The 121,536-nt window shown below is 44.3% G+C and overlaps 6 protein-coding genes across 9 annotated transcripts; 4 read left to right on the top strand and 2 right to left on the bottom strand.

Moving 5' to 3' along the window:
• Window positions 1–4,229: 4,229 nt before the first annotated feature.
• Window positions 4,230–14,076, top strand: LOC101881428 (C-type lectin domain family 4 member E). Of its 4 annotated transcripts, none has more exons than XM_031050178.2 (7): window positions 4,230–4,375; window positions 6,210–6,343; window positions 9,471–9,584; window positions 11,284–11,376; window positions 12,280–12,431; window positions 12,656–12,774; window positions 13,489–14,076. In XM_031050178.2, the coding sequence occupies exons 2-7, from the start codon at window positions 6,277–6,279 to the stop codon at window positions 13,631–13,633; spliced, it is 690 nt and encodes a 229-aa protein (XP_030906038.2). In that variant the 5' UTR covers window positions 4,230–4,375; window positions 6,210–6,276; the 3' UTR covers window positions 13,634–14,076. The 4 variants fall into 4 exon arrangements, with proteins under 4 accessions (XP_030906038.2, XP_030906037.2, XP_030906039.2 ...); XM_031050177.2 differs by lacking the exon at window positions 4,230–4,375 and adding an exon at window positions 5,737–5,970; XM_031050179.2 differs by lacking the exon at window positions 4,230–4,375 and having other exon boundaries at window positions 5,986–6,343; window positions 11,303–11,376.
• A 6,666-nt stretch (window positions 14,077–20,742) lies between these two features.
• On the top strand, window positions 20,743–25,536 carry LOC101878807 (C-type lectin domain family 4 member E-like). Its single transcript, XM_031050145.2, has 5 exons — window positions 20,743–20,806; window positions 22,844–22,936; window positions 24,190–24,341; window positions 24,566–24,696; window positions 24,977–25,536. The coding sequence occupies exons 1-5, from the start codon at window positions 20,758–20,760 to the stop codon at window positions 25,134–25,136; spliced, it is 585 nt and encodes a 194-aa protein (XP_030906005.1). The 5' UTR covers window positions 20,743–20,757; the 3' UTR covers window positions 25,137–25,536.
• A 9,008-nt stretch (window positions 25,537–34,544) lies between these two features.
• LOC101878635 (TRPM8 channel-associated factor 2) lies at window positions 34,545–54,581 on the bottom strand. The gene is made up of 9 exons (XM_034062723.1): window positions 54,442–54,581; window positions 47,180–47,294; window positions 45,713–46,346; window positions 43,211–44,181; window positions 41,540–41,634; window positions 40,314–40,527; window positions 39,235–39,474; window positions 37,093–37,430; window positions 34,545–35,668 (listed from the first exon to the last, which is right to left on the bottom strand). Exons 3-9 carry the CDS (start codon window positions 46,327–46,329, stop codon window positions 35,423–35,425), a joined length of 2,721 nt encoding a protein of 906 aa, XP_033918614.1. The 5' UTR covers window positions 46,330–46,346; window positions 47,180–47,294; window positions 54,442–54,581; the 3' UTR covers window positions 34,545–35,422.
• Window positions 54,582–55,511: 930 nt separating this feature from the next.
• FKBP4 (FKBP prolyl isomerase 4) lies at window positions 55,512–72,748 on the top strand. The gene is made up of 10 exons (XM_034062724.1): window positions 55,512–55,771; window positions 58,928–59,072; window positions 60,313–60,455; window positions 64,575–64,695; window positions 65,213–65,369; window positions 65,944–66,034; window positions 66,373–66,456; window positions 67,173–67,358; window positions 67,874–68,113; window positions 72,087–72,748. The coding sequence occupies exons 1-10, from the start codon at window positions 55,688–55,690 to the stop codon at window positions 72,183–72,185; spliced, it is 1,350 nt and encodes a 449-aa protein (XP_033918615.1). The 5' UTR covers window positions 55,512–55,687; the 3' UTR covers window positions 72,186–72,748.
• A 2,042-nt stretch (window positions 72,749–74,790) lies between these two features.
• ITFG2 (integrin alpha FG-GAP repeat containing 2) lies at window positions 74,791–90,314 on the top strand. Its single transcript, XM_005150236.3, has 12 exons — window positions 74,791–74,939; window positions 76,272–76,367; window positions 76,901–76,942; window positions 77,752–77,929; window positions 78,235–78,374; window positions 78,812–78,960; window positions 80,692–80,786; window positions 83,187–83,240; window positions 84,856–84,947; window positions 85,479–85,596; window positions 85,948–86,121; window positions 86,282–90,314. Exons 1-12 carry the CDS (start codon window positions 74,844–74,846, stop codon window positions 86,428–86,430), a joined length of 1,383 nt encoding a protein of 460 aa, XP_005150293.1. The 5' UTR covers window positions 74,791–74,843; the 3' UTR covers window positions 86,431–90,314.
• Window positions 89,190–108,436, bottom strand: NRIP2 (nuclear receptor interacting protein 2). Its single transcript, XM_005150235.3, has 6 exons — window positions 107,994–108,436; window positions 103,483–103,659; window positions 99,991–100,073; window positions 99,431–99,558; window positions 96,591–96,643; window positions 89,190–95,761 (listed from the first exon to the last, which is right to left on the bottom strand). The coding sequence occupies exons 1-6, from the start codon at window positions 108,222–108,224 to the stop codon at window positions 95,669–95,671; spliced, it is 765 nt and encodes a 254-aa protein (XP_005150292.1). The 5' UTR covers window positions 108,225–108,436; the 3' UTR covers window positions 89,190–95,668.
• Window positions 108,437–121,536: the final 13,100 nt, after the last annotated feature.

The raw sequence follows: 121,536 nt of genomic DNA, 5'->3' as shown, positions 1-121,536 counted from the left end.
TGCTTCATCATTGTCCCCTGGAGCTGGGGGAATTCAGCTCCTGCAGTGAGAACTTCAGCATCCTGTCCTAACCAGTTCCTTGCAGCAGGATACACAGTGTGATCTCTTACTGCTAGATGCCCTCTAACCAGCCAAATTCATCAGGAGTTTAAATAAGATCCCTTTGATTACAGATGTGCCATCCCTTACTGACTACTCAATGTCAGGCCTTGGGGCCCCATCCTCCATGCTTTAATGCCTTTTTATGCTCTTCTCTTAGCTGTAAGGGCTCTGCTCTCCATGGCCTTTGTACCTAGAAGTTGAGCAAGGTGGTATGGAGAGGGAAGACCAAGAGGATAGCATGCACTCACTTCTGGTGCTCTTCTCACCCAGGTGCAAGGACAAAAAGCCAGGGTTTGGTTTAAGCTTTATTTGAGTGAGCTGGACAGTTGTGGTAGCTAGAGGGTGCCATAAGAGCAGGTGATGCAGAGCTGTTGTTTCAGTGGGCACCTATGGTCAAGGTAAGATCAGAGCAGAGTTTTATGAAAGGAATGTGTGTGAGCTGTGCTTGAATAAGTTTTTTGAGAAGATCTTGTGTTATCAACGCTCCATTCAAGAAACTGAACAAAACCACACAGAAGGCTGAGTGATGATAAATGCTTGGTTACATGAATGACAGTAAATTGAGAAAAATTTGGCTAGAAAAATTTCCCCCTGCTTCCTCCCCACTTCTATCTTTCTGCCTTTCTTTTTGCTGTTTGCTTTTTTTTTTCCCCAGAATGCAGCAAGCTGCCCTCCCTGTGTCAGTGCTTCTGCCACAAATGGCAGAAGACTGCTACCTAAAATACCGCTCTTCTACCAAAGGTCGTGCCACTGTCGGCCCAGCTGGCTGGGGAAACTGAAACCTGCTCAGAGGATGAGAACCACATGAGCAACAGCCTTCACACTGTTGGCTGCAGAACCTGAAGCTGTGCTCTCTGCACCTGCCCAACCTTCACCTGCTATATGCTTTGGACAAATGATCTAAGAAAGACCACACTGATGCCAGTGCCTAAAGAGTAAAAATGGCATGCATACAAATTGTTCTGCTTTAATGCTTTGTCCCATATCAAATGTTATCAGAATAGGAACTTGCTGACTAGGGTGTAGTTACTTTGTGTTAAGTAAACTCCCAGTGCATTTCTCTCACATTATTTTTTGACATTTTCCACCTTTAAGCCAAGTAAGCTTTCAGGATGCCCAGCATCCCAGATAAAGGAGTGTATTGCCCTAAGCTGCATTTGTGAAGAACCACCTTCCTTCAGTAACTGACCCCTTTTATTACCCATAGTTCTTGTATTAAAAGAAACAGAAATGACTCAGTCCTCACTCAGCCTTTCCTTGATAGTTCTGTAAACCTCTGTCTCTTCCCATGGTCAGGGTAGAACTGTCCTATCTCTATTGTTCTTTATGCGGCAATCATGCTACACCACTTTTTCACCCTTGTCTTTCTCTGAGCCTTTTCTGGACCTGCTGTACACTTCTTCAGATGGTTTGAGTTATGAGGACATAACAATACAGTGCCATAACAATATTTTCTGTTTCATTCTTTGTGCTTTTTTCACTGTGCTTGGTGTTTAACTTGCTGCTCATTCTTCCTCAGATCAGGTTTTTTCACACAACTGTTATAGTCTGAGTTATATTTTCTTTATGTGTGCAACAGTTACCTCTGAACCCATTATTTTACGTGTGAAGTTAGTGCTGATTTTCCTAAAGTGCTTTGCTTCATTACCCACTTCCCTAAAGAGCATTGGTTACATACACAGGACTCTGCCCTTTTACCGCTCTGCTGCTTTGTCTCATCTTTCCACAGCTCTTTGCAACTGGCTCTTAAATAACTGCCCTGATCAATTTGGTTATTCATTGGATTGGTATTTGATTGATTTATATGGTATTTGATTGACAAAAATCGTTAGCAGATTTTGTCATATCATTTCTCTTTGCCATATTGTTTAAGGTAATGTTAGTGTGTGTCCTACTACAGACCTGGTAGAGCTCTGTAGGTGCTCTCCTTCCACTGTGGGAATTGACCATTAATTCCTACTCACCTTTTCTGTCTGCTTACCATGAAAAGATCTGTCTGCTTATCCCATGGCTGTTCACTTTCCTTAGAAGTGTTTGCTGAGGAATCAACAGATAGATTATTCTCATGCATGATTATTGATCTCTTCAAAGAGCTACAAGAGGCAGAATTTCCTTACAAGTCTTATACTGGCTCTTCCCAAAGTACATCATACTTATACACGTCTATTCATTTTATTCTTTTATTATGATTTCTATTAACTTGGCCACTACAGATGTCAAACCTTTAACTTCCTAAGCCTCCCTAGACTTCTCTCCTCCCCACGCTTTGATATATTCCTTGCTACCCTGTGATTTGCTGATTAAAAGGCAATTTAAGACAAGAGGCCTCCCACTGCTACTAGCAACTGTTCCCCCCTGAGTTTCTTGGGAACCCCTGGGACCATTTTATACAGACCTACTAATTCCATACCTTTTATTTTGGATAGGTCCTTTGGTTTAGTCTCCCACCAAACAGGGGGTTTATGTAGGAATTTCTCCAGTTTCCTGCACTGTCACAGATAATTTTTAGCTTTGTTTTGATGTCCTTGTTCTCTCTGACTGCTTCTTTTGTACTGTACTCTTCAGTTGTCCTCAAAGCTTGTGAAAAGCTTTCTGCTTTCATTAGCTATAGGAAAGGATTTATTACTAGTTCTGATGCCTTCTGCTAGTGTTTCTCAGTCTCTTTTTTTGTTACCTTTGCTTTGTTGTGCTTTAACACTTACTGGAGGTTATGATCACTTCAGTTTTCCTCGTTTGAATGCAAGGTCAGCTTGTTGAAGAATGCGTACTGATTATCCCTTTGCCTTGACTTTTTAGCCACGTCAGCTTCCTTTTGCCTTTTGTCAAATCTACTAAGGAGGTACTAGGTATTGGCTTTGGGCTGCAATGTGATGTCTCTGTATAACCTCCATGCCACTTGTGATGACTAAATTTGCTCAGCTGCCCCTTTCCATATTCTCCCTTGTTACAGCTGACTTATAACAAGGGTCTCATTTCCCTGCAGCTTCCACCACAGCTGTGCTCAACTTCAAAAGGGGATATTTTTTAGGAATGTGTGGGATCCCAACTTTAGGATTCAAGTCCTTGTCTCTGCTTATGAGCTCAATTTTAATTCACCTGCTTCAGCTTGATTTTCAAAAGAAGACATGTGCAGTGGTGCTGTCTCCTGCTGTTACATGCACCTGCTTACTAAATTGAGTGAAACTGGCTGTGAGGTGTAAGGCTTGCAGATACTACTTTACCCAAACTTCATCAACAGTTGGGGGAGAAAGGATGTTAGTGCCTCTGGGTCAGCTAGCCAAATGGTACCCACACAGCTTGCAGAGCAGACAACTAAAGGCAGCAGCTGGAGCATAAGGAAGGGAAAACAGGACTGTTTTGTGAGCAAACATACAAGTCCTAGAAAAGAGCTGGGGCTTGTAATGTATGTGGTAGTTCAGAGAATGGGAGGTACCTGGCAGTGCTAAGTAGGGTTTAGACAAAAGATATTTTGTGGGGAAATACATGTATTGTGGGAGGACAAGGGTGTTCTGCATGAGGTGGGCAGAATACAGGTGGAAGGGGAAGGGAGGACCTGAGGAACAGCAGGGGGAATGCAAGGAAATAAAGTGCGAGGTTCTATTTATTTATTTTTGTTTTTAAGCAAGGTTTACCTTTTTCTCCCCCTGTTTTCAGTCCCACAGCTAATGGTCTGACTCCATTCTCATTTACATGTGATCAGTGTGTATGAAATTTAAAGCACAAATTTTACTCTTAGGAATATTACCTCACTGTTGTTGTGCAAGGGCCCAGCATTTGTCTCCCATGGAAGTATTATTCAGGGTTGAATTCTGGCAGCAAGCAACAAGTCTGATGGCTGAGATGGAAGAATCGAGCTGTCTCCTGATGTCTGAGCATAACTGAGTGTGTTCTAATAAAATTAACAGCTAGATCCTGAATTTGCATTTGAAATGCCTCAGCTGTGTTTGGAGATGTTTCAGTGGCAAAAAGCTCATGAAGATACACTGTGACTTCCTTCTCTATCTGCTGACTGTGTTTCCTGTATTTCTTCATGGTGGAAAGCTTGAAACCCTGCAGGGAAGTAAGCCTTTTCCCCTGTTGTGGTTTGGCTGGCCAGAACAGGCGGGAAGCGCACAGAAGATTGCTCTGACTGAAATCACAGTTTGAGGCATAACTAGGTTTCAGCAAACACCTGGGGAAGCTTAATTCCTGTGAGAAGGCCAAGCTTGAAGCCAAAAGAAAGTGCCGGAAGGATGCTGGAAAGAAAAGCAGGCAGCATGCATCTTCTCAAGGGGTGAGGCTTCTGTCCTGTAGCTCTTCTGTCAAAATTACTGTGCACACAATACAAAAAGGAGAAGTGAAGCCAGCTTAGTGAACACGAGGCATGAGGAGCCCCTTGCTAAAGAAATCCAGCTAAATATGCCTTGTTCATATGTACATGGGGCAGATTCTCCATACTCTGTGACAGACATGCATTACTTCCCTTCCTTGCCCCTTACCCTCTGGTGCATTGTTCTCCTCTATTGTCTGATACATATTCTTCCTTGCGCTGTCCTACCTCACCTCCAGCTCAGCCCTGTGTACCCTCTGTGCTAGTTCACTGGATGTCCTGTGAGCATCTCAAGTCAGGAAAGAAGAAATTCCATCTAGGCAAACTAACCAAGCAAAGCTTTCTCCTCCTTCCTTCTGGTTGTTTTGGAGACATTACTGTAGCTTTTCAATGCTTAGAGGGGGCTTATAAGAAAGACGGAGATTTTTTACCCCCACCTGTAGTGACAGGCCAAGGGGCATAGGTTTTAAACTGAAAGAAGCTAGATTTAGATTACCTATAAGGAATAAATTCTTTATGATGAAGGTGCTGAGGCGCTGGCACAGGTTGCCCAGAGAAGCTGTGACTGCCCCATCCCTGGCAGTGTTCAAGGTCACTTTGGGCAGGGGTTGGAGCAACCTGGTCCAGTGGAAGGTGTCCCTGCCCATGACAGGGGGTTGGAACTGGATGAGCTTTAAGAACCCTTCTAACCAAAGCTGTTTTGTGATTCCTGCGGCCTCTCTGCTGACTGAACCATTTTTCTCCAGGGTATCCTGACTCACTGGCATTTCTTCTCAGAGGCCCTCCTGATTCAGTGTGCATCTCAGCAGCCATTTCCCTTAAATGTCACCTTTAAACATCTGCCCCAGCTTGAAGTCAGACTAAGCAGTAGCCTGGCGTTTTCCTCAAGGTGGTATCGGAGGCCCTTATCTGAAAGCACAAAGGGGAGATAAAAGACAGGGTCAGAGAAAAAAATATAAACCATCCCTTTTCAGCATCAGAAATGCAGCCTGACTCCCTGAAGCAAACACTGCTCTGAATTTCCACAGGTAGTGGTAGAAAGGTGTGTGCTCTTTCCAACAACCTTTCAAACCAGCAACACCATTTTACTTATCTATTTTCCTACTTCTGTTTTTCTTCTCCCCAACTCTGACTTCATTCTTCTCTGTTTCTTCTTGAATATATCAAACTTCTGATTATTTCTATTCCTGTGTCTAAGGCTGAAATCTCCCAGTCTCACTTCTGAGGCAGTTCCTCTTTTGTGATTTGTTCTATTGCCAACTGGGGCTGACTTCCCAAGATGGGACACAGCATGCAATATTTGATGTAGCAAACACATCTTAAGCACAAATGGCAAGTGAGGGCAGAATGCATTTTATACATGGATGTGCCACAGCTTAAACTGGGCTAAGATCTGGGATAGCTGCAAACCTAAGAGCAATGTTAGAATTACTAACAGACTAAGAAAGTCATGAAGATAAGGGAAGGAGAGAGAGTTAAAAAAGGAAGGATGGAAAAAGAAAAACAAACTAAGAGATCTTAGAAAGGAAACTTATCAGCTGAGAATCTGACATGGGGAAGTAAGAATGCAACTTCCTTTTCAGTTGTTAGTTTCTCATTTTTCTTTTCTCTCTCAGAAGTTTCCATACTGTTAGGTCTGATGTCCTGGGCTAAGAAACAGAGCATTTTTGAATTCCCAGGAATTCTTAGGTTATCACCAGTACTTCCAGTGTTCAGCACAGCCTTCTTTGACAGACAGAAGGTGGAGGAGCAGATGGGAAAGGTTCACTAACTTACTGGTGTCTCTCTCTGGAACCAGGCATCTGAAAGACCCACATTTTACGTGGCAAAACTAAGGACAGGACCAGTGATCACGCTGTGATTAAATGGCATCGGAAATCACTTATGCTGAGGTGACATTTCACAACACATCAGCAGCTGCAGTGGTCAAAGGTAAGGATGGGTTATTCAGGGGAAGGGGGCTGAAAAACAGGGAACAGAGACCGGTTTCTGTGACTCTGCTTCCTATCTGGTCTTGACAAATGGTTGATAAAAATGAGTTGTTTACCACTACATGAGCAGGAGACTGGAGAAATTTTGTACGTTATGTGGTCTTGAATGAGAGAGTCATTTTTGGACAGATGCTGAGTACCAATAGGGACTGTGATTTATTGCAAACAATCTGATCTGCCACAAGGGTTGAGTGGCTCCTGGGGCAGCAAATGACAGCAAATAAGCCCAAGTCCTGGCTGCTAATGCTGTTGCTTCTGGGAGAGTAAGGCTGCAGATTCCTGCCCATGAAAAAAGCAGTAGTAGAGAACCAACATGCCTCCTTATGGCAGAACAGTCAGTTGTCCTCTGCAGCTTTGTGAGAGGTGGCACTGAATGCAGAAACGTCTATCATCCATTGTTCTTGGTTGAGAACTGAGTCCTTAGAGAAGAGAAAGAACCGAAGTTACAAGGAAAAATAGGCTTGAAGAAAACACCCTAAAATATACGGAGAAAGAATTATCTAAGATCTATAGAAAGATCCAATTCTGTGATTTGATGTTTGCCACTCCTGAAAAATAATGAACACATCAAACAAACAAATTTTTATGGCTATTGAAAGTCTCGGCTGTAAATTGGTGCCTCTTCTGGGCTTTGTGCAGATCTAAGTCATGTTCTGATCTGTATGTATTCTGTAATCATTATGCCACACACAGGAACACATAGAGATGTTCCATATGTAGCTCATTTCTTCTACCCTTAGATACAGGACCCCTCATAACAGCAGGTTCCAGAGGGGTTAAAGTATGTGTGTGTAAATGAATAAGTAGTTGTTTATTGCTGCTAAGGATATTAATGTGCCTATTTACTGCTTTATCTTAGTTTTATAGTTCCAAATAGAGCAGGCATCAGCTTCAGGATATTTCCTGCCTGCTCTGAGGCATGAGTCACGGAAATAAAGAATGTACATACTCCTGACTGGCTTGAAAGTTCACTGTTTTCAATGCACCAAGATGAGCTGGTTCTGGTTACAGCTGGCATTTCCATCATGGTGAGCTGGGGATGGTGGAAGTTCTTAATTGAGCTATGACCTATTCCGAAGAACCTTATTGAGCCATGTTTCCTTGAGCTGCTGATGCTGCTCATGCTATAGGTTTGGGTGTGTAGCTTTGAATTCAAAGAAACGACCAGTAGTACCATTGCACGCAGTGATCATGCCTCTCACACAGCTTCATGGTATGCTCATAAGATGAAAGTTATGATTGAAAATTATTGAAAGATTGGAGCAGTCTTGCTGCTCTGTAGTCCTTCTGAGTGCTTATTTTGGCCATGCAGACTCCGTGTTGGTAATGGCCAAGCATACCTGGGCTTTCCCATTTTGTAGCCTCTTCCAGTTGGGCTCTAGATATACCGAAATTGGCAGTCATTGGAAGATAGAGAGGAGAAGGCAGCAGCTAATCAACATATAATCTGTGGCAGGAGATGGCAGAGAGTACAAGGGGGAATTTCAGACCACAGTGCAGTTAGGGTTCCTGTATTTCCAACTGGGTTACATGTGCCTAGGAGGTGTTGGAGTTACATGCTGAATAATCAGCATATACTTATCAGGTTTGTTGTGCTGTGATCATGCTGGACATATTGCAAGCATGCAGGCTAACTGTAGGAGGCATTTTGCAAGGAGATTAGCCTACTGAGTATGCAAAGATCTACTGCACTTCAGTTGTGTTGGTGAGGTGCATACACACTGCAGTGTTCTCTCTGCCACCTAGGTGTGAGGAGTGTGGGGTGCACAGGATGAACAGTCAATCTACAGACATGCAGCACATTGAAAAGTCACTTGAACTGCTCAGATCTGAAGTAGGTGGCTGGACTCCAGATCATGACCAGGGTCCTTGTTTTCCTTACAGACAAAAGCTCTGGCTAGAAGAATATGATTTGGCCAGGGAAATCTGAGTCTTGTCTGTTTCTGAATGTTTTCTGGTAATGAAAGATGATGCTTTTTGCCCTGCTGTAGCAATCTGTCCCAAGCCTTTGGGAAGCAGTCAGAGGGCTTCCCCAAACAGCAAGTTTCTGGAAGTCTTGCTTGCTAGGCATGGGTGGCAGACACACATGGCCGCTAGCAGACTTGAGAGTTTCATGCTGAACAATGAAAGAGGTCTCTCTAAAGCTTATTGTTAATGGCAGTCTCTCATGAAACTTATTTATTTACTCCTGTCCTGCACTGAGTGCTCTTGTTTCTTTACCTTCCTGTTTTCCCTGGCTTGTGTACCTGCCACAACCTAGAACTGTCTCCTAACAAGTATCTGCTTCTCCTTCCCTTTGATCTCCTGCCTGTTCCCAAAACCTCTTCATTTCTGGCAGTATCCCTCTAGAGAAAAGTCAAGCCCTGGCAAGTCTGAGTCTGAGCAGGATACTTTACTGAGGCTGCTGGACACAGCCCTCTGTTCTCCTCAGGCATCCAGCCTAGCACAGCCTGGTTTCACTGCAGCACATCAGTGAACCATGGGTCAGGAAGCAGGCATAGAAGGGGTTTGGTTTGGTTTGGTTTTTTTTAAATCTTCCAGTGTGTGTCATCATCATCAGTGTGTGGCATCAGAGCTTTGCACGTTTCTTGCCTGCTGTCCTCATTTGGCTTACACTAACCTTCTACACAGGAAGTCCAAAAAGCTATGAAGGAACTGAAGCAGGCATTAAAAGTTTTCTGGGGAAAAGTAAGCATGAAATCTTCATGTGAATGTCTCAAATATCATGGACAGAGCAATGCTGTATTCAGCAACTTTGGGTTTAATCTAGAAATACATGGTTTCAGTCCATTTTGAGGCTTTGTGAAGACCTCTTCCCCAACACCAGCAGTTAATATCCCTAGCTGAATCACTGGTCTGGGGCCGTAAGCTCTGTGAACTCCATAAACCACAGAGGTCCCCTGCTCTGTCCCAGTCTGCCCCTCTCCCATGCTGTGTAACTTCCACATCAGAACTGAAATAGCATTTTTTTGGAGTAGCTCCCCCTTGAGTTATACACACTTGGTATGCAGACTGACTGAAGCACAGTTGACTGTGGTGTTGTGTTTGGTGTGTTCCTTCACTTTTAGTACCTCCTGAGGCAAAGAAGCAACAACACCATCCCCAGAAATACCCCCAATGGCTCCCGTGGCTGATCTCACTGCTGCTCCTCCTGCTGTGCATTGCCCTTGTTATTGTTCTTGGTGAGTATGTGTAGGCTGGTTGCAGGAGAGAGGTCTAGGGGAAGTGCTTAGAGAAAAGCAAAGAAATCACATTCCAGAGGGAAATATCTTCTAACCAGGAGACAGCTTTTACTAGGGAACTGTTTTGTTATGAGAAATGATGCAAGAACCAACATTTGGACTCAGAAAACCTGCATGTTGAATATTTGAAAGGTATGTTTAGGAGCAAAATCTTTCCTGACTACTTAAACATTGGGGATTTAAGGGTGCAGTTGCGACATGACACAAACCAGCCAACCCAGATGTTTGGTTTGCAGGGGCGAGGACTACCACAGTGTTATGCCATATGGTTCTGTTATACCCATCCTCTTAGAATGACAGAGTTAGGTGGGAAGGGGCTTCTGGAGGTCTCTAGACTAGTTGAAGCATGGCTATCTTCAGAATTTCAGGGGGTTTTGGGCTTTCTGTAAGGTCTCACTTCGCATGTGTCTGCATATTTCTCCCAAACCTTCCACTGTTTACTCTGTGGCCTCTTCAGTGTTCCCAGATTGAGGATCAATCATTGTTTTTTCTATCATTGCACATCCCCATCTTGCAGAGCCTCTTTGCAACTGTGGAACAATTCTCTACCTTCACACCACAAAGAAAGAACTTAATTGCATTAATGAAAGGGGTGAGGAAGAAATGGAGATGGGAGCACAAGTGTACAGGCAGCTGAAACTGCACTTGAGCTCTCTAAGGGGCTTACACACACTTCATGTCCTAATGGAAAAAAATGGATTTTCACTGTCCTGGCACCTCCAAGAGTCTTACAGTATATTAGAACAATTCATGAAGTTACACTTGCACACACAGTCTGTGGAGATTGTGACCACTGTTTCATTCTCATTTTCTATGAAAGGTCGTTCATGGCATGTTTGTACAAATTGTCAGTAAAGACGATGGATTCTGGAAGAGGCATGTTGTAAGGATAAATTGCTGCCCTTCCTTTTGCTGTCATTAGTTCCTGAGTCCTGGAAGTTAGTGTGATAGGAGTCAGCAGACCACATTAACAACCCAAAGGACAAACCACCAACTCAAACATTCAGGGATATTCACTGGAAACTTATCAGGGTGTGATAAGTAATACATATGTCTATTATGTAAATTCCTGTAGCTGGATGGAATCAATTCCACCCTGTTTGTCATCTCAGTATGATGTCCTTCCAGTGGTCCTTCTGCTCTCTGACATGGAAGATTGTCTCTTTCTGGCTGGGAAGGCAGCCATACCACTTGTTTGGGCCAGTTTTCTCAGAGCTGTGGACCAGAGATCCACCAACCCCACTCCTTCAGCTCCACAGCATCCCAGGGGGACCTGATGTCAGCTGCTCGGGGCTGGGACAGACTCTGTTGACAAACAGCTATGGCCACTAGGCGCTGCTCGGGTGGGTCTCAGGCTTCTCTAGCTTTGTCAGCCAGGTCACCCCAGCTAGTCCTTGTCAGTCAGTGGTGGGGAGGAGTCCCTGTGGGCAGCTGTGGGATGCTGAGAGCAGAAATGCCTTTTCCCTTTGCTGAGAGGATGGCAGTTACCATGTGTGAAGTGGAAAGAAACAGCCAATGGAGCGGTGATGCTGGGGCAGTGCTTGGTGGGGAAATGGAGAAATAAGAGTGAAGCCCAGAGATGCTGTGTGAGGAGGTGGGATGAAGGGGTAATCCTGCTGCCTTTCCTCTCCCTTTCCAGTTGTTCCCTTCTCCCATAGCGGCGATCAGCCCCCAGCCTTGAAGCAGAAATTCAAGGAGTGGTCGTGTGATTCGGCAGTGCCAGAAGGCAAAGGTCAGTAGTGCTGGCAGAGGTGCAGGACAGGAACAGTCAATGCTGAGGTCTGCTCTGACAGCAAGTGCCAGTGGGAGCAGACTCCAGAGAGGCTGACTCCTCTGGAGAGAGGTGGGGAGAAAAAGGATTTCCTGCTAACGGCTTATGGAAAGCAGAGGGGTATGTTAATGATGTCCTGGAGAACAGGGTGGCTGCAAACACTGCCAAGAAAAAAAGGACAGTGTATGGCAGGGCAGGAGAGGTTAACAATGGAGCAATAATAAAAGTGCAGCTCTAGTCAGGGAAAGATGCGATATCCCCTGTTCTCTGTGTCTAAAGGCCTAGTGTAAAAGGAGAAGGCAAACCAGATCACTAAAAGTGACTTCATCGAGACTGCATTACTATGCATTTGTGTACAGAAAGCTTACTGGTCACACCTCAAAGCAACGGCAAGAAATATCTGTACTACCCTTGTTTTTTCAAGAACTTTCTGTCAGGATAAGTGATCTAAGGAGAACGTGAGCAGCCTTCCAGTACTTAAAGGTGGTCTACAAGAAATCTGGAGAGGAACTTTTTACAAAGGACTGTAGTGACAGAACAAGGGGGAATGGGTTTAAGATGAAAGGGGAGATTTCAGATATTAAGAAGAAATTCTTCATTGTGAGGGTGGGGTGATGCTGGAACAGGTTGCCCAGAGAAGTTGCCCTGGCAGTGTTCAAGGCCAGGTTGGACAGGGCTTGGAGTAACCTGGTCTAGTGGAAGGTGTCCCTGCCCATGGCAGGGGGTTGGAACTGGATGAGCTTTAAGGTCCCTTCCAACCCAAACCAGTCTGGGATTCTATGACTGTTCCTGGAGAACAGAGATCCTTGTAATTGCCATCTCCTTTGTTCTTAGCATTCATCTCTGTGATTTCTCTCCCCACAGAGGAAAGCTGGGAATGCTGCCCGAAGGGCTGGAAACGCTTCCAAGGAAGCTGCTACTATCTCTCAGGTGATGCCATGTCCTGGGCCGATAGCGAGCAGAACTGCACTGGGATGGGCTCTCACCTGGTGGTGATCAACAGCAAAGCAGAGCAGGTATGTGCAGGGCTGGTGGGGGGGCACAGCAGCCAGAGCCCCAGCACCAGTAGAGGAGGGGCTCAGTCCCTCTTTGTCCTGCAAGGGAGGGGGCATGGATGTCTTTTGTGCATCCCTTCAGCACTGGCTCCCCTCTGCCACCAGCCCCACTCCACAGGGACTCCTGCCACCTCCCTCTGCTTGGTCCTGTATCTCATGAACATTGCACTCTCCCTCATTTCCAGGATTTCCTCTCTAAGGAGGTTAGAAAACTTTTAAGAGGAGAGAATCACTACATTGGTCTGAGTGCACAGATGGGCCAGTGGCACTGGGTGGACCAGACTCCGTTTAATGTGACAGCAGCGTGAGTATTCCCAGATGGGAGAGTGGTGTGGCTTCTGTAGTGCAAGAAAGTAGAGGAGATGTGAGGGTGTCTGTTGGTACATGAGAGGGAAGTGAGACAACTCCTGATGAGAGGTCCATGAGGAGCAGGAGAGGGCTGTGTAGGACACTAGGTGCACGTGGCCCTGTCAAAGCTAGTTATTGGTTATTAATTAACTATCTGTTATGTGGCCATCAATGCTGTAGGTACAAAAGAAGCTGCATCTTGCCAGTAGGAAGAACCCTTCAGAAATTACCTGCCTTGCCTGACCTCCACTGTGCTCCCACCATGCCTATGCGCATACATATATACATAGGTATACCAGTGCTCTGGTGCTGTGGAAGTGATGTGGCACATGGAGAGATCACTAGGTCTGTCCTTGCTGTGTCTCCTTCTGAAGGACAAACTTGCCAGAGAGGCAGAAACACGCCTCTGCTTGGTATGAAGAAGTAGTGAGCAGCTTCCCCTATCAGGACTGGGCAGGGCCTGTTGTGTTTGCTGTAGGAAGAAGGCAAGTTTCCACATGAGGCTGGTTGCCAGTGGGATATCTGAGTGGGAGGAAGAGCACTGCTTCTGCCCATGAATCAGCATCTGGAATTTTTCTCTCTCCTCTCCAAGCCTTGCATCCCACGGTGGCCTTCTCCAGCAGCGCTCTACAGGGTACACTGGGGAATAACATGTCTGTCTCTATCTCAGGTTCTGGCGGGAAGGTGAACCAAGCAATCCAGAGTATGAGAAGTGCGTTGTAATCCATCGGACTTCAGCAGCACGCAACAACTGGAACGATGTCCAGTGTAAAAGTCATAATAGAATTTGTGAAGCTGCAGCAATAATTGTGTGATGGAGATACCCTGATCCTGAGTAAAACTGGGAGATGAGCTATGAGCTGGTAACAGCTGTGCTGGGAGGGGTGGGGAACTCTGGAGCCTTCATCTTCACTGTGTTAGGTGGAATGATGTGAGTGGAAGTGATATTACCCTGTGTCCAGCATCCCCAGTGTATACAATGGCTCAGGGTATACATGAAGGCTCAGGGTCATCAGGGCAGCTCCTGGGCTCTTATGTCCTCTTCTCTCTGGGTGGGTCCAGCAGCCACTGGCTGAAAAGAGACCGAGTTCTCCAGGAAGAAGACACAGGAATGTAAGACAGATGTTCAGAGCTGCAATTTCTTTTGTCTCCTTGGGCAGAGGTGCCTGCTTTTTGTTGAGTTACACAGAGAATGACCTCCAGTTGCACTGGTTTTGCTGAAAAATTACTGAATTCTTATGCAAGAGAAAATACAGTATCAGACCAATGAAAAAGCCTCTGTGTGGTGTGTACCTCTCTCTTTCCCTTACTAAGCTGCAGGTGTTTTGTGTAATAATAGAATCACAGGATGGTTTGGGTTGGAAGGGACCTTAAATCTCATCCAATTCCAAACCTCTTCCACAGGCAGGAACCCCTTCCACTAGACCAGGTTGCTCCAAGCCCTGTCCAGAGCCTGGCCTTGAACACTGCCGGGGATGGGGCAGCCACAGCTTCTCTGGGCAACCCCTGCCAGTGCCTCACCACCCTCACAGGGAAGAACTTCTTCCTAACATCTGATCTAAATCCCCCCTTTTTCAACATAAAGCCAACCCCCTTGTCCTGTCCCCCCATGCCCCGTAAAAAGACCCCCTCCAGATTTCTTATAGGCCCTTTTAGCTACTGGAAGGCTGCTACAGGGTCTTCATGGAGCCTTCTCTTCTCCAGGCAGAACAACTCCAACTCCCTCAGCCTCTCTTCACATGAGTGGTGCTCCAACCCTCTGACCATCTTTGTGACCCTCCTCTAAATGTACTCCCATGGGAGGAACAATCCACACCACCTTCCCCAGCCACTTCCTTATATACACTATGGGGACCTTATCTCCTCCCACAGTATGTAGGGGTTTTGTTTGGGCAGGACCAGAATCAAAAGATGTTGCTGTGACAGGGTACAGCCTTATGTAATACTGCGGCAGAAGTTGCACCCACCCAATGACAGTAAACCCCTCAGAGACAATCAGGCTACATAGCTCCATTGCAAACAGCCAAAGCTATGGAGGGGACTGGGTACAGAAAACCAGTTCTAGGGGTATCATGACTATTGGGATTGAAATTTAAGGTCCCTTCCAACCTAAACCATTATATGATTCTATGATTTGTTTCCATGGTGGAAAGTCTTGCCCCAGAAAGTAACAGGAGCTTGTGCCAGCAGTCTCACCAAGGTCGAGCCATGCTCCAATCAAGTGTGAGGAGTGGTCCCCAGCGGCAAAATGACTGGAGCCTTCAGTGTCACCTCGAGGAAGAAGCCTCTCTTCCCAACTTGCAGCTGATCCCAACCTTACCTGATGCAGCAGCCTTCCTGGAAAGCTAAAGCCCAGTGGTCCCTGTAAGGACATACCTGACCAGGCCAGACCATGCTGCATAAGAGGCAGGAAAGGGCAGGGCTGCTGCACATAAGGTCCCTTCCACAAGTGCATTGCTTATTGAATTGTCTTCATGTCTGTCAAAATCTAAGCCCAGCTGGCAACCCAGAACCATGCAGCCGCTTGCTCACTCTGCCCCCTTCTTCCCACTGTTCCCAGGGGGATAGGGAGGAGAATCAAAAGAATGTAACTCCCACTTGTTGAGGTAAGAAAGTCCAGTAACTAAGGTATAACACAAACCACTGCTGCTACCACCAATAATAATAATGATAAAAGAAATAACAAATGAAGAAAATACAACTGCTCACCACCTGCCAACTGATACCCAGCCTGACCTGAACAGTGATCTAGCCCTTCTGGGTAACTGCCCACAGTTTATATAGTGGGCATGACGTGTTGTGGCATGGAATACCTCTTTGGTTACTTTGGGGCAGGTGTCCTGTCTCTGCTTCCTCCCGGCTTCCCCTCCTCCCTGGCAGAGCATGAGACTCACAAAGTCCTTGGTCAGACTAAACATTACTGAGCAGCAGCTAAAAACATTGATGTTATCAGCACTGTTCCCAGGCTGAAAGCCAACAACACAGCACTGCACCAGCTACTAAGGAGGAGAAAAAAAACTGTTACAGCTGAATCCAGGACAATGTCCTACTGCAGACCATATGCCACCACGGATCCCACCTTTTCTCTACCCATTACCACTTCCTGGGCCCCACTTGTATTTGCCTTAGGAAACATCATCTGCCTAAGCTTTCCCAAACAAACAGTGCCAACTCCTCACAGAGCATGGTGGGCATCTGGCTGTGTGACTCTGTCCTGCCTATGAAAGTGAATCCTTTCTCTGGGTCACAGAGAGAGGGGAGAACTTGTAATGGAGGCAAAGTGATCAGGAGATATGGCTTCCTAAGCTTATCAGTGGCAGTAGTTCTATGAATGGCTGTGGGTGGTGGCAGGTGATGGCAGGAGCCACTGAATCCCATAGCCCAGCAGAGGCAAGGCTGCTGCAGCTCTGTGTTCCCAGCTCCAAATGGTAGTGAGACTGAGCATGTAGGTACAATATGTACATATATAGATACATATGGAAGAAAAAGGAAGCACGCATACAAGCAGCCACACAGGTCAGCACAGACAGAAAGCACTCACACAAACACAAACAGCATGAGCAGCCTGATTCTGGATGAATGCCAGCTAGCAGACAAAAATATATGTTTACACATATACAATACAGACCTCTCCAACTGCAAGGGTTAGTTATTAATCCATACCAGATGACAGAGTTCTCTGGTAACATCACTGAGCCTGGCCCCGTGGAGGCAGCAGATTTCCCTGAGTCGAGTTGGGTTGGGTTGACATAACAGCCCCCTGCTCCTCTCAGGATGGAGTCACCAACCACAAACACTCTTTTTTCCTAGTAGATTTGGTGTTCCAGAGTTTGAGGATTCTGGGTGACAGAAACGAGACACAGATAGAGAATTCACAACCAGTTAATTAATATAGGAAAATATAGAGATACTAACAGATGCAATAAAGGATACTTGTGATGTTTGGTTATCTCGCCAACCCCAAGGACCCTGTGACAGTGATCAGGAAACCAGCCCCAAGGATCATCATCACAGTTAGACGTGGCAGGCTCAAACTTAGTGTGCTTCCCCATGGAGCCAACATTGACTTGGGTGGCATGAGGTTCTGCCTCCCTGCATTGCATGGGGCTTGGGCTTTTATACTGACAAAAATTCACACCCATCACAATGCAGGGGCCAGCCTATGTCGGAAGAAGTGGCCAGCAATATCTAGAAAGGTCTCCAAGGATCGTGACTTTTCCAGGGAACAGCCAAAGCAGGACTCTCCAGGGAGGAGCCAAAGCAGACAAACATTACTTTTCTATCTTTGTGTTTCACCACAGACCATTGTCTGTGCCCCTAACACATTTGGTCATGATACAAGGTCTGACTCACTCACGGTGACTCTTCTAACTTGGATGATCCCTTATCTACTTCATCATAGTCCTCGTTTTCCTGATCCTCAAGTACCAGGGCCTCAAATCCGTTATGGAGGGGTACTTGGGAAGGTGACAAGCTGGGGGGTAATAAATACACCATATACTCTAAGGAGTAGTCTGCTTCCAAGCTCCCCTGTCTCTTAGGTCCCTGGTGACAAGATGGTAAGGGATCTTTAATTTCTTTTGGCTCGTCTGGCTGGCTTGCTTCTCTCAAGTACGGCTCCACCAGTCAATCTCCTCAGATTTCCTTGGTCATTCCACCTCTTCTGATGGCTCTGCCACCATGCAGAGTGAAGCATCAACCTGGTCACATCTTAGACAGCCACCATCTAATGTTGCCAACAAGCTCTGGCACTCACAACAGCCAGATGCCTGGACAGCTACATGTTTATAAGGGATCCCTGTCTGGGTTGCTACATCCTTTCTGAGAGAACTTTGCATTCTTTGCTTTCTGCCAAGAGGATGCCGTCCTTGAGCACCTTCTCGATGACCACTAGCTGAGCTCTGAAGCTTGCTGGGTTTCTGGGTCCTTTCTGCCCACCCTGCCCATATGAAATGCTTCACAAGCTGCCACACCATGCTCTGTTCACCCACTCTGTTCCCTGCGCTCCCCAGGTTGTGTTTTATCCACCTAGGAATGGTGCCTGATGTATTTCCCCTAGTTCATGTTCCATTGATCTTCTCTGTATCCATGCTGTGCTTGTTGATTCACGTCTGTATTGTAAGGGGGTGTGAAGGTAGATTGAAGGTTCTCTTGTGCCTCTTCTAGGAGTGCACTTGTTATAACCAAGTACCACTGTCTTCAGTGGCTCAGGGGCAGGAATCCCTGACAGTTCTGTACTGCAAGGTACCACCCTGTTGCCACAGCACACTGATCTGATACATTTGTGAAGTGAAATAACCAAGGGTCACTCAGGAAGCTCTTCATGACTGGAGCAGATAGAAAACAGCTGAGAATCTTTACTTACAGAACTGTAGAAAGACCTACAGGAATATTGAGGTCACTGATACATGGTCTCCTCAAGCATGCTGCTAGTGTTTATGGATCAGGAAAGAGAAATAGGTTCCAGTCATTTTGGAAATGCCAGGTTTTTGCAGTGATTCCAGAGCTGCCCACTGAGAAGTTAACATTTCCCATCACTCGTCCTAGCTGCCTAGCACCAGGACTACTAAGGAGTTTCTGTGCAGCCCAGTGCAGATTTTGGCTACTGTCACCACTTTGTGACTCTATCCCTGAATGGGACAGAGCTATTCATCATCTGAGCATTGTGAGCTCAGCTGTTGATTTCCTGGATGCAGTGGCTTGGTTTGTGATGCTGAAGTCATTTGCTTTCTCTCTGCTTTAGACCCTGTGCAAACACCAAAGTGGATCATGTGAATTCATTACACAGGCCTTCATCTTTGTCAAATGGGCTGGAGAGTATTTAGAGACTGCTAAAATAGGAATGTCAGTGTAAACAAGTGTGTGAATTGAATACCAGAAACTACCTGAGAGGGCATTTGTCCAAACTCATTTGCCATGGAATTAGGAAACGTCTTTTAAGAGAGACAATAATTGGTCCAAAAACAAAGTTTGGAAGAAGTAAGAACATTTTTAACAAACAGAAAGAAGCAGGAAGGAAGTGATAGTCAACATATGGTTTGACAGTCACCCTGCAACCTGTCTATGGCAGAGCATCCTCCCTGTTGAATACAGTGGGCAGACTGCATTCCTGGCAGTAAAGGTACAACATGTACAGACCCACAGCTTCAGTGCGCATATGTGACCTTGTGTTTTCTTACTGGCCTGTGGGTAAGCAGACTGTAGGAAGTGGCGTGGATACATGTGTACCCTACACCTCCAGTAGGAAGTGCGTAAGAATAGGGAAATCACTTCTCTCAGAAAAGGGGAACGCAGGAAGTTGCACAAGTAATCATGAGAATATGTGTGTATGTGGGGTTTAGAGCTTTTGTGGATTAATTACTTAAAGACATTTAGAAATTTGTATCTATCTCTTTGTTGACATTTTGTGCCTGGTATTGTGCTTTATTTGGGTTGCTGACACTGATCCTGAATATACAGGTAACAGTTTGCCAGTTAATTACATGTGATGAATTAATTGGTAAACTGCCTAGATCCATCCTAACTATGTTTAAACCCCATGAACTAAGTACATTTCCCTTCTGACAGTTTTACATCCTCTTCACCTGCCATACTGATCAGCCAAAGTCAGCTCCCTGCCTGTATGCACAAAATCAGGTGTATTTTAAAGCAATGGCAAATAAAATGCATTCTCATCTTTTAACATCTGTGGTGCATTTCAGTGCTGTTCTCCAGCATGATGGCTGGGAACTTTTCAATATGTGATGTGAGGATCTCGCTGCACTGTGAATCCAGTAGCTTGTGTCTTCTGGTAGCTTACAGTTTCTACGACAGTACTAGCAAACACATGTATGGACCACCTTTCCAATGTAACAGCTGTTGGATGGTTTGACCCTGCTTGCAGCCTGCTGTGCATGAAAAAACATACTCAGAGGATATCTTCTACACACAATTTAGGGTTGTTCTCATTTGTAGCTGGTTTTGTGTCCTGGTCTTTTGAGACTTCAACTGATACATTTGTGCTACTGCATCCATTCCTTCCTCAGTGCATCCATTCATGCCTTTCACAGGGAGAAGGTGCTGATGGAGCATGGAAGAGCAAAGGCTGTCTACCTACTGAGTCCATTCAGAGTACAATGAGATCCAGTAGGATTCTTTTTCCTTACGGGTATTCTTAGGGACAAAACATGAAAGGTTTTGAATCAAATTGCCTTGGGCAATGCTAGAACCACCAGCTACACTGTGCCTTTTGTTGTTGTGACCAAGTAAAACTTTGAGATCTGTAATGCACAGGGATTCTGACACTGCCTGGTGATCCTTTCTGACCTCCAGCTCCATGGTGACAGGTCATATGCAATGACTCCACTCAAAGCTTCACTCTCTTGTCCTGAGCAATTAGTTAACAACAGTGTCAAGTTCTTCATTGTGCTCTGGGTTACTGGGCTCAGGCTTCACACAGGGACTTGCCCAGACTGAGTCACAGATATGTTTTCTTACCATGTTTTGACTCCCTTTTGCAGGATGTTGTGAGTCGGTTTAGCCCCTTGCTACCAAATGCCAACAGCGTAGGCTTTTTCATACACATGTTCACTTGCCAGGAAAGAACAAATACTGAAGGTGTAAGGTCAGTAGCGTGTCCTATGAAACAGCTTCAATATGTACAAAAGGCGGTCGTTTGAGCTGGGTTGGTACTACCCTTCATCTGTTTTCATTTCCCTCTGTAATCTTCTGTGTTGCAAGGAGAATCTTGTGAAACATCCTGGCAGAGAAACTATGACAATTCCCCCATCTCCATGTGCTGTGGGGAACACCCAGGCTACAGCTTTTTCTGCGTACTGGATGAGAGGTTGTGAAGGCTCTTCACCAGTGTGTGAGCTAGCCTAGTGCAGTCTTCTGTGCAAGAGGAAGGCTGTATTTGTGGCCACATTGGTAATGTGGACTCTTGAGGAAGAGTGATACCATGGTAGAGACAATGAATCACCACGGGAGAGTCAGTCCTGGAAATGCAGGTAACCACAAAGCCTTCCTTTCTGTCCTTCTATGGATGGAGGAGGTGGGGGACAAAGAGCTGGGACAGATAACGGGCATGGTACAGTGGCTGGCCTCAAAGCAACAGATGAGGGAACAGGGAAGTGCCCATGCTGGGAGCAATGACCTTTTTCCCAGAGCCAGGTGGAATGGAAGTCCAGGCAGACTATGGTCTGCCATCCTCTTCAGTGCTTTTTCCTGTAAATGATGGGACTGAAGAGTGCTATCATATTATCATTATCGAGGTAGAACAATCTGCATCAAGCTAGGTACAAGTCACTGCTCCCATCTCTGCTGTCTCTAAGAACCAAGTGAGGGCTTTCCCAAGAGTTTCAAAGTGGCTGTTTTCCCTGTGGAAACAATCTCTTCTGTGTGTCTGCCTCTGCAAACATTGAGCTGGACAGTCACTCCTTTGAGTGAATATATACTATTGTGTAAAAGGCCTTGGGGATAGAGCCAAAATAAAGATGGCTGAGAAGCTTTGAGGAGAGATAAAGAAGAGGGAGGAACAGAAAGAGCACCCAGTGCAAGACAGAAGTAATGAGGGCAGCAAGGCAGGTGTGTTGAAGAAAAACGAAATGTGACAGGACAAAGAAAAGAGGAGTGCTGTTTGGGAAGAGTTTGGGAAGGGACTGGTGATAAACAGTGAAATAAAAGCAGCTTCAGGCAGTCCCTGTGTTGCCCTACACTGTGGGTCTGACCCACTGCTAATGATTGTCAGCAGGACCTGGTTACAGCATCTGTGGGGCTCCCCAGCCTTGGAATAAGGACAGTAGCAGGTTGTTGGGGTGTGGAGCCAACCGGGTTATCCTGCCCCTGACTCTGGGCTGGGGGACTCCCCACTCACACCTTGTGTTTTTCAGCCTCAGCAGAAGAGAGACGCTGCTCCCGTCTGAACCCCTGGGTCTTCATTGCTTCTGGCCTTGCCATCAAAACCGCCATTGTAACCATCTGCCTTGGTGGGTTCCAGGCCCTGTTAATTGCCCTGGGATGAAGGTGGCAGTTGTCTGCCTTTTGTCAGGCAGAAAACCAACATCCTAGCCTTTCTGCCTGCAGGCATTTATTGCCCTGTGCAAAAGCAGCCTGTTCTGCTGCCCCACTCCCACCTCTGTCCTCTTACTCAGGGAGCAGGGTCCCTTCCACAGTTCAGGTTTGTTCCCTGGCAGAGCCTTCCCACTACTCCTCTCACTTTCCCTCCTGCCTTAATAAAGGCAGTTCTGGACAAAACCAGCTCCCACCAGGATCTGAGAAGTCTCTTTAGTGTCAGGGGATGTCTGAGCAGGTTCCCTGAAGGCCAGCTCTTGGATGCTGGTTCTCCTGAGCTGTTCTCTCTCTCAGAGCTCCTTGTGACAATATTGGAACCAAGGAGCCAGTGTGATATTCTGGGAAATACTGGTACCAAGCTGCCCATATTTTAGCAGGGTGGGGGTGAATCCATCAAAATGCTCCAGCCACACTGCCTGACCAATGGAAAGGTAGATCCTTTGCTTGTACTGTCCTGGCGTTTCACACTGCTCTGTGATGACTCTTCTGTGGTTTTTCTTAACTCCCTTAGGTGAGGCATTAATGCTCAACAGCGCTAACGACTTCTTGATAAGGGTAAAAGTGGTGCTGTAATGCTGCAGCGCCTGGGAAGATTTACGAGGAGATTTGTATTAATATTCCACCATGATTAAGTTTATCCCATGACTTCTTTGACCCTTTCATGGCCTCATCCTCAAAGGATGCCTAAGCTGGTCTTGTCAGCTGGGAAAATGAGTCTCTCAGCCAACAGAGGCAAGAGGAGCTCATCCAGTTGATGCCTGCTCAAAGGAAGGAGTGACCATTAGAGGGAGAAATGGCCAGCTGTTTCTCATCTCCTTTCTCATCTGCTTTTCTCATCTCATTCGATACCCATTTCTGAGGTGGTTAACAAAGTCTCTGTAGTAGAGCCGGAAGATGGAGGATAGGACAGGTTGCTCATGGATGAGGACAAAAAGATGACAGTACCACTTTCTTTCTCTTTCTTCTCTTCCCAGTTTTTTTCCTTCATGGAGACTATGGCCAGTACATGACTCTGGTCCAGAACGCTACAGAGTGGCGCTGCATCCCCAGTGTATCTGCAGGCATAGGTGAGTGATGCTAAGAGCTTCCAAATCAACTCAAAGAAACTCAACAAAATTTACTCTGGTTTCAGTTAGCCTTTGAGTTTGGGAATCTGTCAGGCAGAGCTGGACTGTTTTAAAGAAGGAAGCTTGAGAACTGAGGAAAGACAATGCTGTATTGCCAGTTTTCTTAGGATGCTATAGAAATCTGTTCTGGACCAGTTGAAGAGTGTGGCTTCTTCCAGACTTACTTCTGGCTACTGTTCCTATGTTTCTCCTCTCGCTGGCCCTCACACAACTCCTCTACTGCTATTCCAGTTCACTGATCTAGCTGGAAGTGCTCCATCCCTTTGTAAGGGCTGATTCAATCCACCTCCTCTCCCTGGGCTGGCTCACTGTCTGCTCACACAAGCATCATGTTCAGTGTGAGGGACAGAGGTAGCACTGGTAAGAGGATGTTGTTATGTGAGTTAGGGTTGGAATAGTTAGGGTTGAAACTAGATGATGTTAAGGTCCTTTCCAACCCTAACTATTCTATGATTCTACGATTCTATGAAGTTAGAGTAATGGAGAGCTGGGCTGCAATCACACATGAAATGACAGCAATGGCAAGTGCTTGAATTCCTGCAGTGCAAATTCCCCAACTCAGTGCTGGGTGTATTCTGATGTAGCCCCATGATTTGAGAGAATATATCTGTATTTTTCTAATCCATGACGTGACTTTCTGGCTATAAGGCAGATCTCTAGGAAAACCTGGCTAGTCTAAGGAACTGCCTGTGGTGGCAGCAAGGCCGTCAGAGCAGTTCATTGTACATGTCTGTCAGTGTGCATGAGTTGAGAGCTAAACGCTTGGACAACACTTCTCTGATGGAAGTGTTCCCAGAGGAACATGAGCTGACTACTTCCCATCTTGCCTCTTCAAGAATGGTAGGGCAGAAACAGTGTCGCTCACCCATGAGGGATTGCATGGACACTGCAGAAGAGATAGATAAAGGGAGTCACAGAATCACAGAATCCCAAGGGTTGGAAGTGACCTCGAAAGATCATCTAGTCCAACCCCCCTGCAAGAGCAGGGTAAAAGGCACTTCAGGCAGGGGCCTTGAGAGAGAAGCCTGTCAGACTGTTTACAGCTTACATGTGGAGCATGAAAGAGAGTGTTTACCTCTGTCCAGACTAAAGGTGTGGTTCAAACCCCTCCCGTAACATCTGGGACCCTTCATTGAGCTCATGGAGCTGAAGGACAGCATGTCTTGTTTCAAAGCAGGATTTTCCCCCCACAGAGGAAAGCTGGGCATGCTGCCCAAAGGGCTGGAAACGCTTCCAAGGAAGCTGCTACTATCTCTCAGGTGATGCCATGTCCTGGGCCGATAGCGAGCAGAACTGCACTGGGATGGGCTCTCACCTGGTGGTGATCAACAGCAAAGCAGAGCAGGTATGTGCAGGGCTGAGAGGGGGGCACAGCAGCCAGAGCCCCAGCACTAGTACAGGAGGGGCTCAGTCCCTCTTTGTCCTGCAAGGGAGAGGGCATGGATGTCTTTTGTGCATCCCTTCAGCACTGGCTCCCCTCTGCCACCAGCCCCACTCCACAGGGACTCCTGCCACCTCCCTCTGCTTGGTCCTGTATCTCATGAACATTGCACTCTCCCTCATTTCCAGGATTTCCTCTTTAAGTTGGCGAAAGGAGTATTTTCTAACGCCTATGAAACAAAATACTACATAGGCTTAACTGCTTACAAAACCGGGCAATGGCAGTGGGTGGATCAGACTCCATACGATATGACAGCCACGTGAGTATCCTGGGGGAGTGAGGAAGGTTCCTGTATGTAATTCACAACCCTCAGTCTAAGTGACCGGTACACTGTGTAAGGCAGGTATGTGCCAGAGGGGGATTTCTGTCTTCAACTGCATTGCAAGCCAGAAAACTCAACTACTTTTCCAGTCAAAACTATGACTCCTGATCTCTCTTACAGTAAACTTCCCCTTTCTCTTCCACAGCTGTGTGGGGTGACCTCACCCCTGCTGTCATGCATGCAAATACATTCCCAATAGAGGAACTTTCTTTTACAGGTTCTGGAAACCCGGGGAACCCAATTTACTCTTTGCAGAAAGGTGTGCTGCAATTCACGTCAAGGGAAACAGAGACCCCAACACTTACAGTAACTGGAATAACATCCTGTGCTTCACAAGTTGCTATCGAATTTGTGAACTGCCAGTCAAATCTGTCTGAGGAAGGAAACTCCACTTTGGTTGAAGGAGCTCAAGGAGCACCTTTGAGAAAGGGCAGCTCCCGCAATACCTGATGAAAAGCTGGCCTGAGCTCACACAAATGCTTCAACTTGTGATGCAGGGTGAGCAAGCCTGCTACAGAATCTCAGATCTGATGGACCTCAGTTCCCAGCCTGTGCCCCTGCATCTCTTTCCAAGATGGAGATCAGTCCTGGATGATAATGCTCAGGCTGATGTCAAGGACCTACCCCTTTTTGTGGTACTCCTTCACAGACAAGTGCCCTGATCCTCCAGTACTTTCCTTGACTCCTTGTCCAGTCAGTATCTCAATGATGTGGAAAAGGTCCTCTCTGTTCCATGGAAGAATACTGGTCCTATGAGTCACTGGAGCAGAATTTGAAAGAAGAGCATGCAGTGGAGCATGCTTCCCCCCCCCCCCAGAAGGGAACAATTATTCATGGTTCATCTTTAATGTTTCCTTCTTCCCTCAGCAGGTTCTGTGTTGATAAGTTAAAAACCACATAGCAGTAAATGTTAAATCCGCTCAAAGCATGAGGCTGTCTTCTGACAAGTCCCAGCACCCTACCAACTTGGCCTCCTCCCTGCATGAGGGTTCTAACTTTTCAGTGTGTTTGGTACCCCCGGGTGAGAATATTACTGTGAGTGTGCTGGAGTGGCCAGGAGCAGGAAAAATCTGGTGTTCATCTGCAGAGCATGTGAGAAGGGCTCTGAACATTTGTGGAGAATCAGGGAAGCAACAGAACAGGCTGTGCAGTAGTCAGTGCCAGCAACTTTTTGCTCAGGATGTAGCAGAAAGGAAATGGATTTTGAAGATCCTACTGAGGTATGCGGCAGGAGTAAGCTTGACAATGAAAGGGAGAGAAAGCAATCAAATATCACATGAAGGATAAAAGCCAGAGTTTCTCCAGGAGGGATTTATAATGTGAGAGAAAGGTAGAAGCCCTTATAAGAGGTATCACTGTAAATCAAACACACAGAAGTCTTGAGCAAATGCTCTGCTTCCCTCAAATTCCCCAAACCTCTGTCTGTATATTCTTCCTTTTCCCCAATGATACCCATGTTTCTTGAAGAGCTGTGAGTTTCCAGTTTGTGACTAAAAATACAACCTGAAAAACCAGTAATGATTTATTTTTTTTTTAATTTCATCTAAAATCTGAGCACAAATTTGTGTCATCTTCATAAGAAACGATTTGCCAGGTTTCTGTTTTAGCCATGGGACCAAAAGCTTGGCTCTTACAAGGTTTTGGTCTCCTATTTTCTAAAGTTGCTGGGATCTTTTCACAATGGAGCAAACTGTTGTCCTGTCTAACATTGCAGCAAATGAAAACATTGCAATGGACTTCTCTTTTCAGTTTCCCCCAGATCACTTATGGAAACCACAGCAGCAGGGTTTTGAGGAAGAAGAAGGGTTAGATAAGACACACAGTGACTAATGTAGTACAGAAAATCTTAGAGGCAGCTGCAGTTCTAGCTCCTGGGAGGGCAGAGCAAAGCTCACTCCCTAAGACTGGTTTGCAAGACAATGTAACTAGCTAGAAACAGTCTCCATGCCCCAGATTTGGAACACAGCTGTTCCTGAGATGCCCTGACAAAAGAGGGATCTTGGGAGATGATAGTGGGTTTGCCTGCAGAATCACTGAAGGGAAGTTCCTCCAGTTCCTGTATGTTCCTGTATGCAGACACATGCACACATGCACAGAATCTGAACCCATTCTTTTACATTACTTGTACAACACAGTAAATGCATGTCCCTTCTTTGTGTGTCCACTGTTGAAGGATAAGTGGTGAAACTCTGGGTAAGAATTTCAGCCATGTCTCTGAGCAAAGCCAATGCCCTTGACTAGTCCATTCCAATAGCAGCACTCAGGTTTTAGGCAGGGATGGACTCCACACACAGTACATGTTTGCACAGATGCAGAATAAAGCAAGAGCCTTCCTTTTACTGTATTCTTCAATATGGGTTTATCTGACAGATGTACCTTTATTCAGCTTATGAGAAACAGGTATTAAGTCTCAAGTTTGTCTGGGTTCAGGATGCTGCATGTGTCACAGCAAGACAATACAAGACTGTATGTCAGGTATAGTGCTTTCAGAAAGCTCCAGAAGGGCAAACCCTGCATTGAGCCATGAGGTTGGCTGGAAAGGACAAAAAGTTTATCAGATTAGCATACTTCATGGTAACATCTGCAGTCCTCGTTTCCAGGTGAACACCCTGGCCACATCCCAACTGCCTGTTAGAACAAGACCTGCACCCTCACCACTCCTTGGCACATTAACTTTTCCTTTGGAAAGGAACTCGGGTCTGAGGATAGGAAAGGAGCCACAGTGACATTCACTTCTGAGGATACTTACACTGAAAACATGGTCTGACTGAAGAAAAAACCCAAATAAAACTGTGCTGGCTCAAGCTTGAGCTAGCTTCTGGTTTTCCTCAAGAAATCCTGTGAGATGCTGTTTTCAGCTGGGAAAACATCAGAAGAGCCATATTGGAAAGACGCCCTATGAATATACCTCATTCCTCTGCATATTGCCTCTTTTTGCAGGGGAAAGCACAGCCAGTTCTCCCCACTCCCTCAATCTTGCTCTTCAAGCCTTAGAAATTCCCCAGTGGGAATCTTGTTATGGGCTAAGTGGTGCCATGCCCTGCTGGTTTTGTCTCACCTGCTCAGATACCAGCCCAGGTAGAAAGGGAAGTTGTTTTCCTTTCTGCTGCTGGCAAGCACTATGTCTATGGATGGCATCAACAGCATGAGATGGAAAGAGATGTCAGGCATTACCAGGGGAAGAAAGAGAACAAAAGTGGGAAAGAGGACTGCATTCTGCTTTCAGAAAACATCTCAACAAACTTGCTGAGGGCACAGTCTTACACAGTCTTCCATACTAAGCTAATGCAGCAACACTTTCTGCTCTCTGCAGTTTGATATCCATTCAGAAAATATAGAAAAGGACAAGAAAAATGAAAGGAGAGAAAATCTTTTTTTGTTAACTTCTATAGATAGCCCTGTGTGCTCTGTCAATGTTACATGCAAAAGTGCCATGGGTCATCTCCCTCAGGAGGACCCTTGCTGGTTCCTCTTCCTTTCTTTCTATGCCGGCTTGTTGGAAAGCCATTCTACTGCACAACACTGTTCATGTAGTCAGAGAAGGAAGGAAAACTGGGGGTAGTGGGTAAGGTTGGGGTGAGTGTGCTGAGGAACAGATCAAAGTCATCATTTCCTCCTGCCTGAAAAGTGGCTGATGTGGAAGCCATATAATGTGGCTACACCACAGAGCCAAAGCATTATGAGTCATTCCAAAACTGAGAGACTGTATCGTAGCTCTGAGAAGCAAGTAGTGGCTTCCTGTTTCTAGAGTGCTGTGGGTTTTGCTGAGGTTTCTGGCCATCCCTCCACAGCTCCTGATATCACCAAAGAGTTATTAAACCAAATGCAAGCAGTGGATGAAAACTCTCCAAGTAACAGACACTATCCCCCTCTTAATGGGAGTATATCAACCCAGCTCTTGGTAGTTCCTAACAATGGAGTTATTGATGACTTGTATCCACATGAGAACAAGCACATCTACTTCCTACACAAGGATTCAAGTACCCTACAGAAAACAAACATAATTCCATGAGGGAAGCTCTTGTCTATGCCAAACCAATGCATGTACTGCAATTGCAACCCTATTCTGTCCAAATGCCTACCCATGCTTGTGAACTAAGCTAGAAGTTCAGGCAGCTCTGGCAGGAAGCAGGCAGTATGTATCACTACAACAAAGCAGTCTGTGTAGTTCTAGCTCTCCTGCAACTGATAATGTAGCAAGGCAACCACAGAGCCGCCATTGCCATTAATGTTTCTTCTGGCAAAGCCATATGAGTAGGAGAATATCCCATATTTCTGCTAGGCATGTGAGTTGAGTGGTGGTAGAACACTGCTGGCTCCATGCAGGTGCAACAGTGCTGGCATGCTGTAGAGAACAGGGGAGCTAGGTCTCCGGTTGTCCTGGTGGTATCCCAGAACAGCTGAGTTATTGAAGCCCATGTACCAGAGCAGTACAGAGCTGAGGTGCTAACCTGCTGCTGTGGTTCCCTTTTGGATCTCCTAGACATAATCTTGTTAAGTGGAAGTTTCTTAAAAGTGGCCTTTAGATACTCTCTTTGTTGGGGCCACCTCTGCCCCAGGGGACAATTCTATAGGGAACTGAGGTCCCCATCTGCCAACCTCATGCATCATTTAAACAGGTTTGCTGTTTGCCAGGGGTGGTATTTATGATATGGAAATATTGCTGATACTTGTCCTTCCCTCAGACTATTACTCACTGCTGCCCTTCCATATGGGCAACAGTCAATACTCCTGCGGGAGACCTGGAGCACATCGAACAGGACTACATAGTGTCCTGGGTTTAGCAGTAGCAGTAATTTTTTCTCCTTCTTAGTAGCTGGTGCAGCGCTGTGTTGTTGACTTTCAGCCTGGGAACAGCGATGATAACAGCAATGTTTTTAGTTACTGCTCAAATGTTTGGTCTGGCCAAGGACTTTGTGAGTCTCATGCTCTGCCAGGGAGGAGGGGAAGCTGGGAGGAAGCAGAGACAGGACACCTGCCCCAAACTAACCAAAGAGGTATTCCATGCCACAGCACGTCATACCTGGGATGTAACTGGGAGTTACCCAGAAGGGTTAGGGCACTGGGGGTTTGGACTACGTAACAGTTGGTGCTCAGTCTGGCAGGGTGGGGTGAGTTATCAGTCGGTGGGTGGTGAGGTGTTGTATTCTCTTCCCTTGTTATTTCTTTTATCATTATTATTATTGGTGGTAGCAGTAGTGATTTGCGCTATACCTTAGTTACTGGACTGTTCTTATCTCAACCTGTGGGAGTCGCATTCTTCTGATTCTTCTCCCCATCCCTCCGGGAGCAGGGGGAGGGCAAGAAGGGGGTGGGGTGAGAGAGAGACTGAGTGGCTGACTTGCTGACAGGGCTTAAACCATGACACATGGCTTAGGGGACAAGGGGCAATGGCATGAGAGCCCAAGGGATGTTCTCCTTGATCCTGCCAGTGACAGGGATGGGCCTGAGGAGGAGTGGATGGATCCTGTGGGTCAACAAGTAGTTGTGCAGCTGGTGCTGGTGTTTTGCACTAAGAAATGCTGTTTTGTTATGATTCCAGTAAGAAAGGCATTCAGGCTGTAAAGTACCATTTAAAATGCTATTTATCAGAGGTAACACTATAAAGAAAGAGTGGATAGTGCAGATATTCCTATGTCCCTTCTGATGCTGGGAACCCCGAGTTGTGCAGCACTGAATGGTTTTACAATCAGGTCACAGGGCACTGAGCAGATCCTATCTCTGCAAGGGTTACCTCATTTTACTTCTCTGAATTCTTATAGGACTTTATTACAAGGGAAACAATTCTACTCATCATTTCTTCTGTGCAATTAAAAGGTGTTCACATGGGTAGTTCCTGCTGCTGCCTTAGGCCCCACAAGTGCAATACATCCAACAGCGAGCTGTTTGACAGCTAATAGACTGATCATCTCCTTTCAGCCCAGTTCCAACCTCTTCTTTTTATTTTTTTTTTTGCCTTGTGCTCACCAAACCTCACCGGTTTGCTGAGGTTCAATACCCAGCCTCAGAGCCATAAAGGCTTTGTGTTTCTAGTGCCCAGGACAGCCAACACCTGTACAGGGGATGGAAGAGAGGAAGGACTGCAAGGGTCTGGCAAGCCAAGAAGAGAACCTACTTGAAAAGAAAAGGAGGGAAGGGGCACTGTGAGTAATTCACGTTTCAGAAGAACAGGGGCTGGAAACATCTGGCAAGCTCTGCCAGATGAGTCCATGTCATGCACTGTTGACATGACCTGACATACAAACCCATGCTAAGAAAAGGCATCTGGGCCCCTTCCCAGAGCTGGGCTAGGGCTTCCCTGTGGCACAGCTGTGGGCAGAGGTTCCATGTTGTGTGTTGGTGTCAGTTTGCTCAGGGCAGCCCTGCAGATCCTGCCAGTTGGTGGAGGACAGGCTCTGCTCCACACCTAGGCTCCACAGGCTGAGCTGGGAACAGTCAGGCTCGCTGCCTGGGCTTTCTTCAGAGCAGAGAGATCCTCAACAGCTGACTGCACTTGCACCTAGTGACAGTTCAGCCAACACAACCCAAGGCTCCACTGCTGGAAATGTCCCCAGCTCTCATCTGCATGACAACATTTACCTCCTCCCGAAGAGTTTTCCTTCTGAATCAAAACTGCTGTTGATAAACAAGTCTTCTGCAGGATTTGAGGGGAGGTTATCTTGCCACCTTCTTCTCAGGGGGACAGAAGGAAGTGCTGCCCTCAATGAGGTAGGTGACTAACAAGGCACAAATGTTCAGGTACAGGGATGATATTCAGGATAGACCCTTCCAGGTATGCAATGTCCAGCTCCTGATGACAAGTTCCTCCCTGAGGAAGGACTGAAGAGGATTCATGGGGAGCAACACCCACCCAGGTTGGTGCCAGACCTTCCACAGTGCCTGTTTATCCTTTGCCTTCCAATGTAGACCTTACCTACCTTCCAAAATTTCATCCAGAAATAAAAAGATTCAGGAATATTCACACCAATGTTCCAAATGATTATGTGGGATCAGGGTTTGGCTGCTAGTATCCTCATGAGTGATAATGTTAATATTGTGGAAAATACCAGGTCCCATTCCACCTGTCAGTATAAGAAACATCTCCTTTGTCTACAGTATCATCCACCTCTTGGTGGTGTTTTTGATCCCATACATCCTCATTATCTTCTTCCACCAGGAGGTCATCAAGTACTTTTGAATAATAGGCACTGACAGCAGGGTTTTCAGGAAGAGAATCAATGTTGTCCCAGGAAGAGAAGTGAAAGCCCTCAGGACTGAACTTCACATTAAACTTGGTGTTTCTCCTCTTCTGGCTCCCCTTCTATGTGGTGAGGCACCTGCAAGAAACTGACTACAAAAAGAGCTCCCTTGTGACATACTGGATATCTTCCTGTATCAGCAAGGGACAGGGCAGAGACCTAGAAATATAGCCATGGGGAGAAGAAATAGTGTGCTACTTCACACCTACCCCAGGCTGGATTGAATGGAATCTCTAGCTATATAATATATGCTTCCTATAACCTCAGTGAAGTGACTGGCTGATCTAAACCCATTTTTCTGGCAGTCAAGGACAAGTCAAAATAGCCACCACGTACAGTTTTCTGCTGTCAGTTTCAGCTGAACGTCAGGGCCCTGAGTGCACCAAAAGACCATGAATCATATCAAACCAGATCTGCAAATTCCTCACTGAGATCACCATTGAAGGCTGTTTGCTTTCCTCTGTTTGTGCTGGTCAAACCGCAGGTGCTGAGCCCTGAGTTCTCAGAGTAGGAACAGGCAAAATCAGGCCACTGAGGGCAGAGCAGCTTTATGGCCACATGAGTTTTAGTGCCTGCTAGATGAGAAAGGCCTCACCTCAATAATGTAAACAGACTTGGAATAAGCAGTCTATTGGCATGGAAGTTGGACAAACTATCCAGAACAGAAGGATGAGAGAAAAAGGGCATGGTAGAGACCATAAATACCAGAGGTGGCTTGCTGTGGAGACTCATCTCCCTCCCCACACCCAGTGCTGCCTGTCAGAGAAGTGCACTCTTGGTCACAAGCAACAAGAAAGCCTGTGAGGGTACAAGACAGTGCCCACACACCATGCAGCCATCTCTGGACTTGGAGTTATAGCCAGGCATGTGCTTCAGTCGGGAGGAACCCATAGGAGGGTGATTCAGTTGGAATTTGCATTGTCATGCAAAGTCATCTGTTATGGTTCAAGCCACCTGTCACCGGGCCTTTAACGCTACATAGCATAGTAGCATAGCCATAGTCTGTCTACATCAGTGCACACACCAGTTCCATACCTAAGCTCACACACTGGCATTCTATGGATCACAGAGTTGTCAAAGTTTGTATTTCAGTCTCATCTGTGTAGAGGATCTTGACTCCACTGATTTAAGGGAGAACAGTGATGTACCCAGTCCCATTGAATTCAATACTCCAAGCAGCTCCCAAATAAATCATCAAAATGGTCAGTGTATTGAGCTCAAAGTCAGCAATACTGAGCCTCCTTAGGACCCGGAGGAAGAAACAGGTCCAAAGACCCAAGTAGGCGATGCACATGTTAACCACACAATGGGAGAATCCCAGTCTGATGTTCTATCAACTTCTGACCTCCTGGGCTCTTACTCCACCATGATCTTTAAACCCAAATAATGGCAATACTGGACAAAGACAAGGCTTCTGGTTTGCAAGCACCTGTACTCTCAGCCAGTGACTTTTTCCCTTACCAGGGGTATTCCAGTGTAATTACTGGCCAGCTGTTTTTCCAGCTACATCCAGGCACAAAGACATCTAACTTATTATCATGCAAGAGTTAATCCAGTGTTACACAATAGGGTCAATTTTTACTGTAGAGGCAAATGCAGAAAGTAACAGATATTGATTCATCTATGTAGCCCGGGGTTTCAGTGATGTCCCCTGCTTTTAACCCTTTTTCATGTCCAGAAACAGAAGGTAGACAAACATTGCATACGAGAAAGACAATATCAGATACTTAAGAATGCAACTCATTTGACACTGAAAATGAGTCTCATCCAAGTAGTGGATTTTTGGATTACAGTTTCATGAAAGTCCACAGACACTAAGCAATGTGAACTACCAAGTTCACAACCTACATCGTATCACCCAAGCTGTATTGTACTGTTTCTTTTCCAAAAAAGGAGCAGGGATAATTTACCTGAATTATGTCTGTATATTCCACAGAGTTCTATTTATTTTGGAGGGCATGGTGCTCAGGAGCTCACTGTTATAAAAGGCAACTGAAGCTTAAAACAATGCTCTGGTTTGGTGTGATGATGACAGGGTAAGTAAAGCATCTCCCTCAGAATAGCCTAAACATCTGCAGGTTTGCTGTGCAATTCATGAGAAAAAAAAAAAGAAACAACCTAAACCCTGTCATACTTAGGTAAGAGATCTGATAATATTTTGAGTATTTTGTTAATGGACATGAATTCAATTTCCATTGGTAAACTCATTAGGGATGAAATCTGCTTCTGTAGACAGGGTCAAGTCTAAATCTTGAATTTTCATGTGAATCTCCAAATTAGGACCAAAACAGTACTAAAACACTGTCTAAGCTAAGATTAGCCTCTGCATTTATGTTAGTGGAAGAACAACACATACTAGGAAGGAATAAGAGTTGAAAGAAAGTTTGAAAGACAAAGCAAAATATTAGACCAGTGAACTAAATTAAAATCAACCACATCTGGGCCAGAACAAAAATGACAAGGTGCTGTCACAAATCCTTGGGTCATTTCTAGTTAGGCTTTTTATTTTTTTACTGTGAGACAATGAAGTTGGACCACACACACAACCTGAGAGTCCATGACTGTTTTATTTACTGCTGATATACAAGGAATGGGTTGGGACTAGTATGCTATTAGGCTAAGCATTAATATGTTTGCCAGTCCCTGTAACAACCAAGCAATTGTGAAAGAGTAACAAAACCTTTAAGTTCTGTTGTTCCTTGGAAAAGGCTGGGCCTCTGTTCTGATGAACTGTTGTCGTCCTCCTCTCTAACTATAATCAAATTCCCTCTTTGGTTCCACTCTTCTGTCTTGCACGGCATCTCTTGCTGTCAGGCTATGGCAACTTATGATTGACTTATGCATACGAAGCTGGATGTTGGGCCACAGTCATACAATGTAGGAAGAAATCTACAGCATTTCAGTGTATTGTGTAAGCTGTATATAAGCATTATAAGGTCACTTTCACCATAGTAGGGGTGGAAGTTCTGCATACTTAGAGCAATTAAAAATTAGAGATTTTAGGGTAACCAAAACAACAGTGAAAATCTCATGTCACTGTGATTATAATTGAAGAATACAACATTGTGGAGTCTACTATTTACTTTAAAGATCCAATGTTCTATTGGTATTCCCCTTGAGACTGCTCCAGTGACTGCTTTCCTCAGAAAACTTCATTTTGTAAGAGACATGTTCTGCAGGAACTAAATCTACTCAGAATTACAGTCCTCCTGAGGTGAAAAACCCAGAACAAAGTTCAGAAAATGGCTTAGATCATTGCTGATCCACACACAAGATTCAGCTGAATTTCTGTTGCGGTTGACAGCAAGAAGCTAAAGCTAAGCACCCAGTGAGCTATCATGGATGCTGTCATGAGCTATCAACACACAAGGATAAAAAAGATAGGACACAGCTTGTATGAGAATCAAGATTTACATCTTTTCCTTTCATGGTCTATAGGATCTCATTGGGTCTTGTTCCCAACTGGGTAGATAGGACAGTTCCACAGACAGCTCTTTCTTGATAGGCCATCCCCAGGCTGTGAAAAATGGAGCCAAGTTCTTATTCACCTGCTGAGAAAACTTCTGTGCCCATAAGTTCATCTTAGAAGGGTTGTCTTTTGGGATAGTGGACATTTTCTGGTAGTCAGAGAAGAGATGGATGAAGGGGTCCCAACCAAACCCTTCCTGCAACTGATGGAGAAGAATATATTGTAAAAAGAATGAAGTTCTCATTTCACTGGCAGTATACCTGTGTTGTAAGCAATAGAAAATCCCATAGGTTTCTGCAGCGGTTTTTAGAATAAATGCAGTGTTAGATGAACACATCCAACTTTCAGGCTTCAGAGCATTAGATACAGAAAAATGGTCTCCTAAAACAGAGTCAAAAGATGCATTGGGAGCAGCCAGAAATGCCACCAACCTACTATACAAGCTGCTGTTTTGAGCAGAGGAAAGCTTCTTCTGCAGTGAAAAGGCATCAAAGAAGACACCAACAGAAAACCTGGAAAGAAGGAGCGCAGGGGAACAAGGAGCAATCAGAAAACAGGAAACAGAGATTGTGAGCAGGGCATGCTTTGGCTAGGAATAAGAACAAAAAGGATTCAGGTGGAAAAACTCCTGTTGCTGTTACAACAGCCTACATTGTTGCTCAAGATAAGCTTAGTATGAAGAGCTGACTTGGAATAACAGCATGACAGGATGCAGAATGTCTAGTCAATGTCCATAGTTCTTTACAAAGCCATGACTTACATCTCGCTTTCTGATACAAAACAGATTGACGCTAAACTGCATTCCACAAATTTTTCATCATGCTGAAACAGCTAAGCAGTTCAGCACTTATACCTTAGGCAGAAAAGGTATAACAGGCAGGTTATCTACCTTTGATAACTCCCTATTAATATGAAAACTCCTGGTGCTGAGACTAGCTCTTGACTAGGCAGTTCCTATGAGGATTAAGGGAAAGAGGAAAGTGAAAAATCTCTTTTATGCTCCTCAAGATAATGCACTTTAATCTAGGACAGGCTTCTTGATTTAGAGTCTTGACCACAGTGAGGGATCCAGTTACATGTGCAGGAGGATAAAAGGAACCTGTTCCCTTGTCGCTTGATGGACTACACTGGCTATACTCAGAGCATCAGCTGATATGAACACCCTGCTCTTTGTTATGTTTTGCAGAGCCTAGCCACGTAACTCACCAGGATACTGATAGAATCCTGGCTCTTCTACACACTTTACAATGCCATGGGGCTTTTTACCAACTAGCTCAACGTCCCACATGAAAACTGCAGCAGATTAAAGAGCTGTACTCAAGTTTGTTCACCCTTTTCCCATGCTGTGTAACAGGAGCAGTTCCTGTTTCCTCCCTAGGGAAAAAGATTTGTATATTACACTTAGCCCTCTCCCTGAGTGGCTAAGCCCAAATCTGTCAAAGGAAGGTTTTCAGGAGATATCAGCATTAGACACTCTGTTGTAAATCTCTCAGGTGCTTTCTGGCCCCAGCATGAACCCAGACTGTAAGCAAACACAAAACACGACAGCTACAGTCACCAGGCTGCAGACATTCTTCTGACACAGGCTTCACTGACTGTACTAATACACCTGCTTTTCCCAGTTACCTGCAGGTATGTCTCCAGAGCAGTCCACACCTTCCAGTCCTTCAGTTGAGCACCTGTGTTCAGATACCCTTTTATCCTTTCCTCCCGACACTGTGACTTCAGAGCCTGGTGGGCCTGATGCCTGGGAATCCCCAGCACCTTCTCATGAACATAGACAGACCAGAGGTTGCAGGTGGCCTCTGTGGTATGAGGAGGAAACTCCCATCCTTGCTGCTGTTGATTGTGTCCCAGCTCATGGACAGGACCCCAAAGACCAGTAGTTTGTATATGCTTCACATCTAACATCTCCTTCAGCGAGTCTAGGTGCCCCATGATGGGGTAGCCAGCATGCATCCAGCCTGCAGGAAAGACAGGTACCAACACAGGTCATAAGTGATCACACCAATGCCTCTTAAGACATAAATGACTGTATATTTTTCTTTCAATTCTCTAGTGCCTTTCCTTCATCTCACAAATCACACTGTATTACCATGAATGAAAACTTTTCCTTTGTGAGATATAGAAATACTATGTTTCATCCTAACAAATAATCAAATAAGCAGTATAAAGGTAGTACTACTAGAAGGGTCAGTTAAACACAGGTTTACACAAGCATATGCTCATGATTGGACTGAAGTTGAGATTTCAGGACAAAGAAAAAGCCTGACTATTGCCCCCAGTAAACTGAGCAGTTGGTATCAATCCACCCATGCAATAATGTGGTTCAGCACCCTGGCAGAGCTTGAGTCTTCCCATGAAAAGTATGGATACTGTATGTCTGCACTCCAGTAATAAGCAATGTGGATGAGACACATGGAAGTCACAGTTTGTCATGCTCAAGGGCTGCAAAGCTCGTCATGCTTAAGCCTGTTTTTAACCTCACAGACAGATATTCCATAAACAATTTCCTAGCATCATGCTAGGCAAGAATCTTGCACTGCAAGGGATTTTATTTATGTCTCCTTGGTGTCTTGATCCCTAATTTGTCCTTATTTTTGAAGATTCCCAAAATTTTATACAAGAGTCACACACCTGAACTCAAACACCTGTTGTAGCAGGGGATTAAGCAGCCCTTTACACTCACTACACAGGGAGCCTACACAACTCTCTTTGTCTACAACACTCAGGTTGTAGAGAACATAAAGCAAGTTTGAGAACATGAATGGCAAGTCCCTTCCTGCAGGAACCATTTAAGATCTTGAGCTCCCTCTTTTTTCCAGTAAAGACAGATATATGTATTTAGCAGCCACTGGCACCCCAAAAACTCAGGTCCAAAAATATGAGTGAAACCATTTAGTCCACCCAAAACAGAAGGAAATTTTATGTCTGCAGACTATGATTTTTAAAGTGGCATTTGCTCCCAAGATGTGCAACAAATTCTTTCCATGTGGTTAGGACATTAGTGTTCATGCCAAGCCCTTGTCTCATTGTGGGATGATGAATTTATCCATCTATTTTGAAAAAGAGCTGAACAAAACTTGCATTGCAAAGTTCCACATTTACCATATAATTTGACTATAGATCAAATCCACTCAGTTCAGAATTGGAAAAGCTGGGGAGAGAAAGGGGGATGGAGCAACAGCTGCAAAACTACACAGTCAAGAGCTTTGACAGTGATACTGGTTCTACTTCTCCACTGCCACTACCTCAGGCACACATCTTTTCTGGCTAAGCTCTGCCCCCAGTAACCACCAATACCTGTGGAGCAGGTAGGCATACACAGCTTCAACAGCTGGCACTGAATGTGCGAGAACAGTCCTGTGGCTGAGACAGAGGAAAAACAGAAATCAGATTGCTGTCTCCCAGCTGTACTGACTCTACAGCGCACTCAGGAGGGAGAATGAATGAAAACTACACGCAAGTCAAAGCCGCTGTAGTCAGCAGCTCTGCCTCTTAACACAAGCAGGCAGAAGAAGAGCTGAGGGAGACAACACTCAGAGAGAGTGGGAGGCATCTGAGATGGTCAATACATTTTTCAAACCTTGCTTTACCATGTTTCCATGCTGATGAAATAGCCCACAGTCATGCATAGGTCACAGTCATTTAACACCTTACATATTTTCCCAGTTTGGGCTTTACAAAACAACCTTGAAGGAACAGACATTGGTGCTAGAGGCCACTTGTCTCTTAACCCTTGAAAAGGCCACATGGCCATGTACATACCACATGAGATCTGGACATCTGTTACAATCCTTTCTGGTCTCGGGAATTTTGTTGGTATGGCTGCCAATTTGCTTATTGCCACCATGATCTCGTTCCACAGGGTCAGCAGCGGCTGAGGGTTCTCCATGTGACGGATGCTGTCAGATGGCACTGTCAGGATGAGATTCTCAACAGCTAGTTCTGCCCAGGGAGCAGGGTAGTGCCGGATACAGTCTTTCCACTCTCTTTCACAGGTCTCCCCTACATGAATAACACAGAAAAGCGGTTTAGCACAGCTCTGACTTTTGAACATGCTCCCAGAGGTTAAGATGGAGAAAGAGACCACAGTCACAAAATTCTCTTGGAAAACAGTATGCAGTAGTTGCATGACTGGGTGTGGTGGCTTTTAGCTAGTTAATCCTTATGCTGTGCTTGAGAAGTCTCCTCAGGCTCTTTAATGGATGGGAAACAGATAGAAAAGGACTGGCATATAACGAAGTAGTAGCATAGTTAGAACAGATCCCTGTTTTCCATCTAAGAACAGGAAGCATCAGGTTTCTCCAGTGTCGCTTAATGACCTCATTTCTTCTTCTTCATCAGAGACTGCTGTTTCCTATAACAACCCTGGTTTTCTTTAGTTTGACAGAAGAGCAAGAAGAAACTAACGGAAGAGACACTGACAGCAACATGGGAAATTCAGCAGAGATTTACTGTAGATACTAAAGATGGCCATATGGGGGCACAGTAAAGCAGGCAGAAGGCAAAGCAAGCTTTATTGCGACAGACAGTCAGCCTGTCTCCTTCCAACACAATGGTTTCCATCGGAAACGACAACTTCAACATCCAAGAAATGTTGGTTTAGACAAACCCTGCCCATTATGGGACAGCTCTTTCACCTATCTCCTGCATGAAACAGGCACAGTGTGACTAAGTCCTGGAATCCCAGAGGACAACGAAGCAAGGAAACTAAATCTGGGTATTCCTAACCCCAGGCATTTCTAATATATTACTAAGCACAGAATCATCCTTTCTTTCAGGCACAGGACAGCAGCATCTTTGAACAGTGCTAAGGAGAAAGGCACCAAGGTAAACAAACTTACCAAGTTTGAAGAAAGGAGCTCTCACTGCCCCTTCCACCGTGATGGGCACTTTTCCCAGGTTGCTCTTTGCTGGTACTACGATGTAAATGAGGCCACCCCAGAGGCAGGAAACAGTCTGTTTCTGGCTGGCAATATCACATGTGCGTATTACCACTGGGGCCCGTTTCAGCTCTGTGGCATGAGAGAGGTCATCCGTGTGACACCCGATCTGAACCTAGCAAACACGAGGGTAGGAAGAGCTGGTCAAAGGGCTCCAAGTGTGACTTGGCTGACCACAACACCTTGAATCACCTGCTGCAGCACTGTCCCTGCAGGGCACACACATAGAAGGCCTTCCAGCCTAGTGCAAGTTTTCAGCCTGTGGTGACAAGAAGCAGTAAACAGAGTGAAAAAAACATAGGGATAGCACTAAACTTCACCGATCTCAGGCAGTCTTACAGCTATACTCCCATTATTACTGGCCCAACTACGTCCTTCACCAGCAGTTCAGGGTACTGCAGTGACATCTGTCTTTGCATTGTATTTGCATTGCTACTTCCTTCACCCTTCACCAACACCAAAGTCACATCCTGTAACATATGAGTTGGAGAGATGTGATCACTGTTGGCTTCTTTTATTGTGCCTCATCCTTGCTCCTCATACAGTAAAACAGACAGCATGTGGCTGTAGAGAAACAGAGAAACCAGAGAGAAACACCTGAGTTTATTTTGCATGTCAGCTGCAGGGAGCTCACTGCAAAAAATATCCAAGCAGGTAACCATTTATCTGCTTGTTCTTTGCAGAGAACAAGATCCCAAGTAACCAGTTTATACCTGATCTGGATACATCTACATAGCAATAGTGACAGCACTGTGCAAGTACCTTATGAGAGATCTGGAGAGACAGCACTAAATTTGATGCATAGAAGGACCCTATGTATCTTGGCCCTGAAAATCACTTTGGTCAGTTCTCTTTGCACTGTAACAACAAGAAAAACCAATACAGCTGCCTTCAGGCAACAGCCACACTCACCCTACCAGCACACAGAAATAAGAGGAATACAATAGGAAAGTGGGAAAGAAGGTGAAAAATTAGGCAGACTAATAAAAAGTGCCACTGGGTGGCAGCAGTAGGAAATACCTGAAAAGGCAGCAAAATCAGTGAGAAAACCCTTCTTGGTGCTATTTTTGCGTGCCCATCTGACAAATACATGGGTGTAAACAGAAGCCAAATTAGAGACAGCTTACCTTTAAACCAGCACCCACCACCTGGCAAGGGAACGATATAACTGCTGTGTGCCCTTCGGGAGCATAGAGTCCTGTACTCCTCCAGGCTGTCTTACCTAAAACGTAAGAGGACATACTCTTAATTAGCCAAACATTTCTTTGTCCTGTTACAGATTCTGGAGATTTCAAGCTACAACAGAAGACTCTTCATTCATTTTATTTTCCCTTGCTCTACACTCACAGAACTGTCTCATGTTTTACCCAGCCTGTCAGAAATAGTTTTAAAGCAATAGGGTTCCAGTGTGAACAAGATCATCACACCACTAGCAAGCAGGCCCACCCAGACTTGAACTTCTGTAAATGCCAAGCTTAAATGTGTTTACTAGTATCTTTTAAAAATAATAATCATCATAAACAAAAAATTAAGAGAAGGAACCAAAACCCCTACACTTCCTCCACTCCCACCCTCTGACGCTAAAGCCCTCAAAAGAGGTGTATATTGTGGTCGTATTAAACATGTCTGAAGTTGTAATGGTCATAAAACATTTCCTAAACAACAGACCGACAGTGACATTGCATTTTTACTTACTGACTGGCCCAGCACAAGGAATTTCTATTTCTAGCTGCCTGAAGTTATGAGAAAGCCTAAAATGTTTTGCTATGCTAGGTGTAACTGTAAGATGAGTACCCACCATACCACTACAATTTATAGTGTTTTTAGAAAGTCTTCCCATGGAAATGCAAGTCTCCTCTGCCTAGGTCTTTGTAAACATCTGTAATACACAGAACAAACTGATTCATCTCTATTGTACTGATCAGGCAAAATCCACTCCCTAATTCTGACATAAAGTTTACTCAAGCATATCTCAACACAAAAAGCAAACGTCCTAAAAAGAGCTGAACTGTCATAAAGCACCCAAATGACAGCCCTTCATGCCCTCTAAGAAGGCAGGATCAGTTTTGTCAGGCAAAACCTAATCCAAGGAACAGTGCAAATTAGACCATATCACAATGTTTCACCAATTTTTCTCAGTTTTGCTGAATTTGCACCAAAGGCAGTTTGGAAACGGTGTCTAGGGTTTCCTAGCATTTCTTTCATTTATATGAAATGACACAAATTCTGAGCATTTCTGGTCAAAAATACTGTGCTCAGTCCAATATATTCAGCCTCATTTTCACCCCAAAACCAGACCTTCACTCCATCAACTGTGCTAACACAAGCTGTGACACTGTGCTATAACTGGCCAACATTATCAAGATAAAAACCAAGCCTTGTTGTTCCTAACTTCTATCTCTTCGTAGGATGGCCCCATGGACAGTTGTACCAGCACAACTATGGCAACAACAACCTGCAACATAGAGACTAGGGTTTCTCAAGGAAGCTTTCTCACCAAAGCCATTGTGCTGTTCAAGTACCCTGAGGCACCTCTGACAGGTGGCTCTTCTGCCTCAAGTGCCAGTGCACCAACAGTGAGGAAACGACTTTCATGGGGTGTTTCAGTGCTGAAATCAGGGCTGATCACATAAGGAGCCTGTCTGCCACTACACAGAGGACAGCCTCCTCACAAGTCTACAGTGAAACCACACATCTGTGCTCATGCTCAGATGTATGCAGACACATGGACACTTAGGACAGACACCCCACCAATCCCCGCAACAGGATGCCAGAAAGAAGTGAGATATACTCCTCACCCGGGTTTGTGCCATCAATTTCCACAGTGATGGGAAGGGCGCAGACCCCAGCAGCACATTTCTGCACTAGGGCTGAACTGTCTGTCATGGTTAAGGACAGCTCAGTTGCCATGCACAGAAGGACTGCCTCTTTTGAGTTGCTCTTGACAGGGCAGTGCCTACTGACTTGCGGGATCCCACTTCTCTGAAGAACTTTGGTCAGGTTGCGGTGGAGCGAAGAATATGCAGGGCAGTCATGGGCTGGGATGTGCAGAAAGGCAGCACAGTCTTGTGCTAGCCTTTGCAGCCAGTCCTTCATGGGGGCCTGGACCTCCTCATGCTTGTCTACATGCCTGCTGAAAAGAGCGAGTGCCTTGCGGAAGTGGTAGTGCTCCCCAGGTCCCACAGGCAGGTACTTAGCTGCCTTGGCGCTCTGCCCCAGGATGCTCAGCCCAAAGCGATTCAGGATTTTGTTGCCAGGATATTGTGCCACAGCAGCTTTGCCGCAGTTCTGAGAAGCCCAGTACCAAGCCTGACCCCCGATGAATAGGCCACCTCCCTCTGCCACAAAAGTGTGAACCCTCTCTGCCTCTCTGATGCCATGAGAGGAGCAGCAGTACACACTCATATCGCCTGTCAGCTGTGACACCTGTGACTTCACCCCTCCCTGAGAGAGGAGGCTACACAGCTTCTTCAGGCTGGTATCCACACCCACCAGCCCCTTTCTCCCAGCATCCAGCCAGCAGACAGCATTGAGCAGGAATCTGGACAGCTTTGGGGAGAACAGCTGGCTCTCATGGCTTGCCACCACAATGCGGCCTCGGCCATAGTGTCCCGCAGCTAAGAGGCAGCGGTGTGAGCTGTCCAGGCAGAGCGGGAAGCAGAGTTCACCGTGCACCAGTAAGGTGGAGGGTATGCCCCCGGTCACCAAATCCAACTCCAACACACCGTTCAGGAGAAACTCAGCATCACGACTGAGGTTGGCCTGGTGCCTGCAGAACCAAGAGAGGTCCAGGTTAGCCGCATCCTCAGAATTTTCTGTGCAAAAGGCCACCTTGCACACCTCAACCTCTTCTTACTACTTATTCTAGTACATCAAGTTATCAGTTATTTCATAAAAAAGAAAATTAATTCACCAGTACCTATTTTTTCCCTTTTTAAAGCCTCAGTTTTTGCAGCCAAGTGAATCTGTAAGGATCTCAACACTCACTTAAAAGAACAGGGAGAAAGAAGAGGTCAAAACAAAGTTTCAAGACCTATTAAGAGCTGCTTGACAATCTAAACACATTGCTGAAACTAAAAAATCAGAAGACTTTCTGTATTGTTTAAAGTGCAAATGATGTGGGAACTGGCACATCATTTATCTTATCATTCTGTTATCTCCTAAACAGAAACTTTCTCCATTTACCTACTCTAGTCATTATGAACTAGGCAAGCCCAAAAGATTTCCGTATCTTCTCCCATCCTCTACCACTGTTGATCTAGGCCAGATGGGCAAGATGGGCAGGCAGACACACAGCTAGAGAAATAACAAGTGACTAGGAGATGAATCAGGGCTCTAACACATAATACATTACTGCTAGTTGGCCTCCACAATATAAAGAGATTATACTGTGTAAGGCCCTCTTATCTCTGCTATTTCCAAATGACTCCTGTATGTTACTGTGGAGAAAGACATGTTGAATTACTTTCATTTACTTTGCTTACACTTTCTCCCAGTTCTGCCAAACGTGGTTTTGCCCCAAAACCTGGAAAAAATCTGTTGTTACATGGCCACTGCAGCCAACTCAATCAGAGTAAACCATGCTACCCTTCTGCATGCCCACAGGACAGGAATTAAACCTGCAGCTTTCCAGTGGTTATCACTTCACCGAGACCCTTTGTCAACACAGTATGTACCCAGGCCTATGGCACAGCACTGGCCTCAGGCAAACTGGGAGCATAGAGATTTCCTGCCCACAGCCTGTGTCAGGAGCTGAGAAGAGACATGGCACCCAGCCCACCTCCTCAGCTATTTGCCAGCCCCAAGGTTTCACTTGCAGAAGAATTTCTGCAAATAACAGGCTAAGCAGGTTTAGCAGCTGTCAGCCACACCCTGGCCCAGAGGGCTAGCCTGGTGCTCCGTCTCCAACCTGGTTTTGAACTGCGGGAAACTTGCCCTGAACCTGTACACACATGTTGGGAGAGGAAGAGGTACCTCCTCATGTACCCATGTTCTGTATTGTACTCAGACATACTTTGTCAGGCAGTCTGCTCTAAAAGATGGCTCTCCTCTTCTTTTTCCCCTTCCAACGAATTCCCCAGGCCTGGCCCAGCTGTTCTGGAAGCAGACACCTTACTTTCTGATTGCAATCAGTGGAGAGATCCCCCTTCCATTGGAAAAAGACAGTTGTATCCCATCCTGGCTATTAAAAAATCCAGCATTCACCATCATCCTCATTTCTCACCTCAAGAATCTTCTATAAACACCTCACCTGCATAACCTAATCAGTTGTTTAGATGGAGAGCAATTCGGATACTTACGGAACAACTAATGGGATCTTGGGAATTTTCTTGGCAACTTTGAAGATGCCTTTCTCCACAGCATTTCCTGTGAAGTACACACCAGCCACACTGGTCACCTGGTTCCCAGGGAATTCAAACAGCACCTTCTCCTTGCCATGTTGACTAGCCCAGTACCAGGCTTGGCCACCAACCAGCAGCCCTCCACCTTCCTTTAAAAAGTCAATCAGGCCTTTTGCCTGCGTGCAGTCATAGGCCTCCATACAGTACACCCCCAGGGAGGGACTAGGCTCTGTCCCAACATGTACTTTGGTGCCAGCCCTGAGTAGCAGCTGGGAGAGGGAATCCAAACGAGGATGGACCCCAACCACAGCCTCGGGGGAAGGCTTGAGCCACTCCACAGCATTTGTGAGGAACTGGAAAAACTTGGAGTCCTTCAAGATTCCTTCATGGGAAACAACCACCATCCGGCCCTTCCCATACCGTGAAGTGGCAATCAGAACCTGCTTCTTAGAGCTCAAAAGCACAGGATAGGCATCCTCTCCAACAAGCAGCAATTCACAAGGAACAAAACCACCAGTGAAGTCCCATGGCCCAACACCATTTACCAACATCTCATAGGTGGCAGAGGGGTTCATCTTCAGGCCACACCTATCTGGTGGAGAGAAGACAAACATTCAATACGGTATGGCTCAGCAATCACAAACATCTGTAACAACCCTATAGAGTAATTTCTTTGTTGCCTTGTAGGAACTCCAAACACATGGCAATCATTTACTGGAACTGGATTTGTGGGCACAACTTTTCCAGAAATTTGAATTTTTTTTGTTTGCTTGTTTGATTTTATTATCAAACTCTTTACAATTTAAACAGGAGTGACAAGTATATCAAGATGATGGAGGAAAAGAAAGTGATTGTTTCAATAAATTCTGCTATGCATCATGGAGGAGAACAGAGAAATAAAAGTATTCACTTTCCCATTAATGATTTATACGGAGCAGGAGAGTGCCAGAGGCTCCAGGAAGTCTACAAGGAACTTGCCGAATAGAGGCGGTTTACATGGAAATAGCCAGGAAGTTAAAAGACCTTATCAACACAACACATGGCATAATTCAAACACGCAGTTCACATTTTAATTCCTAATTGGATATATACTGAGCTGCACACAGTTGCTGCGAGACGGTATTCCAAAATTGTACCTCTGATTAGGCACTATAAGCCCTTGATTAGTATTAGAAGGTGCTGTGAGTGGAAGGAGAGGCAGCAGAAATTGTGGAGACAACCAACTCCCCTGGAATAACTGTGAATTTAAGTCACAGTATCTAGAAGAGCAGGTTTGAGCATAGGAGATTCATGCCCTAGTTCCCTGATCCAAAATGTCCCACAATCTCAAGGAAACGTCCCATGATCTCAAGGAAACAATTTCTCTCTTCTGTAGCTTTGTTTCACCTGTTTTCCTATCTACAAAGTAAGGAGAGTGGTACTGACCTCGACTGCCAAGCCCTTTGAGGTCTAGGGGTCAAGTGCTATGCAGGCTTCCTCAGTTTGAAAGTTTAGCTCAGGTCTTCACCAGTTACCTTCTGCTGAGCCTAGGCGGCTGTGACTGTGAAAACAGAAAGGTTTTGAGGCAGAGTACAGCCTAGTCACACCCAGTTCCTGCCATTCAGGATTCACACGGCTTCCTTGGAGCACAGTGCCTGTGGCAAGGGAGGGAGCGCTCCGGGGCCAGCACGGCCGTTAACCTGGCAGCACCGTGCCAGCACTGCCTTCTCTGATCTTCACATGCATTGCAGATCTGGCTACTCTGAAGGCAAATTCTCGGCATGCAAACACAGGGAAATAGAAAACTCCTTGGAGAAGCAGCATCGTTGATTTGGATTTGCTACAAGCCACAGGGTGTTTGGAAACAGCAACCTGATCAAGAATGACAGTACAATTCCCATTGCTTATCCTCTGGACATGCCTGCAAGCCCCTGGGTTTTTTTTTCACCCAGACTCTCGTGGGACTCCATGGTTGTTTTACATAGGATTTACGAGTCAAAACTGCTGATTAGCATATGATAAAAAATGACATTGCCCAGTAATTTAGTGCTGGTTTGGTGGCTTAGTCTGAATTCCAGCTTTGTTTCTCCAGGTTTGAATAAGCCCTACTTTTAAAGGCAAACATAAAGGCAAACATGAGGCTTAAGTTGTTTAGGTTGTTTCACCAGGAATCATGCAACATAGTGACATGGCTTGGGAAAATGATGAGCTTTTTTTTCTGGTGGCTTCTGTGTATTTGATGCTAACGTACTGATACACTGACCCTAGTGTAAGGAAGAGGAAAATCAGGTGGGTAGTTTCAGCAATTCGTATTCTACAGAGGAGTACCCTACATGACTAGGTCTGTAGTAAAAAACAATCTTTACTTATTAGCTCACACACTTCTTATCACAGGATTTGAAAGCTAACATCCTAAACTCCACCCACATAGAATGATGGGTGCCCCCTGGCATTCTTCCAGAACATGGTGTGGTTGTCTTGGCAAGGATTTGAATTCTCTTTTAACCTGAATGAAATTATCACCATACAACAGAATTCCCAATTTCTATGTAATCACAGTTTCTCAATTTCCATTGTATTAACCATTTGAGTGTGGAGAGAAGGAAGGAAAGAGTACTCATTAGACCCCCAGCAGACACAACTACAGGTGAACTCTTTCTAGAGAGAGAAGGGAGAAGACCCAGCAGGCACAGAGAACACACATGTTGAACAAGAATTGTAGGATGCTGCAGAAGACTGAGCTGTATGTCACATTACATAGGAGGGAAACAACTATTACATCTGTGCACACACAGAGGGAAGAGAAAGATATTGGCTCCTAGCTGCCTCCATTCTTAACATGGAAGTGGAAGTTCTCCATGACAGTGTCTTGAATGAGTCAAAGATTCAGTTCCTTGTCTTCTCTCCTGCCTCTTCTACCTCTCACATCTGGACAAATGCCAGATCTGCTTCCTGCAGATCTGAGAATATTGAGAGTAGGTATTGGAGCATACATTTATAAATCCTACCAGATGACTTATCCTCTCCTAGTCCTTCTTCTATCTCTGAAAATGGAACAAAATTGTGACTGGAAGGTACTTGGGCTTCATTAAATGCAGACTTCAGATTGCATCATCTGCTGTCCAAGAAGCCATCATACCCATGCAAAAGGGATATGGTACAAAGGAAAGAGTACCCCTTGGTACACTCAGGAAGGATATATCTGGGAGAGACATAAGCTGGGGGGGGCTGTAAGGGTGCGTAAGGGAAATAGACTTTGAATGTCAAGTGCTCAGTCACTTTGGGGTGAGTCTTTGAGGTCCTTGTAAAGCCTGTGAGGATCTTCATGAGTAAAAAGTATGGGACTACGTGATATCTGAGGGAAAGGACAAAAGGCACAGGACAGCCACTAGGAAAATCACTTGTTAGGAGCACAGGCAGCCTAATCAAGTGAGATAATTCCTAAGGATTTGGTCGCTCTTCCTAAATAGGGTGACTCTTGGGCTTTCCAGTCTTTCCTCTCTTGCAGATTTACAGTCTATCTGCCTGCATAATAACCAAGTACCATGTATGCTTCAAAGTCTGCAAGCAGTAAAGAATCAGTGGGCTCTTGCTTCTTCGTGTTTATCGAAACATTGAGCAAGGAAAGGAGCACTAACATTCAGCATTTCCTGAAGACACAGAAGTACTTCATTATATCTGTTCAACAAGGTTTTAAATTGAAAGAGAGTAGATTTAGACTGGATATAAGGAAGACATTTTCTATGATGAGCATGGTAAGACACTGGAATGCAGTTAACCAGAGAAGCTGCGGACGCCCCATCAGTGGAAGTATTCAAAGTCAGGTTGGACAGGGCTTTGAGTAACCTGATCTACCCCCCAGCAGGGTAGGAGAGTTGGACTAGATGATCATGGAAAGTCCCTCCCAACTCAACTATTCAACGATTCCACGATTCTGTGTCTCATGTACTGTGTAGCACAAATGCAAATTTAACATACATAAAACTAAAAGTATAATTCAAAGTTCTTTGGCATGCTCTTATAAAGAAAGGCAGAGTCTACACTGTAAGAGTTAAGTGAGCTCTAGGGCTGACCTAAACATAAAAGTGAGAACCTGGGCTGATGTTAGGGCAGTAATATGCTCAGGCTCTGCCCTGCTAAAGGATCAGGAACTCCGTCTTAGCCAGTGTGTACTCACATATACATAGAACACAGGGTCACTGTGAAGCTGGACCACTTGAGAACAGGTTCAAATCTGTGTTAACCTGAAGTTGGAGACAATGACTCTCAGGACTCAACATCTCAGGTATGTTCTGCATGCTTTTCCACCCTTTTCAACAGCTCTGAAAGCATAAGCACTATGAAGCCACCAGTGAGGTAGGTTAAAGCAGTAATCCCTGAAATGTAAAGATCAAGCAATGTGCAAGAAGGGTGGTGAGATGAAGCAATAACTCAATAAATTCAGATGCAATGGATTGCATGCAAAAGGGAATACAACATTTAAACTTCAACAACCTTTCTTGAAGAACTGCTCAAAGCTGCAGTAAAAAGAAGGCACCTCATGGAGATCACAAAACATAAAATATCTCAAGTTTGAAGGAAAACACATGGATCATCCAGTTCAACTCCCTGCTCCTCACAGGATTACCTAAAATTAAACAATATTACTAAGAGTGTCATCTAGATGCTCCTTGAACTCTGACAGGCTTGGTGCCATGACCACTTCCCTGGGGAGCCTGTTCCAGTGACTGACCACCCTCTCAGGGAAGAACCTTCTCCTAATGTCCAAGCTGAACTGCCCCTGACACTGCCAGAAAAGTGCAGTGGAGAACTGGGAGGCAGCCAAGCCAGAAAACTCACATGGGAAAGACAAATTTAGAAAAAAAATACACCAAAAAAAGCATTTCTTAACGTTATGTAACGAAAGTCAAAGAAACAAAGCTAAATACAGCAAAGGGAAATAGAGCCAAAGAAGAAATAACTAGGTTGTAAATTAATGACAACTCTAAAATTGGGTCAAGAAAGCAATTACCAAAGGAATTTCCTCATTTTTTTAACCATCACAGCATTTAGTTATTAAAAAAAAAGAAGTACCTTTTTAGCAAAAATGCGAGAGAATTGGTTAGCCAATTTCTAAGCCTAGTAAAATGCTGTTGTGCTATCTATGGACAGATGTCTATACAAAATCCTGGTGTTTAGTATTTTTAAAAATCTACATCTGTGATTTAACAGGACAGCACATATCACATAAATGTGATTACTAAATAACAGTAAGCAGTAGAAGCACAGAACAAATCAGAACCTTACTAGAAAATAATAAAAAAACCCAAACAAACAAGAAGTTGCCTAAATGCAAGTCCTGTGCCTGTAGTTTTGGAAAAGTGTTGACATCTATTGGTGAACAAGAAGCAGAGCAGCTCAGAAACCTCCCGGGACTGCGGACACAGAGCCCTTTTCCAACCCCATTCTGCCATATAACAGCTCAGATCATTTCCCTCTAAAGGTTGCTAGGTTTTAAAGCAGGGGATGAGCATAACACCATTGTTTTCATTTGAAAAGGAACCCAGAAGAGCTCTAACACTCTTTGCACGTTGTCCATGAGTCTACTGTAGTCTGCAGTGATGTGGTAAAATATAAGGAAAAACAACTTCACCCCTTCTAAACTAAAAAGACAACACAGGACTTTGTTTTGCTATATACTGCTGGGAAGAAAGGGAAAGAAAGGATTTTGGGACAGCTCACTGAAGCTGCGAATGAAGAACAGGCAGGGTATAACTCAGGTGGTAGGCAACAGTCACATCCTTATGGCCTGTCACAGACATGTCACACAAACTAATAGCATAGGATCAGACTAACAAAGGCTTGTACCCTACTGTGAACTTCAAGGGAAGCACTGCTTACTGCAACAAAATAATGTGGAATTCACATAAACTTAACATTGCTTCCTCTGTCCAACCTGGCCTTGAACATCTGGAGCATGTCCTCACCAGACTCGAGCCACACTGTGTCAAATTGTGTCTTCCCTGGTAGCTGGCATCAGGGGTGCTCCTGCTCATGGCTGTTCTGTTGGTCCATCTGCCAGTGGCCAGCTAGTCTGAGTCAGCAAAGAGTGTAATGGCTTCTGTCTTTATTCCTTTCTTATGCCCCATGCTCTTCCCTTTCAAGCCAATCAAGCATGAGCTCAGTGCTCATGATGAGCTGGGCTCAGTTTGTGTTCCAATCACAAATTAATATTCAGGGCTGTTCCCTTTTTGGTTATTCTGTGACTTATCTCATATTGTTATCTTTAACCTTGCACAGACTTGTATTCCTCTTATCGATGTTTGTGGGAGTCTGTGGTGCCAGCTTGATCCATGCAACTGGACAAGTGAAACTCCAAGCCACAGCCTGTCATGGCAGGGCTTTGGTCAACCTACACAGTCCAGTGACTTGAGCCAAGACATAACTGAAAAGTTGACCCCTGGACAGCTGACCCCAAAGGTCTTTCCTTCTTGATGGGCTAGGCCACCTGGAGTTCTCTTGCCTGTGTAGGATCTGTCAACAAAGCTACAGCTGAGCTGCGTTGCCCTATGTCAGCTTTCTATGTTTTATGTCCAAACCTTGCTATCTCCTGCAACTTTATTTAAACCTGTTCATAAATATAGCATGTTGCAGACCAGTTTTGGATAGCCTTCGTGTCCTGGAAAACTATTGAAGACTCTTGGTGCAATTCATTTGGTTTCCAGGACATTTAACACCCAAGCTATTCTCTGGTTTTTTTTTTAGACAATCACCTCACTTGTCCTTTTGCTCTGTCTGAGAGCTATTGCCAAAATTCTCATTTTCACTTCTCCTGAGTGTACCCATTGAGTTCTGAAATCTTTCCTTTATATTCTTACCACCTTGCTTAGCTACTGTCTTTAGTTGTCTCTACTATATCTTCTGAAAATAGGCCTGACATGATATTAAGGCTCCTTTCCAATGCCATGATACTATAAACATGACTTTTAAGGCTTAAAAGAAGCCTTAAAAGACAGGGCAGACGCTTCTGACCTGTCTTCTACCCATATATACCCCTGTGAAAGTATTACAGCATTGACATTGTCTATAAAATCCACAGCCTTTTTTCTGCTATCTCTGTCCCCTTCTCCACAAAGCCCTCCATATACAGCCCACTTTCAGCTTTTGTCTGTTGAGCCCTAAGGGAGGCCCTTAAGCAATATCTAAGCAGTCCTTGCAAAGTTACTAAGGGCCTTAACCTGCAGTACTTGGTTTAAATTATTTATCTAAGAGTTTATATTACTATGCTAAAAACAGGTGAATGTCTGAAAATATGAGAGATACAAAACCTGTAAGAAATCTTTACTAAAAGCTCTCCTTTCCTTTTTCACTACTTTTTTACTACTTCCTGAATTTGGTTCTAGCACATTTGGCAGTTGTAAATGATTTAGCAACATTTCTACAAACTGTAATTTCTAAATGCTGGATTGTTAAGTACATAACTGAAAAAGTACTAGTCCAAAACAGAAACTTCATTGCCAACCATAAAGCAGATGACCAGAAAAATCTTATTGAAACCAAAACATAGTTTGCATGGAGACCTCACAACAGCCTTCCAATACCTGAAGGGGGCCTACAAGGATGCTGGAGAGAGACTCTTCACCAGGGACAGTAGTGATAGGACAAGTGGTGACAGGTTTAAACAGGGGAAGTTCAGGTTAGATATAAGGAAGAAGTTCTTTACTGGGAGGGTGGTGAGGCACTGGCACAGGTTGCCCAAAGAACTGGTGAATGTTCCATCCCTGGCAGTGTTCAAGGCCAGGTTGGACAGAGTCTTGGGTGACATGGTTTAGTGCGACGTGTCCCTGCCCGTGGCATGGGGGGTGGAACTAGATGATCTTAATGTCCCTTTCAACCCAAACCATTCTATGATTCTATGATATAGCTGGTTTATTAAAAAAATCTAGGGGAAAAGAGAGGTCAGATTTGACGTATTGGGAGTGCAGAGAACGAGTGTGTTAGTGCTGACTGGAGAATATAAACTCAGTACCATATAGACTCATTAGTCAGGGGACAGATAAATAAATATCTCATGTTTTTGCTATGCCTCCCCTAACAAGACTTGCTGGACCAGAGCCACTTTAGGTGCTTTTGTGTTCCTCAATATATTAGGGTCTATGCACAGAACCAGCTCTATACCACCTACAGATTTAACCTGTAACCAGGTAAATCACCCATGTTAAATTGCAAATTGACAGCAGTAGAAACTTATAGACTGAATGTACCCAGAAACCATGAATGCTTTTTTGTCTCTTCACTTTCCCCAACTTACTCAGTTTAAAAATGCACTAAAGTGTAAGTTTGTTTGGAGTTGAAAAGCATGCTCATTTTCAGGGGGAACCTGTAGATTTCGCAGTTTGCACCCACTTGCTAAAGTAACTACAGATTATTTATCTAGGCTCTTCTGCTACTACTTTGCTTTGGCATCAGCAGAACCCACCTAAGACTGCTGTAGTCATTGTGCACCGAGCACAGATGCAGCTTTATAATGGCACAGAATAACTCCAGGTTGCATGCAGAATCAGGACAGATGTAACACACACTCGCAGAGCTATCTCTCATACTGTCGCCAAGCCTCCTCCAGCCTTTCCACGGACCCCTTCTGAACTCAGAGGTCTGCATTGCCTTAAGACGGCAGAAACGCAACTCTGGAACACTGCCCACAAGCCTGTGAGCCTCTTCCCTTTTACCTTTAGTGACCGGCTTTGTTAACAGAAGGCTCCACAGAAGATGCGGAAGCACAAGGCGCATCAGCAGCTGTCTGTCCTCCGCCAGCGGCAGGGGGAGCGTGCGGTACATCCGCTGTTCCGCAGTCCCAGTTCTCGTGGTTTTAGACCCGACGGTGCGGTGCGCCTCTGCGGCAAAGGGACCGCTGTGATCCTGCCTGCTTGGGATCTGTCGAGAAAACGGGTGAAAGAAAAGTTCAAGAAGGGCCGGAAAGGCGCCGCCTGATGCGGGGAGACAGTGTTAATGGATTGCAGTGGGAGGTGGAACGCCTGTAATACTTTTCACTTTAATTATTTGTTATGTCCGAAATAATGGGCAAGGTCCTGGTCTGATTCTGCGTCACTTGAAGTTGGAAGCTACTTGACGAAAAGTAGCTTACAACCTGTGAGGTTTCTGCAGTAACCCCAGAACCTGGTCTGCTAATTCCTGTACGCTTGTACTAATTATCTTCATATTCAGAAGTAGCATCTCTTTATCGATGGATACCCAAATCCTGCAGCTGCAGGTCAAGGCACGAAATGCCACCAACCCTGGTGGAGCTCACGCTCCGTGCCCTAAGCATGTCTTCACTTTTCCCGGTCCGGGATAACCAACCGTTTTTAAGCACACGGTTTCTTAGCAGGATCCCCGACCCTGCAAGCCAAGGGATGCCCGAGCTCCCCAGGCTTCATGACATGTTGCTTCCATGCCTGTTTCTGCGTCTGTTCTACGTAATCATCCACAAACGCGCGGTGGATGAAAAACCGAGCCCCTGCATCTGCAAAGGTCTGCTAACACTAAGGCTGGTCTGAGTTAAGCGCAGCCAGCGCTGGGAAAGCGCGCCCACCCGCTCTCCTCCAGGGAATAAACTGACTCTTACTCGCCTTTTCCCCCTTTGACAGACACCGCGGCGGTAGCGTCTCTGTCCCCCAGAGCAACACACACTTCCTGCCCGGCCCCTGGCACTGCCGGGCGCTTTGTGGCAGCCCAGCTGCCTCTCTAGAAACTTCTCGGTCCGTCCCTCCTCCTCCCCTCCCCTTCCTCCTCCCCGCTCGACCGGGGGCAGGCGCTGCGGCGAAGGCAGGAGGCAAGAAGGGGCGCGGCGCTCGCCCGCGCTGCTCGGAGCCGGAGGCGCAGAAACGCGATAGCACCAGCCCGGCGGGAGACCGGTGCCGACCCCGACCCTGTGAGGCGGCCCTTCCAGGCGCAGCGGTGGCATCAGCAGGCGCGATGACGGCGGAGGAGACGAAAGCGGACGGGGCACCCTTGGAAGGGACAGACATCACCCCCAAGCAGGATGAGGGCGTCCTCAAGGTACTGGGCGGCTGCTCCCCGCTTAGGGTCGGTGCACCGGCGGGAGAGCGGTAGTTCCCGGGGGCCATGCCCGCTGAGGAAATGAGAACCAGGCTGTTATTAAGCTGACCGCTGTCTGGCGGCCCCAGCGATTCAATGTAAGCGGCGGGGAGTGGAGGGGGAGGCCGCCTCGGCCGCGCAGGCGCTGTTCGGCCGCGGGGGCTCCCACGCGGCGGCGTGGGGAGCCCTGGGTCGCGGCGGGCTGAGGTGGGGGGAGAGGCTTTGCCATGGGGTATTGCTCCGGGCGAGCCCGGCCCGCCGCTGTGCCCGCACTGCGGCTTTGGGGGGCTCCTAGCCCGACCCCCAGCCTCCCCGCACGTGTTCGGGGGCTAAGAGTTAAAGATGGTGGCTGGGCAGCGCACGTGTGTTTCGCATCGTGCTTAGTTGGTGCCGGGCTGTGCTGCTTGTCCCTGCCTGTGTCTCAGACGCCGAAAATGGGGCTTCTCCATCTTGGTACAAGCAGCCTCTCAGAGCTGAGGTGCCGCGTTATATGCGGGGGTCTAATGTAAGTGCACCCCTCGGCGGCAGGAGTCGGAAAGGCTGACCCTTGGCTCAGTTTTAGAGGGGAAGTGAGCTCTTAAGAAGCGGCAGGTGAGGTCGGTAGGGCTGGTTGCGGGCGCGATTTGTGCCGTGTGTCCAGGATGCCCCTAGACCGGCTTCTTTCCTTTGTACTGGGAAGTCGGTTGATAACGGGTAGCAGAACTAATAACGTGGGGGGGAGTTGCGCTAACCCTCTCTGTCAGATAGCCCTTATTTCCATATCTCTGGAAGCTTCTTTAGTCTCTTAAATGGTAACGATCACTAGAAGCGTTTTTTAATCGCAGTGAAATTTCAGGTTACGGTGATCGAAAGAAGAAAAGCAGCACCACAGCAAAGGCAAAATTCTGGATTTAATCTTTGGAACTCTCTAGCTTAAAACTCTGGGTTTGCCGTAGAGGTGCTGCCTCTAGGGATATCGGGAACCAGACTGAAGATACTCTGCTTTCCCATGCTTCCTGCTAGTGTGCTTTGATGAGTGTCTATTTTTTCCATGTAGCGCAGTATCAGGTTAGAGTTCTCATTGGCATGGCTGCCCAGGAAGCTGCCTGCCGCTCTCCTGCAGCTCAGAGCCCTGAGCATGGGAAAAGGCAGTGTGAGCCTGCTCCATGCAGCACCCGCGTTCTGATGATGGAGAAGCTGTAGGTGATAAGTTTTTTCCTTTAAATTTTTAAAAAGGAGGGGAGGAGAAAATACTTGCAAAAGAACCGAGGCTGTGAGAACCTCAAAAGGAGCGAGATTGTGAATTGATAAGGCAAAAGATGGGAAAGATCATGAAGTGCAGTCTTGATGGATTTTTCTAGAAATTGCCAGAAAGCAGAATACACCCATTGAAATCAAAGGTCTAACTCTGAAGTAAGCTGCACCCAGTTTTGACTGGTATCATTGCATTGATTCCAGGAGGGTTTTGGCCTTTTTTTTTTTTAATTTGTTGATTAGCTTTGTATCAGAATAGTATCCAGGTTTTTTTACCCGGTATTGCTGAATGTGCCTCCACTGTTTCTAGTGTAACCATTTAAGTTTAGAAACAGAAACATTTGCAAACACAATGTGAAAAGAAGAATGGGGGTTTTCCACCAGAAAGGGAGATGTAAACCTTATGAAAAGGGGGTTGCTATATTTGGTTTCTGAAAAAAGTGGAATCTGAGTCTCTTGAAAATGAAACAAACGCAAAAGGTTAATACTGTGTAAATACAGAAAATGAGATATTAATTGCTTTCATGTTGGCTAACTTTCTATGTCACTTCTAGACTATGATATGTGAAAAGCTTAATATTAAATGTGATTATTTCAGAGTGACTTCATACTGACTCCTTTAAAATCACTACTTTGGAAAAGTTGGTTTTTTTGGGTTTTTTTTCCCCCTCTTCTGTGTTTGCAGTGAGATGCTTCCAGCTTGAGTCTGACAGGAGCTGTCATTGCCTCAGCTTTGGGTGGAGGGTGTTATTTTCAGTCATAGTCAATTGCAGGGTTGGTGGGAGGCAAAGTAAGAGACTTGGTTGGTTGCAAGTACTGGAAATTTGGGAAGGAGGCTCCCTAGGGTCTGCTTCCTTCAGTGGAAAACATGATTGGTACAGTAACATGGCATTCTTACAGCTTTTTTTTTTTTAAAAAGAGGAACACCAATCAATGCTTCTCGATAACTGTCCTTGAATAAATTATTGTCTTTATGAACTCCATAGGTGCAAGCAATTACAGTCCTCCACTGGGTCTCTTTTGCCGAGCTAAAGTAATGCACAGCTTTGGCTCAGAGCTAGATGGTTTCAGTCAGTATTGGGGAAAACTCAAATTTGTCCCGTTACAGGCAAGGCTTCATTCATATGCTTGCTCTATGTCATATGTCAATATTCTTATCTATTTTATATGTATTTCAGATGAACACCAGAAAGATTGGCCAATCTTGGTTTTTGTATACCAAGTTTAGTTGATACTAGTCTTACTAGGTAAGCTGGGGAATCTCTTGAGAAGAAAAGCAAATCTTTGCAGCTGTATGTGGAATTGTGGTGCTAACAATCTGTGCCAAAGTTCCTGGGAGACAAAATTAATGCCACATAATAATCCCGAAATGTTGACTGCTTGAACTGATCTTTGTTAGTGTGAGATTCTGTTAATCTTTGTTAAACTGGCTGGTTTAACTCAGGTAATCTTAGATCACATGTTAGAATAGACTACATGGAAAGAACCAGCTCATTTTCTGGTTTAAATGCTTTGCCTAGACTCCTAAACTCAGGGGTAGTGATAGAGTGGTAGTGAAGAAGGTGCTTAAATAAAGCGTAATGGTTTACCTGGAACATGTAAAATCTCATTGAGGAAAGGTAAGTGATATTGCTAACTATAGATGCAGAGATCTGTAAGCTGGTGCCAATTAAGTTCTCACGACAGCAAGAGCCATTTTGAGGTTTCTGCATTTGCAATGCTGCTGATCTGCAGATGGAATAGTCAATCCATTTTCAGATAACTGAAGAAAACCTGCAAATCTGTTATCTACTAAGGGTAACTTACGCATCTCAGTTGATGGAATTCATGTCTAATAAGCAGCATTAGTTTTCATGCTCATAGAATTGTGTGTGGTTTTCATAGGTTGTCAAGAAAGAAGGCAGTGGGACAGAGTCTCCGATGATTGGTGATAAAGTGACCGTCCATTACACAGGATGGCTTCTTGATGGCACAAAATTTGACTCCAGTCTGGACAGGAGAGACAAATTTTCATTTGACTTGGGCAAAGGTAATATCTTGTTTGATATTGCTCAGTTTTGGTAATAATTGAGATGGGATTTCCATGCATGTTAAAGTTGCTATTTAAACTTGTTTTCAGAAGCTTATGGCTTATTCTCTTGGAATGACCCAATTGTGTATGTAGCCCCTTGATTGAAGGCTGCTGAAGAACTAGTCGGCCTCAGGCAGAGTGCTCCAGGGAAGCAAATATGCCCTGAAGCACAGTGAGAAAGGGTAGTTAAATAGCCAGGAAGTGCATTTTGTTGATTTTTGCCCAAGATTTACATTCAGAAGTACTTGATTGTGACTAGATACTGGGCCAGGGTGCATGGGGGCAGCCGTCAGCTGCAGTGTGATGAAACATAATCTCTTTTCCCCTAAATTCCTAAATTAACCCAAAGGTGAATCTTGAAGCAATGCCTCTCTTCATTGTCAAAAGACTTTGGTTTATTTGTTTTGTTGTGTTTTTTTTTTAATTAAAAAGTCTGAACATCCTTGTTATAGCAAATCTTACCACTCTTTGGGTTTTGTTTTGTTTTTTTTTTTTTTCCCTGGCAGTTCATTACTTGCTGCTTTTTCATTTAGGAGATAAATTCTGCAGTGTACTTGAATTTGAGATGACACGAAGTGTACCTCTTAATACAAGATTGATAGCAAGAATGCTTGATTGAGTTGAAAGCAGCAGCAAGTAGGAGAGCTTGAGTTTAGAGATAGGATTTTGTTACTTGAGGTTCACTTTTGGCTTTAGAAAGAATACTCCTTATCCTGCTTTTCTCCCCCATTCTGTTACAAGTGCATGTAACTTTTAGTAACCACTCGTGCTGCTCTTTGCCAGCTGATAGAAGTACAGAGCGAAAATGCTCTTTGGATTGCTTTCAAAATACAAGCAGGCAATCTCTCACCCTAAGACCTTCCTCTTCAGAGAGTTACTGTTATTTCCTCGCACTTGAGATTGTGCCAAGCACTTCAGCCCGTATCTGTTCAGATGACTCTATAGGCGAGGAAGTAAGGGGAGGAGAAAAATCACTCATTACACCCACAGTGAAGGAATTTAGCCTAATCTGAGTCCCAGGATAACTATAATTGGATTAAGATTAAAACTGACGTACAGAAATTGGAGTGAACACAGGCCTTTCAGTATTTCTGCTGTCTTAGCTTTTGTATACTAAAAGTGGTGATGCTCAGTTTAACAGCTGCTTGTGCCTTTATGTATGCCTAATAATCACGTGATTGAAATTTGACTTGTATAGGTGAAGTGATCAAAGCATGGGACATTGCTGTGGCGACTATGAAAGTTGGTGAAATCTGTCGGATTACATGTAAACCAGAATACGCCTATGGCTCAGCTGGGAGCCCCCCAAAGATACCTCCCAATGCTACACTGATCTTTGAGGTAAGTGAGAGATGGTTATTCAAACTGTATGCTTGAAAAGCTAAATCAGAAAATCTTATTTTGCTGTAGAAATAACATATTACATCATGTAGACAATACATGATGTGATATCCTTTCAAACAGGAATTTTTTTTTTCTGGAGAGAAAAATATGGTCAAGTATGGTAATGTGGGTAAAGCAAAGAATTCTAGTGTGGCTCCTACTGATCTGCAGTGGCTCTGGTTCCCTTATTTTGGAGTTTTCAAAATATTACTGTTTTACAGTATTCACAGGTTTAATTTTACAGTATGGAATATTCACTGTAAGAGAGTACAGGTTGGGAGGGTGTATAGTCTCACTGGTGGACTCTGGAGTATTTGAAAAAATGAAAACCTTGAATCATCTTTCCATTTCATAAGACTAAAAGTAATCATGCATTATAAGGTTTTCAGCAGCAGAAAAAGCAGTTAATGTCCTTAACAATATATTTTTCATAGTCTTGTGTTTTCTTTGCGAAGTTAACACAATCTTAAATGAGCTATTTGGGGGAGAAAAGGAGCGAGTTGCCTCATATAAACTGTTAGAATATAGTGTATTTGAATGGCTGTGAAACTGTGAACTGTTTTATGTAGAGCTGAGCATTTCAATAAACCTTAAAAGACTCCAAAACCAGTATGGATTCAGGTTGCCTGTTGAGTAGCAAAGTTTCTCTGTGGATCTGGGTTGCAGATCAATCTTACCATAATAGAAGGTCATTTGTCCACACTTGGTCCTGTGACAGATTCATCAATCTTGAGTTTGGTGTTTGGGTATCGCTGTTCACATGGTCACTTGGTCTCCTTGGTGAACTGCAGGTCTTGGTGAGCATGGGTGTTTCTTAATGCTACCAGCAGAGGACAGAATTTTGTTTCCCGCTGAGCTTGAAAGCATCCCTCCCCCTCTTTTCCCTCACACTCCCAAAAGAGGGTGGAAATAGCAGCTCTTGTGTATTATTTCACTAGTGAGAGTGATTTTGCAGAATGCTGAGACTTTTTTTTTCTCCATAGGGGATGATGTTAAAGCTGGTTTTGGAGCATGCTCTGACAGTCCAGTGTTTTGGGGAGGTTATATTTTTCTTATTATTGAAACAGTTCAATTTCTCATTTGAGAAAAGGCAGATGTACACTTTCTAAGTATGATTTCTAAAATTACTTCATTCCTGTAAGATAGGATGTTTTATTTAATATCTGAAAAATAGGTCATGGAGTGAGGACTGAAAGCTTGTTTAGACTTTAGTGGAAACAATGAGCATCTGTTAAGGGTAAATTAAACATAGTTTGATACTGTATTTGTATTAAATTTGGATAGTCTGTTTGCTTTTATTTTCTTTGCATTTCACTTGTATTTGCCTGTGATGTTTTTTTGGGGGGAGGTCGGGGGATGTTGTTTTAGGTTTGGTTTGTTTGTTTTTTTGGTTTTGTTTTGGTGAGTTTTTGTTGTTGGGTTTGTTGGTTTTTTTTTTTGGGGGGTGGTGGTGTTCTTAGTGGAAGGAGGGTGTTGGCTTTATTGTTTGTTTTTTTGGAAGACCAGAATACTATTTATTAGATATCCATCAAAATAGTATTAAAGATGCATTGTGTGAGGAAGGATTAAGAAAAAAATACTGCCATCAGGTTGTATTCCAGGCCACTAAGGGATGAGAATTCACTTATTTTGACTACATCAAAATTAATAATTTTATTTCTGCAGTTGACTGTTGAAGAAGAATGTCTTGTAGAGCTGTTTGTAAACAGCGTTTTTATATATATAAATCTGAAGAAACTCATGGTTTATGTTCTTTGAACCACACATGCTGGAATGCTGTGTGTTTTGTACAAATGCAGGTGATGCTGAGAGATTAAAAACACTAATAAAACATTCACTGTTCTGACCTGATGATTCAAATGCAAACTTTATCGTTGTTTGCGTTGTTTTGTGGGATTTGTTTGTTTATTTAGGGGGTTTGTTTATTTTATTGAGTGGTTTGCTTGTTTGGTTTGGTGTTCTGTGTTTTCCTAGGTCACATTTTTTCTGCTCACTTCAGTTTGGTTGAGGGAAAGGAAAAACAAAACAGAACCTCAGTGTAGCAATTATGAAACATGTTCAGCTTCTCTTCTTTTACTGTCCATGCACAGTGTCTCAAAGCTCAAGACCTCCCTTGTTGCATAATAAAGCATTTTTAGGGCTTATTTATTGTTCTACAGCAAGAGATAACACCTAACCATTTGAAACAAATGCTCTAAGGGCAAGATGTGTTTTGTTTCATCAGAGTACTATCTGATACCATCACTTAGATTATTCACTTCCCACTAGGTTTTTCGTAATGATGCCAGTCTGACTTCTCTATCTTGTAGGTACTATTTAGCTAAAAAGTGTTTCATTTGTGAGCCTTTATAGCCCCAAAGGTCTGCCTGAGCAGTATTGTTAGAGGGAGAAAAGGAAGAAGGAAAAGAACCCAAGCTGTGACAGGGTTGGGGTTTGTTTTTTTTTGGGGGGGGTGTGTTGTTTTGTGTTGTGTGATGGTGTTTGTTTTGGAGGGTAAAGGTTTCTTGATTGGTTTTCGGTTGGGTTTTTTTTGGGGGGGGGGGGTGGAGAGTTGGCTTCTTTATTGTTTTTTGATTCTTTTTTTTTTTTTTAAGACCAGAATACTATTTATTAGGTATCCATCAAAATACAGAGTAGAGATACGTTTTCTGCTGGTGCACGTTCAATTCCTTTTACATTGAAATTTCTTAAGTTCAGTGCTACAAACCTCCACAGCATTAGCCCTGAACTTTGTTTTTTTTAGAACAAGGTACTTGGCCTAAACAATCACTGCTATGATAACTTGCTCTTTCATGCTGGTTTACTACTGTTTTAATCAAACACAGGATAGCAAAAGATTACTGTTTTTTTTTAATCTTAATTTCACAGCAGCAACAACAAGTTTCTTTGTGACTAGATTATTTTTCCATCTTGTCATGGACCTCCTGCTTTCAACTATGATTTGCATTAAAGACTTGGGAGGACATGTGAAGATTAAGGCTGTGTAGTTATCTCCTACATTATCATCATCTCTTAAAAACTCCAGACACATCGTTGCAGCAACAAGTTTACATTAAATGTGGGCCAAATCATGGTTATTTTATCCTTCTTCTGGAAAGAATTCTTTTCTGAAATGATCCCCCAGTACACAATGATAAGGCAAGACTTAGAGGGGAATAGGTAACAGGAGCAGAAAGTGAACGTTATCTCTGTTCAGGCATGCAGTGACATTTTGAAAAGATTGTTCTGTGGCACAAGAGTAAGAGAATGAAGAAATGGTTGGGAAATAGCTAAATTCTGAAAAGATGCTCTTGTATTTGTTTAAATGCAGCAGGACAAGCATTGGGAGTCAGTTTGGGCTCCATTCCGAGCATTTTGAAGTTGATACGAATTTGACTATAGATGGAATTTAGGGGGTATAGTCAGGACTTAAGGATAAGGATTGCATCTTTATATTTCATTTTCTTGCTCATTTTGTCCTTGCATTACTTACAAACCTCCTTGGCCCTTGGATGCAGTGACACTGTTGGTGATTGTACTTGAAGAGGGTGTGACAGCTGCTTTGGTTCCACTTCACAGTGGCATTTGAGAGCAAATTCCTCCTAGCTTAATGTGCTCAAAATGTTTTTTCATTCATATTAAAAACAACCAACCAACCCCAAACAAAATCCAACCAAAGAAACAACACCAAAAAGCCCCAAAATCACCATCCATACTTCTGCCTGCAGACATTAGCAAAAATACTGTTAAAGCCAGTAGAATCTTTTTTTGCAGTAGTCCCTAAGCAGTGTGGCTCATGTAAGCTTTATTCAGAAGCCAGGTTCACAGTCCTTTAATTGAAATGATCTAGTATTGAGAGACCAAGATTGCTGGAAAAAAAAAAAGCCATAAGGGCCTCAATATAATCTGAAACTCTTTAGTAGTTTTTCATTCAGCATCTACTGAATTACAACATCTTCATAGTGTTGGCTGTCTAACATCTTCCGAGGTGTTAACGAAGGTAGTGGCTTCCTGAACTGGTACAGTTTCAAAGTTCTCTTGAAAACAAATCCAATTGATGTAATGGGAATAAATGCAATGCTTTTCTTCTGTCTGCAGATAGAGCTTTTTGAGTTCAAGGGGGAGGACCTCACTGATGATGAAGATGGTGGCATCATCCGAAGAATCCGTAAAAAAGGGGAAGGCTACTCCAAGCCCAATGAGGGTGCACTTGTAGAGAGTAAGTATGTTACACAAATAGTAAGTGGGTTTGTCACATGGGAGGGCAGAACCTTTTCCCAATTTACAACTCCTTGCCCTGACAGAGAGGAATACATGGCTTCTCTTTCTTTTGCCAGGCAACTTAACAGCCTAGAATAAGCTTTCATTGTCCTATTTCTAGCAAGGTGCATTTCCCAGCAGCAGCTGTGTTCTCCAGAGATACTGAATCTGATAAAGTGCTTATCTGATCATAAAAGGTAGATGAGTCTAATAAAGTATTTCCATTTGCTGAGGAACAAGAGGGGAAGTAGTAGTTCTGGCACTTGCTGGGGGATGAAGAGGGAGAGAACAACCAAAAAAAGGATACATTAAGTTTAGCAACAGAAGTGTTACTTGCTGCCAGTAACCACCATGCATAGGTAGCTGTTAGAGAAGACCATTTAGAAGGAGGCTTTGGCACTCCATAAATCACCTATGCTACCTGCACCTTACCATATATAGATATATTACGATTTTTCTCTGCTTTTTGTTACCAGTTCAGTTTGAAGGTCGATGTGGAGATCGTGTTTTTGACAGGCGGGAATTGCAGTTTGAGATTGGAGAAGGTGACAACTATGATCTTCCTCATGGTCTTGAGAAAGCAATTCAAAAAATGGAGAAATCAGAGGAGTCGGTGTTCTATCTCAAACCCACGTATGCTGTTTCTGATCTTTTGATACTTCAGTATATACTTACATATCTGAGTATATCTACTAAGTATTTGGCAGGATGAAGAGTTTGCTGTAATGCTTTACAGCTTTTTTTTCTTTTTTCAGTGCTTCAGTAAAAACTTGATCAGCCCCAAAAGTTTGATGTATGAGAAATAGGAAGCTAAGATCACTTTGCCACTTGGTTGGAAGTAGCAGCATTCTAAAAGAAATTTACTTATGTCTCTATAGTGTTGATCTTGATGAATATTAAAAAAAATATATTGTTGCTCTCTTTAACTTACATTTTTCTGGTTCCTTTTAATGAAATGGTCCTTTTGCTGTACATGAATAATAGCTCAGAATAGGAAAAGAGCCAGTGAGCCTTCAGAGCAACCTGATGTGACCAGATAGCTAGTCCTTATGTGATGTGGTTAGTAAAGAGTTATCAGATGTCTTTTGTCAGAAGATGATGTTCACTGGTGTTCTCAAAGCCTTTTGGAAAAAGACATTAAAGATTCTTGTGAGATAACTTTTATTTTTTAATTTTTTTTAATCTCTCCCAACCCCTAATCTTACAGCTATGGTTTTGGAAGTGCTGGGAAGGAGAAATTTCAGATCCCTCCAGATGCAGAGCTGCAGTATGAAGTGAAACTCAAAAGCTTTGAAAAGGTAGGAATGAGAGATGAAGTCCAAGGAGAGACTGGGTGGAGGAAGTATGAGTGCAGCTTAAACAAGGATGATGGAATCCTTGAAAGCTGATCTGAAATAGGGAAGCCATTGTTGCCAGAGATGACACTGGGAGCTCGTGGCAGAAACTGTCTATTCTTACTGTATTCCTTTCTGTTGCTGTCGGTGTCCAGCCTGTTCCAGCCCAGTTTCCAGTATCAGTGCAAAACTCTGCTTTGCCAAACCTATCTACCATACTGTTAATGGGAAGCTGGGTAGCTGTATAGTCCTTGGTTTCCCAGAAGTTGTATCATTGACTTGAACTGTTCCTGTTTGGGTAGGCTAAGGAGTCTTGGGAAATGAACACAGATGAGAAGCTGGAACAAAGCTGCATTGTGAAGGAGAGAGGCACTCAGTACTTCAAGGTAAATGATAATTCTCAAGTAATACTAGCATTTCTTAGTCTATATCATGAGCTGATAATGCTGATGGCAGCTTCTGTCATTTCGGAGTCGTGTTCATGGTATTCTGTGGTGTTTTATAGGGAAGACTGGAAGGGAAGGTGTCTTTAAAAAAAAAAACAGAAGCCTCAGAGTTGCAATAACTAAAGGACTAACTCTGCAGGGAGTTAGTTCTCTCTGTCAGCTGATTGCTCTACCTACAGATAAATTTGGGGTATACATTGAGTAGTAGCAAGGTTACAGTATAAACTCCTGCTGTGGGATAGTACTGTGAATGAAAACACTCATTTGGGTAGAGATGTGTGGAGAAGCTGTTTTAAACAATTTGACCAACTAAAGGCAGATTTTCTCGTTACCTTCATGACACTGCAATAGTTTTACTGTTTGAAAATGCCCCATCTTCCTTGTCTTGTATCAAAAGCTATGTATAAGGTGGGAGCTGAGGTGAAATATCCATGCTGGCCTATACCCCTAGCTTTAGTGGGGGAACCAACAGGTCTTCCTAAAGATCTTCTGATCCTATGCAGGAATGGCTTTCAGAAGTAATACATTCTTTATGATAGAAGTTCTTTTCTGATGGATTTTTCTTTTTTAATCTATTGTTCAAGGTAAGCAGAAGGGTCAAAAGGGAGCTAAAATATCCTGTGAGTTGTGTGACAATTTAACTGCCTTGCTTACAGGAGGGGAAATACAAACGGGCAGCATTACAGTATAAGAAGATTGTGTCATGGCTGGAGCATGAATCTGGACTCTCCGATGAGGAGGATACAAAAGCCAAAAGCTTGAGGCTTGCTGCTCACCTTAATCTAGCTATGTGCCACCTCAAGCTGAAGGAATACTCCCCAGCTTTGGAAAACTGCAACAAGGTAGTAAGGGTTTATTTATTCTTAAGCTGAAGAGGCAATCTGACAGTTTACCTCTTTCTTTAACAATTTGAGGGATACCAGACCATGTGGTGTTTGGCCTTTCTCACCAGCTTGCAGTACGGCAGTTGGGCAGTATTGAATAAAAACTGTAAAAATAACAAAGCAGTTGATTGTTGGGTATTTCTTACCTGGATATCTTTTACCACCTTTCTGCTACATTTTGAATACTGAAGGCAGTAATGTTGGCAAAGGTCCTTCAAAGAGCTGTAATACAGGGCTAAATCTTAGACTTGCTGGTTCTTTATCAAGTCGGCCTACTATATTCAGTCCCTTTTGTACCTCCTCCTATGGTATTCAGTTCACCTTATTAGTAAACCCTGAGAAGATTCATAACCCTGCATTAGCAGGTACAGTTTCTAGCAGTCTCTTGTGTTCTGACTGCATATTTTAAAAAAACCCAAAAAACAAAAAAACCCAAGCAAACAAGTAAATCTTGCTTGTCTTGTTTAATGCAGGCACTGGAACTGGATAGCAACAATGAAAAGGGCCTGTTCCGGCGTGGAGAAGCACACTTGGCTGTCAATGACTTTGACTTGGCCAGGGGAGATTTCCAGAAAGTGATACAACTTTATCCAAGTAACAAAGCTGCCAAAGTGCAACTGGTAACTTGTCAGCAGAAAATACGGGAGCAACATGAGAAGGAGAAAAAGATGTATGCCAACATGTTCCAAAGGCTTGCAGACAAAGACTTAAAGGTAAGTAACACTGCACCAGAAGACAAAATGTGGTGTCATGTATTAGACAAGGAATACTGTTTTAAGTATTTAGCTTACTTAGTAAAGGTAGATGTAGTGGAAGAACACTCAAAGTACCTTCCTTGGGGAGTTTGTAGGAGGTGGAAATAGCCAGCAGCCATTTTGTTTGAACAAGACAACTAGTAGTACCAAGCATTGCACGGAATGATTTTATTTAATTCAGCGGAAGTTGCAAGACTAGTGTTAATCAGAAAACAGTTGAAGTGATGAGATGCAAGTGTAAGATTCAAGAACTGAAAAAAATGTGGCTGTTCTCCTCAGACTGATTGTTGCAAAGAACAGTCTGTTTTGCTGTCTTTCCTAAGACATTAATACCTGTTGTACAGATGGTGCCAAGCACCCACTTGCTTCTCATGGAGACATTAAGATGTGATTGATGCAGTCCATCTCAAATGTCACAGATTATGACATTTAAAGTCAGACTGTCATAAGATTCATTATTCTACTGTATGGATTGTTTTTCTACTAAGTGTTCACTAGAATTTTAGTAAATACTAGTTCAGTTAACAATGGCAGTATTTGAATACAGGCTGTAACTAGGTTGTATCAGCTAGCAAGACACATTCTAAGTTACTGGTGAGAATCGCATATCCAAAGAAAATGTTGTGTTTGTATTCCTGAAATCTGACGATCCAGAAGGAGTAGGTAAACCTGTAACTTCCAAGACAAATCTGAGATTTATATTGTTCAAATATTCTCAGTAATGTTGGGGAGTGCAGAAGCTTGTATATTGTGAGGTTATTTTCACAGATCTTTGTGTCCACCTTCCACAATACACATGAAGAATCTAAAAAGTTGTCATATACTGGTATGCCAGGTTCCTGTGGCTAACTGCCAGTGAGTCTGGCCAGGGGCTCACTGTCCCCAGATGAGTGTATCCTGACAACTCAGGTATCTCAGACTGTCAGCTGATAATTTCCTGGATGAAGCACTTCACAAACCTCTTTTTCTTCCCTTCTTGCAGTCTTTCGAAATGAGATATATCTGAAATTAATATATGTCCCAGAGACAGTGGGAGAAGTATTAAGTTTTTCGTCTCTTACTCTGACGTAGTAGTCATACAGGGTAATCACTCCTGACTGGATGGTTGGGTGCACAAGCTGTTCTGCTAGTGGCTTTTTGGTTGTGTGGGGTTTTTTGTGTTCATTTTGGTTTGGGTTTTTTCTCCTCAAAGATCAGCAGTAGTCAAGTGGATTTGGCTCTACTTCTCATGAAGGAGTGTAAACACAAATGCAGACATTCTCCACTGATTCTGCAAGGAAAGTGTCATTGTCCATGTAGTTAAGTGTGGCTAAAGCAGCCTGATGTCATCAGTCCTTGCTTATTGGAGCTTGGAGAAAAGTATCTTGTCCTTCTAGACTTGTCACGTATAGCCATGCAGTACCATGATTTTTGGTAGGCTTCAGTGAAAAATCTCAGGAAGATAAAGGCACAGGAAATAAAGTAGAATTATTTCAGTGTTGGACATCTTCACTCTTGAAATTGCAGGTTTTAATTGCCAGCTGTCAGACTGCTGTGCAGGTTCCCTTTGGGTAGTACAGCTGCTGGGAATCTGGCTTTCTCCACTAGGTGTGGGACAGAGCAAAATTTATTCAGAGAGGAAGAGTGGATTGCTAAAACAAGTTATACCTACTAAAAGTATGAAAGGGCTGCCTTCGTGCTTTTCAGAATGTACACCTAGGACCGCAAGGTGGAACTTGGTAGGGTTGTATACTTGGCAAAAGGCAGACTCACAGTCTTTGCATTGCAGACTGTTTTGGATTCTGCAAAGACATGGCACTTAGTTCCAATTTTCCCATCTACTTCAGATAGGATCAGCTTACAGTCATGGAGTCATTTGGGTTGGAAAAGACCTTTACCAACATTGAGTCCAACTTAACACAGCACTACCAAACCCCCCACTAAACCATGTCCCCAAGTGCCACATCAAGTGACATGCATGTCATTTGAATACCTCCAGGGATGGTGACTCCCTGCTTCCCTGGGCAGCCTGTTCCAATGCTTGACAACCCTTTCAGTGAAGAAATTTTCATAATATCCAATCTAAACTTCCCCTGGTGCAATTTGAGGCCATTTCTTCTTGTCCTATAACTTGTTACTTATAAGACACCCCTCTCACTACAGCCTCCTTTCAGTAGTTGTAGAGTGATAAGGTCCCCCCTCAGCCTCCTTTTTCTCCAGACTAAACAACCCCAGTTCCCTCAGCTGCTCCTGATAAGACTTGCTCTCCAGATGCTTCACTAGCTTTGTTGCTTTGCATTGGACACCCTCCAGCACCTCAGTATCTCTCTTGTAGTGAGGGGCCCAGAACTGAATGCAGGATTCAAGGTGCAGTCTCACCAGTGCCCAGTACAGGGAGATGATCACTGCCCTGGCCCCGCTGCTGCACTGTATCTGGGGCAGACCAGGATCCTATTGGCCTTGTTCATTCTTCTCAGTAGATAGATGATCTTGGGAATATGCATGTGTTTACAGTATTTTTTTTTTCTTGGAGCCACCTGGCCTACTTCAGATTTACATGTTTTCTTATGAAAAAGGGTCAGTGGAACACTTCCTGCACAGGTCAGCTTTAGGCATTTTTCTTGCAAGAAAACACGTTTTCCTGTTGACTCGATTCTCACGTTGCTTTACAGCAACAGTGTTCCTGCTGGGGAGGCACATACATTCAAGAGTTCTGGAGAGGGTTTGTTTAGCAAATGTGTTCTGATTTCTAAGAAGGCAGCTTGGACTGTAGTCCTGAAATTCATGACATCTGTGTATCTTACAGCTGCAGAAGTACCACAGCCACTCCTGCATGAGTAACTTGTTCCATAAGTTTGAATAGTTCACATATATAGACTGTGGATTTTTAAAGGTTGAGATGTTTATCACCTTATCTTAAGCCCAGGATTGCTCGGTAACAGATTTTCTCTGGAAAGGAGACTTTGCCCATACGTATGTCACAGAATGCTTCTAAGGATGAAAGGTTTACCTTTGATGCCAAAGGATGACCTTCGTACATTGGCTGTGGTTGCTTGCTGCAGCTAAGATGATGTAACAGTTGAAGGATTCTGACCCTTTTTCCCCCTCCCCCAATAGTGCATGTTCATGTCCTTGCTTCCTCTCTCTGTCCTCACCTAACCTCATAACAAAACATGGTTCAGGGTGCTAGGCTGACAGGTTGAAGAACAGCTGCATTGCACTATCTTCTGAGATAAACAGGATGAAGTAGACATTGCTACTTCCCTTTACTGTGTTTGAAAATGGTTGCAAGGCGCTGGTTATATCCTATTGTAAAAACCTGACTTCTGACCCTTACCACACGGCTCTCTGCTTCCTATACCCGTCTATGTGAACTGGAAGATCCGGCAAGGAAAGGGGCTTTTAGAGTAGCCACCTTGCCAGGTTAGATTTTCTTCCAGCTAAACTCTTACAGAGGACTCTTGCCAAGTTGAAATCACTCTTCATGAAGCTAGGTGTTTGTATCTTAAGTCTAAGTGTGCATTGTATAAGTTGGAGGTCAGGGCAGGATATGGGAATTATTGAAATTAAATTTCATCTTATTTTCACACACATTGCAACCGAAGTAGGGCAAAAGCAGTTCTGTGTAGAAGCTTCCTAAATAAATTTTAGGCTGTGGAAGAATACTTTATTGAAGTGTTACGTGGCAAATGTGTGCACACCGTGTATGAATCGCAACCATCTAACACCAGTATTATTTCTCAGTCTCCTCTAAACTGCTTATGATTTCTGAGATGCAGATAAAAATGCTTAGAAAATTTTGGTTTCTTTGCTGAAGGTCCTGATACCTTCATTCAGTTTTGCAAGGAGACTAGGTACCCTTGTGATAAGTACCAAATAATGTTTGTGGTATTGTTTGCAAGTGCTAGCAATTTTTTATAACAAGGAATCTATTTTCTTTGTCTCTATTTAGTCAGCTGCTTCTCTTCAGATCAGCCACACTGAAGATGCAGAAATGAAAGACGAGCAGAATGGAGTTGAAGATAAAGCAGAAGTTGATACAGAAGCATAAAAACAAATCCTATTCCATTAGTTTTGTAAATGAAAGAATTTCCAGTGAATTAGACCTTTATTTTTCTACCTGGTTGGACAGTGGCTTCAGGGGAGCAGAGGCTGAAGCCACCATGCCACAGTCAATTACAGCTTTATATGTCTGTTGAAGCTGAGTGGCAGCATAAATCTGGTTTAATCCTAGGGACTTTATTTATTCAGTCAGCCTCTGTTACTGTTTGGGTTCTGTCTGGATTTCCTCTGCTTGGTTTATTTGCATTTTGCCATTGGTGTTTGTCTCTTTCTGGTTCCAGTTTAATTCCAGGTTCTGCTTCCTAAATTCATTTCCTGATTTCTTTCAAGTAACCAGCTTTTTCCAGGAGTCCTCACATGAGACTGGAGAACAAATTGGCGCTCCCAGTTCTGCCTTGGGATTGCCCCCTTACTTCCCTGTTCAGTATGGAGTCTTTTCTGCTAAGCGTTGTAACCTTTCTTGTATGCCTCATGTTTGCAAATTGCTGAAGGTGAAGACTGTGAAGTCACAGCTTACGAAATAAAGCTCCAATTAAACTCAAGAAAACAGAACTTTTTGTGGGTTTTCATTGGAATTTGCACAGAGTTAAGAGAATTTGTTGTCCTTCAGTCATGCGGTGTTTTCCCATCCACACAGCTGTACAATAGCCACACTACCTGAGCATTCTTCTGTGTTACTCATTCACTGCCATAGAAAATACCTATAATAATCAATACGGTATTTACCCATATATTTGCAAAAGGAAAAATTTGTTGCATAAAACTGTATGAAAAGCAAATCTGTAACCTATGCGTAGATCTTATTTTGTGTTCCTATTGCTCTCTTCACCTTCCACGTAGTAAAACTGGACCAGGAAAAAAAGCACATCTTTATGCTGACTGGCTTTGAAGAGAAAATAGGAGATAACAGTGTAACACATTACAGATACTTGTAATGAACTACAAACTTCTGAGTGATTCGAACCTGTGTTTGTCCTCATCTCACAAGAAAGCTGTTACTTGATATTCTGCTTTCTGTAGTACATTTTATGTCTTGTTTGGGGTCTGGTGTGCTTTCGAGTTTTGGGGGGACTTTTTGTCGAGGTGGAGTTTTCTTCGTTTGTCTGCAGGCTTGGAACATAGTACTCAAACTTACCTTCTCTGTTCATGCTGCTATGTAGTGTTAAACTTGGCATCTCCACTGTCCTGAGACCCTCTAGCAGCAGGAACAATTTTTTGCCTGCTCTGCAGGATGAAGGTAGATAAATCTGTTCCTCTCAGGTACAAAAATGGGTTTGGTGGGGGCTTTTTTTGTTCTGGTGGGGTTTTTTGGGTGGTTTTTTTTTTTTTGGTTGGTTGGTTTGTTTTGCATTGATTTTTTTTTTTGTTTTATTTTTTTTAGTGTGAAAGATGACTTTATGTGGGATGGTCTGGAATTGTGTGTGTGTATTGCAGAGAGTATCCCTGTTTTAACATGAATGACATTTGAAATACTTAAGTTTGAAATGCTGGTCTCCTTTGCTGAGAGAAGTACTGCATAAGCACTTATTCATGGGGGTTTTTATGGGCCAGGGTTTGCCTGGACCTGACCCTCCAAGAGCACTGGCTTGGGCCAGACAGTTGTATAACTGAACTGTCACCAAAGTGCTATGGTCTGCTTGACATGCTTGTTCTACCCCATGCCCCGAACAAGACCTTCACCAAATGCTGGTGGATTGGAGGTAGCTTAGGGAGCTGTGAACTGCGCTGGTTTCTGCAGGGTGTAGCAATGCCTGAAGCTTCAGTGCAGTGGGTGAGGGATGGAAGAGTCAGTTCATCCTGTTACCACATTTAAGGAAATGCTGATGTGATTTGCTTAGCAAAGCCTTAGCGTTGCCACGTAGTACAGGTGGGCTTTAAGAGTTCTGTGTATGAGAGGAGCAGCAGAGACGAGGTTCCGTATTGTCTTGAGGAATGGCACCTGTTGCCAGCAGTTGATGGCACACTAGTGGTTTTAAGTGAGGTCATGCATGTAAAGTTCAAATACAAACCAACTTCTGTGTCATTATTAGGAAATGATTAATTACAGTACTGTGTTAACGACATCTGTCTCTTGATTTACAAACCTTTCACCTTGTGTAGTGTTACTGTAATAGTTGTACAGTGTCATCAAGGTAACAGAAGTGTCCTGTTCCACTATCAGCTGTGGAAGCGGGAATACCTGATCTTTGTCCAACCTACAACAGAAGCATACAACAGCTCAGTGCTGTGCCCTTGGATCTGACTAGGCTCTAAACACCTCGTTTGCAGAAGACAGTAGTGACATAGTTCCCGTTACAAAAGCTGATCAAGCGAAAGCGCAGCCGGGTCTCCCGGCTGTGGAGCTGCTGCTGAGCCTGCGGCCTGGTAGGCCGTCACCCTGCCGGCTGTTCCCACTTGTCAGCGAGCACTGGGCCAAGCAGTCGGGCACTCGCAGTGCCGGAGGGCCCACACCGCAAAGGCAGAAAGTGTGCTTCCATCCCCGTGCTATGGGGCGGTTGGGCTCGGCCGCTCCCGACGAGCCCGACTATGGCCCGCCATGCCCCGCCCAGACATCGCGTTGCGCCTGCGCGCCCTGCTTGCATTGTCGGCTGCCGTTCCGCACCGCGCCCCGCAGGCAGGCCGGCCGGCAGCGGACGGTCCCGTCGGGATGCGTTCGGTCAGCTATGTGGAGCGTGTGGCGCTCGACTTCGGCGGCAGCCTGTTCCCGAGAGCCATCTGCCTGGGGGACGCCGACAACGACACGGTCCGCAGGCGGGAATGGAGAGCGGGGGAAGCCTGGGCGGGCTCTGCGCGGCTGCGGGAGGTGGTGCTTCCGCAGGCCGTCACTGGGAGCGTCCTGGGGGGAACCTTACAGCGGGAGCCGCGCTTGGGCGGCTGCGGAGCACCCTGGGGAAGGGTTAGAGCTTGATGGGTGTTTGAGCAATGGAGATGCAAGGGTTGCATCCGGCGGCCCCCAGAGGTCCTTTGCAAGCTGACTGTCCCAGTGATTCTGGGCTGCAGCTGGTCACTGCTTCCATCGCCGTTAGACCTGCTGGGCACCCGCGGCATGGGCCCTGGATGGTGTGTGGCTTTAGTCCCAAAACCTCTCCTGTTGCAGTGGCAGGGATGTAGAGCTGTGTGGAAATGCTTTGCTGCGGCACAGTGGATCACAGAAAGGGTAGAACTGAGTTTCAGTGTTTCTTGATTTATATGCTGGGTGATCGTATATTGGGAGTGTTGCTATCAGTCCCCCCTGATGCTTCTTCCTCGTGGGCCTGATTTGTCTGTAATTAGGAAGAGTTAGCTTCACCAGATAGATGTAAGCTGTCTTTTCTTCAACAGTCATTACAGCTGTATTCTGTTATCCTCAAAAGCGTCATGGCTAGCAAAGCAGCGGATGATAAAACACATTTTCCCATGAGAATTAATGTTATGTGAGGTAACATATGCAGGGAGTTATTGAAGTCCACGCAATTTAAGTACACAGGGACATGATGCAGAAGATTGGATGTTAAGAGTGGGCTCGTCAGCAGGGGTAGTTGGATATTTTAATTTTTAACATTTTTATTAAATATTTAATAATTTTTAAAGTCTTCTTTAAAGAAATAATCACCATTCTGAAAGACCTTTATCCCTTCATCAAAGAAATTGAACAGCCAGTGTAAATCTGTCGTAAATGTTCTTGCAGCCTCTTTCTTGATGGTTACATTTTCCTTCTTGATGTAATCATCCTCAGGTGATGCAAGAAAGATCAAGTCAATCTGGACTGAATGATAGAAAATGTGGTGATGACGATGACTGGCAGAGCAGGATGCTAAAACAGTGAAGAAACCATGGCTAGAGAAGCAGTAGATAATGGGGTGTTGCTCTGAGGAGCTGCTCTCCAGCTCTGTTGTCTGCAAAAGGAAAATTAATTGCTGGGTGGTTTTTTTACTCCAGACCTTTTGAATTGGCTTGAGGCTGTTTCTAAGTTTTGTTTTGCTTTGCTGCTTCTTCCTACAGAGTGATTTTTATATGCTAATTCTGTGATTATTGCTGTGTGAGAATGTTACTGTAATTGTGAATTTCTTCTTACTAACCCAATTCTTTTGTGCAGCTGAATGAGCTAGTGGTGGGAGACACCAACGGGAAGCTCTATGTTTACAAGAATGACGACAGCAAACCCTGGGCTGTGCGATCTTGCCAAGGAATGGTCAGTTCCTGATAAAATTTGTAATGGTTGGGCCTTTTGGTGTATGTGCAGCCAGCTGTCCTGACCATCCTCGTGGCCCTCCTCTGGACTTGCTCCAACAGTTCCATGTCCTTTTTATGTTCAGGACACCAGAACTGCACACAATACTCCAGATGAGGTCTCATGAGAGCAGAGTAGAGGGAAAGGATCACCTCCTTTGATCTGCTGGTCACACTGCTTTTGATGCAGCCATATGCAGTACCTTGCTTTTGCCCACAGCTAGCCCCATCGGCTAAAAGTGATGAGCAAAGTACTGAACACAGGAACTGTGCTTCTGTCCCACCTTGTCTGTGTTCCTGTGCACTGTGGGTTTGGTTCCCGGGCTCTGGGCAGTTGTGTGGCAGATCTGTTTCTGCCCCTGACTTTGCTCTTTTGTCCTTGAAAAGGCTGTTTTGAATTCAAGAGAGGGTTATGAGAGAGGAAGAAATAGAGCAGAAGCTTATCCCAAAGCACTGTTTGAGTTCCCTCATGTGTGGCCTTCTTTTCTCTTTCAGCTCACATGTGTTGGTGTGGGAGATATATGCAATAAAGGAAAGGTGAGAGCAGCCAAACTTCCCAGCTGTGTCTGTAGGTCATATGGGAGGTGTCTTAGGGTCGTGTCATATCCTGAATGTAGAGAAAGACAGGTTTGCTCATAGTTTTAACACTACTGTTTTAAAACGGTCCTATTTACATATAGCCTCTGTCTTTCTATGAGCCACTGGTAGGTTTTAGCAAGCAAGGAAATCCATCCTGTCTTTAGAAAGCACTATTTGTTCCACATCCCCCTGTGGGAGCGCCACAAGGCTTTGGTGGTTTGAAGGTTGCTCCTTTTCCATAGTGACTTTTGTCCTGCTCTGTGCTGGTTCCTGGTGTGGGTTATGGCCCTTCTGCCACTTGGCTGTGTGCATTTAAGGTCATCTAAACAAGACTGAGCCACTGAATAGTCTAGTCTCCCAAGCAAATTCCACTGGGTCTAATATGACTCCTTTTTCTAGATTGTGGTTTCTGGGTGTTAAGCCAGGACCACTGAGTCCTCAAGTCCCAGTTTAGGCACCTTGCCTAATATACTGTATCTATGTGTGCTCCAGTGGGGAGCAGAGCTGAAGTGAGCATTGGGAAAGCCACGCGTTTGGGGATTGCATGCACACATCAGCCTTATAATCCTGGTCTGACAAGGATGAGCAAGAAGTTTGGACCCTGCAATACCTAAGTGGTTTGCTGACCAAAAACCTTCTCCTGTTCCCTCTGTAGCAGTCACTGATCTTGATGGATCTATCCTTGTATCTTCCCTCATCCTTCTGCAAAAGATCTTCTGCAGTTTCTAAAATAGGAAAAATCAAAAGGTTTTTCTCTTCCCTCTTAGAATCTTGTGGTGGCAGTGAGTGCAGAAGGCTGGTTTCATCTTTTTGACTTCACTTCTCCAACTTCAAAACACCCAGATGCTTCAGGCCACCACGAGTTGGCAGCAGCAGAAGAGCAGAAGCCAGTGTTCAAGCAGCACATTCCTGCCAACACCAAGGTCATGCTGATTAATGACATTGGTGAGCCAAGAAGATGGTGTGGGAGTGCAGGGTGAGGGAGTTGGGGGGAAGAGAGAGAAACTGTGTGGAACTCACAGGATGAAATTACTATCTTACTGAAATAAGTGTTCTAATAAGCTACAGCTGAGTCATGGACAGAAGAAGCAAAAACTTCAGGACTTTTCCTGAAGTGCAAGTTCTCATTACAGGATTGGCATGTTCAGAGATACTACATGGTGGAAACCAGCACAGTGGCTTATGAATGCTGGGACTCTCAGGGCTATGAAAGCCTGAGAGACCCATCTATCTCCTTATATTCCCTTCAGATGGAGATGGGAAGTGCGAGTTGGTGGTGGGTTACACTGACAGAGTGGTACGTGCCTTCCGCTGGGAGGACTTGTCGGAGAATTCAGACCATGTATCTGGGCAGCTGTTCCTGTTGAAGAAATGGCTGCTAGAAGGTCAGGTAAGGAAACGGCATGGTCAGAGCAGAACTTGTCATATAGTCTTCAAGAGGGGCTGTCTCAAGGGAAGAAGCACAAGATCTCAGTCCTGTGAACAAAGCAATTGTCATGTTACTGATTTGAAAGATTTGCTAGTGCTTGTCCTGTACTTGCAGAGCAGCTGGTGGGTTGGTCTGGGAGACCAGTCAGTTGCTCTCACCCAACTAGAGAGCATTAGTAGAAAATACTAGTGTTGCACTTAAGTGGTGTATGGTAGGGAAACATAACCTTTTACCGCAACTTGGACATTTTGCTTGTAGCTGGATTTGTTCTGTCCCTGCTCAGCTCTGTCAGAAGATCTGCTATACTCAAGTTTAGGTACAAGGAGGACAGTGAACTTTTCTGAGGTGTTTGAAGTTCTCAGTTTGACTACATCAGTGTTTTTCCTCTGCCAGTATAGGTGGACAGCCTGTCTGTGAACCCAGGCCCTGATGGCTCACCGGAGATGATGGTGTCTCAGCCAGGCTGTGGTTATGCCATTCTGCTGTGCACCTGGGACTCTGAGCAGCAGGCCACGACAGAGGGGAGAGACAACTCTGCCCCAGGCAGGTGAAGAGCGTTACTGCATGTCCTGGTTTGAGCAGTAGCAGTCATTTTTTCTCCTTGGTAGCTGGTGCAGTGCTGTGTTTTGACTTTTGGGTTGAGAACGGTTGCTGATAGCAAGCATGTTTTGAGTTACTGCTCAAATGTTTGGTTTGTCCAAGGCCTTTTCTGAGCTCATGCTCTGCCAGGGAAGAGGGGAGGCCGGGAGGAAGGAGAGACAGGACACCTGACCCAGGCTAGCCAAAGAGGTATTCCATACCATAGCACGTCATACCCAGGATGTAACTGGGAGAGACCTGGAAGGGCTGGAGCTCTGGGGGGATGGAGGAGGTATCGGTCGGTGCTCGGTCAGGCAGGGTGGGGTGAGTTATGGGTCGGTGGCTGGTGAGGTGTTGTATTCTTTTTGCTTGTTATTGGCTTTATCATAATTGTTTGTAGTAGTAGCAGCAGTAGTGATTGTGTTATACCTTAGCTATTAATCTGTGCTTATCTCAACCCGTGGGGGCTACATTCTTTGGATTCTCCTTCCTAACTCTCCGGGAGTTGGGGGAGTGAGTGAACGAGCTGTGCGGACTTGGTTTAAACCACGACACTGCATATGGTAGATGAGATTCCACTGTAGATGCCCATTACAAGGGGGCACCACCACACCATCTTTCTGAGGGGGGTGCTGTCATTTGTCCTTGCTTCTCTGACCTTGCTGCACTGCTGGGACTTAAGCACACCTTCTGTGAACATTCTTCCTATCTCTGTCACAAAGATGAATACTCCTGCTTTCCTTGTATCCCACTCTGCTTGGTTTGGGCAAGGAGAGTGGCAAAACCACCTCACTGAGGGGGACAGTACTGGGGGCTAAGGTAGGGAAATGAGTGACCTAGATCTTCAAAGAAAAAGTAGTAGGCAATCTTGTGGCCTATTTAATGGTGGGAAGGGTACCAACTGAAAAGCTGAGCTCTGAAGACAAGGGTGATGCTTTGGGTTTATTCACATGTTTCTTCCAGGAGAGGTAATTGGTGGTTTTCCTAATGAGACCTTTAGCAGCCAGTGCTGTAAATAACAACCAGAGCAATCAGGATGAGCAGAGTGGCAGGGGGGTTGGAACTAGATGATCTTGAGGTCCTTTCCAATCCTAACTATTCTATGATTCTATGATTGTCCTTGGCATTGGAGGGACCCTTGAGGGGGATTCGGGTGCTTCCGTGGTGTTCTGTGGGACTTTAAGGCAAACACAGAAAACTGTAGGATGAGGCTCCTTGATGTCTTGGAGACCTTACTGGAATGATACTTCCTAGCAAGAAGCCAAGCCCAGGCATGATCTGTGATGAATCGGTGTAACCCCAGGTAGATGCTTCCTGAGTGAAAAGCAGCTGGGCTTACATGGTAGTAATGATAAAAATTGTTTTGGTTTGGTTTGGTTTTTTTCCCTTTGATTGCAATACATATTCTGGCATTTTTCCATGCTATTTTTTTCCCATGTGCTCCTGCCCTTTTTGTTTTGTGCTCTTTCCAGTATTTTGATGTATCAAATCATTCAATTTTCATTTTTTAAACATTAGAGAGTTCCTTTCATACCTGGGGTGGTATGGATTTTTTTCCTTGGCTTTTGCTGTTAAAGGACTCATCTATGCACAAACTCTTATCAATATCTGAATTTATAAAGCTTTGGAGTACACTGGTCTTGGGATTATGGTGGCATGGTTCCCTGGCCTTTCTCTGATATCTCTGTCTTTTTCCTAGTGAGGCCCCTATTCGAGATGTTATTCTGCACCAAACATCTGGACGGATTCACAACAAGAATGTTTCCACTCATCTAATTGGTAGCATTGGACGAGGTGAGAGATTAAGAGCCTGGGGTCTCTGGCCCAACGATTGATAGTTTTCCAGTATGTCAGTCCAGCATTAAATCAGATTTCCTGTGGTTGAAAAATACCAGTGGGAGAGACCTGCAAGAACAGAGGGAGCTCTGCTTCTGTTAGTCAGCTCCCAAAGAAAGCTGGATTATTGCATTTGAACTTCCTTCCCCAGGTGTATCCAACTGTTCAGCTAGCACAGCAGTTTTTCAGCAGCCTCCACTGGCCTGCATTTAGTCATCGTGAATGGCTGCCATGCCTTGCTTCTGTAGATGTCCTTGGTCTTTTGCATGGCTGCAGCTTATGCCCTTCTTACTCCTTAGATGCATCTCTTCCTTTCCACAGCCTCAGCTTTATTCTTTTGTGGTTTTTAGCATTTAATTCCCATCTGTATCCTGCTCTTCCTTCACCTAGGCAGTCCCAATCCCTTCAGAGCTTCCATGTTTTATTTATATCACTGTCCTCTGTCTCCCTCCAATGTATTCCATTCAGCTGTTGTATCTAAAGCCTCCACAGCTACTCATTCATCTCAGCCCTCACATGCTGCTGCTGGGTCCAGACTTTTCTTACACACTGCCACTGCTTTCCTTGTGTAAATGCTGTGTGCTCCAATATGTGCCTGGTGCACCTGCTGAACCCTTCTTTTGATACCTATGGAGAATAAGCAGCTTTCACTTCCCCTTGGAGCCTGTGAGCATAATACAAGAAAGCAGAAAATCTGGTTGCATTTGCTCTGTCCAAGCATTACCCTATGCAGTGCTGTCTGAGAACAGTTTAGGCTGTAATTTAAAGCTGGGGGAGAAGAGCAGTCCACTGAACCCCCTTCTTTTCTCCTTTCCCAACTCTTCCTCCTCAGTTCCAAAGCTGTCATGTTTTTAGCATCTCAGATGCTGCTATAAGCAACATGGTCAACAGAACATGAAATCAGTTATTTCACTGCATACTAAGCTTTTCATCTAATGAAGGTGTCTTGTGAAAAATTAAGGCCAGAGTAAAGGATGAACAGAAGATTGGGAAAAGTCCACTAATGCTGAACCATCGGTGATAAAACAGCCTAAGAGTGCCATGCTGCCCAGTTTGTAAGGGGGACACAGCAGATCTCTTTGATCAGAGCCTGTACAGATGAATGTCAGCTAGGGGCAACAGAGCACTCAAAACAGCTGATTTCGTTTAAGCTGATCTGCAGAAACAGGGTAGTCTGTGTTCTGGGAGCGTGCAGGTTGTTATAGCTTGGAGCTCTCTATGGGCAGTGGAGGTAGGCTTGCAGTATTATATTTCTCTGGAGAAACTCCCTATTTGCTTTCAGCTCTGGTGGCTTGTACCTGACTGCCAGGTTTCTTGGGTTCCTGTAGACCTCAGAAAGCCAATGTCTCCCCTGTGCTGTTACTGAAAGGATGAAATGCAGCTGTAGTTAAATACAGCTCCAAGTCCTGCCAAGTGTGACACTGCTTTCAAAACCTGACCTTATGTGTCTTTTCTCATTGGTAGCTAGGTAGAGAGTGTACTGAAGGGTGAGCTAGCCTGCTGGTTAGGGGAGTCTCCTCTTAAGATTTGTCTAGTCACATTTGTCAGTGCTGTCCTGCACACAGCTGTGATATATAGGACATTTTAGAGAGATTACTGTTTGCAGGATTTTTACAGCTGTGCAAATATAGTCCAGGAAAACCAGGCCTGAGTGTGTAGATGAGCTACACATCTAATCTGCTCATAAAGGGCTCTCTAGCCCTTGTGTTTGTCTGGTGACCAGTGTTTGGTGGGAGAGGATCACACCTTCTGTACAGTTTTGCTGTAACAGAAACAACAGAGGTGGTAGCATGATCTCTACAGACTCATTCCGGAGTTGCCATGAAGTGCTTTTGTGCTGATGTGACTAAAGGTTTGTCCTTCTCGTGGGACCTCTTTTGATGCTGTAACTTGCCAGAGCAGTCAAAGGCTGTGTTCCTGCCCTTGAAAGAAACAGTGAGGGTAGTTTCAATACTCTTGCTTGGATTCAGCTGTTCTTTACTTTGTCCCTTGTGATGGTCCTGCCTATGCTCATGCATCACATAGAGAGGATATGATAGATATCAGAACTGCCATGGACCTGCAAGTGCATATGTGGTACAGGCAAACTCTTAAGAGCAACTAGCAGAGCCAGACATGCTGATATCAAGTGACAGAATGTCTTGAGTTTTGAGATGCCAGTGCCCTACAAATGAAAGTCATGAAGTACAATTGATTGCAAGAATCTGCAGGTATCTGCTAAGCAAAATGTCAGAGCTGGGCAAAAAGGAAGCAGGATGGATCAACTTGTTGGGGTTTTGTTGGGGTTTTTTTAAGAGGTGATGGGAACAACATTTACAAAACAGCATCAACTCTTGTAATTCTCTTCTGTATTTATAGGCTCCTCCAGTGAGAATAGTGGCTCAGGTCTCTTTGCCCTCTGTACTCTGGATGGTAAGTCCTCCTGCTGTCCTGGAAAAAAGGCCTGTGGGGTGGCCAAGGCCTGTCACTGATTCAAAGCAGGGAATCGGGGGCACAGTGCCTTTTGTTTTGAAAGAAGGGGAGCTGAGCTTCAGAAACGCTTCCTGAGTCAGGCAGGAGAATTTGACTCCAAGACTTCTGCTGATATATTTTCTATGAAGGCATGAAAACTAAGACAGAAGACAAGGTAAGAGTTGTTACTGTGATCAGGTCCCCCATGAACGAGGTATGTGATAACATGCCTGTATCTGAGGGCCTGGTGAAACATTAAAGCTGAACCTGTCTTTCTGTTTCTTACTGAATTGGGTCTGGTATAGCACAGGATCCAGGAAACCTGTTGTGTTTTCTTTCTGTTATGAGTATCTGCCTTTCTCGCTCCCCTGGTACAGTGTATTAATTTGTGGATTTCAAAGCATTCTACAAATATTAATCACTTGTATGGTCACATGGCCTATGCTGGGTAGAAGTATTAACACCATGCTGCAGCAGGCAGCTGGGAAAATGAAAAGTCTAGGTCATTGGCCCAAAGGCACACTGAAAGCTTGAGATGGAGAATAAGACTGGAACTTTCAGCTGCTGATTTCTAAGTTGCCTGCTTACCCGTTGGTCAAACAACTGTCTGAGATGCCAATTCAAAAGTACTATTCCTGTAGACAAGAGACTACCACAGCAGAGGGTCTGGAAGGAGTTGGATTATTTTCAAAAGCAGTAAAGGGAATGGATGCTGGAACTTGAGTATGGTAGAGAGGAGCTGGCCTCACACAGACCTGGAGCCAGGTTCTTTTGTTGTGCCCCGACTGCAAAATAGGTCTAATGAGCTGAATGCAGAGCTTCTGTCCAAAAAGCACAATGTGGAGACAGTATGTTGTGCTTTCCCTTTGTAGATGACAGCCTGGCCTGTTTGGGCCAGATGTCCACCCTCCCAGTGATGTTCTGCTGGGGAATTTCTGATTACTCTGTGGGCCTGAATTCTGAAGCTTCTGCATCTGCAAGGCTTCTTGCCTCACTCTGGTTGACTCATAAGCTATAGCAAGGCTCTGTGAAGCTAGATTCATGTTTATGTTACACTTTCTCATGGCTACCCTCTCTCCACTCCCCAGTACTATCACAATATATCTGGATGATAGAAAAATGGCGTGTGAGGTAGGTGTCCAGTATAGTTTTAGCAGGCAAGAGGCCATGCCCATGCTATTAGCCAGCCACTTGTCAGCTGATAACTGATAACATGCTGTCTTTAGATGACATGATCTGCAGGACATGGTGAGAAACTTTGAGTTCACTCACTGTCTCATGTGAGATCTGTTGATGTACTGTACTTTGGGAGGCTAGTTTTGGCTGGTTTTCTTGTCATAGAGCACAGTCCATTCAGTAGGGATGCTGCCACTTTTCCTCTCTGTTTCCAGTTACTGATGACAAGATAATGGGCTGCTGTCCTTCCCACTGTTTACCAAACACAGCCTATACCACTGGCCCAACCTTCTGCCTGCACCAGACCCTGGTTGCTGGTGGAATGTGTAGGGCCCAGTGTAAGCAGACATTTTGAAAATATTAAAGGGAACAAAACTTAATTTCTTTTTCTTCCCTTCAGGGACATTGAAACTCATGGAGGGAGCAGACAAGCTGCTCTGGTCTGTGCAGGTTGATCACCAGCTGTTTGCTCTGGAAAAGCTGGATGTTACTGTGAGTGTCTGTGAATGGGGCTGGAAGGGAGCTAGGCAAAAACTCGGCATGGTTTTGTGTGTAGGAATATAGGAAGGGCAGAAGGAATATGACTTGGCTGAAAAAGGCTGGGATTATCTCAGGATGACACGGAGTGCTCCAACTGTGCTGATGCAGTCTGCACTCATGTCAGTCTGTCCACCTGCAAGAGGCTGAGCTGTGTTTGACCTAGTGAGCCCAACATCCTGCTATCAACTTTTTTGTCCCCCAACTGCTCTTTTATCATATTGTAAAATTAGATGGTTTTGCACATTGCTAATACCTTGATTGTCTGTAAGAACTTATGATACATAAGAATTACAACAGAGAAGAAAGAGATGGTCTCCAAGTGCAAAAAGACTGGACAACTGCAAAATGACTGAACAAGGCATCCAAAAGTGACATCTTATTCAGACAGTAGTGTTCATGTCTCTGAACAAGCAGGAAAGATTCTTGACTGTCCCTGGAAATAGTTGAGGTCCAAGCTAATATGTGATCTTATGGTTCCTACAGGGCAATGGGCATGAGGAGGTGATCGCCTGTGCATGGGATGGTCAGACATACATCATTGACCACAATCGGACTGTTGCCAGATTTCAAGCAGATGAGAATGTCAGCGCATTCTGTGCAGGTGGGGAGCCTGACTGCAAAGCCAGCCCTCACAGCATTTCTCCCTCAAAGCTACTACTCCCTTCGGGGAGACCTGTAGTCCTTTGCCTGTCTGCAGCGGGAAGTAATTTCCCTGTGTGTGTTACTGCAGAAGGCCCAGCAAGTCTTTCCTCATCTAGGAAAAGCTGGGGTGAGAGAAGGTGATGCTGAGATTTGTCTGTGATGGTTTTGGTTTGGGGTTTTTTTTTCTGTTCTTTTTGGGAGTGCTACAGGGGTCTCTTGTCTTCCTCACTGCTTTTTTATTTTACTGTTCTCAAGTGGAGATAAGGAGCTCCATGGAATCAGCCTGAGCCTTGCCTTTGCCATTCCACAGGCCTCTATGCATGCAAAGGAGGAAGCAACAGCCCCTGCTTGGTTTATGTCAGCTTCAATCAGAAGATCTACATCTACTGGGATGTGCAGCTGGAGAGAATGGAGTCCACCAACCTGTTGAAAATCCTGGATTGTAACCCAGAGTTTGGAAGTCTCCTGCAGCAGCTGGGTGTGGGTGAGTGCAGAAAGCGTGGATATATATATAGGAAAAAAGAGAGGAAGGCCTGCTGACATATGAAGTGCTGGGAACTAGAGTTTCACATATTTCTTGAGGAGGAGGGGCTTGAATGTACTACTTGCTGAGAATCCCTAACAACTGTCTGTCTTTTCCATAGAAAGAAGTGATGTTTCTGCAGTGAAAAATCTGATTCACAAGACACTGTATTTTCCTGAGAAATGGCAGCAGAGCAGCGACACACAGTGTCAGGACCCTGCTGGAATAGACTCCTCTGCCCACTGCAGTGTCATCCAGGATCCCTTATAACAAGCCACATGGAGGCTGACATCTTTAATACCTGCACAAACTCTTCTGAAACTGGAATTGGTTATCTAATGGAGACGAGACTGTTCCCATCTCTGTCAAAGTTTCCAGGCAGCAAAAGGCGTACAGGCCAGATTCTGTGGTGGGATGGGCTTGATTGTCGGCTTGAGTGAAGGTGGTGGGTTGATTTGTTTTTAGCTAAGGAAGCTACCAGAACATTGCTGAGTCCAGGGTCCTGCTTATTTGCCTTCCACTGCCAGTTTCCATGTTCTCTGCTAGCAAGGCGCTTTACAGGTGACTGGGGAGGAGCACTGAGGACATAAATGGAGAGAATAGCCAAGTTCGGTCTCTGTTTTGGCCTGTTCTTACAACTGCTCTGGTGGTTACTTCTGAGTTCTTAATAGAATGACAGACAGAGGAACTGAGTTAAGGAGCAGGTGAGGGCTTTCTCTCCCATCTAGGGGTGTTTTTAAAGTAGACCCAGCACTGCTTGCCTTTTCTCTGCTGCTGCTCTCTTACCAAGTGGTTTCTCATGAACTGCTTCCTGGTTCTGAGGAGCTGGAGACATGTTTGATAAAAACCACAACTTGCACTAACAATGTTGTCAAGAGGTAGCAGCTACAGTGAACTCAGCTGTGTTTTCTCCATCTGTTTGGGCAGGATGATCCCAGAGATGGCTGTGACTTGACAAAGCAGCTGTGAGCTGGGCAATAAAACGAATCTGTCTTAAGCATGGATCTGTGGTGTTGAGGGAGCTTGGCCATTCCATATTAAGGAGTGGAAGTGCCACACTTCTCTCTTACTGTGGAGGGTGCCACACTATTCTGAGTCCTGCACAACTGAAATAAGTGGACTGGAGATAATGTTCTACTTGCTGGCATGCAGTCTGGAAAAGGCTGTTGGTCACCCAGGCTGCTTGTATGCAGAGGCCAAGGCAGGAACTTTTCCACATGCTGCTGGTGTTCTGCTTTTCCCCATCTCAGCTTGCCCCTTGCTTAACTCTGCTTATTAGGATAGGAGCAGCAGGCTGACCTGCTGTTTTGCATCTGTTACCTTTTCTCACTTGTGTGATGTTTTACTGGACATGTGTAATGGATGTACCTGTTCCTTTGCTCTTACAGCAGCCTGAGAAGGTTGCATCTGAGGCTATTGAAAGCCTGCTGTGCTGCACTCTGCAAAATGTCCAAGGGCAGCCATAACTGGAAGAACTTTGTGCAGGAGAAAGGAGTGACTTGTCTTTGAGTCAAAAGGACTGTTGAAGTACCCGTATGTGGTAGAAGGGTGGGATCTTTACATTAAGCCCTGTCTTGCAATTTCCATCTGTAGATTTCTATAAGCTTTATAAAGAACAGCTTGTGTACTCTGAATTTGATAGCTGCGAAAGTTGAAGCATGGAGCAGTGAACTGGTACGACCTGGTCTGTACCAGCAAGCACTCATTGCTTCTCAGATCATTCATCCTTCTGAGTCTCTAACTACAGTGGAAGTTTCTCTCCATTTTGATGACCTCTGTGTGAAGCATTTTCAAATGTTCCCCTGTCAGACTAAGTGTGCAACTGGACCCTTCAGGCAGGAGCTCTCATGTCATAATAGTGCTTTCATAGCAGTGGTGTTCAGAGCAGCAGGGTTTGAGGTTGTCAGCTGTGGAGAGCTGATATTACAGGCAACGAGTAGTGATGGGCTAAGGCAAGGACTCTTGAAGTGTGTCAGCTCTCGACTGTAACCTCAAGGAATTGTCATCTCTTCTGATTCTGATTGGTACAGCCACCCATCCCAAGGGCAGTCATTATTGCTTCTGGCAAATAACTTAGTGTGGCCACTTGGGCTCTCACCAGTCTCTTAGTCCTTTCCCAGTGAGGATGAATCTTGTTGGGGCTACTAACTGTCACAGTAGGTTGGTTTCTAGCTACTTCCAGGTTTCTGTTTCCCAGATGCTAAAGATGCTCTCTGATAACCTCCTCTCTGTTCAGGTGCAGTACCAGTTGCTACTCATTTCCTTTTGTTGGCTGGAAGCAGGTGTCCCTACAAGTGGGGTGAACAGTTTGGTTTGACTGTATTCTAGCATACTTTCTGCCTAGCCCTTTTGCTAGGCAAAAATTTTGCACTTCACAATTAGTGGAACTGACATGAAGAGGAACCACAGTCAAGCAGGACTCTGCAGAGCAGTTTCCAGAAGCATATAACAGAAATGACATTTTAGCAATGTCCAGTACATTGCTGAATGTCTTGGCATGTGCCGTTCTTCTGTCCTGAACACAGACTACTTTTCTTCTTAAGTTTGTGTATTTTCATGTCCTACTTCCCCCCACGCCCCTTTCCTAATTCTGTGGCTTCTGCTTTTCCCATGGGGTATAGAAACAGGGTGGTTACAAGCAACAGAAAACAGTGATGCCCAAGTTTTCAGTCATGGCTCACGCAACCTCAGATGTGAGCTGCTGTGCAGCTGATGGGCTCTTCTGCTGTGTATGCTTTGACAAAAAACAGATGAGATCCTACAACAGCTTGTACCTTTCATGGTTCTATTCAGCATTGTTTGATGGGGTAGATGTTCACAGATGTACTCTCTCCTCATCCACTGCTGAGACCCCAGAGGTTCCCGCAGTAATTGCCTGGAGCATTTTACTTGGCTGAGAGTTGGGCCAGGCTGAGCTAATCTGCTAGCTGGATTTTACAGGCTACTGCAGGCTGCTGTATTGTAAGTCCCTCTTGAGGCCTAGCAGCAAAACAGGATTGTTTACAGCCATAACAGAGAACAACTCAATGTTGCCCGTTCATGCCAAATATAAACCTTTATTAGCAACACAAGTGCAAGGGGTTTTATGAATGGTTGTGTGACTGAAACTGTTTTATGAAAAACAACTTTGCCGTACAGGTCAAATGATTTCCAAGGAAGGAGGGCCAAATTGATCAACTGTTGGACTGCTAATTGTTGAGAAGAAACAGGAAAGGGTTAAGGAGGGAGAGATGACATTTTCCTAAGAACCATATTTAAAAGAAAATGGGGCAGACCCAATGCCAGTGATGGACAGGGCAACCTGTGCAACCCAGCCCTCTTTCCTTGTTGGCCCAGGGATAACATTGCTGTGTGCTGTGCAAGCCCAGGTGTGCTGCATTGTGGAAAGCAGAGGTGGGAAAATACGGATGCTACAGATCATCTGTTGCCCAAAACTCTTCTGCAGTTGAAACGATTGGAGAGGAAAAATGCTGATGTTCAAGGGTTTCCCTGTCAGTTTTACGTTGTTCATGGCACATAGTAACTTGCAGATGCCTTTTGCTGCTGTTTCCCTTGTGCACAGACAGAAATGAAAACTGTCTATAGAAGAATTAATTGGAACTTCTGTGCTGTTCCTTGGTGAAAAGATTACTTTCTTTTTTTTTTTCTTCTTTTTTTCAAGTACTGGGCTCCAAGTAATAAACTAGCTACAGTGAGTACTTTTCAGGTCAATGCTTCAGGCTACTTCAACTGGCAACAATTGTCTACTCAGGGAAGGAGCAATGGAGGCTCTGTCTCTGAGCCGATAGTTATACTTTCATTGTAACTCATTGTGTGTTTGTCCTTGCCAGACAACACAAGCCATGCATTTGGAATTATAAGTTGTTCCTTCCCACACAGCAGAAAATGTTGTCTGCTGCATTTTACCCAGTAGCAGATTGGCATACTCACTGGTGCCAGGAAGCTTTATGACAGGGCAGGATTTGCAAGACACAATTGTATGTCCCAGTGCCAGCACACAGCAAGTGAGGAGTCCAAAGGCATTCTTGGTCAGCAGGGGCATTTGCAGATAAATGATTCATGGCTTTGGTTATGATGCTGAATTTACTAGCAAGAAAATACAGGGTGTTGCTTTATTTTCCTGAGACATAATAAACCCACTGGCCATCCCTGCACTTGTTTTTGTGATCTCTCTGCTGAATGCAGTTATTTCCATAACTCTTCAAGTATATCCTGGCATTTGCCAGTGGAGTCTCTTGAAAGGAGGACTGTTTGCGAGCATGTAGGTGGTTCAGCAGTCTTAAGTTCTGTAACTTGCACACCAGCAGTGAAAGAAGGAGCAGGCCTCTGGGCATATGGGTAGCTGAAGCTCCCGTTCAAAACCAAGAGATCCCAAGCTGCTGGAAATGATCCTGATTATGGCTTTGGCAGAGTGTATGTTGGCTTTGAAAGGGGCCTCAGAAGTCCATCTCCCCATCGTCAGGCAGGTTCAGCCATATGTATCTCACATCTGCCATGTCACACTTGGTTCTCTATTCCAAAGACTTTCTGTGACAGACACTTCCCTGCAGCCTGTTTTGCAACTGTTGTGTCCATTCTACTGGAAAGTTGGCCTACTAGGAGCTGAGCACCAAGGCAATTCAGAGAGATTGTCCCTAATATTGCAATACCTGTATTGAAGGGATTGATCTCATCATGAGGAAGCCAGTGCTGGACACATTCAGGATATGCCTATGTCCTACTCTGAGATGGTAGTTTGTACTAAATTTCTGCTTTCCATATTGAAAGTATTAGTATTTTTTGATCTCTCGTGGAAAAGACTTTTAGCTATCTCCTTCCTTCCCCTGATCCCCTGGAAGCAATAAGAGATGACTGGAATTGGAGGTAGGGAAGTGTATCTGTATAATAGGGTTTTACAAAAGAAGCTACAATTGAGACAGTCTTCAGCCTTGCCAGCCCACTTAAAAATTACTTAACTGAGTTCCCTAACATAGGAAGACTTACCATGTTTGCAGATGGGGTTGAGTTTACATCAAGATAGTGTAAATCCTGTTTTATAATCACATCTTTTAAAGCCAGGATCCTGTCTTTCACAATGACACCTGGGATTCCCATGTAATGACACAAAAATGCTGGTCTTCGAAGAAACATGTAATTTAATGCCAAGGAACTCTGGGAGGTGAAAACCCACCAGGAGTTCTGTTTGACAATAAGGAAACCAGGTACTGACACTGTAGGATTAGACTGTGGTTTAGGGAATGAGTTGAAATGAGGTGTCAGCCATGGTGTTACCTGCAGTACTCATTCAGTTATATAGATTTTTTTCTGTAAGCTCTGCCTACAACAACGTTTGATAGGTTGGTTCCAAGATAACTTGGCAACAGATTACTCAGTGTTTGTCTGAGATCTTTACTGTGTGGACCTACACATTCAACTAACATGGACTGAAGGAAGACAAAAAGCACATCTTCTGCTCTGGAGATGATTTCACAGCTGAAAACAAGAGCTTTCACATGCTAGTTTAGCTCTTGCTTGGAAACATCCTCTGTGACTGACAAGTGGCAATCTATATTTATGCATACATATTGCTAACAGCAAAGACAGAAGGCTGGCAAGACAGTGGCACAATGTGAGGCAGTATTAGTAACAAGGATACAGGAAAGAATTCAAAGGATTATCTAAAAAGGAAATAATTCCATTTGGAAGAAGCAAATTTGTCACCACTGTGGAAAAATGAATTATTTGCTTGGGGGAAGGGAAAGAGGATGCAAAGAACGGTTCATTATGCAGAGAAGAGAGAGACAGAGCTGGTGATTTTCACCTACTGTAGCACATTAATTCTCAGACGAACCTGAACTATTAGCTATATGAGAAGAGGCATGTGAATCACAGAAAGGCTTCAGAAGGGCTGGAGGATGTTCTGAAGGTGAGCAAAAGCAGTTATCCCAAGACTGACATGCAGGAACATCACCTGGTGAATTCCAACAGTAGCTAGTCTGCAGGTATCTGCAGTGTTGTAAAGTGCTGTAAAGACAGCCACTAGTCAGAACTATCTACTCAGAGTTGTGCCAATTTTCTCTAGAATCCCATCCAGCACTCTTTAAATCATTGGAAAGGTTCCTGTTGGCTTCAGTCTGAGTTCATGAAGATTCCTGTTCACCCACACCCTCGCCCTAGCCAGAGTCCTACTCCAAAGTGGATGCCCACCAGGCATGGCTTTCACACAGAAGCGGCAGGGACTGAAAGCTGTTGGTTGCTCTCCACTTCCCTTGGCAGTCCCTTCACAGCCCCATCAACACTGGGGCTCTGTGCTTGCTCCAGCACCTAACCCTCACCTAAAGGCTCCAAAATGCACACCCACCACTTGGGGCCCTCACACAGAAGTGGCCAGAGCTGAAGCCGGTAATGCCTTCCTTTGGCAGCCACTTGTGGGCGTTTGCAAAGCCCAACAAAAGCTATTAGGCAATCTGCAAGACAGCAGAGATTTGCCAGGGTGTCAGCAAAGCCTGGCAAAATCCCTGTGTTGCTCTGGAAGGTAGCAGGGCCCCTTGAAGGCCAAAGCAAAACCTAGCAAAAGCTCTAGGACGCTCTGGAGGGAAGCAGGGTCCTTTCTGGGCACTTGCAAAAGCCATCAGATATGGTTAGGGTTAGGTGGTTGGGGTTAGGGTTAGTATTAGGTGTAGGATTAGGGATATAATGGTTAGGGTTAGGATAAGGTTAGTAGTTTGGGTTAGAGTTTAGTATTAAGAGTTAGAGTAAACATTTGGTTTAGGATTAGGGTTAGGGAATTTGGTTTAGGGCATTAGAATAACTGAGTTAGAGTTATGTGGTTAGATTTAGGGAGTTAGGGTTAGGCCAAGTTTATAACTAGTGGTTATGATCAGGTTTTCGGCTAATGTTAGGGTTAGCCTCTGTGGTTAGGTTTTATGTTAGGGGTTACATTAAAGGTTACATTTAGAGATAAGGTTAGCTTTAGCATTTAGGATGAGGAGTTAGAGTTATGTTTAGGATTTGGGATTAGCGTTACAGTTATGGGGTTAGAATGTCAGATTTAGGTGGTTAGCTTCATGGCTACCCTTCAGGATTAGGGGCTAGGGATTAGGACTAGGGGTTAGGGTTTGTGTTAAGGTTTAGGGCTAGGGTCATATTTAGTGGTTAGAGTCAGGGTTAGTGTGGTTAGAGACAGAGCTAGGGCTAGAGATTGTGGTTAGAAGTTTGGCTGGAAATTAGTGTTAGGTTTGTGGTTAGTGTTTATAGTTAGCATTGTGTTTAGAATTAGGTTTACCTTTTGGGGTTAATATTAGATGGTTAGAGCTAGGGGTTAGGGGATTAGATCTAGAGGGTTATGTTTAGGGTTAGAATTTATGGTTAGGGGCTAGTGTTTAGGACTAGAGGTTAGGGTTAACTTTAAGATTTAGGGTTAGGTTTAGCAGTTAGGGTTGGGTTTAGGATTAAATTTACAGTTAAGGTTAGCTTTAGAGGATAGATTTAGGGCCAAGGTTAGGTTTAGGGTTTGGATCAGAGGTAGAGTAAGCTTTAATGTTTAGGATTAGGGTTTAGGTTTTTTCTGTTTTTTTTTAATCATGAAAGTTAATGAATAATAAGAGCTGTAATGGATGTGTCAGCTTTAGCATTTTACTTGCTATTGTTCCACATGCCATTTTTAATTATAAATAGATTCCAGCTGACACAGAGTTTTATTACAGGTCTGAACTGTCAAGAAAGACCGTTAGGTTTGACATGCCAGTCAGACATGCAAGTGATACAAATAGAGGAGGAATTACTGGTACTTTGGAAGACAGGCTTATTGAGTAGTCGTGTTCTGACATAAATGGAGATGTTGGTGTCATTCAGGAGGTTCATGAAAAGCAGTTCATGCAGCCAGAAATAATCAGATGCACAAGTAGAAGAGTGGCAAAGAAGCCAAGGAACAGATCAGAAGCTGCAAGATATGACGACTAACTATAGAAATCACTAGCCTGATGCTGTTTGTAGGTGGAGCAGAAGCGAGTCATACCATCTAAGACAAGCAATTGCATCCCAAATCATATCAGCCAGGCTGTACTCTGCTGTCCTTAGCATGTGTTAAACTACAGCATAGAGCATCAGATTTAGGAAAGAATAAACAGAAATGCATACACAAGTTCTTTGAGAAATGCAACAGAAACAATGAGTGGTTGAATAAAAAACAGAGAGCCAGCGGTGTTTAATCCAGGAAGATAGGCAAAATGGGGAGTCATGATATTCTGAGGATGGACAAAGGGACACTGTGCAGAGTTTGGATAGTGGACAGAGTTTGGATAGTAGTCATGAAACATGGAATAAGCCCTGATCTGCTGCATCTTTCCTAGAGCTAGTAAAGACTAGATTATGTATTTATCATACAGCTGTGCTCTAGGATGCAAATAAATACAAAAATAATTAAACAAAACAATTAAGGGACTTAACCACCACAGTCATCCTGACCTGCAAGGAAGTCTAGTTCTTGTTTCATGCAGGAGTAGTAAACTTGATGGGCAGTGGGATGCCAGGACTTGAGACTGATTATATCTTACATATATTATATATATCTGTGTCTAGTCACTAGATTTCAAGTTGAAAGAAAGGATCTGAGAGAGCAGAAGACTCTGGATGCTGTAATTCAATATAGCATTTAAACTGAGTGGCAGGATCTCTGATGATACAGCAGAAGTGATAGGAAGGTAGAGCAGCTGGAAAGCAGAGAGAAGAGGCCTGGTCAGAAGATCAGGGTGTGCAAGTGTGGTTACTGCATATAAGACCAAAAGATGATAAGTATTGCCATTCATATAGTACAGCTTAGTGGCCAAGGAAGCAGTGGCAAAGTCCAAGCCCCTGTGTGTGTCCCCTGTACTCTAGGCATCTATGCTCAGCATTGTTGCAAAGGTTTCTTAGAATTAAGAACTCTAAAGTTTTTTCTTGCTGCAAGGCTTTTCTGAGAAAATACTTCTGTTTTGCTCTGAGCAAGCAAAAAGTAAAAAAATCCAGCTTCCCTAGAGCACAGGTGAGGACACTAGCCACAGAGCCCTTCCCACAAAGAAATGGGGGTGAACTCTGCTCACACTGAGGCAAAGAGAAGGGAAATATTCATGGTGATCTTTGGAGGCTTGGACGAGTTGCTTGTCCTCCTGTCCACAGAGCTATTGAAGATTGTTTGTGGAGACTCTTGTCTCCTGATTTGAGGGTATTGTAAAAACAAGTCATTAAAAGGGTAGGGTGAATTTAGTACAGAAGCAGAAATTTGAGTGAACAGGGACAGGTAGAAAAACAAGAACAAAATGCCACTCAGCACATAGGTCAAACAAGAGGGTCCACTGAAAGGAGTGATATTTGTCAAGATGAGGCACTCCCAGCAACGAGAGTTTCCAGCACCCATTTGCCTTTGTCTTACTCCCCAGCCTAGAATGCCTCAGCCTAGAACTTAGCAAGGTCAGGGGCATATGAGCCTCACCCTCATCTCTCTCTGAGGGCAGCAAGTCTCCTCAGCCCCGTACATGGGGAATGCAGCCAGTCACTGACCAGGCTCTTCAGAAGCATGTAGAAAAGGCAGCTCTTGACTCAGTGCTTTAAATCTCAGGACTCCTTCCTCCAAGTCGATGCAACACTAAAGAAGGGGAGAGCCAGTTACTTGCTGGACATTTCAGATAGCAAATATCATGATGTCTTATGACTGGCAAAAATCTGTATAACCACCACATAACTCCATTTTGGGCTTTTAGAAACCTTACAGTTCCTCACCCTGTCCCCCATGCTGTGTCTTTGCTCCTCTTCTGTTCAATGGATTCCTCTCCAAACCCTTCACAGGGCCATTCCCCTCACTCCTTCCTATGACTACCTTTGAGGTGATGTCTTCACGTCACTTAGCTATTCAGCCCAATGCTTTTCTTGCTTTATGAGCCTGACACATGACTACAAATACTTGACAGGCAAGAGCAATCTTGCAGCAACCATATTCTGTGCCCCCCAAGAGTCAGGCTCACCAGAGCACTAACCCAGAACTGAGCTGACAAAAGAAGACTTTCTACTCATGTCCAGCTAGTGTTGGACCTGAATGTGATCATATAGCTTTATTTGGCTCAAAGCAAGGACAGAGTTTGTTGACATCTGCCTTCAAAAGGCAATGCAGCTGCAAGTGTGCCTTGCCTTTTCTTGTCTCCTCTTCAATTTCCTCTTCCTGTTTACAATTTGTATGGTCAAGAATACAAAGAATGGGAGATGTGATAGCACCCTATTGGATGATTCCTTTCTTAAAACCTTTAAGAAGGACTGGAAAGGAATCAGTGGCTCAGAGCATCCCGCAACCAGGCAGCTGTGCAACAAGCATCGCAAGTGACAACCTGGCAGACCTGGTCATAGGTATTTCTGATGCTTACAGCAACAAAATCTTGTAGAACTTCTTGAGAGGAGCCCTACAATAAGAAAATATTCCTTACCTTGAGAGACAACAGAGTCTGGAGACCAATGCAAAACTCCAGCATTTCATCATCTGAGAAGAGAGAAGAGACTGATCAGGCTTAAGGCTATATATGTTGCCCCTCTAAAGGAAGTGTGTCTCCTGTAAGATGGTGCGGAATATGAGAGCACCAGGTTCATCAAGTTATACTGTTATGGTCTATTCAGTATAAAGTAAATAAATAACAAGGAAACTGATGAATTAAACATACAAACATCAACAAGCAGATGGTAACAGTGACAATTACAAAGACCAGCACTCTTCTGTCACTGACTGATGAGCCACTAAAGGAGCTACTTAGGCACAGCCCTGAAATGAGTCAAAATGGACTCTGTAGCTGATACAAGGAGGGAGCCATGATTATCATGAGTACTATGAGATATTTGAGGGAGCTTGTGTGTTCATGTAAAACTTACTATGGGCTGTATAGGGGAAGGGTCAAAGGCAGGAGAAGGCAAGCAGCAGGATGGATCAGGGAAGAACCAGCATGGAAAAATGGAGGGAGAGGGGATAACAGGGCCAGTCACATGCAAATAGGCTGTTGGTCAATTCCCTTGTCTGACTGAAGCCTGTGCCTGATTACTGCAATCTGTCTGATCTTCTTGTTAACTAATTTTATTAAGTATTTTTTTCTCCATAACCCGTCTATCCTGTATGTGACTGCTGCAAGTCTTAAGTATCAGCAAGTGCAGAAGATACACAGGTTAAAGGGCAAATAGCTGTAGATGTCAGGAACCAGAGGGACTGGTGTGCAAGAGAGGTGCCAGTAACTGAAGGGATCACAAGCCATAGGGCTCATAGGGGTGTGTCAGAAACTGGAGATGATGCATTCCACAGGTGTCAGCAGTTAGAGACCAGTGTATGAGAGAAGCCTGGGTGCCAGTAACTGGGGAAGGAAGCACAGGCCATAGGGCTTATACAAGTGGACCCCAGCAACTGGAGAGCCTGCACTTGTGCGCTTGAGAAAGACTACGGGTCACAGAGCTTTAAGTCTAGGTGCCAACAACTGGAGAGATCAAGCATGCAAGAGAGATCTGGATACCAGCTCTGACCAGGCCTTAGGTTTATAAGCCAGGAGCTGAAGAGAACAGGACATATGTTCCAGAGGTCTAAATGCCACAGACTAGAAAGACTTGGATGTGTTTATATTTCCCAAGTGAATTTAATCCTATATGCTTGTGGTTTTGTATACATAATTAGCTAGCAATCTTCAATCTGGTATAGACAGTGAGTAGGAGGAAAACTGTATCTGAAAAGACATAAGGTGTGGGTCAGTAGCTAGCTAAGGGGCTAGGGTCCTGACATGAGTATAAGACAGATGTAGAAGCTGTACTGTTATTTGAAGACTCTAAACAGGAGTGTGCTGTGAATCTAGAGACTAAGGATGTGTGAGCTTCTGCTAGTGAACTTCAATCCTGGTCATCTAGAGAGGAATACCAGGACTGGGCTATTGTGCTGGTGTTTGAGTGCTGATAAAGGCACTGCTCTGTGTGGTAATCTCTATGGCTGGCCTTGTCTGTGTTCTCTCAGTATGTGCCTCTCTGGCATATACGTTCAGCCTTCCTATTGTCTGAACTTAGCACTACGAATATATGTTAGACTGTTGATTGGTGAGAGTGGCCTCCTAGGTCTTAAAGTCATCCATCTGGACTTCAATGGCAGGGAAAGAGGAGTCCCCAGGTCCTGGAGTCTACAGTATTCAGCAGCCACCAGTAACATCATTAATACCTCCCTTGTCTCTGGGATGCCTGCTTGCCCTGTAGCCAGTGGCTGTATTTTCTAATTTATTTATAACCACATATGCAAGACCACAGTGTGCACAGGCAGATGCAAGGCACAGATACAGCACTTCTATTCCTTCCAAGCAGCTATTTCCACATCCCAGAAAAATGGATAGATGCTACAAGGCTAAATTCACCTGTGCTTGTACTAATACAAGAACAAGTAGAGGGGAAACCAGGGAAGAAGAGTGAGCTGGAGTGTGGAAGAGGAAGAAGCTCTTTCTAGATGACTAGGAAAGTGGGAAGAATGGACATGAAAAGAGGACAGGGAGCAAGGGAGACCTTGGAAGATGAGCAGTATTCATGAAAGATGAGTAGACAGGTAAAGGCAAGAAGGTGAAACTGGAAGACTAATAGGGAGAAAGAATAGAGGAAAAAAGATTACTAAGTTGTTTTCAGCATATGCATAGCATGATGTAAATGCAGAACATGCAGCATTTTTGCTGTTTTCTGGGCATGCTCCAGTGCCTGTGACTTGGTCTTGTCTCCTATGGCCCCTTCCTTCAAATAGTCCTGCCTTAGGACACCAAGGGAGACTCAGCACTCTGGGGCTACCAGGTTCTTCCAGGGTGCTCCCTGCAGCAGAGGCAGATGAGTGCACAGACAAAAACTCTGGGGAATTAGCTGTACACTCCGTCAGTTTCTCTGATGACTTCGATCCAGCCAAAGACACAAGTGTCTATTCAGCAGGAGAACATAGAGCACCAGAGGACTAATCAAGCAGTCTGGATAATTGTAAGAAAGGTCCATTTCAGGAGGAAATGAGAATTTTCCATGCTACACACATGTTAAGACCAAAAACCACCTCATTTCTCTCCACTTTCAACATCTTCTGTCTTCTCTGTATTCTTCCTATGCCCTTTGCTTTTTGTTATACTGAGGGTATTCACAGTGCTTAATGATCTTGGCCAGCAGTGGAGGTGACTGTATCACCAGCCTCCCACTGCATTACATTTTTCCCAGTGATCCTTTAAAATGGTTTTGGCAGGGCAAGAGAGACACAGGAGAACTGGGGAAGAGGAGGGGCTGACACTCTCACCTACAACCAGTGCTGAACACAGCACTGTCTCCTGGCCAAATTGCAACTCCATATGTTCTACTCGGCCAACAACGCTGGGGATGGGTAGAGAGAGGTCTCCACAGTCCATGGCAGACACTTCTTCCAGCCTGTGGGACACAAGAGGTGTTATTTCCTTAAGTGGAGGAAAAGGAGGAAAAGCAGGACTCCCCACTGATGGTCTTAATGGGAACAGGCCCATAAGAGGAGGAATCTTTTTCATACAGCATGTCTGGAGGCAGATTCCACAAGCAAAACCATAAGGTGCTGTCCTTTTAGGTTCCTCATCACTGAAGCTAACCATTAGCTCTGCAGCTTTGCCCTGTACACACACACATAATGACACAGCTCTGAGGTCTGCACACAACTTTGCCAGTGCTCCTGATACCTTGCTCTGTAGCCCACCCTCTTCTCCTAAAAGAGCCATGTGCACATGCAAAGCTGCTAGTAATTATCACTGGGGCTGGGAATCAAGGGTGCCTTGGTTCTTGCCACAGATTTTCTTTCAGCTACCCCTCCTTTTCTACTGCACAAAGACTTACCCCAGCTGGTTTAAGCAGCTCTTGGAGATGAAATTTGGTAGACACCCAGTGTTAACAGTTGCCTTCAATACCTGACCTTGGCACTAGGAAAAACAATAACAAATAATTACTGTGGGCTCAAAATTGTCATACCCACTCCTCCAATGGTCTGACAATCCCTTGGACCTTCCTTAGTAACATAGCCAAATATGTATTGTTTTAGGCAGTGGTCAGGAGACTCATTCAAGGCAATGATGGTCTCCCAAGTGCTCTGCAACCTCTGCCAAAGGCTTCTTTTTGTATTTGTCTCTTTTAATTTCTATTTGATTGCCCAGACACTTACCTGTTATTATCTGTTATTAGAAACTTTACCTTAGCAGTTTTTCAGTCAAGAGAATTGGAACTAAATGACCTTAAAATCCTTTCCAGCCCTAACCGTTCTGTGATTCTATGATTCTATGTCTTGTGCTGCCTGGTTCTCACTGCCACATCAGCCCTGCCTCGAAGGACTGTGGCAAGACTAAGCAGAGAGACATGATAAGGAGCAAAGTGCAGATACATGCTAAGTATCAGTATCCTCATCCTCTGTACTGTGCTTCTCTGTGCCTCCTCGCTATCTAAGCAGGTATATCAGCCTTGAGTGTCAGATCAGGTATGCTATCACATCTGCCCAGACTGCAACCTGCTGACAGTGTCCAGGTAAATCAGCTCTTCCTCATTAACAGACATGGATTCTACTAGGAAAGAGTTAACATCCCTGTGGCTCACAGAAGCCAACTGTTGGTTGCTCAGCTACAGAAAAGGTATTGTATTAGTTCTTCAGAAACAGAAGACCTGGAGTATGGATAGCAATTGCTAAAGAATCACTTTGGGAGCAGGCAGATCTGAGATGCATTGTTGTCATAATAAACTGAAACTGTCACTAGGCAGATGCTTGAGGTTTGCTTCGGAGCAGGCTGGGAAAATTGTAAGTTAGAAATTTGCTAGGATATAACAGGACAGTGATTATTCTGTAGAAAATAGAATCTCATGCAGTGATAAACAGCCCTGCATAGTTACCAGCTCCAACAGCATCACAAAAGCTATCTACTTTTCAGTTATACCACTAACCATTTGTCCAGACAACCCACCAGGAGCCTTAGAGGAGTCCTTGATCCAGGGTAACACAAATACAATGCAGATTAGGTAAGGAGTACACAGGCAGCTGATGAGCACTGCAAGCCTTAGTGGACTAAGGGGACTTTTCATCACATTACACACTCTCATCTCTGCCCCAAGATTTTCGGTCTATTACTATCAGTCACCAATAATCTTTATCTAAGGGTCAATTATAGGGATTTACAAAAAAAAGAATTAGAGAGGGGAGAGGAATCAGTAAGAATTATAAAGAGCTTTTTTTTCTGAAATAATGTCAGTTCCAAAGTCAAGAAGCTGCTTTAACCAACCAAGGTTGATCGCAGATTGTTTTGCCACAGAGGAAAAGCAGCCTTGGGCAGCAGTGAAATCTTTCAGCATCTATTTCAAAGTCACCACAAAAAAAAATAACAGCTTGATTTTATGATGCAGACGTCATTCATTACAAGCTTTCCAAAGTGCTTTGCAAAAACTGCAACAAAAAGGGGCAAATCTGCTGAAGTCAGATTGGCTTATTAATCTGCTAATTAAATAGGAGGGTGAGTGACTATATTACAACACTGGGTTTGTCTGTGATCTCCGAAACTTAAAAAAGTCTTAGGTACAAGGCAACTGTAACCTGTTAGAGTGAAAACACTTATTGCCTGAATTTCCATGTGTCACTGAAGTCTACATATCTTCAGCTTTATTAATTACTCGGTCAAGTTCAGTTAGTAGTCAGTTTTGTTGCCACTTTGAAATTTTCAGGATACTTGCCTGAGTGTAAATGGAAGCTCTATGCTGGTAGATGTTCTTTTCTCAGGATATGCTGTCAGAGACAAGAGACTTCACTGGGATTGTGTTCCATTTCTAATAAAACCTACACCATAGTCAAGCAGTTCTCCAACAGCTGCCACCTCACCTTTCTGGTTAAAATGAACTTGCAGCCTGAGTCCTGTTTCCTGCCATAGATCTGTTACTTCTTTTTGGAGTTCACGAATGTGAACATGAAAAGCAGCAAGACTAAAAAGAAGGGGAAGAGAGCTTCCCTTCCTTCAATGCAAGAAGGTTAAATGGGCCAAACAATGATTGGCTCTTAGAAGGACAGAAAAAGAGAGAAATGCCTTTGCAGAAGATACTAAGATCAGGGAGAGTTAAGTGCAGTGTTAGACCTGTTTCCTTGACTGTGATGTTTGCTAACCTTCCTCCATGAAGGATGGTTAATGTGTATGTCAGTGGGAGTACAGTCCATTAGAAACACAAAAGGGGAATGGGTAGTGGACTCTGACACTAACTTAGCTGGGATACAATACCTATGCATGCCTGTCCTTGTTCAGTGTACATGCCTGGCAAAATAGCATCCTTTATCAGTGAGTTTCCTCTTACAGAACAATACAGAGTGGTGATTAAAGAAAAAGAAACACTTTCATTTGCATGAAAAAATAGCTGAGGTATTTGAATAAATTACACTGAAAGCCATTTTTCCTACTAGTCTGTATTCTTAAGAATGGTTATATTGACCCAGCTACTCAAGAGTCTAAAACCCAGAATAAGCAATGCCTAACTGCAACAGTAAAAGCTGGAAAATAAAGCAGACAATGGCTTTGCATGGTACTGAGACACTTGAAACTTGCTACCAGATTGTGTTCATATGATAATTTATAGTGACAACTGAATTTTCAAAGGTATATGTGTTTTTCTAACATGTGAGATGTTCTTTAGGAAAAGTAACTGAAATAAACACAACTTTAAAATTGATTTTGCGTACCTGGTCTGTGTCTTGGTGAGTATCTTATCTGCATGTTGCTGAACAACTCTAACCATGGAGCCCTTTTTCATGGGGCACAGCTTTTGGATGTGCTTTCTTAACTACAGGGACCAGGGAGTAGTGTGCTCTGCTGCACAGGCAGATATAAGAAGAGAAGGGATCTAAAAATACTGCTTCCATAAAGAAATCCTACAGTGCTAATTCAGAGCACATTTACCTACTTTCTTACGAGGTCCTTTGACACCTAAGAGAATCAGACCAGACTGTATCCAGTAAATGTAAATCAACTAGTGCATCTGTCTCAAAGTGATAAGGAGACATTTCTTGCTTCTGTATGCAGTTATGAAATATCTCATGTCATGGGAAAGCTGTCCTCCAAAGGAAGGTGGTGTGATTAAGGTAATTTATCTTCAAATATAGACAACTAGAATGCATGTGCAGAAAGGCTTTCCTCTGTCTGTTGGAAGAACTGAATCCAGGCTCTAGGAAAGGCTGTGCAGAAAATATTATCTCTCTGGCTGCAGCTGGCTTTGCATTTAATAATTTAGCGTGGCCCCTGGGAGTGGAACAGCTGGAACTCATAGAACATTTGCCATAGGTGTGGAATCAGCAGCACCAAGTTATTGCCTTACCTGGCACTGTATTAGCAGGGATGAAGTCTTTTTTCTCTTATCCTCCCTCTTTTCCATCTTTTCTTCGTGGTCTTTTGCCAGTGGAGATTGAACCCATGCAGACTGAACCGTGGTCTCACCCCGCAGCTTGTTCAGATTGCCTTCCAGGAGCCGCCGCTGGACCACACTATGTGGCTGCTGTCTCCGTCACAAAGAAAGAGAAATTCCAGCTAAGTAATGGCTCTAAGGACGAAGACATTTGCTAGGCCAGGGAAGAACATTGTGAATGTTTGACCTTTTTTGATGAAAGACAGGCTTATCCTAAAAAAGATTTCTTTAAATCCCAAGATTGTTTCTGTAACTGCTAAGGTGATGTTAAAGTGTTAGGATGCTTGTGACAGATCTCTGAGATGCAATTACTGGAGAAGAACATGCCTAATGCACGCTCTCCCCACACATATCTGTTCCTTCAGCTAAACATGCACACAGCAGTCTCATACATATTCAGGTATTGCAATACGCTACCTGATGTATGTGTGCTGACGTCCAACCAGGGACACTCACAACTTCTAATATGGGAGGGGGATAGGAGACACAGCATGTGTATGATGTACACATGGGTAAGAAGGCAGGACTCCGGAAATTTTAGGTGCACAAGCAATTATTGGTAGTAAAGCAGGAAGATTCCACTGCATAGGAACTTAAAACTAGCTTGTAATGTTCTTTGGCATCTGTCTTTGTTCCCCTCCATCAGAAGTGGTACTATTTTGGCTCCCCAGTTGGAGGAGCATCTATGAAGCCCTATGCTGTTCACAGCTAGAAGAGAACACCATCAGACTGCTCAATGATTGAAGGAACTTCATTTACATCTCATGTATCTCAGTCATATCTCAAGTATCTTGTATTCCTCATTCCTGTCTCCTTTTTGATGGTCAGAGTAAGGGAGGTGCACCAAAAGGGAAGGAAAATGAAAGTATTCATGTCCCAATATTGCATACACACCAAGAAAAGTGTGGCTTTGGAAAAAAACTCCCTTTGTTATCACCTTGATGCCCTATTTCTTGCCCAATATTGACATCGCAAAGCCTGTCCCTGCACAGCCAACAATAAGCAGCATCAATGAAGTAGTCCTGTTGGAGGTAGCTTTACAGAAATCAGCTTCCAGATGGTGCATCAGTTTGATGTATGACCTTAGCAATGTGCAGGCCAAACATCTGAATTAGAGCAGACCTGCTGATAAATTGGGCTGTATTAACCCTACAGTGTGTGTGTGTTTCAGTGTAGCGTTATGCTAGGTCAGAGAGCTGAGGCCAGGGAACTGTGTAAATTGCAACTCAAAGCACACTAACTTGTCAGTTTTTCCCAGTGTTTGGAGCAGGAGAGCTGTTACTGGCTCTTTGATTGCACTCAGCATTGCTCTTTGCAGAGTGCCAAGTCCCTTATGCCTCTGTTTTCCTGTCACTCAAGGGGCAAGTGACATACTACATGAAAAACACTGCAATAGTTGAAAAAGTGAGGTAAAAATATCTCTCTGTTCCTGGTCTTTTCCTAGCCAACTGTGCAAGCCCACAGCATAGTTCACTCCCTAAATACTCTGAGCACAGTACCAGTTTGGCTGCCAGCTAGCATCTGGGCCATGGGAAAGGGCAGGAAACTGACAGCAGGTCTCCAAATTCCCATCCTCCCTCCTGTCTCCTCTCACTATATAGCATGCAAAGGACCTTTCCTTCTCCCTGCAACCTTTCCCACAGAAAGAGCAGGCCCTTTGCATCTGCCACGTCTATCCCCTTCTTGTCACTCAGGCTGGGAAGAGGCAAGCACTGGTGGGGAGTAGCTGAGTTTTGGGACTGTGGATGCATCTGACTCAAGAACAGACTCCTGGGGCCTGTCCTGTTTTTGTCTCACTAGTGGGACAGAAAAGTGGAGACCTTTGTCTCTCTTGGGTGGGTAAGAAACAGTGAGATGAAGAGGAAGGAGAGGACCTGAAGGGGATTGTGGCCAGCATCTAGAAGGCAGGCCCTTTCAGGACACTTAGAAGGGTCAGAGCAGATTCTCAAGTGCAACTCATCACATTGAGGCTCTTCAATGTGAAATCTCAAGGCTTTGCTATGACTAGTGAAGTGGCATGAACTGGGGACCTTGCCTTTGGGAAAGGGAAAAGTCAGGTCTTCAGACTTTCAGAATATTTTAGCTCATGCACCTACTTGGTTTTTTTGCATTGAAAAAAAAGAAAAGTATCATGCACGTAGTTGTTATAAAACTGGAAATGTGAGGTTTCCACTACAATGTATAAATACTCATTATTGGAGATTGGGTGGGCCTATCAAATGCCGGACACTGTTGGGTGCATTGCATAAGCTGAATGAATACTCAGAATATACCAACACAGAAAAGAGTGGCAAAAAATAACAGCCTGAGTTTGGATGTGTAGGAAAACACATAGCTTTTAAATGACATGGGACCTTGCTCTAATATTAGGACACATGGGCCCACCACAGCTATAGTCTCTGCATTGTCAATAGAGACCTGTTTTGGTGAATTAATTAAACTCTCCTCCCAGTATAAGTGCTATAGGATTCTGGGACATTTTATGTTTTACACTCTCTCCAAGATCAACCTCTTCAGCTGCTTTGTTTTCAGCCCTGCATTCCTGTACTCCAGGAGGGAGTCAGATCAATTTAGGGCACATAGATGGGGTTTTACCTGGGTCTGGAGAAGTGCCCAGAAGCATATCTGGGACTCTAATTTGTAGGCCCCAAAACATCACAGCGGTATCACGATGATCATCAAGTTTCAGGGACCGATAAATTGGTCTTGGAAATCAAAGACCTGGTTCTTCTCTTGCCCCAAAGTGAATCAGAAACAGAGGTACCACAGTTACCTCATTGACCCCAGGCATCGTATGGTGTGTGCAAACTTTGCACAGGTACCACACTTTATTTGCTGCCATCTAACACCAGCATTAAAGTGCCATGGCAGAAAGGACGTTATGCTTTATTCACTGCTCCTTAGCTCCATGCTAAAAATGTTTCAGCCATTCTGTTATGGACCAAACATGAACTATGCAGAGTTTTTCAGTGACAGAAAGCTGTCTGTGCATGCAAGGAAACCTCATGGCTAGAATGCTGAATTTGACCAGGAGGTCAAATGACAATTGCTGCTCGTGGCACGTAATTTGGACAAGGCCTGTCTTGCTAGAGCAAGTATTTAGGGATTCAGAGTGCCAGCCTCTGGAGGCCAAGACTGCCACCCACACTGTGCAGGATTCTCATAGTCTTTGGCTGGCACCACAGCTGTAATTTTGGGGCATGGTGTGAGTCAATTCCAAAGCAAAGCATGTAGACACGTTTTTCTGCCTTTGTGGGTGGGCTCAGCAAACAGTCAAAGACTCAGAAGTGTCTTCTACCCATCCCCTGACAAAAGCTGTACAAGGAAGACCCAGGAATGTGCCTGGCTATCCCTTCATGAGATGTTTCAGCTGCAATGCAGTAGGACATGTAAGGCCAGTGCTAGTCTGTCTGTGCTGCCAGCCTGACCGAGGTCCTCAGGCTCTGCTGTGGCCAGACCACATTCCCCGTGGAATGTCCTGCTCCCTACCACAACACTTATGTGACTTCCCTCTTCTACTTCAGACAGTACCAAGACACAGGCTTAGTTGTGTTCAGGGCCAGAGGAACGCTCAAGACTACTCCTTGCTGACTGCCATGAGCAGCTGCTGGGGGCTGGCAGAGATAAGGCAGCAGCTCAGGGTGACTTAGAGGAGCCACCCTTGACCCTGTGGGACTTGCAGGTGGCTGCAGGGAAGATGGCAGGAGCAGGTAGGTGTGCCAGCACAGGAACATGGCACTGACCTCTTGTCTGTGCACAGCAGAGCTGCTGCACCTGAAGGTTTCAGCAAGGAGGATAGCTTCCATCCAGGCCCAGCGCCTGGGACCCTGTCTGTCCCATGCACGTGTGCTCCCATGCACAGCAGCACCTTGCTGCCAGTAGCCATGAGGCCTGCCACAGCGGTCTGAAAACAGCCAGTGGGGATACACACAGATGAGCAGCCATGGCTGTTGCTACAACGATCTGAGGATATGGGGGAAGCACAGGCTGCAGAGAGGAAAAAGTTCTTTTATGATACACACTGGCAGAGCTGGGCTTCACCCTCATCACTGGCCGGACATAGGCCCTCTTTTGGGAAAATGGTTTAGACCTCCACATCCTTGAGCAGTTAAACTCCACAGTGGATAGAAGTTAGACAGCAAAACTGCCACAGCAAGGGGGAGATGTGTGCAGTTAACCCAGCAAAAGTGCAATTATGCTGGCAAAAGATACTGCGGAGACTGCTCCCAGCCCTTGCGGAAGTGCCACTGGACCATGGACTGCCCCAGCTCCTGGAACAGCCCCCTCCCTGATGCCTCCTGCTCCACATCTCCACAAGGAGATGGCCACAGGCCTCACTCCCATGCCTCCTCCCCACAGCAGTTCCCAGCTGGGATAAAGGCTATTAGGACAATGTCTCTCAGGTGGAGTCTCACTGGACTTACCAGATCCTTGGAGGTGCCAAGCCTCGTCAAGCCATCCAGGGGCAGCAGGTCAGCAGAGTCCTTGTGCACGAACTGGGTAGCTTGTTTAAGGCGCCTCTTCTGCTGCAGAATAGCTTTGTTCCTCAGCTCCACCTCACACTCTTGTCGCTCCAGGTCAGAAGTACCCTCACTCTGCTTTTCCTCCCAGTCTCCTTGTCCCGGTGGCAGAGGGCAGCCCTTCCTTGTGCTCATGGTGAAGATTCAGACAGAACAGGTCCTTCTTGGTATACTGGGGTACTCCCTGAACTTGTCTTCTGGTGTTTGCCTTCCTAAGGCTGACTCAGTCTCTGAGCTCCTTTCCCTTCCCTATAGCTCTCCTTCCCCTTTCTCTGCCTTTCTTCTGACTCTCTTAATTATAACTCACCCATTTCTGAAGTGTCTTTGTACCTTTTTATCCTTCTACCCTCTCCACTCCCTCGCTGTTCCTCTGCCCCCCCCTCCACCCCCGGCCTCTTTTTCTCCTTCTCTTTTCCTGCCCTGACTGCAGCTCTTCCTCTTCCAGTCCGTGGGTCCCTGTCGTAACAGAAAAAGCCCCACGTCAGAAACCAATTTCCATAAATTACAGCAGAGCCGGCAAGATGCTCCAGCTGGAAAAATCCAACAGCAGAAGGATGGTCCCGCTGCTGGGGGCTGGACTTACCTCACTTGGGCTGTGCATGCGCACGCGCGTGTCTGTGTGGCTCTGTGTGTGTGTGTGTGTGTAGACTGCCTATTCCCAGGCTCCATACACTGAAGAGACAGTAAATCAGGTTATACATTTCAGTGCCTCTGCTGTGGGAGCTTTGACGCATTTTAGTGAATCTGTATATACTGGCAATGACATGATTCAGCCAAGATGATGCAGTGCTGTGGTAAATGGGAGAGAGCATCTGCCTCAAGGCTCCTGGCAGGCATGCCCAGTATCATTTCTGCAGCATGTTATGCATTTGCAATAGGCTGCACTGAAGGATTTTACTATGTAGTTAGTCTGGAATGCTGAAGGCGTGGTTACAGACAGGTCTCATTGGACCAGAATCTGCCCTCATTTTCACCCCTCTCCACCTAGAGAAATTCCGCCATAGATGCAGAAGTCTAAAATCACTGGCTTGTTGATGCCAGTGGACTTGATTCCCTGTTTACACTACGAACATGCTTGCAGGGCTGCACTGTGGGATGTCTGAATCAGAGCAGACATCCCTCCTCTCAGGTGAGAGAGGACACGACAGAGCTCACCTTTTCAACTTTCTGCCTGAATGTTATCCTGCTTGAAACTAGAAGTTCAACTTGCACTGAAACTGCTTTATTTTGATCTCTTTTCACTGGTGAATGCACTGCCTCAGTAAGCATCAGTTCTGACATCACGTACAGGGAAGGAAACTGAATTTTATTCAATGTGAAACTGAGGACAGCATGACCTTTCCATGAATGTCACCTGGGAATGAAACAGCTTTCATATACACCATGGAAGGAATAGCAGCAACAGACTATGAAAATTACAGCAAAATGAGTCTTTCTGGTTTTCCCTCTCTTATTTGCCAGCTTAGCAGTATGTAACTTTCCAACATTACTGATGTCAATTATTTCTATGTGCTAGATTGCATCTAAAAGGAGTCTGCAATGTTAGGAAGTAAGTCCAGTGTAAGTTCAGTCAGTCATCTTAAGACCTCAGTGTGGTCACAGAAACTATAGAAAAGCTGGCCTTAATGCAAAACAAACCCTCCTGTTTACCTTTTACTGCTTGCTACTCATCACAGCATTTGCATTTTTCTTGGGATCTTTCGTTTACAAATGTTAGAAGGGAGGCTGATAATTTTTGGAGTCCTTGTGAAATTTGAAGAGGTTAACCTTTTTGGTCCCAGGATGCTAATTGTTTTACACAAGGTATCATGGTTCCAACAGCAGCAGCCTGCAGAACCAGATTTGGCAGGAATGGGAGTAGAAATATATTCTAACTGCTTTACACTATAAGGCCAAACTCCAACATCATAGAATCATAGAATAGTTAGGATTGGAAAGGACCTCAAGATCATCTAGTTCCAACCCCCCTGCCATGGGCAGGGACACCTCACAATAAACCATATCACCCAAGGCTTCATCCAACCTGGTCTTGAACACTGCCAGGGATGGAGCATTCACTACCTCCCTGGGCAACCCATTCCAGTGCCTCACCACCCTAACAGTAAAGAATTTCTTCCTTATATCCAATCTAAACCTTTGCTGTTTAAGTTTCAACCCGTTACCCCTTGTCCTATCACTACAGTCCCTAATGAAGAGTCCTTCCCCAGCATCCCTGTAGGTCCCCTTCAGATACTGGAAGGCTGCTATGAGGTCTCCACGCAGCCTTCTCTTCTCCAGGCTGAACAGCCCCAACTTTCTCAGCCTATCTTCATATTGGAGGTGCTCAAGTCCCCTGATCATCCTCGTGGCCCTCCTCTGGACTTGTTCCAACAGTTCCATGTCCTTTTTATGTTGAGGAAACCAGAACAGTACACAATACTCCAAGTGGGATCTCACAAGATCATAACACAGGCAGAATCTCATGAAGAGCTCAGCAGAGCTGTTTTCAACTGTCTTCACCTCTCTGCAAGCCAAATTAAGAAGTGAGTCTAAATGATGGATATTCCTACAGAAGCTGTGTTCCTAAGGTCGTGGTTTTTTGCTTCTAGGTTGTCATGATTCCTGACTTACACACATTTTGACCTCTTGTGGCCTCACTGAGCATCCTTGGTCTTGTTATTAAGTTCTTTAACCACCCCCATAAAGCAATACTGAATCATGCACTTCTACTCTTACACGGGGCCAAGAAGTGTTTCCTCTCCTGCTGACTGCGAACACCTCAGCAGGCCAGCCTTGACACGGCAGCTCTGTGTCTGCTGTAGCAATGGCAGTGCCAATTTTCTTAAAGACTCAGAATGGATCCTAACATTATAAAGAAGAACAGAACATCCTGGGACCAGATCCTGAGCAGCCCCTGCCTTGAAGTCTATAGGCAGAATTACATAATTTCTGATGAGACCATCTCCCACCTTGAATGTGCATGTGGACATGAAGAAGAGAAAGTGCTCATAGTTGCCATTCCCAGTTGCTCCTTGCAGCTAGCTACCCTTTATTCTTGCACAACTCATTGGCAAAGCCTAAGCAAAATTGGTTTGCCTTGCAGCTGTGGTGGAGCCATCACTTGAATAGTGCTGATTTAAGGTCTGAACAGCTAATTCTGGCCCCTAACTCACAAAATATTTCTCTCCTAGTGACTCAAAGGGGAGAATTCTTCAAATCTTGTTTAAAGCATCCTCACCTCCTTCATCCCTTCTGCTACAATGACCAGGTCACTTAAATCTTGATATCCTGTGGTGTGTTAGTTCCCAGATCTGGCAAAAATCCCTACTATTTTGGTGGAGAATGGCAACAGAGGCATGCTGGGTTCTAGGTCACTGTTGGTTTTTTTTCTATTAAACTATTACCTTTTCCATCCTGTTCTTCTTAAACAGAGCATATTTACTAAGTAGGTTAGCGGCTTTCAGAGTTTTTTTTTCAGAATGGACACTCTTAAAGGTTTTCTAATGGAAAGCCAGGCAATGCAACAGATTTTAAGTTTTTTCTCAGTATCTATGCCTTTCCCTGTCATATAGTATATGCTATACCTGGAAAACAGTATATGACTCAGCAACAGCTTGTGTTATAAAGATTAAATGGATTTAGAGAATTCAGAATTAGTGATCGTATTTTTGAGGAAAGGCACTGAAAGCAGCATTTCCAAGTGTTCGACCCAAAGAAACAGGAGAGGTGCAGTATTCTAGACAGATATTCCTTTGTTGAAGAAATTCTTGAACCTGGAGTAGTGAAGGGGAGAAATGGACTCCTTTGCTGAAAGAAGCAACTCCCAGATTAAAGCATATGAGACAGAGTGAAGGTTTTATCTCCCTCTGCCAGAAGCATGACGGAGTATCTCAGCTGTTCAAGGAGCTGCTCTGTTAAAGGCTTTCACTGGTTTGACTCTAATTTTCACAAGCTGAGGTTCTTTCACCACAGATTTTCCTTGTTTCTCACTTCTGGAAAGCTTTACCTAACCAAATAATTCCTCTTTAAAATATTCTCCTACTACTTTTGCAAGTCTAATACTTTTTGCCTTCTTAGAGAATTCTCTTCAGATTTGAATTTTTCTCTCTTTCAACACTTCGGAAACATTTCATCTTCTTGTTGTGCCAACACAGTGCAGGTAGGAGGGTGGACTGTAGATAAAGAGTTTTACATTGCTTTTGTGTCAAGCTAGGCTGTTACAGAGCTCAACAGTAGCCCCCACGTTATGTAAGCAGCTCGCAGGCTGTTTCTACATTACACCAGTTCTCAAGGTACTGTCTCAGTTTGGTAGAGTAAGCTTCAAGTGCCTGTAAAAGCGACCTAAAAGCAACCATGGCAAGGCCAGGAGATTCTTTGTGATGACCCAGTGCAGGATAACTATGGGATGACTTTCTGCTCATCCTCTGGAATTCTCACAGCCTGTGCACAGTCTGTGGATGCACAGATGGTGCAGAGGAAGGATGAGAGGACAAACCTGACTCAGGCAAACTACACTTGCTTCTCTCTCCTATCTCTGGAAAAAAAAATCTTTATTAAAAAGAAAAGCTTGCTTTGCTTTGAATGCCCTTCAGTTTGTCTATTTGGATAATAAAATAGCTTCCTATTCTTAAAATAATAAGTAGCAGGTCACAGGATTTGTATCTGTATATATTCTTGTCAAGTTTGTTTGAGATAAATGTCATCCCAGATGTACCTGATGTTTAAAGCTGAGCTGCCGGACAGCAAAGTGTGCTCTGCCAGTAAGGTCAGTCAGAAAGTAGAATAGGTTGTTTAATTTGATCATTTAGGGTCAAGTCTCTGTAGTCATTTGCCACAGCAGCTAGATTTATGAAAACACTGTGGCAAACTTGGAACAATATTGTCCAATATGAATTCTTCGTGCTGTGAAAATGTTGCTTGTAATGAATTTTGTTCTGTCTGTTTTGGTTTCACTGTTTGAGCTCAGCTGCATACAAAGGAGCCTTTTCTGTTTGGTAAAATAGTTAGCATTGTCACAGAGCAGTTGCTGATCATGCAACAGGCAGTACAAAATTCCCCCTTCCACTACATTGCTGCATGAATTACACTAGATGGCTTAGACTTTGTTTTCACAAGGGGAAAGGATATCCACTTTTAATACAGAGTGGTAATGCACACAGCAATGGCAACTTGCTAGAGGTTATCTGTGCTCATGAAAATGTTTAAAGTAGAGAATTATTTCTGGTAGGAATGTGCTTATCAATAAAAGTATTCAAGGGTCTGAGATGAACGATAGTCATGTATTTAAGGCCAATAGCACGGTACTTGGAAATGTGCAGTCTCAAAGGTGTCTCCTGTGTTTGTCTCCGGCTAGTTGTTTTCATTTCACTGTCCCTTCACTTCCTGTCATTAGGGAGAACAGTATTTCCATTATCTACTTAGCCTAAGGCAAAGAATGCATTTGTCCCTGACAAAAACAGTTATTTTTTTTTTGTAAGTCTCTATATTCTGCCATAATGATGAAAATTTTACACCTTTAAGGCTCCTTTCAGAAGATGTCCTCAAAGCTGTGTACTCAAACAGTAAAACACTGCATTGTTAGAGTTGCCTTGAAATGCTTGGTTTGGTACATATATGTGTGGGCTTCTTACTAAAAGCACTTACAGAGTCTTGGCAAGGTCTTTTGAGTGGCTGTCTATGAGCTTCTGTCAAAGCTTTTATTTTTCCATACAAAGCAACAACAAAAGCAAAGAAATAAAACAATCATCTATACACTTTTTGCCTGTGTCTAGCTAGCTGTAGAATGAGAGCAGACCTCATCTTGCTCAAAATGACGCCCAAATGTAGTGCTAGGAAGGTAAAGAGTCTCTCCATTGAGTGTCCTTGCCCCAAATATTCTTTGGGGATAGGTTTTACTTTTAGAGTTCTCCAACAAATGATGCAGAAAACTTTCCTCCGAGTACTTTCAAGGTATACTGCAATGTTTTCTGTCATGTTTGTAAACAGCTTGCTTTGTATATTACATCAACTGACAACAGTCAGCAGTATTACTTGCAGAAATTAACTATAATCCCTTCAGCCAATTACATTTGTCAATATACACAGTCTAAACCATGTATATTTGTGCCTGTATCATGTTTCTGTTTGCTGCAATATGATGCTCTGTGAGCAACTTGACTGGAGCAGTTCTATGGAAGCAGGGCTCCTCAGATGCTCACACTCAATTCTGGGGGGAATCAGACAGCCTACCTATGCTCTCTTGTTCAGGTAGGCTTTTATTTAGAAACACAGCAGCTCAAGCATCAGTGCTCACTGGCTAAATCTTTGAGGGTATGCTGCTGTGGATTGTTCTTCAGGAATAACTCCTCAGTCCTGCTTAGTGAATCAGCACCTTTTCCACATTGTGGTTTTTCCTTATTGGTAGGTGCAAGACACTGCTCTCACCCCTATTAAAACAGTCAAACTCAAACCCTGAAAACAGTGTTTCACATTTCTCATGCTTTTCTGTGGTATCAAATAATTTTGCCCAACCCTTAAACGTAAGAACTGTTGAATGATGGTCCTTATCCAAATTTCTCCTGCTTTTCACCCTCTCAAACATCCTCAAGTTGCACCAGGGGAAGTTTAAATCGGATGTTAGGAAAAATTTCTTCCCTGAAGAAATGTTTGTTAAAATATTTGTCAACATTTCCCAGAAACGTTTGTCAAGCGTTGGAACAGGCTGTCCAAGGAAGTGGTGGAGTCACCATCCCTGGAGGTATATAAAAGGTGTGCAGATGTGGCACTTCATGACATAGTTTAGTGGTGGATTTGGCAGTGTTAGGTTTGCAATTGGACTTGGTGATCTTAAAGGTCTTTTCCAACATAAATGAGTCTACAATTCTGTTTTCTGACCCATGTCTCCATTTGGCTCTTTGGGTAACCTTCTTCTCATCAAGGTCTGCCTTCTTATCATCCACTCTCTGAAGCCCAGCAGAAGTCACACAAGAGAGCTCATGTTCACATGCTCAGCTGCTGGTAGTCATGAAGAGCAAGTTCAGAAAGTAACCCTTATATAGTCAGCAAGTCTGTGCTGGAGCACACTTTGTACTGAACTAATATCTTCTCAGGTTTTAGTTGCCAACTATGATTCTGCTAAGGATGTGAAATAGATTTTCCTAAAGAATATTTATAACAGCCAAAAACTGGAAAATTTTCATTCAGCTCACAAAAAGGGATACATCAAAGCCAAGAAGGACACCCTGAAAAACTACCTCCACAGCAGGGAGGCCCTAGGTCTCTTGAAAAAAAGGTTGCTCTTCAGCATTTTTTTTTAACTTGAGCAAAATATTCTTTCCTGTCACATATAGAAGAAATCAAACTGTTTGAACCAAATTCCTGGTGTTCCCTGCTCCTTCCTTCCCCACTAGAACAAGGATAACTCTACCAGAGGGTGATAGTATGAATATTTTCTGGCCAAAACCTCAGGATTTAATGATGGAAGCACCAGCACAGTAGTACTGCTAGTACATAAACAATTTTGTGTACACAATACATATACAGTGACAGATAGAGGATTTGATAGATAACAGTTCAACAAGGTAATTTATTTTCAATTATAAATACTGGGTTCCTTTGGTTCTTTAGCCTTTAAGCTGCATTCATACATCGTATCACCTAGCTGTTCTCTGCATTCTTGATGGCTAGGCCTTGGCATGATTTGAATGACAACTGAGATGATTATCTCATGATCTCCTGACTCCAGCAATCAAGATCTTAATAAAAATAGCAAACAAATCAAAACTGAGATTCAGCTATGGGAAACAGCAAACCAGCTCTTATCAGTGTATTATGCCAGTCCCATGGGCATGCAAGAGGAATGCAGGCTGTCAAGCAATAATTAGCTGCAGGGTAGAGCTCCTGAGATTAGACCATTCTGTAGCATTGATATAATTATTTGCAAATACTTGGAAAAGGACATTGATACTGTGATGCTGACAGCATCTTCAGTGATTCTACAAGTTGCAAGTGATGCACTTTATGGTGTTAGCTCTGTTGTGCTCCTGACATTTCTCATCCTTCTATCATGGGATGCTAAATATATTAAACACTGTTAATTATCCAAAATTTTAAGGCTACATTGTGATTTGAATTTATAAAGGCAAGACAGGGGTTCCAAGTAGCCTTTGAAGCAGGGAGTGATTAAGATGTATTGAAAATGAGGAGCTGAGAGGGAGGGGGTGAAGGTCTACAAAGAGCATGTGTATGCGCACCAAAATTATCTAGCCAGCAGGGTGGGGGTTTGGAGGCTGGGGATCATCCTGATCTGCATGCAAACACTCGCGGTGGTAAAAGGAAACATAGAGACATACAGTCTTCTGGGAGACTACTTCAGACAGAAACTGCAAACATGAAAGACCTGTTTAGAGGTCTGGCAGGACTACTGATGGCGTGACACATGGAGCATCATGTTTTTTCCCAGCATCTGAGACCAAACCTGCAACCTGAGCTCTGTCAAGAGAGGGGGAACAGACACTACATATGGAACAAAGATGAAGTAAGGTGTGGTGATGGCGAACATGACAAAACTGAGAGAGTCTAAATGGAGAAACAGCAATAGCACAGATTACATATGGGCACCTCCAGCCTACATGAAGTAGCCCTAAGAAGGTGACAAGTTTCTTGACAATCAATATATTTATTAAAGTTTCATGTAGTATTGACTGGCAAATGCCTAAAGCAATTCCTCTCCTAGTTACCTCTCTATGTGTAATAACAGCTAAGCAGGCAAAATTTTAACTGCCCCAAACGAAGTGAACTTCACTTCTGAAGTGAAGCTTGAAGTGAAAAATGCCCATTGATAATTCAGGACAGATTATATTGCAACAGTCACATAACTAACCTTAACTCAGGTGTTTCAGGGCTTAAAAATATACACGCATTATTCAGAATAGAAATTGAAGTTGGAATTTCATACCGTTCCACAAACCAAAATAACTTTGTGCATAGACAAACATGTAATCTCAGAATTCAGATTTAAAAAATATATAAGTAACCTAAACATTTCATTTCATTAAAAGAAGCATAGAGTTGTGATGGGATGCCCTGCCCTGTTGTGTAATGATATTATCCAAAATTTTACTTTTATTAAAACTGACACAAAAATACATAAAATGTGAAAGAATACAGTGCACCAATAAAAGATACCATATTGTGAATGAAAAAAAATAAATCATTCTATGAAAAATATCAGCAATACTAAAAGTTTCCTCTGAAAATGAGGGTTATTTTGTCCTACTGGAAAATTATTCTGTCCATTTTTCAGACAGTCCCGACATTAATGAGCCAGCATCTAGTTTGTAACCACAAAATTTTCCTTCTACAAGTTACATTACTAATAAACAAAGGCTCTTTTGGAAGGAACCTCCTATATGTCCATTAGAAAGTAACAGAGACCCAAAGCAGGAGACATAAGCCATACATGTCTGACTGTAGTTTAATAATCATTTGTGCCGACTGTTTTGCTTGACTTTCTGAAATAATGTAATTAAATTGTTTCTGGTTTAAAATAGGGTACATCAAAAACAAAACAAAGGAAGCAGACACGGAGGGTATATAATTCTGATGGTATATCTTTCATGCAAACAGTTTACCAATGTGGTCTATGTAATACTTCCCACAGATTTTGAGGTGTGGAACAGAATCTGCTTTCCATAAACTTTTGCCTCTGCTGGTAAACTGTGTGTCAGGGTATTTATCATCTTTATTTTTCCAAGAAAAGTTATAACTAAAACCCAAGGACAACTGTATCATCTGAACTGCATCAGTAATTCACATTTATGGCCTTTACATTCTAGAGCTCTGCTTGTATCAAAGCAAGAAATCAGCATGAGATGACTAATGGAAGCAGGACACTTTCTTCTTAGTCTCAGGCCGCTAATACTTTGTTGTACCCAGAATATCTCTTTATCCAGTTGTAGCTCATCTGTGCTTGAAAAACAGGAGCGGGGAGAGAAGCTATTTGTGTTCAGGATCAAGCTCACATTTGTGACAGGACAAACCTGTCTTTATGCTCTCTGAATCCATACAGCATTTTAAAGTGAAAGTCAAGTGTTTTACTGAAAAAGATATTTTCACCTTTGTTTAGAGCTACACTGCTCTCTGATAGAAATACAGGCCTGGCACCCTCATATTAGGATCACTGGCTTGTAAAACCAGCTTTCTTTTTTCCAAATGGGGAAGGGCTCGAGTTCTTCCTCCACCAGACAAGTTGAGAAAGAAAAAAGGTGGCAATGATCTTCACTCGCCTCATGTCAGGAGGCATCCGATAGTTTTCCACTGACAAAATAGAGTAGGAAGAACCCCTCTCAACCAGTGAAGGGGAAGTACTTTCCCCTTTGTATCTGTCACATTCCTTGCCAGGTATAGAGCAGAATTTTCAAGGAGTGGGGCACCTGCTGGCTTGCTGTGGATGTATGTCCAGATTCCTTGAAAATTATATCTTAATGTTTTCTGTCACTGGCTAGAAGGTCTTAAACAGCCTGCTCTGTTACCAGAGCTCAAGGACAGTCTTGGGGTGCTCCTGCACATTATTCAAAGACCTTGGGAGTGCTACACAAAGGTGTGAAGAGCTATACCTACCTGCTCTTCGGCTACAACAGGTTCATATACAAGAAGCATATCTCTGCTTTTACTGAAGGCTGAGGCATTCACTATCTTACAAGATCACATTTCTACACTATAATCCAAATACTGAGCCTGCAGAGGGACAAGTGATACCTGCCTTCTGGCCTCCTATCTCTCTCTGTATACAACTCTATTCTGAGCCTGCTTCATTGCTCTGCTCTTAACCATTCAACTCTTCAATTCTTTGCCTGGTTACAACCTCCTGTACATAGACCTCCTGTTTCCTGTGGGTTTTCAGCCTGACACTGCCCTGACACCCCTATCCCAAATGCCAGAAGATTTTTATTCACAAAGCCTTAACCATGTTTCCCTTACAAAATACTTCTTTTCCCTCTTACTATTATTGTCATGTGACAGTCAAGCCTTTTACTGGTTACAAACATAGACCTCTTGAGAGACACTCTTTTTTGACAGCACTGTCAAACTGCTTTGTTGCTGTCACTTGCTGAGCAAGTGTGACTTGATATGTTTTGTCTTACTCCTAAACCAGGCTAAAGCTTTAAATAAGCACCCCATATCAGCAGTAAGAAAGGAAATATGTGATGGAGCCACTGCAGGGAGGACACTGGGATTCTTCTGGTTGGGCTGGTTGTAAGCCCTGCACCTCTGCCTGTTCACAAGCAGAAAGAGGTGGTATATGTACAATTTTCAGATAGCCTCCAATTTCAAAAGGTACAGTTACTCACTGAAAAGGGTTGCTGAGGGAGAAACTGGCAAAAAGCACGCCAGAGCAACAAAGTCTGCCAACTTAATCCAACATCCTCCAAACAGCTGCTTTGCTGAGCAATTAGAAGCACAGCTTTCTAATTCTCTGTCTCATGCCATGCTTATTTGCCTTCCAACACCAGAGCACATTTAATCTTGCAGATTTTCTGTAGGCTAAGTCTGAGATATTAAGAGCAAGTATCCTTCTTCCTTTGTGACAACAGAGATGTGAAACAGCTTACTGCTAAAGACGCAAATATTTGTGACTTCTACACTTGAACAACTTTTCTTTATAGTAGTATACATGCTGCAACAACTCATTCACACAGTGACATGTAAATAACAGCAATGAAAGAAGCAGCTCAGACTTAAAATTTTCAGGAGGCTGGCTGCAGTAACTCAAGACACTGGTATGACAGCTTTACAGGGTTTTGTACAACTTTACTGTGGTAAATATAACAGGATGAAATTAAGGAAAGGATTTGGGCAGAATATCAGGCAGACACAGATGAAGAGAAATAAAGTAGTCTTCCTAAGAGCTGTGATGAAATCCTTACCAAGTGGGGATTTGAACTGGTTTGGGTGAAACACTGGTAAAGCTTCTGTGGGAGCAGGATTTTTCCTGCAGCTTTTTTGATGTAACTGCCTTCTAGCAGCACCTCCGTGTAATACTCAGCAGGAAGGGAAAATAGGCTTTGGCACTACTACATTCAAAATGTAATGTGAGGTGGCCATCAAAGCACCTCAGCTGACAAGGACAGCAGAGGATCACCTGTCTGGAACTGACACCATCCTACCGTTCCAACGACAAAACCATTCCATAATTTTCTGGAGATGTAATCCTTAGCTCTTGGATGTCAGCTGTGTGCATGTATCAGCTCAAGAGCAAGAGGGAGATAGGGTGTCTTGAGAAATCTAAGTAGGCTGTTGATAGCTGTGTAACAGATACTAGCAGAAAGAGCTCTACAAACCAGAAAGTGTGCCTCTTCCATAGCCCAAGATCACTCCTTCTGTCTGCTTTTCTTCTTCCCCTGGGCTTTATGGCTATAGATTTATGGCTCTGCCCTCAGCTCTCCTCCCTGAAGACAAGATGTGCTGTGTAGCTTTGATCAGTTTTCATAGCAGCCTGTTATGATTTCCTGGTCAGAGAATTACTTAAATCCTGTCTGGAAGACATCAACTCCTTCATAGAGGACGTTAGCAGAGAATGAATCAAGACCTCCTGCCCGCACAGGCAGTACTGGCAAACCAATCCTAAACAAAATGCACACCACCACCACCAACAGTTCTTAGTCCTAAGCTTTCAGAAATCTTTTTCTATTTCCTGTTTAGTGGTAAGGAAACCCCCAGACTCAATCAGAAGTGATAGAATTTCAACTTGTAATCACTGACAAAAATCTTCTGGTCTGAAATTCACATAGCAACCTACTAAAGCATTTTTCACTGTTGGCCTCAAGCTGAGGAGCCACTTGTGCTGCACAGACAGAAATGCAGATCTGGGAGTCCAGTATTGCTCCCCAGAAAAACTGAAATAAGAATCACCAGTACAAAGTGCTTGAAGCATCTTCTGAAGGCAAATAACCCTTAACATGCACAAGAGAACAGCAGCTCTGAAAACCACACACATCTAAATCTGATTTTGTGCATACTGGGAAAGGTGGAAAATATGATTTTTGTACGAGACTTGTTTTGCATTTATAAAATACAGAAACTAGACTACTGGTGGTGGTCTGATGTTTTAGACTCAGGTTGCTTTTTTCTGACTTGTAAAGTCAGGATTTACCCATGAAAAAGTACATTAGATGAAGCAAGGGGTTGAGTAATCAAATTTAATGCAAAATGGCCAATATGGCCTGAGGAATACTGAAAACGTCCTAATGATCACTTACTCACTTAGCACAGAAAACACACAATTGATAAACAAAAATCAGTTGTTCATGCTATGGCCCAGCCTGAACATGCTGATAAGAGTGAAAGCAGTAAAGAACACTTGGCTGTGTTCCCACAGCTTTATTCAGTATGTAGATACATGAGCCCTCATCTGCCTAAAAGCAGAAGGTTCAGGTCTTTTTATGGTAATTTCCTTTTTTGACATGAACTCTAGGGAACTGGGATGAGT

Source organism: Melopsittacus undulatus, chromosome 5, assembly GCF_012275295.1.
Source record: "Melopsittacus undulatus isolate bMelUnd1 chromosome 5, bMelUnd1.mat.Z, whole genome shotgun sequence".
NCBI lineage: Eukaryota > Metazoa > Chordata > Aves > Psittaciformes > Psittaculidae > Melopsittacus > Melopsittacus undulatus.
This window is presented reverse-complemented; position numbering and strand designations above follow the sequence as displayed.

Excerpts from the sequence above, each read along its gene's own strand:
- LOC101878635 (XM_034062723.1), bottom strand. The coding sequence starts at position 46,329 with ATGAACCCCTCTGCCACCTATGAGATGTTGGTAAATGGTGTTGGGCCA. Across the intron at positions 37,431-39,234 it reads AGATGTCCAGATCTCATGTG|GCTGGATGCATGCTGGCTAC; the intron begins GTATGTACATGG and ends TCTTTCCTGCAG. Across the intron at positions 35,669-37,092 it reads CTCTGGAGACATACCTGCAG|TTGCAGGAAGGGTTTGGTTG; the intron begins GTAACTGGGAAA and ends CTTCTCCATCAG.
- LOC101881428 (XM_031050178.2), top strand. The coding sequence starts at position 6,277 with ATGGCATCGGAAATCACTTATGCTGAGGTGACATTTCACAACACATCA. Across the intron at positions 9,585-11,283 it reads TGCCCTTGTTATTGTTCTTG|TTGTTCCCTTCTCCCATAGC; the intron begins GTGAGTATGTGT and ends CTCCCTTTCCAG. Across the intron at positions 11,377-12,279 it reads GGCAGTGCCAGAAGGCAAAG|AGGAAAGCTGGGAATGCTGC; the intron begins GTCAGTAGTGCT and ends CTCTCCCCACAG.
- FKBP4 (XM_034062724.1), top strand. The coding sequence starts at position 55,688 with ATGACGGCGGAGGAGACGAAAGCGGACGGGGCACCCTTGGAAGGGACA. Across the intron at positions 64,696-65,212 it reads TGAGGGTGCACTTGTAGAGA|TTCAGTTTGAAGGTCGATGT; the intron begins GTAAGTATGTTA and ends TTTTGTTACCAG. Across the intron at positions 67,359-67,873 it reads CTTTGGAAAACTGCAACAAG|GCACTGGAACTGGATAGCAA; the intron begins GTAGTAAGGGTT and ends TGTTTAATGCAG.
- NRIP2 (XM_005150235.3), bottom strand. The coding sequence starts at position 108,224 with ATGAGCACAAGGAAGGGCTGCCCTCTGCCACCGGGACAAGGAGACTGG. Across the intron at positions 100,074-103,482 it reads CCCTGCTAATACAGTGCCAG|TGCCAAGGTCAGGTATTGAA; the intron begins GTAAGGCAATAA and ends TGTTTTTCCTAG. Across the intron at positions 95,762-96,590 it reads AGACTCTGTTGTCTCTCAAG|TGTTGCATCGACTTGGAGGA; the intron begins GTAAGGAATATT and ends CCCCTTCTTTAG.
- LOC101878807 (XM_031050145.2), top strand. The coding sequence starts at position 20,758 with ATGGTAGAGACAATGAATCACCACGGGAGAGTCAGTCCTGGAAATGCA. Across the intron at positions 20,807-22,843 it reads AGTCAGTCCTGGAAATGCAG|TTTTTTTCCTTCATGGAGAC; the intron begins GTAACCACAAAG and ends TTCTCTTCCCAG. Across the intron at positions 24,697-24,976 it reads CCATACGATATGACAGCCAC|GTTCTGGAAACCCGGGGAAC; the intron begins GTGAGTATCCTG and ends TTTCTTTTACAG.
- ITFG2 (XM_005150236.3), top strand. The coding sequence starts at position 74,844 with ATGCGTTCGGTCAGCTATGTGGAGCGTGTGGCGCTCGACTTCGGCGGC. Across the intron at positions 77,930-78,234 it reads CATGCTGATTAATGACATTG|ATGGAGATGGGAAGTGCGAG; the intron begins GTGAGCCAAGAA and ends TATTCCCTTCAG. Across the intron at positions 86,122-86,281 it reads CCTGCAGCAGCTGGGTGTGG|AAAGAAGTGATGTTTCTGCA; the intron begins GTGAGTGCAGAA and ends TCTTTTCCATAG.